Source organism: Bombina bombina, chromosome 9, assembly GCF_027579735.1.
Source record: "Bombina bombina isolate aBomBom1 chromosome 9, aBomBom1.pri, whole genome shotgun sequence".
NCBI lineage: Eukaryota > Metazoa > Chordata > Amphibia > Anura > Bombinatoridae > Bombina > Bombina bombina.
The window spans coordinates 222,980,168-223,124,346 of NC_069507.1; the positions used below are offsets into that span (position 1 = coordinate 222,980,168).

A 144,179-nucleotide genomic window follows, 5' to 3' on the forward strand; every position below is an offset into this window, starting at 1 on the left:
AATAATTGCTGTATTAGTTAGTCCTCCTTTAAGGCAAGTCTACACTATTAGGATAGGCAAAAACACTGTATAGTCTGAGGTGCTGGGTATTAGTGCATGAATTAGCCAACCCAAGCACAGCCTTAAATATCTGCGTGTTTGAGTCCTAAACTGAGTGAGAGTTGCACTGAGATTATTGTTAACGATACTATTGCTAGTAATAGTTCAAGTGGTCAATATATAGGCCCCATAGATATAAAATATAAGCCTTGATTAAAGAGACAAAATATGTTGAGTGCCTCTTATTGAGCCACAATATAGCTGTTTGCCGTGGTATTTGTGACCTGGTATTCAGGGTGGATATATTTGAATAAATTAGCATAGACCGATATTGTTTGCTACAAACTAACAGACCTTGTCGCAATTTTACCACATCCAATAGTAGTGCTTGATAAGCTAGTTTGAATGTGGTGCAGTTAGCCTGCTTTTTAATTAATATAAGTCGCTATTGTTTGCTGCAAACTAACAAGCGTGTCAGCAATTATAACACATCACACAATAGTGCTTAATCAGCCAGTTTGAATGCTGTGCAGTTAGTCTGCTTAATACCGTAAATTTATGAGTTTTAGAAATCTGACCCCTATTATCGGCCAGAAAATTCCCACTGAAATACTTAAAGATATCCCATTACAAACAGCCACCAAGTTAAATCGTCTACATTAGACGTAAATGAGGACTAAGCTATAAAAAGGTCTCTTCTATAGCGGAGACCTGATTACTTTTAACTGTCTATGAATATTGGGATAGTATCAAGAGTGCTAGCACTGAGTCAGCAAATTAAAAATTGGGGGTTCAATAACCCCGTGTTCGTGCCCCTGACGCGCGTTTCACATTACGCTTCCTCAGAGGGGTACGCGCCGGCCGGACAGAGCGGGTTATGTTGGAGTCAAAAACCCGCCTCCGTGTTTTGATTGGTTCAACGGAATACCGCTATGTGACTTCTCATTGGTCAATCCTTGCAGTGTGACACATGGAAGTTCAAAACGGCACATTTGCTTAAAGAGCTGATAAGTTATCATTTACGAGCTAAATTTATCAGAAAGTCATTTGAAAGAGCAAGAGTTGAATGTATCTATCAGGTACATAGTCAAGCATCAAGGACGAGATATAAAATATTGAGTGCGCTTTATTCATTACTGCGATATGTATTACTTGTGAATGATGTCTCTGTTAGTGATCCATTGTATTGGTGGAAAGCTGCTGGTCATTACCTAGATATAGTATCTGAATCATCCATATCACCTTGGTTTTACATTATACCGTAGATGAATTTATGAAACTTTATTTGTATCGATACTGGGATAGACCCTCAATAAAAAATTCTAACAAATTAAAATATTGGTTATCATTCAATAGTAGTCCAATATTACGGACACCATATTACTGTTCTATGATCAAACTGAAAGTTCACAGTTTAAGAAAGTTTACATTAAAGTGCCGTATTTTAAATACCATACATGATAGTTGTACTCAGATTGATTATTAATCAAATATACAGGAAAACTATATCCACAAAAAGATAAATAAATAAGTAAATAAATAAGATTCAAGGGACTAGATAGTGTAAGTGAAATACAGTATGGTGATAAAATGTGAACAAAGGACATACATAAATAATGATAGGATGTGATGCTCACAAAAAGTGTGAGAGAGAAGGGGAATGTGCGTGGATAAATGAATTCCACATAAAATATATTGAATCATGTGTTCCAAACATGTATAGAGGTGAAAAGTCTTTCTGCACTACAGTGGAAAAAAAATTAATTAATAATTGTAGAGAATTAATGGGTGAGGTAGTTAATAGCTGAAAAGTGATAATTTATGTATAGACAATTTATGCCCAAGTGTAAAACATATATTCAACGCTCATAAGGGTTAGTGAAAAGCTACTGTGTACATAGACTGTGTTTTTATTAACTTAATATTAAAATGGTGTGTAGAGGGAAAATCTTTTAAAATTAGGACTTATTATAAGTAAACATTGTAATTGTTGAATTCATTTAATCCGTGTGGATGTACAGTATTGAGTAGATGTATCCAACGGCATTCTGCTTTTAATAAAGAATTTTCTAAATTGCCTCCTCTAATGCCAAGGGAGACTTTCTGCAGAACAGAAAATTTTAAATGGCTGCTTGATCCTTGATGTTTAAGTAAAAAATGTTTTGCTACACTTGTAATCTTTTTGCCTTTTTGTAGGTCTTTTTCTGCGTTCTTGATCTTGTTTTTATGTTCCAAAATTCTGACCCTTGCCTCTCTGGTCGTCATGCCTACATAGGCTTTCTCACATACACAGTAGATGATATAAATAACTCCCAGGGATCTGCATGTGAAGTGGTGTTTAAGTTTTTGTCTTTTCCCATATTTGTCCTGAATTTCTTTGATTTTCCTAACATGAGGACAGACAGAACATGTACCACATGGGTACATGCCAGGGTCAGTATCACTTTTTTTTGGAGTGTGTATATAATGACTCTGTACCAGTTGATCTTTTAGGTTTCTCGGTCTCTTATAGCCTATTTGTACTCTCGCTCCTAATGTATCTTTAAGCTCAGGGTCACTGGTGAGGATATGCCAGTTCTCATTGAGTATCTTAATCACACTTTGCATCTGCGGATTGTATGTAGTGATCAGTCTAGGAATGGTGGTGGAATTGTCTTTGATTCTAGGACACAATAAAGTGTCTCTGGATGTTTTCAGAGCTTTGAATTTTGCCTGTTTGATGGCCCTATTGCTGTAGCCTCTTTGTAGTAGCCTGGTTGTAAGAAGTTTACTTTCATTTTCATATATAGAGACATCAGAACAATTTCTCCTCAACCGCAAGAACTCCCCATATGGAATTGCTTTTAAAGTGCATCCTGGATGTGCACTTGTCCTGTGCAATAATGAATTTGTAGCAGTTTCTTTCCTAAAGACCTTAGTTGCAATGGTGCCATCAGTATTTTTTGTAATTGTTAGATCTAGGAAATCAATTTTACCCAGATCGGCTTGGTATGTCAATTTGATGTTGAATTTGTTTTGATTGAGAACTAAAAAGAACTCATCAAGATGTTCACGTGTACCTTCCCAAACAAATAGTACATCATCAATGTATCTTATCCATAGAGGTATATGGTCTGTGTATTTCTCCATGCCTTCAGAAAAAACAATTTTTTGTTCCCAGTGCCCTAGGAACAAGTTAGCGTATGTTGGGGCACAAGAAGTGCCCATGGCAGTTCCTTGTGTTTGTAGGTAGAAACTATCTTTAAATGTGAAGATATTATGAGTCAGGACATACTTCAAAAGGAGTAAGATAAACTCATTATGGTCTTTGTTATCCGATTCATTGGTGGAAAGAAAGTATTTAACTGCCTGTATACCATCATTATGTCTGATACTGGTATATAGTGACTCTACATCTGCGGTGATGAGCCAGGTATCACTATTCAGATGTAAGTTTTGCATAATTTTTAAGACCTCCATAGTATCACGGACATACGAGGGCATAGCAGTAAGGTATTCCCTTAATCTCTGATCTATATATCTGCTAGCTGCCTCAGTTAGATTATTATTGCCCGATACTATGGGTCTTCCTGGTGGTTTGGTAAGGTTTTTGTGAACCTTAGGCAGAAAGTATATAGTCGCTAGAGTAGGGTTCTTTTGTATCAGGAAATTTTTTTCGGTTTTAGTGATGGTTCCATTCTCCCATGTCCTAACTATGAGTTTATTATATTGTTCCATATAGTCAGATTGAGGATTGAGTAGTAGTTTTTTATAACAATCTTTATTAGATAACTGTCTCATGGCTTCATCAACATAGTCATCTTTGGGCCACAATACTATGTTTCCGCCCTTGTCTGACGGCTTAATGACTACATCTGTCCATGTTTGAATATCATTCAATGCCCTTTTTTCAGGGAGAGTGAGGTTATTATTCGCATCAAAAATAGGTAAAGTTTCAATTTTTTGGCATACAATCTGTGAGAAAACACTGACTTGAGGTGAAATTGATGCAGATGGTGTATATGTAGATTTCGGTTTTAACCCTTTCTTCCATTGGGTAGCATGGGTTTCAGTATCAGATTCACTTAAAAGATCTTCCAGATCTTGCAGAGAGTCTAATTCCTCCTTAGATAGAGAGGGGTCATTTTTATTTGAATACATCTTTTTAAGTAACAGCTTTCGTGAAAATAGGTGTATGTCTTTAATTAACTCAAACTTGTTTAGAGTATTGGTGGGGCAGAAAGTTAATCCTTTAGAGAGGACACTCTCATGGTTAGTATTCAGAGAGTGTTTGCTCAGATTAATTACTCTCATGAGTTGGTCCTGATTGTGGTGAATGGACACATCTCTTTCTTCCTCTCTGATTGTCTTTGGGGGCCTGTGTTTTTCCTTTTGTTTCCCCTTGTTGGTTTGTTGGCTGTTGTCGGATTTAATGTTTGTTGTTGTCGGTGACTTAATGCTAAAAAAGACACTTCTCTATTGGTGTTAGATGTACCCGGTAAAGGATTAACTAGTGTTGCTGATACTGGGAACTCTCTTGTCATAGGCTCCATTTCATCTCTATTGCTTTCATTATCAGAGATGTCAGTTTCTGTTTCTGTACCACTGTAAGAAAATTCTTTATTAAAAGCAGAATGCCGTTGGATACATCTACTCAATACTGTACATCCACACGGATTAAATGAATTCAACAATTACAATGTTTACTTATAATAAGTCCTAATTTTAAAAGATTTTCCCTCTACACACCATTTTAATATTAAGTTAATAAAAACACAGTCTATGTACACAGTAGCTTTTCACTAACCCTTATGAGCGTTGAATATATGTTTTACACTTGGGCATAAATTGTCTATACATAAATTATCACTTTTCAGCTATTAACTACCTCACCCATTAATTCTCTACAATTATTAATTAATTTTTTTTCCACTGTAGTGCAGAAAGACTTTTCACCTCTATACATGTTTGGAACACATGATTCAATATATTTTATGTGGAATTCATTTATCCACGCACATTCCCCTTCTCTCTCACACTTTTTGTGAGCATCACATCCTATCATTATTTATGTATGTCCTTTGTTCACATTTTATCACCATACTGTATTTCACTTACACTATCTAGTCCCTTGAATCTTATTTATTTACTTATTTATTTATCTTTTTGTGGATATAGTTTTCCTGTATATTTGATTAATAATCAATCTGAGTACAACTATCATGTATGGTATTTAAAATACGGCACTTTAATGTAAACTTTCTTAAACTGTGAACTTTCAGTTTGATCATAGAACAGTAATATGGTGTCCGTAATATTGGACTACTATTGAATGATAACCAATATTTTAATTTGTTAGAATTTTTTATTGAGGGTCTATCCCAGTATCGATACAAATAAAGTTTCATAAATTCATCTACGGTATAATGTAAAACCAAGGTGATATGGATGATTCAGATACTATATCTAGGTAATGACCAGCAGCTTTCCACCAATACAATGGATCACTAACAGAGACATCATTCACAAGTAATACATATCGCAGTAATGAATAAAGCGCACTCAATATTTTATATCTCGTCCTTGATGCTTGACTATGTACCTGATAGATACATTCAACTCTTGCTCTTTCAAATGACTTTCTGATAAATTTAGCTCGTAAATGATAACTTATCAGCTCTTTAAGCAAATGTGCCGTTTTGAACTTCCATGTGTCACACTGCAAGGATTGACCAATGAGAAGTCACATAGCGGTATTCCGTTGAACCAATCAAAACACGGAGGCGGGTTTTTGACTCCAACATAACCCGCTCTGTCCGGCCGGCGCGTACCCCTCTGAGGAAGCGTAATGTGAAACGCGCGTCAGGGGCACGAACACGGGGTTATTGAACCCCCAATTTTTAATTTGCTGACTCAGTGCTAGCACTCTTGATACTATCCCAATATTCATAGACAGTTAAAAGTAATCAGGTCTCCGCTATAGAAGAGACCTTTTTATAGCTTAGTCCTCATTTACGTCTAATGTAGACGATTTAACTTGGTGGCTGTTTGTAATGGGATATCTTTAAGTATTTCAGTGGGAATTTTCTGGCCGATAATAGGGGTCAGATTTCTAAAACTCATAAATTTACGGTATTAAGCAGACTAACTGCACAGCATTCAAACTGGCTGATTAAGCACTATTGTGTGATGTGTTATAATTGCTGACACGCTTGTTAGTTTGCAGCAAACAATAGCGACTTATATTAATTAAAAAGCAGGCTAACTGCACCACATTCAAACTAGCTTATCAAGCACTACTATTGGATGTGGTAAAATTGCGACAAGGTCTGTTAGTTTGTAGCAAACAATATCGGTCTATGCTAATTTATTCAAATATATCCACCCTGAATACCAGGTCACAAATACCACGGCAAACAGCTATATTGTGGCTCAATAAGAGGCACTCAACATATTTTGTCTCTTTAATCAAGGCTTATATTTTATATCTATGGGGCCTATATATTGACCACTTGAACTATTACTAGCAATAGTATCGTTAACAATAATCTCAGTGCAACTCTCACTCAGTTTAGGACTCAAACACGCAGATATTTAAGGCTGTGCTTGGGTTGGCTAATTCATGCACTAATACCCAGCACCTCAGACTATACAGTGTTTTTGCCTATCCTAATAGTGTAGACTTGCCTTAAAGGAGGACTAACTAATACAGCAATTATTTTTTCTTGCTGTCTATAATCTATTATATACTAACAGGGTTCAATATTGTTACACTATAAATAGTTTAGATTCCCTGCTAGTTACTATAATTTGAATACGGGAGTGCTATCTGATATACCAATAATATTATCTGAGTTCCAGCTAGTTTTAATAGTATGTGTGTGTGTGCATGTGTATGAGTCCAGCCGGACTTTCAATATATTTTTTCACTAATAAAGTTATTTAGTATAAATGTGAATGATCGGATGATTTTGATACTTACTTATTCTTTATGTGTCTGACCTTTATCCACAGTGGGTACAGTTATTACACAATCCAGCAACCTGCAATCTTTCTCTTTGTGTGTTGCAAATCTCTCTTGCACACATATTTGTACATTTCTATGTATATTATTGCATTGGGTTCTGGGATTCTGGGACTATAAGTATTATACAAAGTGATTCAGTCCTTGAATATAAGAATTTCAACCCACTTCATTTCCCTCGCCACCCCCAGTTAACGCTTTAATACCTGTGTCCGATATATCCTCACAATACTCAGAAGCCGAGGCAGGAGAGCTTCTATCTGTGGGTGACATTTCAGATTCAGGGAAGGCGTTGCTTCAGTCTGATTCTGAAATGACAGCGTTTAAATTTAAGCTTGAACACCTCCGCTTATTGCTTAGGGGGGTTTTAGCGACTCTGGACGACTGTGAACCCATTGCAGTTCCAGAGAAATTGTGTAAGATGGACAAATACTTTGCAGTGCCTGTTTACACTGATGTTTTTCCAGTCCCTAAGAGGTTTTCAGAAATTATTACTAAGGAATGGGATAGACCAGGTGTGCCGTTCTCTCCCCCTCCTGCTTTTAAAAAGATGTTTCCCATAGATGCCGCTATACGGGACCCGTGGCAGACGGTCCCTAAGGTGGAGGGAGTAGTCTCTACCCTAGCTAAGCGTACAACTATCCCCGTCGAGGACAGTTGTGCTTTTCTAGATCCTATGGATAAAAAATTGGAGGGTCTACTTAAGAACATTTTTATACATCATGGTTTTATTCTCCAGCCTCTTGCATGCATTGCCCCAGTTACTGCTGCAGCAGCTTTTTGGTTTGAGTCTCTTGAGGAGGCTCTACAGGTGGAGACCCTGTTAGATGATATTTTAGACAGGATTAAAGCTCTTAAATTAGCTAATTCCTTTATTTCTGACACCGTTTTTCATTTAACCAAGCTAAAGGCTAAGAATTCAGGTTTTGCCATTCTAGCGCGTAGGGCGCTATGGCTTAAGTCCTGGTCAGCAGATGTTACTTCAAAGTCTAAGCTTCTTAACATCCCCTTCAAGGGACAGAACCTATTCGGGCCTGGTCTGAAGGAGATCATTTCTGATATTACTGGAGGAAAAGGTCACGCCCTTCTTCAGGATAGGTCCAATAAGTTAAGGACCAAACAGAATAATTTTCGTTCCTTTCGAAACTTTAAGAGTGGCGCAGCTTCAGCTTCCTCTATTACAAAACAAGAGGGAAATTTCGCCCAGTCCAAACCAGTCTGGAGACCTAACCAGGTATGGAACAAGGGGAAGCAGGCCAAAAAACCTGCTGCTGCCTCTAAGACAGCATGAAGGAGTAGCCCCCGATCCGGGACCGGATCTAGTAAGGGGCAGACTTTCTCTCTTCGCTCAGGCTTGGGCAAGAGACGTCCAGGATCCCTGGGCACTAGAGATTGTTTCCCAGGGATATCTTCTGGAATTCAAAGGTTCATCTCCAAAGGGGAGATTTCACCTCTCACAACTATCTGCAAACCAGATAAAGAGAGAGGCATTCTTACGTTGCGTTCAAGACCTACTGGTTATGGGAGTGATCCACCCAGTTCCAAGGGAGGAACAGGGGCAGGGTTTCTATTCAAACCTGTTTATAGTTCCCAAAAAAGAGGGGACGTTGAGACCAATCTTGGATCTCAAGATCCTAAACAAATTTCTCAGGGTCCCATCTTTCAAGATGGAGACAATCCGAACCATCCTCCCTATGATCCAGGAGGGTCAATATATGGCTACCGTGGACTTAAAGGATGCTTATCTCCACATTCCGATTCACAGAGATCATCATCAGTTCCTCAGGTTCGCCTTCCTAGACAGGCATTACCAGTTTGTGGCTCTTCCCTTCGGATTAGCCACGGCGCCAAGAATCTTTACGAAGGTTCTAGGGTCTCTACTGGCGGTTCTAAGGCCGCGGGGCATAGCGGTGGCTCCTTACCTAGACGACATCCTGATCCAGGCGTCGACTTTTCAAATCGCCAAGTCCCATACGGACGTTGTTCTGGCCTTTCTGAGGTCTCACGGGTGGAAGGTGAACAGAGAAAAGAGTTCACTCTCTCCTCTCACAAGAGTTTCCTTCCTAGGAACTCTGATAGATTCGGTAGAAATTAAAAATTTTCTGACAGAAGTCAGGATATCAAAGCTTCTAACTTCTTGCCGTGCTTTCCATTCCACTTCTCGGCTGTCAGTAGCTCAGTGTATGGAAATGATCGGCCTAATGGTAGCGGCAATGGACATAGTTCCGTTTGCCCGCCTACATCTCAGACCACTGCAACTTTGCATGCTCAATCAGTGGGACAGGGACTACAAAGATTTGTCTCCTCTGTTAAATCTGGATCAAGAGACCAGGGATTCTCTTCTCTGGTGGTTATCTCGGGTCCATCTGTCCAGGGGAATGAGTTTCCGTAGGCCAGAGTGGACTATAGTGACGACAGATGCCAGCCTTCTGAGCTGGGGCGCAGTCTGGAATTCCCTGAAGGCTCAGGGTTCGTGGACTCAGGAGGAAGCCCTCCTTCCGATAAACATTCTGGAGCTAAGAGTGATATTCAATGCTCTTCAGGCTTGGCCTCAACTAGCTGCGGTCAGATTCATCAGATTTCAATCTGACAATATCACGACTGTAGCCTATATCAACCATCAGGGGGGAACAAGGAGTCCCCTGGCAATGATGGAGGTTTCCAAGATAATTCTATGGGCAGAGGGTCACTCTTGCCATCTCTCAGCTATCCATATCCCAGGAGTAGAGAACTGGGAGGCGGACTTTCTAAGTCGGCAGACTTTTCATCCGGGGGAGTGGGAGCTCCATCCGGAGGTATTTGCCCAGCTGATTCAACTATGGGGCAAACCAGAACTGGATATGATGGCGTCTCGTCAGAACGCCAAGCTTCCTCGTTACGGGTCCAGGTCAAGGGATCCCTAGGCAACATTTATAGATGCTCTAGCAGTGCCCTGGTTCTTCAGCCTGGCTTATGTGTTTCCACCATTTCCTCTCCTCCCTCGTCTGATTGCCAAGATCAAGCAGGAGAGAGCTTTGGTGATTTTGATAGCACCTGCGTGGCCACGCAGGACTTGGTATGCAGATCTGGTGGACATGTCATCCTTTCTACCATGGACTCTGCCGCTGAGGCAGGACCTTCTACTACAAGGTCCATTCAAACATCCAAATCTAGTTTCTCTGCGTCTGACTGCTTGGAGATTGAACGCTTGTTTTTATCAAAACGTGGTTTCTCCGAGTCGGTCATTGATACCTTGATTCAGGCTCGAAAGCCTGTCACCAGGAAAATCTATCATAAGATTTGGTGTAAATATCTTCATTGGTGTGAATCCAAGGGTTACTCGTGGAGTAAGGTCAGGATTCCTAGGATACTATCTTTTCTCCAAGAAGGATTGGAAAAGGGATTATCGGCTAGTTCCTTAAAGGGACAGATTTCTGCTCTGTCTATTCTTTTGCACAAGCGTCTGGCTGATGTTCCAGACGTTCAAGCGTTTTGTCAGGCTTTGGTTAGAATCAGGCCTGTGTTTAAACCTGTTGCTCCGCCATGGAGTTTAAATTTAGTTCTTCAAGTTCTTCAAGGGGTTCCGTTTGAACCCTTGCATTCCATAGATATCAAGCTTTTATCTTGAAAAGTTCTGTTTTTAGTAGCTATCTCTTCGGCTTGAAGAGTTTCAGAGTTATCTGCCTTACAGTGTGATTCCCCTTATCTGATCTTCCATGCAGATAAGGTAGTTTTGCGTACCAAACCTGGGTTTCTCCCTAAGGTAGTTTCTAATAGGAATATCAATCAGGAAATTGTTGTTCTGTCACTGTGTCCTAATCCTTCTTCAAAGAAGGAACGTCTGTTACACAATCTTGACGTGGTTCGTGCTTTAAAGTTTTATTTGCAAGCTACTAAGGATTTTCGTCAAACATCTGCATTGTTTGTTGTCTACTCTGGAAAGAGGAGAGGCCAAAAGGCTTCGGCAACTTCTCTTTCTTCTTGGCTGAGAAGCATAATCCGGTTATCTTATGAGACTGCTGGCCAGCAGCCTCCTGAAAGAATTACGGCTCATTCTACTAGAGCGGTAGCTTCCACTTGGGCTTTTAAACATGAGGCCTCTGTTGAACAGATTTGTAAGGCGGCGACTTGGTCTTCGCTTCATACTTTTTCTAAATTCTACAAATTTGATACTTTTGCTTCTTCGGAGGCTATTTTTGTGAGAAAGGTCTTACAGGCAGTGGTGCCTTTCGTTTAAGTGCCTGCCTTGTCCCTCCCTTCATCCGTGTCCTAAAGCTTTGGTATTGGTATCCCACAAGTAATGGATGAACCCGTGGACTGGATACACCTTACAAGAGAAAACAAAATTTATGCTTACCTGATAAATTTCTTTCTCTTGTGGTGTATCCAGTCCATGGCCCGCCCTGTCACTTTAAGGCAGGTGTTTTTATTTTTTAAACTACAGTCACCACTGCACCCTATAGTGTCTCCTTTTTCTTACTTGTCTTCGGTCGAATGACTGGAGGTGAGGGTTAGGGGAGGAGCTATATAGACAGCTCTGCTGTGGGTGTCCTCTTGCAACTTCCTGTTGGGAAGGAGAATATCCCACAAGTAATGGATGAACCCGTGGACTGGATACACCACAAGAGAAAGAAATTTATCAGGTAAGCATAAATTTTGTTTTTAACCCAAAATGAACCAAATGTGTGAGTGATTTTAAGTTGATTTGTTTATTCGGTTAAAATTGTTACTCTGATGTCAAGAAAGGCTTTAACAGTTCAAATTTACACTATTCAATGACAATTTAGCAATGCCCTTGTCCATTAGTTTTGGTGGCAGCCAATAAGTATTATCAGGTATTTGCAGAGCACCAACAGATTCCGCAGTGCTAGTATGTAAGCTTTACTTTTGTTGACCAGTCCTTACTCCATTTAAAATTAAATTAAAATGTGTTGATTTTTTTGTTCTGCTGCTAGCTTGTAACAGTAGCATAAGCTACTACTTAAAGGGCGACTGTAAGTAAATATTTTCTATGCCTGTTACTAACTAAATACCCCAAATACGCTTTTTATCAATAGCATTTCATTAACATATCTCTACCGTATATCAGAAATCTTGTCTGCAAAGTTAATTGTTTTCCAAACGCACTCCGTGGGTATCCTTTGCTCTGTACCAATCAGTTTACAATACCTAGGTTTCAAAATGGCGCTTTAAACACAAAGTTATTGGTTTAAGTATTTTGAACATGCAGTGCTGAAAATAGTGGGCAGGATAACGTGACATCATCGGCGAATAAAAGATATAACTTTTAGAACGTTATGAAACTTCGTTTTGGAGAAAATATAGGTCAGTAGGTTTTAATTAATGTTTATTAACTTTAATATGTTAGTTGTTTAGCTTAAAAATTATAACAGAAAGTAATCCTTTAATTTCAGTTAAAGTCGCTCTCCAGCAGCTGCTCTGTTTTCTTGAAGCCATGTCCATAGAAAATAGTGGACAAATGGATTATTTTTTTTAGCAAACAAATTCTGATTGACTTTAAGAAATTAGAGAAACTTTTTTTTTGTGACATAATGATTCATTGTAAACAAATTTGTGGCCTGTTCACATGTCTACTCTAATCTCTTTTTAGCTTTAAAGGGACATAATAACCATATGCTAAATTTCCTGAAAGTGATGCAGCATAACTAAGAAACTGACAACAAAATATAACCTAATAATCTCTATGTAAAAAAATATATATTTTACCTCACAATGTCTTCATCTCACAATAGTAAGTGCTCTGTGAACAGTTTTCCTTCAGTTACTGTCTGCTGCACATTGTTTAAAAAAAAACAAAACAAAAAAACACACAAACAAAAAACAGCAGCCACTTGGCTTCATAAGTGCTGATGTCATGCTTTGCTTTAAGGTGATCTCATAAGATTCCCCTTAAATCTTGCAGGATTTAATAACAAACTTCATTAAAATGAGTGGGAAATAACATGTCGGATACACTCTTGCAAGTCCTGGGACATCCTAAATCACATGCTTACTCCCTTTACAATGGGATGTGGATAATGAGGAAATTTTGAGGTGAAATATCTTCATTTTTTACATAGAGATGTTCAGGTGATGTTTTAAAGTACACTTTTTACAACTGTTCTGCAATACTTTCAAATGCTTCAGCATTTGGGTATCATGCCCCTTTAAGTCAGTTTCCCCCTTTCTACTCTCATCTGTTTCCACCTGTTGCACCATATTCTTATCAGTTCATTAGCCACATTTCCTTTCTTGTTTTTGTATTGATCACTCTCCCTCTTCCTACCACTGACCCCCCCCCCCCACTAATTAATCTTGTCTTTCCCTCTCATACCTTTACCTATAACTGTTTTAATTATTTGTGCCCCCTCCAGTTGCATTTTTTCTTAACTTTCCCCATCTCTCACCACTTTCCTTCACAGTTTTCTCTTATTTCATTCTTTTTAATCTCCCTCTCCTTTGCGTTTCACCTGTATAGGTCTACTCTTTCCAACCCATATTAGATTATACAGTGGGCTGTGGGCAGTTGCCACTAATAGCTGTCAGAACTAAATGCTATATAAAGAAACGCAGATTTCAATAGAAGGCCTTACAGTAGAACTGGCCCTTGTTACTCTCAAGTATTCATCAGTAGATTTGCTTAATTAACAAGTGCATAATAAAAAGACAATGATTTAACACCTACTCTGAATTTCAAATAAGCAGTAGATTTTTTTTTTCTAATTTATTTTTTCTCCCATTCTCTGGCCCCTTGTATCATGAGACAAACATCAGCCAATCACAGATAAGAAAACAGAGAGACGCACTCAGCTGAGACAGAACAAAAGCTAGAGTAATTTCCATGCCTGTTCATGTTCAGTGCCACTCGGGGTGCATACTCTTTACACACTATGCCTTTTCACAGAGAAAAAAAAATATCTTGTAGCATATCAGTCTGACGTTGACCAATGACAGTCCAGCGCCGAAATACCAGGCATATCAGTCTGACGTTGACCAATGACAGTCCAGCGCCGAAATACCAGGCAATTCTTCTCTGAACATGAGAAACAACAAACACCAGAAGTACGTTTCGGCCTAATGTGGGCATCATCATTGAGATGCAGTTGCATCTCTCTAGGGACATGTGTGCAAGGAGTCCACGTCTGGTTTCCTCTATTACTCTTAGGGAGACCCAAGAGTAGCCAATCACAGACTAGTATACGTATACCCAGTGAACTTGTGCACATGCTCAGTAGGATCTTGTTCCCCAGAACGTGTGATTATAAAAAGACTGCACAATTTTATAATGAAAGTAAATTGGAAGGTGTCTTAAAGGGTCAGTAAACTCAGTCGATGTTAAAGATAACTATAAACTCCGATATATACTTACAATTTAACAGCATAGTGCAGTTATCGATAAAATAGATTCAAACATGTTTTATTCCATTTTTATTTTTGCATCCTAACCGTTTATTTTTGTCCGTTCTCCAACCCCTCCACGGCGTCCCCAATGTGGGTGGTATAGACTTACTCTGTACTTCCCACATGTAAATTATGTGACGTAACTCTATCCTCCCACAAAAGCTCGATCACGCTCGTGACTATTAGATGCAATATTGTAAGCATCGAACGCTTAGCGTGGACGTCTGATTGGGGGCATGCGCAGAACGCAAGCAGGAGAAGAGGAAGTCATTGTGCGCGCGCTGTCAAACAAGGTAAATAGCTCGACCGATATAAACGTTATTGGGTAAATGGAAATTCTTGAAATATATGAAAAAAAAGCGGCGGTAGAGAAGGCAGACTGTGAATACACAAGCGGTACAACTTTCAATATAAATTAGATAACTAAAAAAAAAAGTTTTGAATAATTTGATGAATGAAAGTCTACTTAAATACATGTTGCATATTTAAAAATTGCAATAGAAATTTGGAGTATACTGTCCCTTTAAAACTTCATGCTCTTTCAGAATCGTGTTTATTTTGACTTGAGTGTCCCTTTAAGCTGCCAAGATAAGTGCTGCTCATCAGGGTTGCCTATTCCTTATAAACTGCCTCATCTCTACATAGTTTTTCCAGCAACCTCATTGCAAACAACTGTGACTCATTAGCAATAAACCAAAAATAGCATTTTCCATGTACTGCAATAAGAATTTTTAAAAGTCTAGTCAGTGGGCAACAATCCTTAAAGGACTTATCCTACCTTTCCTTCTATACAATTTTATTCACTAACGATCACACAAATCTCCATGTTAGTAACTGAACTGCATTGGACATAATTGGAACATTGAAGCTGCCTAGTATCTGTGACACCTAACAATGCGACAATAATTTGAAATAAGAACAAAATACAAGAGCAAATTACGACATCTCAGAACGGATTATGGTAGTGCTTGGGAAATCACATTAGCTAGGTGATGTCTATGTGTAAAAAATATTTAGTACGATTGGGAAGAATATCAAACAAGTAACACTGACATTGTGACTGATGCGGAACGTTTGCTCTCCTCTTAGTTTCCGGGGGACTAGTTACGATACCGCACACATTCCGTCTGAACCATGTCTCTCCGTGGACAAGAGGAGCTGCCGGTACGTACGAAGCTTTAAAATGTCATTAAATCAGGGTAACCCCACACCTTGCAGTGTAGCGGGCAGTAAATATCCGCATTTGCAATTCTGAGATGTGACATTGAAGGTATGGTTGGAGGAGATGTAACGACAGCCTCATTGGCTGATGCGCTATCGTTTCTACCAATCAGAGCACGGGGTTCTATATGACGTATGGGTGAGTGCACAACTCCAGCATGATTGACGCTGTGGGAATGTCACGTGACGCTATTGCCTTACTAGTGTTCTGTAATACAGAACCAAGTCTGACAAAGATATACTGTATAATCTTACTATTTTGCCTAAAATAACCTATCATACTAGCAGATTCACATACACATAATGTGATGTGACAATTTTCAGTCTATCATATAAAATACGTGTTTTTTTCCTTACAAACAAAATAATCTGAGTTTCAGCCACATTCATAGTTAAAAAATCAAAATCAATTAAAGGCATGAAACATATTTTTTGTTCTTTCAGGATCAAGATAGAACACGGTATCTTAAATAACTTTCCAATTCACTTCTGTTATCAAATCTGCTGAATTCCCTTGATATCCTTTGCTGACAGAGCAGCGATGCACTACTGAGAGCTAGCTTAACACATCTAGTCAGCCAACCACAAGAGACAAATATGTGCATGCACAAATCACCAGCGATCTCCCACTAGTGTGGAATATGTATTATTTTCAAACAATAGTTACAAAGAGAACAAAGTGCATTTGAAAATAGGACTTCTCCAGACTGGCTCCCATCTTGTGGAACTCTCTGCCTCGCTCCACAAGACTCTCCCCTAGTTTTAAAAGCTTCAAGCGCTCCCTAAAGACTCTACTGTTCAGGGATGCATACGACCTATGCTAACCTTTCTTTATACCAGTTCTTCTCCTCCATTGCTATCCCCTGAATCCCCTTAGCATGTAAGCTTAAGAGTCCAGCTGTTTGTAGATCACCTTCTTAAGAGCTGACTACAACAGTGCAACTCTTGTCAGGGCCATCTACCTATTTGATCCCTATAATTGTTTTGTTGTACTCCGCCTTTGTTAATAGCGCTGCGGAATCTGTTGGCGCTCTACAAATAACCGATAATAATAAAATAAAAGAAGTGAATTTAAAGGTGTCTTAAAATTACACACCATCTATCTCTTAATCATGCTAGTTTAATTTTGACTTTCCTATGCTTTTTAGCATTTTTCATGAGTACTGATCATGCCCATAACGAGTTCTGACTCCCCGCTCTGCTACAACCAAAAACATGCAGATATTATATAAATATATGCATTATTGCATCTTAAATTGAATAAATATGCACACTGATTCATAAAAATATGTTTGCCAGGTTTCCAGTATGCAACTGAACAGTTCAGCAATTCAGCACACTGTCCCGATTTCGAATATGCCTATGTGGATAATGTCCCACATATAAGCCATGAATAGGGTTTAACACCACTACTACTACTATGTGTTTGTTACATGGCGCAACTGTAGTACAATGTTTGCTTTGTGATTTTTATTGTCAAAGGGGTCAAATCACTGTTGTGTGTGTGTGTGTGTGTTATTGGCAGCCAAGTAGGTAAAAGCAATTACTTGTGTGTTACTGGCAATCAAGAGGATACAGTTACTGCTCAGTTGTGAAAAATGTATACGGTAAGGGTTGACCTATGTTAGACTTTTGAGATGGGACCATTGTGCCACCTGCGCTGCCACCTTCAGATTATTCAGTATTTTTATGTATTGCAGCTAATATCCATACATGCAAATGAGAGCCAGCACACACAAACATATACACCACTGGAGCCAGATATATATTAAACACATTATTCAACATTCTTGTCTCTCCCCTCTTCTTCAGGCAGATTTATAAAATCAAGGACAGATTAGCCTTAAAGGGACATTGTAAACTAGATTTTTCTTTGCATAAATGTTTTGTAGATAATCCATTTATATAGCCCATCTAGTAGTGTGTCACGAATATCTCAGGATTCAGCTGCTAAGGAGTTAACTTTGTGTAGCTTGAACTCCAAAACAGTTATTTGTTGTCAAGAAGAATTGTGTTTGTATTTTCTTTGAAGTGCCAGAAGCCCCCTAAATAGCCACCAAATGTTAGTGTGTATGCATTGAGTCATAAAGTCACTGAAGCTCTTAGTCACAGAGATACACAGGATAAAGTTTATGGCTTAAGCTGTCAATAGAATGCCTGATGCAAAACAGGCCCTTCATTACAAAAACTGACCAGGTCACTGACAGGACATTGGTATATTATGTACATATGTGGGTTAAAACTGTTATAACCTTAAAGGAAGGTAAATATGACAACCTATGGCATATTTGATATCAAACTGATTCTCCCAATAAAACTAAAAGGTTCTAGATATGTAAATATAGAAATTTCTTACCTAGCAGAAATTATACTGGATTGTATAATTTCAGGCAAGAAATTAGTCTATTGAAGGTCATAAAGACAGGGGGTTTCTTAGCCCGCCCAGGAGGGTGTGGTTAAGCAAACTGATCTCTGAAAAATAGGTTTAAGAATCTTATTTCTTAACAATAAGATTGTCATTCTTACAAGGGGAGCTGCTGTACAGAAGTAAGGAGCCATCATTTTCATGCCATCCCCGGGCACAGAGCTTGAAGCTTGAAGCTTTTAAAACACTGTTTGCGTGTGTAATTTTATTTGTAACAACTTTTTATTAATAATGCATTGTGCATAATATTTTTGGCATAATAAATAATTCCTTTATTAAGTTTGGCCTTTGTCTAATAATTGAACCACGTTACTGAAAGAGACTGGAATATTAGAACTGTATAATTTAGGTTATTTTCTGCTAAATTGTATTTCTAGAGTTAATGTGTAAAGTCTGGGTTTTTCCTTAGGATTTTCCCTTTAATAAATTTTAAGTTGTGGCAGTATTTGAGCTATAGGATTGATAGTTTATTGTGGCTGCTGAACGACAGGCGTCTCTGGCAGCTGAGAGACAGGCTGCTGAAAGACAGGCTGCTGAACGACAGGCGGAGAGAGAGTATCAGCTACAGCTTGCATGGTTGGAGAGAGGGACGGTCTCCCCTGTTGTTAGTGAACCTAGAGACCCCCCTGCTCCCAGAGTGCGTGCAGAGAATTTTCCCACCCTGGAGAAAGATGGAGATGTGGATATATTCCTGCGTAGCTTTGAGAAAGTTTGCAGACAGTTCCAGTTGCCAAGGGAGCAGTGGGCCAAGTACCTTACCCCTGGCCTGAAAGGTCCTGCACTGGAGGCGTTTGCTGAACTACCCCCAGAGTTTGATCAGGACTATGATTCCATTAAAGCTGTACTGCAGAGGAGATACAATCTTACTCCTGAGGTGTACCGAAGGAAATTCCGTTCTCTGCAGAAAGGTTTGTCAGAGAGCTATATTACAGCTGTTGGGAACTTGATGACAGCCTTTAAACAGTGGGTCAGAGGATTAAAAGTTGCCACTATGGAGGAGCTGGAAGATTTGATAGGGAAGGAGAAATTTATGCAGCTGTGCCCAGTCGGAGTTCAAGAATGGGTTTTAGATCGGAAGCCCATAACAGCATTGGAAGCTGGCGAGCTGGCTGATTTTTACACAGCTAACAGGTCTCCAGAGAATGGGAGGAAATCATTTTCTAAGGGGGGATCCACCTGTAAAGAAGCTGCTGCACGACCCCCCTTCACAAAACCTGCTCTGCCTTTATCCAGTGTGTCTGCTCCCTCTGGGAAAGGAGGGGCGAGTGCTGCATCTGGGCAGGGGGATACCCGCAGATGTTTTGTTTGCAACAAAGAGGGCCACATCAGCTCCACTTGCCCAGAGAGGATTAACTTGGGGCAATCAGCTGGAGGGAGTAATCCCTCAGAAGTTGTTATGTTTAAGTATGAACTAGTACCCTTGTTCTTGCAGGACCACTCAGTCTCACACCTTACCTCGGGTTCACTAAGATCTAACTTGTGTGAACCCTGTTATGCTCATAGATCTGAGGGTCACTACTGTAGGATACAGTGTGAAGATGGTAAACAAGAGGAAATGGAATGAGCTAAACAACAATATAGAATGGTAATGTAGGATAACTCGAATTCCAGAGATTAGAGAGAAACTTATTCACTCCCAAAATAGTTGCAGACTCGCATCACACACATATAAAATATTTACATAGCTTGCACACACACACACACACTTAGAGTTGTGCAAGGTAGGTTCATTGGTTATTTACAACCGGATACAAGATTTGCAGTTGTGAGTAGTTGCTGGATTAAAGTCAGTTTAAGCACAAAAAGTACATCAGAGGTTAATGCAAAATGGAGCAGTACTTTGAAGCATAATGATAGATATGGCAAAAGTCTCTGTGCAAGTCAATGAAATGAATCACAAGCGGAATAGTTGATGTAACAGTTAGTACATGAAATAAACTGGTTAATAGCTTAGTATGGCAGGTAAACTTGATTACTTGAGGCAAGCAGCAACAAATGACATGAGAGGCAAGATATCCTTATTTGTATATTGGTAATACAGACCGGTAATCCTGATGGTAGTATATACAAACCGACTTCCCAACTAGTATCCTATGTGTGGAGCAAAAGCGGAGTTACCGGAGAAGCAATGCAGACAGCGTGTGCAGAGATTCAATGAGAGTGTGTGGCGGCTGCGGTTTCACCTAGAGACAAGTCGGGCGTGACGTCACACGCCAACGGACCAGCATGCGAGTGAACAGGAAGCAAGCAGCAGCAAGGGAGACAGGAACAGAGATGAGGTGCTGCAATACCACAAGTCTTGAGTAACAGAAATTAGTATCAGTAGCAGGGAATCCCAACTTAGACAGGAGGGAATGGCTGGGTGAGTAGCGTTCAGGAACAGAGAGTGACTGAACAAATTACCAAGCAACGTTCAACACTAGGTGGAGCCTTAAATAGCAGTATGGTAATTAGTAGTTAAAGGTACAGAATGGTAAAACCCTGACAGAAGTACCAGCATCTGTTTTGTTTATCTGTCCAGAGGAAAACAACCATGAGAACTTGCAACCTGTGACTGTTGGAGATAAGGTAACCCTAGGGCTAAGGGACACAGGCGCCGAAGTGACTATGGTGCGTCCAAAGCTAGTGAACTCTGAGAACATTATCCCTGGAAAGACTCTAGCAGTTAAAGGGATTGGGGGAATGAAACTTGCAGTGCCTATGGCACGTGTATATCTTGATTGGGGAGTGGGGAGAGGTTTAAGAAATGTGGGGGTATCTAAAAATATTCCTAATGATGTTTTACTGGGTACTGATTTGGGTAGATTGTTATCTCTTTATGTGCCTGACAATGCTACATGTGACATAGTGACATTAGTTGCAGACCCTTATGTGGAAAGGGCTGTGTGTAAAAATGCTCAGAGACATTATGACCAGGAGGGAGGACAGAGTGCATGTGTGCGCAGGGCTGTGCCTGAACTGGGGATGTCTGTGCTGAGAGGTGAATCTGTAAGAGGAGATACTGACTGGGGAGAACGACAGCCAGACGGTGTGTGTCTTCCTGTACTTAAACCAGCAGTATCGGCAGAATTACCATTAGCTGTACAGGGTGAGACTGATGGGGGAGAAAGGCAGATAGACTGTGTGGGTCTGTCTGTGCCTGAACCAAGTTTAGCTGTACGGGAAGAACTTGTATGTGAGAGAAGGCAGATGAGGGGTGCGTGTCTGCCTGTGATTGAATCAGTGGATTCTATAGAAGGAGGTGAGATTGACGGGGGAGAGAATGACTGGGTGACTGGGCTGCTGGATGATGTGTGCCAGTCTCTGCCAGGGACAATTCCGTACCCTGTGAAAAGACACAATAGTTGGGATAAATGGCAGAAGGAAGATGTGTGCTTGTCTGCACCAGTGTCAAAAGGATCCCAGATTCTGTGTGATTATGCAAAGTGGCAGACTGACTGTGAGAGAGAGCAGGGGGGCAAACTAGCCCACTCTATGACAGAAGCAGCAAAGCCACAGATTTCAGAGTGTGTGGGGGAGGAGGGTACAGGATACTCTTTGAGGGACCCCCAGAGTGAGTGTGAAAGATTGTGGGTGACAGAGACCCCAGTAACCTCAGCTGTGACCTGTAAACAGACTGCACAGGCTAGGGGACAGAGACTGACACAGACTGCAGGCACAGGGGGGAGGAGTACAGAGAAGTGTATTTACACAGCCCCACAGTGCCATTCAGCAAATACACTGATAGATGTGCAGCATCAGTGTCCCCAGCAGGCTCAGCAGTTAGAACCCACAGTGAGGAGGAGGGGGGCAGTTAGTCAACCCCCTACAAACCATAACAGATTGCAGGAGTACAGGAATTCTACTCCAGTGGGAGGGCAAGAGCCTATGGTAGTTAAGCAGCAACTGACAGCGCACAATAGGTTTAGAGAGCACACCATAGGTAGCAAGACACTAGGTTTCACAGGCACCTCTGTAACAGGGGATGATGTGTTATTCATGGATAAGATGCAAACCTTATTGGGGGAGGTACCTGCAAAACCCAGAGATGCCATATTCGCACAAAAACAGTTGCAGGAGTTTACTGCCAGAGAGGGAGTGTGTGAGATGGTACATAATGTTCTTGTACTCATGCCCATGAGACAGAACAAACTAGAGGCTGCATGGGAGGGGCCCTGCAATATATTCAATCGGTTGGGTAGAGCAACTAGTGTGTCACTTTTAAAAGGAGAGCATCCTGCTGCCAAAACTGCTAGGTGCAATCTGTCTGGCAATGGTGTTCTCACCGCAAGGGGAAGCTCCTTTTGATACGCATCGGGAGTGGCTCGTAGCCACCCCCTTTTGCATCTCTTATTGGGGAGGTGTCACGAATATCTCAGGATTCAGCTGCTAAGGAGTTAACTTTGTGTAGCTTGAACTCCAAAACAGTTATTTGTTGTCAAGAAGAATTGTGTTTGTATTTTCTTTGAAGTGTCAGAAGCCCCCTAAATAGCCACCAAATGTTAGTGTGTATGCATTGGGTCATAAAGTCACTGAAACTCTTAGTCACAGAGATACACAGGATAAAGTTTATGGCTTAAGCTGTCAATAGAATGCCTGATGCAAAACAGGCCCTTCATTACAAATACTGACCAGGTCACTGACAGGACATTGGTATATTATGTACATATGTGGGTTAAAACTGTTATAACCTTAACGGCAGGTAAATATGACAACCTATGGCATATTTGATATCAAACCGATTCTCCCAATAAAACTAAAAGGTTCTAGATATGTAAATATAGAAATTTCTTACCTAGCAGAAATTATACTGGATTGTATAATTTCAGGCAAGAAATTAGTCTATTGAAGGTCATAAAGACAGGGGGGTTTCTTAGCCCGCCCAGGAGGGTGTGGTTAAGCAACCTGATCTCTGAAAAATAGGTTTAAGAATCTTATTTCTTAACAATAAGATTGTCATTCTTACAAGGGGAGCTGCTGTACAGAAGTAAGGAGCCATCATTTTCATGCCATCCCCGGGCACAGAGCTTGAAGCTAGGAAAGTATTCAATTCTGTTTTTCTCCTTTTTATTTTAAAACACTGTTTGCGTGTGTAATTTTATTTGTAACAACTTTTTATTAATAATGCATTGTGCATAATATTTTTGGCATAATAAATAATTCCTTTATTAAGTTTGGCCTTTGTCTAATAATTGAACTACGTTACTGAAAGAGACTGGAATATTAGAACTGTATAATTTAGGTTATTTTCTGCTAAATTGTATTTCTAGAGTTAATGTGTAAAGACTGGGTTTTTCCTTAGGATTTTCCCTTTAATAAATTTTAAGTTGTGGCAGTATTTGAGCTATAGGATTGATAGTTTATTGTGGGTGGCATTAAATGGGAGTGTTGGGCATTTCTCTTACGTCTAGTACAGATTAAGGGAGTGCGGTTAACTCTTGCACCCACTAAACTGAATCACAAGCTTGCCTGGTGTGGCTAGATTGTGACCTTTTGGTGACAGAAAAGGGGGCTGATAACACTTTCTGTGCCAAATAAGTGACTGGCGCAGGGTTGGATAACCTTGGTTCGTCACATAGTGTTTTTATAAAAATGTATAGTTTTGCTTATTTTTAAGAACATTGTGCTGATTTTCAGACTCCTAACCAAGCCCCACAGTGTCAGATGTATACATGCGTTTACAGACTCTCGCAGGCTCCTGTTTATGTTATGTCTTTTCATGTGCAGGGAAGGGGAGAGGTAGGGAGTGTTTGCTATTTTTGTTTACCCAGCCTATTTAACTGGGTGTCCCAGTCAACCTCATCAACAGAGCTAAACTGGGAGCTTCTAAGTAAGTTTTTAAAAGGTTTTATACTGGATTTGTAGATCAGTATCTGTGCATATTCTTCTTTATAGTAGTGTCTTTTACATGCAGTTATATGAAAATTGGTGTACACTGTCCCTTTAAGAGATATATTTAAAGGGGAAATAAGTAAAAAAAAAAAATGGGTGTCCAAAAAAATAGGGCCAATTAGCAAGTATCTATATTATGTATACTATCTAAATAGATACTACAATGAAAACAAAAATACTCATAATCTATCAAACAATAATAACTTTATTTTATTAAAGGAACATGAAACCCAAATTTTCTCTTTCATGATTCAGAAAGAGCATGTGATTTTAAACATTTTTCGGATTTGCTTTACTAATTGGTATTGTACAGGTAATATATGATCTCATTAGTACACAAAGTGTCATAAGCTTTCTGTTTCTGATTAAGAGGGATACACTGTTGTATTTACACTCATTTTCTTTGTTTCAGACTTTTTTCGGGCGATTTATACATTGGATTAATGTCTTGGACCCGACAACCTTTTTGGCTTCAGATGTAAGTTCTTTAGTACTCATTCCTATAGTACAACAAATAGCTGCATTGTAAACCTCATTAACATTTCTAAAAATGATGTAATAATATTATTTACAAATGACAGGTAAGTCAGTCTAACTACATCCTACACAGTACAAATCTGTTTGAGTGGCACTTTTCAAAGCATTGGTCATTAAATGTTATAGATTAATTAAATTGCTATTAATAAGGCAAATACATAGAAGGAACATATATAATGACGTCGTCAGGACAGGGGTTCACTCTTTCTCTGTTATTGACAAACATAGAAGTCCACACAAAAATGCAGTATAATAATAGCAGTGTTTTTTGTACACAAATTGCAATCATATTAATCAGTAATCGGCTTATCAAGCAAGTCCGTTATTAAACTATAATGTGTTACATAGCTTTGCAGATGTGACAGGTATATTCTCTCTCAGGTGTCGTCTCTCCCTTCAACCACTTCTCGATCACACCATTTATCACTCCTATCTAGTCCAAACTAATCCGCTTCCCCCTTAGCAAATTCTACTAATTGAACAATTCCCCCCCCCCCCCCCCAATAATAGTGAGTACATAGCAAGTTTTTCACAGACAGGTTCTCTCACAGCAGTGGCATTCAGCCCCCTCCCTGCTTTCATTATTTTAGTATGATGGAAGCACTCCAGTAAAATCCTGCAACAGAAATAATGTATTTTGTACTGTTTTGGGTGATACATTTTGTGATTAAAGGGACAGTCTAGTCATGATTCAGATAGGGCATGCAATTTTAAACAACTTTCCAATTCACTTTTAATTTGCTTTGTTCTCTTTGTATGCTTAGTTGAAAGCTAAAGCTAGGTAGGCTCATGCTAATTTTTAAGCCCTTGAAGGCTGCCCTTTATCTCAATGAATTTGACAGTTTGTCACAGCTAGAGGGCATTAGTTAATGTGCGTCATATAGATAACATTGTGCTCATGCCATGGAGTTACTTATGAGAGGGCACAGATTGGCTAAAATGCAAGTTTGTCAATATAACTGAGATAAGGGAGCAGTCTGTAGAGGCTTAGATAGAAGGTAATCACAGAGGTAAAAAGTATATTAATATAACAGTATAGGTTATGCAAATCTGGGGAATGGGTAATAAATGGATTATCTATCTTTTTAAACAATAAAAATTCTGAAGTAAACTGTCCCTTTAAACATGAAGCCCAACATGTTTCTTTTATGATTTAGAAAAAGTTTCCAATTTACTTCTATTATCAAATTTGCTTTGTTTTCTCTGTTATTCTTTGTTGAAGAGATATTTAGATAGGTAGTGTGTACATATCTGGAGCACTAAATTACAGGAAATAGCACTGCCATCTAGTGCTCATGCTAATGTATAACATTGTTGCAAATTTGCTGCCATATAGTGCTAAAGACACGTGCACGCTCCTGAACTTACCTTTCTGCTTTTCAACAAAGGATGATATGAAAACAAAGAAAATGTAATTATAGAAGTACAGTGAAAAGTTGTTTAAAATTATATGTTCTATTTGAATCATGAAAGAAAAAATTGGGGTTTAATGTCCCTTTAACATATTAAAATGTAGTTGAATAATTAGTGTTTAAATTTTAGAAATTAAACAGATTGTGAAACGTTTCTGAAAATTCCTCATTACTTCTTTATCTGGGTTTAGGCAGAAATTGAAAACTCCAAGAACCTGTTGGAACATTCTGGACATTCTACTAAAGATTCTTTGGAAGGCGAAAAGGTAAAGTAATGAAATCCAATGCTATAGGTAACACCATTGTATGTAAGACATGAGTATCATGTACTGTTCTTTTAATCTTTTAGAAAGAATAGCAATTATATAAGTTTTTTTAACAAAGCGATGAAATTCTATTACTCTGCACTCCGGCCGCCCACTTCAAAAGTTTTTTTTTTTGTGAGCTAACGGTTTTAACTGTTCTCCAATCGGCACTCTAGCCATATGGCACTCACACAATTTTTTTTGTAGCTAGAGGGCCCATTGGAGAACAAGTCAAACCTTTAGCTCACAAAAGAAAACTTTAAAGTGGGTGGCCTGAGCATGGGTTTTTAGAATTTAATCGCTATATTATAGGACAATAAAACTGCATTTTTTTAAACTAAACTTGTGCACTTATGCACTCCCTCCTTAAATTGCTTGTCCCCACTTAAATAAATTATCCAATCATAGGCTTATTATAATGTGCAATACGCATAATTTGAAATTGGTTGCGCACTCCTGAATGCATGCACACCTTTTACATAATAGCGCGTCGTCTGAACTATCACCTTACAGAGACTGCGCGGGTCTGTGTGGATCAGTGAGGCTCTGTGATTGACAGCTGGTGACATCACAACTGCAAATGGAAGTGGACTGCGCTTGTGCTGGAGATTTTGCGTGTTGCGGCTTCAGTACCTAGGTAGAGAAGCTTATGGGGCATGCATAATAAGAAAAAAGGGGGCTTTGAAAATTATATTTTTAATATTTAATTTTAATATAATCTTTATAAAGAAAACAACGTAACATCATAAAAGAAGATACATTACAATTTTATTTAAAAACATTGATACTACATGATAAGCAAAAAAAAAAAAAAGTTTTAAATTAAAGTCCATCTAAAATATTGTTTTCATTCCGGATCTTTAGAAACTTTACCATCACTTTAAGATATGGCAATCAATTTAAAAGAAAAAACATTCCAATTTACTTTTGTTATAAAAATTTATCTTGTTCTCTTGGTGCTCTTTTTAGAAACTCGGCTACTTTCCATGAGAGCATACTGAGGTAGACCAAGGGCTAGATTTATCAAAGCCATTCTCCTTTAATCCCATCCAAAATAGCACATACGACCTGATCGTCATATTCATCACAGCACTCTGCGCCTATAATTGCGCAAATCTGAAAGAATCTTCTTCGCACTCCGCTTGCATTCGCCTATGCGCACAGGCGCGCTCCCGAGTGCAACAATATACATTAGTAATAGGTGTAATTTAACAGCCCGACCTACAAATACACCCAGTTTCTTATTTATCATTGCTTTGCGCCGATAGGGAACTGCAATTTCGGCTTCAATTGCGTGTTGTATATTTCGCCATACAGACTGAGGTGAACACCATTATAATACATGCTTTTACATCTTGTGATGCAGTACTTTCTTCTTTTAACTCATTTCAAAGGCTCAGCGCCAAGAAGAGACTGTTATTGACAGACGTTCGTGCTTCCACTGGCGCATATGGGTACCAACAGTTTTATATATATATGTATATATATGTATCCTTCCTGGTAAAATATTTTATAAATAAATATATATATATATATATATATATATATATATATATATATATATATATATATATATATATATATATATATATATATCAAACAATCCAAAATGTGAATCCGCCCTCCTGGGGTCAACCACCCGGTCCCTCTGTGTACCTACAGCAAGCTTCAACAAAGTCAGAGGCAAACCAGGTTTTCTTCAAAGCAATTAGTCAAATTTGACTAATTGCTTTGAAGAAAACCTGGTGTGCCTCTGACTTTGTTGAAGCTTGCTATATATATACAGTATATATCGATATATTGATATATTTATTTTTGCGATCTTAAATAATCAACATATGGCAAAAACAGCACAGAAACATTATATAATATAAATATAAGCTAAATATTATTAACTTAAAAAAATTTTTTTTTTAATAACCAAAACATGGCGGCGTAAATATTTATAGGGATGTACGGTGATAAATAGGGAGTAAATGCTGTTTCCGACAGGCGAAATTTATCTTTATTACGCCCCAGCTCGCCTGCGCAAAGTTACATCTATTTTTTTAATAAATTCAGGCGCACATGTGCGCTTCTCCGGAGGCGAGCTGGGGCGCAGTTACAGGCGAGGCACATACAGAGTTCGCCTAGCCTTTGATAAATCTAGCCCCAAGTATATTCAATAGTAGAAGCAAACTAGATTTTTTTTAAATTGCACACAGCATCTGACTCATAAGAGATTCATTTTGATTTTCTTGATCAATTAAATGGACAGTAAGTTCACATGTTCTCTCAAATTACCTGCTGGGAATGTGCTGCATCAAAGCAATGCATGACGATTTTCTTAAAAACAAAATAAATGACCAGCGCAAAGGGAAGTCTTCTATAAACAAACAGGAATGATTAGGAGTCTCCCTCAGCTAAAATCAATTAAACCAAATTAATAAATTAATCTTGAATGGGCAAAAAATGCTAAAATATAAGGGTCAGGGGATTATGATTAAAGGGACACTGATAGAGCATGCAATTTTAAGCAACTTTCTAATGTACTCCTATTATCAATTTTTCTTCATTCTCTTGCTATCTTTATTTGAAAAAGAAGGAATCTAAGCTAAGGAGCCAGACAATTTTTGGTTCAGACCCTGGACAGCACTTGTTTATTGGTGGGTGAATTTATCCACCAATCAGCAAGAACAACCCAGGTTGTTCACCAAAAATGGGCCGGCATCTAAACTTACATTCTTGCTTTTCAAATAAAGATAACAGGAGTAAATTAGAAAGTTGCTTAAAATTGCATGCACTATCTGAATCACGAAAGAAAAAAACTGGGTTCAGTGTCCCTTTAAAAAGTAAATTTTACTAATACCAGTATCAAAAAATATAGATTACATTTTTTTATTTTACTAAGACATCAAATATAAAACTGATCACAAATACATTGATAGTAAATATGTGCACATAAAAACAGAAATAGATCAAATCTACTTACAGCTTGATACTGTCTAATACCAATTTGATACAAACATGAAAAATAGAAAAATGATACAGATGATGAAAGATGATACAAACAAAACTCTTTGTTAGAAAGAGTGGAAGTCCAGGTTGTGAATCAAATCCCCCAAAAGACCAAACTTTGATATGGAACAAAACCAAGCCGTCCGGATCCTAATGGAGGGAGAAAGAAATCTCCTTTATGCTGTATCAAAGCAAACCAATAAAAACAAACATCTGTACTTACATCTCAGTATAAGATGTCCGGTAAAGATGCGATCAGAGTGTCTCAAACACTGTATGCAGCTGTCCCTCCGTTAGTAAAAGGAGCCAAGACTTTATACAGGAACACACACCCTATTATCTTACAGGTAGATTTTTTCAAATCAAATACTTGCTGCGGTCCAACTCGTAAAACTGTCAGTGCACTCCAGACACGGATCGGTCAGTTACTGCAGGGAGACACACACAGGTGTGCTTCACTACGGAAGCCTCCAGCTGTGCTGAGAAAACAACAGTTTTACGAGTTGAACCGCAGCAAGTACTTGATTTGCAAAAATCTGCCTGTCAGAGATAATAGGCTGTGTTTTTTAATCTAAATTTTTTGATACTGGTATTAGTTCACTTTTTAATCATAATCCCCTGACAATTTATATTTTAGCATTTTTTGCGCATTCAGAAATAATTTATTAATTTGTCCTAAGAAGATTTTTTTTCTCCCATGGCCATCACCTGAAATCCCATATCGCTCCTCTCTTGAAGCCAGTGGGGTAAAAGTCGGTTTAGGTAATTAAAATGAGAGTTTATCATGTCCTCTTAAGCAGGGGTCATGTTTTGGAACTACATTTCCCATGATGCTCAGACAGCCTAAAGAGTGTCTCTGCATCATGGGAAATGTAGTTCCAAAACATCTGGGGTGCCAAGGCTGCTGCTCTTAAGAACCACAAAAGAAAAACAGAAATATATTATACTTGTCAATGATATATTTTAGTAAACATAGGTAGGAGCCCAGGCTCCTGAGTCCAGGATTGGTTTAATAGGGTGCTCAAGCTGTGGTTTTGCAATTTCCTCTTTATCATTAAATAACAATAACACCCTAAAGTCTAATGAGGCAAACAGTGAAATGTTGTGTGTATATAAGTATAATAGATGACAAATGATATAATGCAGATTACTAGTATCAGTGATCTAGAGAAATCCATCCAGTTCTTTTCCTTGTGTTTGCTCACATATTCTGTTTATTATCCAGGTGAAAGAAGCATTGAAAGTATGTGAGGTAAGTAAATACACATTCTCTGTGAAACCTTATTGTTTACCTTTGTTAAACATTTTTTTTTTATACTTATAACCAAAAAAAAGAGAGAACATATGGATAAAATAAAATCTGACATCATTGAATTATCTAATATAAAGGACTGCTGCAACACTGCGTAATATGAATATGATGTTCGTATAACAAAACTAATTTATCTATTTGCCATGTAGAGATGTGAATCTATTTTTATAATTTTATATCGTAACAAATAACTAAAACACAGGCTATATTTAAACTAATGATTATTATTATTATCAGGTATTTGTAGAGTGCCAACAGATTCCGCAGCGCTAATAATGATAAATTAACTGAATAATTATATACTATTAACAACGGATATCCTGTATCCAATATCTCACCTTGATATGCTACATAATATAACACTTTTATATGTTGAAAAATTGGAGAAATATCTCCCTGCATACCCATTGAGCAGAACGCTCAGCATGATGTTGAATTGTTGATGAATTCCTCTTTTTAATCTCTGATGCTCTTGGGGGATTCCGGATCCATCAGGAGGTTTATTTTCCTATCGCTTCTCTTACTTTTCTGAGATTAAGTTTATGACCTACTAGTACAACATTTATATTATTGATATTTGCTAGGTTATGTAATCTGATGGAAAATACAATTTTCCCTGTAAATTTTAGTTAAGAATAAATACTGAATTTCGAAAAGGTTGTAGGACTTTATATCTTAGTCTAGCTGGAATAAATAATAGGTAGGGTTCCCACTTATGAATAAATGCCTTTATTCTCATGTTTAGGTTGCCCTGAACATCTGCTTGTTCAATGAATAGTTGGGATTTCCCCCACAGTCTTTGTATCTTTGGCAATCCCATAATAAATGTATAAGATCTGGAGAGGGGCTGAACATTTGTTACACTGTAATTTGTAGTGGGGTCTTTTAGTCACCGTATAATGCTCATATGCGGTATCCCATATAGCTTTATAGACATTTACTCTTTATTTGTGAGCATATTATGGCTGAATGGAAATTAAACACAAAAGAAAGAGAAAACCCAAGGGCATTACAATCACGTACAATTCCAATTTGTGCAGTAATGCCGGGGCTGTACATTAACTCCTTAACGACCAGTGCCGAACCCTCTACAGCGGCTGTATCCTGGGCTGTTGCCTCAGAAGTGAGGCAGTGCAGAAATAGCGTAAAGGAGGACATCCTGGGCTAGTGATAGCAGCGACAGGGTGTTCCTGTGATCCCATGCCTGTCAGTGGAGTGCCTTTGTTCATGAGATACACGCTGTGATGAGCGTGTAGCTCATGCTGCTGCTGGAAGTCTGCATGTGTGAGGTTAGCCAGGGGTAGTTCAGTAACTGTCAAAAATTACAGTTACTGTGTAAACAATCACTGTGACAGCTAGTCACAGTGATTGTATACTTCAAACTGAGCATAGATACTAGCATGCCCCAGTGCAGTGCTTTCCAAACTGTGTGTCGGGACACATTAGTGTGTCGGCAGCAGTGTGTAGGTGTGTCCCTGCTTCAGCACAATTTTTTTTAAATTTTAATTTTTTTAAATGTTTTTTTTTGGTTTCTGACTTTCCGCCTGCCTTCTACGCATATCACATGGTTGACACATGATTGATACCTAGGGGGTCACAGATCATCTTAACCTATTGGCGCAGCTCAGTGGGAACTGAAACTATTTCCATTGGCGGCTTTGGCGGCACATTGGCTACTGACTGCACGTGTAGTCTCCTCAATCGGCTTGTGGCTGCATGTGTAGTCAGTGAGTGGGACAGCAGTGTGTTTGCAGCGTGGGCAGTACTCAATTGGACTCACCGAGCTCTGAGGGCGGCAGCTTAAACGCTGAGCTGAAGTCAGAAGTCAGTGGGGGTTTTTTGCAACTAGCTCCCAGTAGTGCATTGCTGTTCCTGCTCTTGATATATGGATAGGAAGGGGAAGCTTAAAAATGCGAGTGTCTAATATTCCACCAAATATTCAGAAACTGTGTTCATCCCATCAACCTCATACATCCCATTAAAATAGTAAGTAGCTATTGGTGTTATTAAACTTTTTTTTAATTCTTGGACATACTTACATACTGTTACTTGTAAATACATTTCGTTATTATATCATTTATGTATGTGTCGATATCTCTTAAGACAAGTTAGTTTAACCTCCTGTTTGCTTGTACAACTGAATTACTGTGTCGCAAAATGATGTAGGTCTAAAAAGTGTGTCGCCAACATGAAAAGTTTGGAAAGCTCTGCCCCAGTGCATGCTGGTATCAGGCTTAGTGGCCAATCACTGGATGCCTCAGGAGTGAGGCAGTCCAGTAATGCACAAAATAGTGGTCCATGGTCATGTGGTCACTGTAACATCCAGTCACAGAGATCACATATCAAAAATGACAAACCATTGTTTAACAAATGGCTTGTCTTGGCCTCTCCCCTCCTGTCCCAGTGAACACATAACGTGATAAAAGTGTAAACTAGATAAACACCCTGGGGTGTCTAAATTCTACAAATATATACATTTGTGTAGCAGTTTTGAATTGTTTGACCACTATTTAGCTTCCAGTCCAAGCGTAGAAAATTTAAGTGTTAAACAAATAATTCAATTTTTTTAGTATTTAGTCTATATTTGCTAGAAGTTACTTGGAAACATAGACATATGGGGTAGTTCTAAAATCAGGACAACATATTGAATCTATTTTACTGTATTTTACTTTATCTACACTAGTTTTGTAGAAATAGATATAAGGAAAACTGCAGTATTAAATTGCTATTTATTTTTATTTATTTTACCCATAAGGGGTATCACTAGAAAGGTCTGTTTGTCTGCTAACCCCTTAAGGACCAGACCATTTTTCAATTTCTTACCCTTAAGGACCAGAGCTATTTTTACATTTCTGCAGTGTTTGTGTTTAGCTGTAATTTTCCTCTTACTCATTTACTATACCCACACACATATTATATACCGTTTCTTCTCGCCATTAAATGGACTTTCTAAAGATACCATTATTTTCATCATATCTTATAATTTACTATAACAAATTATAAAATATGATGAAAAAATTGAAAAAAAAAACACACTTTTTCTAACTTTGACCCCCAAAATCTGTTGCACATCTACAACCACCAAAAAAAACCCATGCTAAATAGTTTATACATTTTGTCCTGAGTTTAGAAATATCCAATGTTTATAATAAGAGATAGTTACATTGTAACACTGATATCTGTCAGGAATCCCTGAATATCCCTTCACATGTATATATATTTTTTTAGTAGACAACCCAAAGTATTGATCTAGGCCCATTTTGGTATATTTCATGCCACCATTTTACCGCCAAATGCGATCGAATAAAAAAAATTGTTCACTTTTTCACTAACTTTTTCACAAACCTTTGTTTCTCACTGAAATTATTTACAAACAGATAGTGCTATTATGGCAAAACTTGTTGTAAATGCTTCTCTGGGATCCCATTTGTTCAGAAATAGCAGACATTTATAGCTTTAGCATTACTTTTGGTAATTAGAAGGCCGCTAAATGCCGCTGCGCACCACACTTGTATTACGCCCAGCAGTGAAGGGGTTAATTAGGTAGCTTGTAGGGTTAATTTTAGCTTTAGTGTAGAGATCAGCCTCCCACCTGACACATCCCACCCCCTGATCCCTCTCAAACAGCTCTCCTCAATCCCCCACCTCACAATTGTCACCACCATCTTAAGTACTGGCAGAAAGTCTGCCAGTATAAAAATAAAGTGGTTTTTTTTTGGTTTTTAATGGATCTCCATTACCCCCAACCTCCCTGATTCCCCCCCAAACAGCTCTCTAAGCCTCCCCCCTCAACCTATTTGCCGCCATCTTAGGTATTGGCAGCTGTCTGCCAGTACCCAGTTTGCTTACAAATTTGCCCTTTTTTTTAAAAAATATGTAATTCCTTATTTTCTGTAGTGTAGCTTACCCCCCTCAATACCCTACCCCCCCCTCCTCCTTCGGCTGCAGTAGGATTACTGTGCGCGTGCACGTATGCTCCCGAGCCCCGCCCACCACCTCCTGGAACACGCACCGGCGATGGGCCGCCCACTCGCCTCCCTGCTATTGCTCCCACCCACCAACGATCGGACCACCGCTCTCTGCATCGGTAAGTGGAGGTATAAGGCAAGCGGCCGCTCCAAACTCCCATGCCGGTCCGAACTGTGGCTCAGGGTGATGACGTCACAGACGCCGCCGTGATAATGGCAAAGTTAAACACGAAGGTCATGTGGTGACTGGGTGCAGTGCCTAGGATTGGCAATGAATCAATTGCCACAATGCAGCATAAAAAATAGAGAAAAGGCAGCACCAGCATTAAATTAAAAAAAACTCACTTTATTCTCTTACAGGCAAAACAAGTGTGACATGGAAAGAACGTCTGACGCGTTTCACGCCCCCTAGTGGCGTTTCATCAGAGACTACAGGTGTTCCTGAGCATGGCCCTCTTATACTGGGACATATTAATTGCATATTTAACCCCTTAATGTGAAACAAACAAACATTAAAAGTATATGTATTTAACATAAAATATGCTACAGTGTACATTATCCAATATACATTAAAACTGAATCAAAGTAGAAAGAACAATTATTGTATTTTATTTTATTTGCAGAGTCACTTTGGAAAATGACCTTTAATCAGGATGGTATCTGAGTAATTAATTATTTCTCGTGTCCCCTATTCATAACTTCTGGGGAATTATATTTAATAAGTTTTTATAGATGTTATTATAAATATTATGGTATATACAATATGGATCCACAACAGACATGAACTATTTTTGATACTAAGATATATCTAGATAATTTTTGTAATAAACTGTATTTTTTAGTAGGAAATTTAAAAAAAATAATATATATATAACTCTTTACATATGGAACCAAAGGGTACTTGTCACATTGCTACATGTTTCCTTCTTATAGTATCCTTTGTCTTTTATTTTATTTTATCTAGCTATAGTTAGACTATCCTCATACAAGATGCTAGCTTTTTAATAGCTTTTTTAGGACTTTTTTAATAATTATATGAAGTAGCTTATGTCCCATTCAAGGTTTAGGCCATCAGGAATTCTGGTTTTAAGTTGGTAAATCCAATATAACTCCTTCCTGTCCAAAATTTTGTACCTATTCCCACCTCTGAAAGGGACGTTTGCCACATCAATAATTTTAACCCTAAAATTTTCTTCATTAGTAAAATGAAATAGGTTAAAGTGCCTTGCCACTGTGGAGTCTTTACAATAGTTTTTGATATCATTAGCATGTTCTCTTACTCTCACATTGACCTCCCTCGTCGTTTTTCCTACATATTGGATTTTGCAAAACTTGCATTCCAACAAATACACTGCGAATTTAGTTTTGCAGTTGGCATAAAATGAAATGTTGTACTCCTGTCCATCTACTGTAGACCTAAATGTAGTGGCCCTTTCCATAATATCACATGTCAAACATGTTCTTGCTCCACATTTGAAGCAGCCAGATTTCTTTAGCCAATTATCTCCCCTATTAATAACATTACTCGTAACCATACTGGGAGCTAGCTTAGTGGCCAAAGTTACAGGCTTTTTGGACACAAATCTGCAGTTAGAAACATAATTTTGCAGAATATTATCACCACTTAATATAGACAAATTTTTCTTCAATATTCCAACTATATCAGAAAACTGATTGGTGTATTCTGTTGTAAAAACAATGCTGTTATCGAACTGCAGAGAAGAGTCTTTACTTCCCATAGTTAAGGTCCTCATTTTCAATACTCCTACATCATGTTTGGTCTTTTCCAATTTAATTGGATCATAACCTCTGGCTGTCAATCTCTCAGTGAGTTCATCCGCCTGCTGGGAATATATTTGATCATCATTAGTATTCCTTCGCAGCCTGATGTATTGTCCCCTCAGAATTGCTTTAATTAGATGGGGGGGATGGCACGAGCTCGCATGTAGAATGGTGTTACCAGCTGTTGGTTTGCGAAAAGTTTTAGATACTACCATTCCGGTCTCTGCCACCCCCTCCAGCGTTATATCCAAAAAGTCAATACATCGGCTGCTATAACTTCCCACAAACCTTAGGCTCAACTCATTATTGTCAAGAAAGTTTATAAAATTCTGAAAGTCGTTACCATCCCAGGGCTCATCAATGATCATAATCAGGTCATCAATGAACCTTTTGTAGTGGCGTATATTACCAGTGAACGTTACATTTTCATTGTTATACAAATATTTGGCTTCCCAATACCCTACATATAGATTGGCAAAGCAGGGGGCAAATTTTGCCCCCATTGCCGTACCACAACGCTGAAGGTAAAACTTGCCATCAAATGTCAAGAAATTATGGGTAAGTACAAACTCCAAAATTGCACAAATGTAAACCTTAATCTCTTCTTCATATGCTGTATATTTATCCAAAAAGTATCTCACTGCCAAAATCCCTATATTATGTGGGATTGCCGTGTAAAGGGATACAATGTCAACCACTACCCAACAATAGTTTCTGCCCCATCTAATACTTTCTAGACCTTCCAACAAATGAGATGAGTCTCTTAAATAACTAAACAACTTTTTCACTATCGGCTGTAGTATTGAGTCCAGCCACTCAGAAAGGGGTTCAAGCAAGGACCCAATACCCGATACTATCGGTCTTCCTGGTGGCCGTATTGGATTTTTATGCAATTTGGGCAGATAGTGAAAAAGTGGTGTAATAGGGAATTCAGGTACAAGTACTTCCACATCTTCACGTTTAAACACCCCTAGAAAGATACCATCATCCAATAATGATAATAATTATCGTTTGAAAATAACAGTTGGATTTCCACTTAGAGGGGTGTAAGTACAAGGGTCATTTAATTGGCGCTGGGCTTCATCCAAGTAATCAGTCTTATTCAAAATTACAATATTACCTCCCTTATCGGAGTTTCTGATGACAATACTTTGATTCTCTTTGAGGGAGTCCAGCGCCAACTTTTCTGCCCTAGATAGATTGTTTTTAACCTTCTTTTTTGACCGTGATAGACTCAGGATCTCACGTTCCACTGTCTTTTGGAACAAATTTACTGCACCCCCCCTGAACTGTATGGGGTAAAAATCAGACCCATATTTTTTAGGTCCTTTAGGAGCAGTTTCCTCAGACAATACATCATGGGAGCTCTGTAGGTCTATCATGGTACTTAACATACACGCATCCTGAAAGGATACTTCCTCCTCTAATTGTGTCTGAGTGTTAACCTGTGTCTCAATATTGGAAATGTTGTCATGTTGTAAAGCAAAGAATCTCTTTAGCGTCAGCTTGCGAACAAACCTGTTGACATCTATTAATGTGTTAAATGGCGAAAAACCCTGAGATTATACAGGAGTGGAATGATGCACTTACAGAATGCTCTATAAAATTGCTAAACATACTCATCAAATGTAAGGTGCAAAAAAGGCTAAATCTCAAAGAAAGGATGGTAGAAATTGAGAAGGAATTAAAGAAATTTGAACAACATGAAGATTTCTTAGAACAGAAAAAAACAATGAAGGAACATGTTGACAAATTAGATGCCATTCTTGCTGAACGCAAGGGAGAGAAATTCAATAGAGACAGACTTGATTATGAAACAAATCGAGTATATCAATGGCCATTTAACCAAAAGAATACCTGGAAGGCCAATTATGGTAAAGGAAGGAGGTGGAATAATAAAAAGAATATCAAAGAAGATAAGCAAAATCCAAAACCCATTTTGAAGAATAAAACATCTAAAAAAGTGGTTTTTTCATCAACTGAAGCGGAGTCATCTGAGCAGGAGCAAATAGAATCAGCAGAGTCTTCTTCTTCCCCCTCCCCCTCTTCTTCTCCTCCCTCTTCTTCCTCCTCTGTTTCTGCTTATTCCCTACAGGCTACCAGTGCTGATGATACTGAAAATGAGGGTCCATCCACGAGGTCAAAAGAGCCCAGAGAACAGAAGAGGAGTAGCAAGAAAGAGTCCAAGAGAGGTCCCAAGGTCCCTTTAAACGGGTCAGAAGGTCAAAAAACAAAAAGAAAAAAGAAATAAGGAGACAAAAACTGGGACTATTGGACTTAAGTGTCATTAATCTCTCTTCTTGTGTGTTGAATCAGGATCAAATTAATGTACTTAGTAGGGGTTTAGGTTTTGCACCCACAAGAGATTTTTCGCCATTTAACACATTAATAGATGTCAACAGGTTTGTTCGCAAGCTGACGCTAAAGAGATTCTTTGCTTTACAACATGACAACATTTCCAATATTGAGACACAGGTTAACACTCAGACACAATTAGAGGAGGAAGTATCCTTTCAGGATGCGTGTATGTTAAGTACCATGATAGACCTACAGAGCTCCCATGATGTATTGTCTGAGGAAACTGCTCCTAAAGGACCTAAAAAATATGGGTCTGATTTTTACCCCATACAGTTCAGGGGGGGTGCAGTAAATTTGTTCCAAAAGACAGTGGAACGTGAGATCCTGAGTCTATCACGGTCAAAAAAGAAGGTTAAAAACAATCTATCTAGGGCAGAAAAGTTGGCGCTGGACTCCCTCAAAGAGAATCAAAGTATTGTCATCAGAAACTCCGATAAGGGAGGTAATATTGTAATTTTGAATAAGACTGATTACTTGGATGAAGCCCAGCGCCAATTAAATGACCCTTGTACTTACACCCCTCTAAGTGGAAATCCAACTGTTATTTTCAAACGATAATTATTATCATTATTGGATGATGGTATCTTTCTAGGGGTGTTTAAACGTGAAGATGTGGAAGTACTTGTACCTGAATTCCCTATTACACCACTTTTTCACTATCTGCCCAAATTGCATAAAAATCCAATACGGCCACCAGGAAGACCGATAGTATCGGGTATTGGGTCCTTGCTTGAACCCCTTTCTGAGTGGCTGGACTCAATACTACAGCCGATAGTGAAAAAGTTGTTTAGTTATTTAAGAGACTCATCTCATTTGTTGGAAGGTCTAGAAAGTATTAGATGGGGCAGAAACTATTGTTGGGTAGTGGTTGACATTGTATCCCTTTACACGGCAATCCCACATAATATAGGGATTTTGGCAGTGAGATACTTTTTGGATAAATATACAGCATATGAAGAAGAGATTAAGGTTTACATTTGTGCAATTTTGGAGTTTGTACTTACCCATAATTTCTTGACATTTGATGGCAAGTTTTACCTTCAGCGTTGTGGTACGGCAATGGGGGCAAAATTTGCCCCCTGCTTTGCCAATCTATATGTAGGGTATTGGGAAGCCAAATATTTGTATAACAATGAAAATGTAACGTTCACTGGTAATATACGCCACTACAAAAGGTTCATTGATGACCTGATTATGATCATTGATGAGCCCTGGGATGGTAACGACTTTCAGAATTTTATAAACTTTCTTGACAATAATGAGTTGAGCCTAAGGTTTGTGGGAAGTTATAGCAGCCGATGTATTGACTTTTTGGATATAACGCTGGAGGGGGTGGCAGAGACCGGAATGGTAGTATCTAAAACTTTTCGCAAACCAACAGCTGGTAACACCATTCTACATGCGAGCTCGTGCCATCCCCCCCATCTAATTAAAGCAATTCTGAGGGGACAATACATCAGGCTGCGAAGGAATACTAATGATGATCAAATATATTCCCAGCAGGCGGATGAACTCACTGAGAGATTGACAGCCAGAGGTTATGATCCAATTAAATTGGAAAAGACCAAACATGATGTAGGAGTATTGAAAATGAGGACCTTAACTATGGGAAGTAAAGACTCTTCTCTGCAGTTCGATAACAGCATTGTTTTTACAACAGAATACACCAATCAGTTTTCTGATATAGTTGGAATATTGAAGAAAAATTTGTCTATATTAAGTGGTGATAATATTCTGCAAAATTATGTTTCTAACTGCAGATTTGTGTCCAAAAAGCCTGTAACTTTGGCCACTAAGCTAGCTCCCAGTATGGTTACGAGTAATGTTATTAATAGGGGAGATAATTGGCTAAAGAAATCTGGCTGCTTCAAATGTGGAGCAAGAACATGTTTGACATGTGATATTATGGAAAGGGCCACTACATTTAGGTCTCGAGTAGATGGACAGGAGTACAACATTTCATTTTATGCCAACTGCAAAACTAAATTCGCAGTGTATTTGTTGGAATGCAAGTTTTGCAAAATCCAATATGTAGGAAAAACGACGAGGGAGGTCAATGTGAGAGTAAGAGAACATGCTAATGATATCAAAAACTATTGTAAAGACTCCACAGTGGCAAGGCACTTTAACCTATTTCATTTTACTAATGAAGAAAATTTTAGGGTTAAAATTATTGATGTGGCAAACGTCCCTTTCAGAGGTGGGAATAGGTACAAAATTTTGGACAGGAAGGAGTTATATTGGATTTACCAACTTAAAACCAGAATTCCTGATGGCCTAAACCTTGAATGGGACATAAGCTACTTCATATAATTATTAAAAAAGTCCTAAAAAAGCTATTAAAAAGCTAGCATCTTGTATGAGGATAGTCTAACTATAGCCAGATAAAATAAAATAAAAGACAATAAAACAAAAGACAAAGGATACTATAAGAAGGAAACATGTAGCAATGTGACAAGTACCCTTTGGTTCCATATGTAAAGAGTTATATATATATTATTTTTTTTTAAATTTCCTACTAAAAAATACAGTTTATTACAAAAATTATCTAGATATATCTTAGTATCAAAAATAGTTCATGTCTGTTGTGGATCCATATTGTATATACCATAATATTTATAATAACATCTATAAAAACTTATTAAATATAATTCCCCAGAAGTTATGAATAGGGGACACGAGAAATAATTAATTACTCAGATACCATCCTGATTAAAGGTCATTTTCCAAAGTGACTCTGCAAATAAAATAAAATACAACAATTGTTCTTTCTACTTTGATTCAGTTTTAATGTATATTGGATAATGTAGACTGTAGCATATTTTATGTTAAATACATATACTTTTAATGTTTGTTTGTTTCACATTAAGGGGTTAAATATGCAATTAATATGTCCCAGTATAAGAGGGCCATGCTCAGGAACACCTGTAGTCTCTGCTGAAACGCCACTAGGGGGCGTGAAACGCGTCAGACGTTCTTTCCATGTCACACTTGTTTTGCCTGTAAGAGAATAAAGTGAGTTTTTTTGAATTTAATGCTGGTGCTGCCTTTTCTCTATTTTTTACTCTGCATCGGTAACCCTGCAAATCTATTTCAGCAGTGCCCCACTTGTGGGGCATGCAGAAATAGCGCGATCTCGCAATTTTGAGCAAGATCACGGCAAAGAGAAGCCCAGGACTGCAGCGACGTACAGGGTACGTCGCTGGTCCTTAAGGGCATAACAACGCTGGTCGTTAAGGGGTTAAAAAAGGGTGTACAGTATAATATGTATGGGTGCGGACAATTAAGGTGAAACCAATAGTGAGCAAAGATGCCAAAATTGCTTGTGTACGAAGCCCATCGAACAGCATAATTTATATTTACGTTGCAGCTGCATTAAGCTCCAGCAGTCTTGACTGTCAAGTGACTACTAAGATCTGCTCTGCCTGAGCTACAGGCATCTGTCTGCATATGGATATAGAGCGTGATCTGTGCTCCGGTTCCATATGAGACAAATGCCAGATCGTTTATGACATTAACTAAAAACAAGGCAGCACAGATTCACTGATTAGATTTTATTGCAATTAATTTTTGAGAACACCTTTTCTAAATTGTTCTGGTGACACATACAAGCGGAAAATTACTTTTACTTTTTTTCTTACTAATGGTATCACACTTGGGGCCTCCTCAGGGTAACCCTTGCCATGCACAACTGTAGCACATTGTGTGCATTGTGGACTTTGCTGACAACCAAATGGTTAAACAAATAGTTTGCTTATTCATCTTTAGTGCTACAAGTGAAACACAATGGTTTTGAAATATTCAGATTCTGTTGTTAATGTTACATTTATTTATATGGAATGTGTGATATTTAACTGAATCTGATTAAAGTGACACTCAGGTCAAATCAAACTTTCATGATTCAGATAGAGCATGCAATTTTAAACAACTTTCCAATTTACTTCCATTAACAAAATGTGCACTGTCTTTTTATATTTACACTTTTTGATTCAACAGCTCCTACTGAGCGTGTGCAAGAATTCACAGAATATACATATATACATTTGTGATTGGCTGATGGCTGTCACATGATACAGAGGGAGTGGAAATAGACATAACTGAAATTTGTTAGAAAACAAAAATCTACTACTCATTTGAAGTTCAGACTAAGGCATCTATTTATCAAGCCGTCAATTTACTTGCATTCAACGGCACCAATACGCTCGCCTAAGATCGCCTAACATCGCTGCCGCAGACCTGAATACGTTCTCCAAAATTACCAAAAAAGCTGTCAAAAAGCCACGCACCAAGTACGGGGCGATGAGCAGCGGACTGTTGCTAACTAACAGTCATCGATCTCGCTGCTCTTCGGCTTTTTCACAGCTTTATTGGTACCCTGTCACTAAACACCCACACTATACTATACTGTTTTACCCCCTATACCGCCGCTCCCGGAGCCCACCGCCACCTACATTATATTTATTAACCCCTAATCTGCCCCCCTACACCGCTGCCACCTACATTATACTTATTAACCCCTAATCTGCCCCCCCCTACACCGCCGCCACTACATTATATTTATTAACCCCTAATCTGCCCCCCCTACACCGCCGCCCCCAACTTCGCCGCCACTATATTAAATTTATTAACCCCTAAACCTAAGTCTAACCCTAACCCTAACACCCCCTAACTTAAATATAATTTAAATAAATCTAAATAAATATTCCTATCATTAAATAAATTATTCCTATTTAAAACTAAATACCTGTAAAATAAACCCTAAGATAGCTACAATATAACTAATAGTTACATTGTAGCTAGCTTAGGGTTTATTTTTATTTTACAGGCAAGTTTGTATTTATTTTAACTAGGTACAATAGTTATTAAATAGTTAATAACTTCCTAGTTAAAATAAATACAAATATACCTGTAAAATAAAACCTAACCTAAGTTACAATTACACCTAACACTACACTATAATTAAATAAATTCCCTAAACTAAATACAATTAAATACAATTTAAATAAAATTATCTAAAATACAAAAACAAACACTAAATTACAGAAAATAATAAACAAATTACAAGATTTTTAAACTAATTACACCTAATCTAATCCCCCTAACAAAATAAAAAAGCCCCCCCAAATAAAAAAAAGCCCTACCCTACACTAAATTACAAATAGTCCTTAAAAGGGCCTTTTGCGGGGCATTGCCCCAAAGTAATCAGCTCTTTTACCTGTAAAAAAAAAATTACAACCCCCCCCAACATTAAAACCCACCACCCACACAACCAACCCTACTCTAAAACCCACCCAATCCCCCCTTAAAAAAACTAACACTAACCCCTTGAAGATCACCCTACCGTGAGAAGTCTTCACTCAACCGGGCCGAAGTCCTCAACAAAGCCGGCAGAAGTGGTCCTCCAGACAGGCAGAAGTCTTCATCCAGACGGCATCTTCTATCTTCATCCATCCGGCGCGGAGCGGCTCCATCTTCAAGACATCCGACGCGGAGCATCCTCTTCATCCGACGTCTTCTTGAACAATGACGGTTCCTTTAAGTGACGTCATCCAATGGTGTCCCTTCAATTCCGATTGGCTGATAGAATTCTATCAGCCAATCGGAATTAAGGTAGGAAAAATCCTATTGGCTGATGCATTGATTGGAACAGCCAATAGAATGCGAGCTCAATCCTATTGGCTGATTGGATCAGCCAATAGGATTGAACTTCAATCGGAATTGAAGGGACACCATCTTGGATGACGTCACTTAAAGTAACCGTCATTGTTCAAGAAGACGTCGGATAAAGAATATGCTCCGCGTCGGATGTCTTGAAGATGGAGCCGCTCCGCCGGATGGATGAAGATAGAAGATGCCGTCTGGATGAAGACTTCTGCCCATCTGGAGGACCACTTCTGCCTGTCTGGAGGACCACTTCTGCCGGCTTCGTTGAGGACTTCGGCCCGGTTGGGTGAAGACTTTTAACAGTAGGGTGATCTTCAAGGGGTTAGTGTTAGGTTTTTTAAGGGGGGATTGGGCGGGTTTTGGAGTAGGGTTGGTTGTGTGGGTGGTGGGTTTTAATGTTGGGGGGGGTTGTAATTTTTTTTTTTACAGCTAAAAGAGCTAATTACTTTGGGGCAATGCCCCGCAAAAGGCCCTTTTAAGGGCTATTTGTAATTTAGTGTAGGGTAGGGCTTTTTTATTTTGTTAGGGGGATTAGATTAGGTGTAATTAGTTTTAAAATCTTGTAATTTGTTTATTATTTTCTGTAATTTAGTGGGGTTTTTTTTTGTACTTTAGATAATTTTATTTAATTGTATTTAGTTTAGGGAATTTATTTAATTATAGTGTAGTGTTAGGTGTAATTGTAACTTGTTAGGTTTTATTTTACAGGTATATTTGTATTTATTTTAACTAGGAAGTTATTAAAAATAGTTAATAACTATTTAATAACTATTGTACCTAGTTAAAATAAATACAAACTTGCCTGTAAAATAAAAATAAACCCTAAACTAGCTACAATGTAACTATTAGTTATATTGTAGCTATCTTAGGGTTTATTTTACAAGTAAGTATTTAGTTTTAAATAGGAATAATTTATTTAATGCTAGGTATATTTATTTAGATTTATTTAAATTATATTTAAATTAGGGGGTGTTAGGGTTAGACTTAGGTTTAGGGGTTAATAAATTTAATATAGTGGCGGCGAAGTTGGGGGCGGCAGATTAGGGGTTAATAAATGTAGGTGGGGGGCAGATTAGGGGTTAATAAGTATAATGTAGGTGGCGGCGGTGTAGGGGGGCAGATTAGGGGTTAATAAGTATAATGTAGGTGGCGGCGGTGTAGGGGGGCAGATTAGGGGTTAATAAGTATGGTGTAGGGGGGCAGATTAGGGGTTAATAAGTATAATGTAGGCGGTGGCGGGGCGGCAGATTAGGGGTGTTTAGACTCGGGGTACATGTTAGGGTATTAGGTGTAAACATTACCATAGGAATCAATGGGATATCGGGCAGCAGCGAACATGAGCTTTCGCTGCTTTCAGACTCCCATTGATTCCTATGGTATCCGCCACCTCCAGGGCGGCGGATTGAAAACCAGGTACGCTGGGCCGGAATAGTGGTGAGCGTACCTGGTAGAAATTTGATAACTAGCAAAAGTAGTCAGATTGTGCCGAATTTGCATTCGGAACATCTGTAATGACGTAAGCATCGATCTGTGTCTGACTGAGTCCGGCGGATCGTATGTTACGTTACAAAATTCTACTTTTGTCGGTCTGTATGGTTTGATAACTAAGGGGAATCAGGCTCGCCACAAATACGCTGCGGAATTCAAGCGTATTTGCGGTTGACGGCTTGATAAATAGATGCCAAAGTGCTAATGTATTGTCTTTTTATCATTAATTTGTTGATTATGCAAATCTACTGTATTTACTGGTCTTTTATTTTTTCAGGCATCTCTTCACCCAGATACTGGCAATATAATCCCTCCAATATTTAGACCTCCAGGTGAGATCCCAGAATCTACACAAGGAAAGGACATAAAAAAGCACATTTACAGTTTAAAACAAAACAAATATACAGGCTGCGCTTCTCTCACTTCAACCCAAGATCTGATTCATAAAGCTAATCAGCACCAATTCGTGATATGAAGTAATTTCTACCCTTTGAATATAAAATAGTTAAAAATCCTTGAATTAAAATAAGTAGTATACGCATCAAATCTACACCTAGGTGTGATAACGATAACTGTGTTAAACCAAATACATCCGTATGTGAAAAACAATGTTCAAATCCACATTTAAACATACATATCTTATTTATATATATATATTTTGCTCAAAATTGGCATATATAATACTGTACAAAAAAGTTGTAATACAGATTAGAAATAATATGTAATTGTGCAAACAATACTTCCCAAGTCCAAGGAAGGGTTTGAAGTTGTGGATAGGATGCTGCTCTGTCCAGAGTTGCAGAAATCTGTGCTCCTGCTCCCAAAATCGACACTAATAACAAAACAAGAAAGACAGAGCGCAACCTCCTCTGAACATAAAAGCAATTTATTCCAAAGATGTACTGACGACAAGACACATAAAAGTGTGCATAAACAGCACGTACATAAAACAAGTGAAAATGCAGGCACAAAAAAGTCACCAGTTAGATAAGTCCTCCGTGGGAGTTCTGAAGCTGCAAAGGTTTTTTTCTCTCCGCTCTTCTATGTGTCCACCATTTAGGAGCTGTTACCAGGAATCGTTTGGACGCCACCGGAAATGGATGTGATAGACGCAGCGTCACAGGCTCTCTGACTGAAGCCGCTATACGCTGTTCTTGTTCCTCTCTGGTTCAAACTTGCAAGACACTCTACGTGTTTTGTCGGGTTACGACCCGACTTTGTCAAGAGATGATTTCATCATGATAGATGTATCCTTTTTAAGCGTGGCGGGTTTGACGCGCCTCCAGTGTGAAGATTTCTGATTGGCTAATAATTAAAGCCTAACATACAGAAACACACATCTTTGAAGTCTTTCACAAAGCCGGCATGCTAAGGGTTAATGGTTCAATTCCATTCAATAAGAAAGATAATGGAGCCTGTGTTTCAGTATAAACTGACCCCCGGCAATTAGGGCTATTCATACAGGTTCCGGGAATTTATGTGGCCCGTATTAAGGAGGACGAATGTTCTATGTGAACAATAATGTCTCCTTATTGAACACATAGAAGAGCGGAGAGAAAAAACCTTTGCAGCTCCAGAACTCCCACGGAGGACTTATCTAACTGGTGACTTTTTTGTGCCTGCATTTTCACTTGTTTTATGTACGTGCTGTTTATGCACACTTTTATGTGTCTTGTCGTCAGTACATCTTTGGAATAAATTGCTTTTATCTTCAGAGGAGGTTGCGCTCTGTCTTTCTTGTTTTGTTACATTTACAGTTTGCCAGCATTGTTTTATGCAGGAGAAATGCACAGATGTTTAAATTGGGCAAGTTCTAGGCCTGCATGTGTCACTGAGAACAGGTCACATTTCTGCTCAGTAGACACTTTAAAATGAGTTCAGATCTTTACAAACAACTTTTACATATGAGTATGATTTATCGTCATATGGAGTATGTGTGGGATACTGATATAATCATTATAATTCCCCCCCTTTCCTGACTTTCTGATTAAGCCTTTCTACTTATAGGACTCTGGATATTTTTTTTTTTTTTTTTTTTTTGCTAGTGAACCACTAAATAATGTTTTTGTATAAAGGTGCATGATCTTTGATGTAACTGATTCCATGGGATCTTATACAGGCTAGTATATAAGAGTTACTTGGACACATACATGGGATACAAACAAAATTATATCTGCTATAAAAGCAATTTTTATTGGAGAAAAAAAGACATTCGCCTAGATTTAGAGTTTTGTCGGTAAAGACCCGCTGTGCTAACGCTCCTTTTTTTTCCAGCGCACCCTTAAGCCAACGCTGGTATTTAGAGTTGTCTGAATGGCTGCGTTAGGCTCTGAAAAGTGAGCGTTGAGCATAATTTGGCGCCACTTCAACCCTCAATACCAGCGTTGCTTACGGTAGCGGTAAGCTGGAAAAACGAGCTTGTGCACGATTTCCCCATAGGAATCAATGGGGCTGAGCTGGCCGAAAAAAACCCTTACACCTGCAAAAAAGCAGCGTTCAGCTCCTAACGCAGCCCCATTGTTTCCTATGGGGAAACACTTTCTAAGTCTACACTTAACACCCTAACATGAACCCCCGAGTCTAAACACCCCTAGCCTTACACTTATTAACCCCTAATCTGCCGCCCCCGCTATCGCTGACACCTGCATTTTATTATTAACCCCTAATCTGCCGCTCCGGACACCAACGCCACCTACATTATCCCTATGAACCCCTAATCTGCTGTCCCTAACATCGCCGACACCTATATTATATTTATTACCCCCTAATCTGCTCTCCCCAATGTCGCCGCCACCTACCTACACTTATTAACCCCTAATCTGCCGACCGGATATCGCCGCCACTATAATAAATGTATTAACCCCTAAACCGCTGCACTCCCGCCTCGCAAACACTATAATAAATTGTATTAACCCCTAATCTGCTCTCCCTAACATCGCTGCCACCTACCTACAATTATTAACCCCTAATCTCCTGTCCCCAACGTCGCCGCTACTATAATAAAGTTATTAATCCCTAAACCTAAGTCTAACTCTAACACCCCCCTTAGTTAAATATAATTTTAATTTAACAAAATAAATTTACTATAATTAAATAAATTTATCCTATTTAAAACTAAATACTTACCTATAAAATAAACCCTAATATAGCTACAATATAACTAATAGTTACATTGTAGCTATTTTAGCATTTATATTTATTTTACAGGCAACTTTGTATTTATTTTAACTAGGTACAATAGCTATTAAATAGTTAATAACTATTTAATAGCTACCTAGTTAAAATAATTACAAAATTACCTGTAAAATAAATCCTAACCTAAGTTACAAATACACCTAACACTACACTATCAATAAATTAATTAAATAAATTAACTACAATTATCTAAACTAAAATACAATTAAATAAACTAAACTATATTACAAAAACAAACAAACACTAAATTACAGAAAATAAAAAAGAAATTACAAGAAGTTTAAACTAATTACACCTAATCTAAGCCCCCTAATAAAATAAAAAAGCCCCCCAAAATAATAAAATGCCCTGTCCCAAAGTAATCAGCTCTTTTACCTGTAAAGAAAAATACAATACCCCCCCCCCAACATTACAACCCACCACCCACATACCCCTACTCTAAAACCCACCCAAACCCCCCTTGAAAAAAAACATATTCGGAACAGCCAATAGAATGCGAGGTCAATCCGATTGGCTGATTGGATCAGCCAATCCGATTGAACTTCAATCTGATTGGCTGATTGAATCAGCCAATCAGATTTTTCCTATCTTAATTCCGATTGGCTGATAGAATCCTATCGGAATTCGAGGGACGCCATCTTGGATGACATCCCTTAAAGGAACCGTAATTCGTCGTTAGTCCGTCGGTTGAAGAGGATGGCTCTGCGTCGGCTGGATGGAAGATGGCTCCGCTCCGCTCCGGATGGATGAAGATAGAAGACGCCACTTGGATGAAGACTTCTACCGGATGGAGGACCTCTTCTTGCCCCGCTTGGATGAAGACTTCTACCGGATGGAGGACCTCTTTTTGCCCCGCTTGGATGAAGAATTCGGCTCGGCTGAGTGAAGACGACTCAAGGTAGGGAGATCTTCAGGGGGTTAGTGTTAGGTTTTTTTAAGGGGGGTTTGGGTGGGTTTTAGAGTAGGGGTATGTGGGTGGTGGGTTGTAATGTTGGGGTGGTATTGTATTTTTCTTTACAGGTAAAAGAGCTGATTACTTTGGTGCAATTCCCCGCAAAAAGCCCTTTTAAGGGCTGGCAAAAGAGCGGATTACTTTTTAATTTAGGATAGGGTAGGGCATTTTATTATTTTGGGGGGCTTTTTTATTTTATTAGGGGGCTTAGATTAGGTGTAATTAGTTTAAACTTCTTGTAATTTCTTTTTTTATTTTCTGTAATTTAGTGTTTGTTTTTTTGTAATATAGTTTAGTTTATTTAATTGAATTTTAGTTTAGATAATTGTAGGTAATTTATTTAATTAATTTATTGATAGTGTAGTGTTAGGTGTATTTGTAACTTAGGTTAGGATTTATTTTACAGGTAATTTTGTAATTATTTTAACTAGGTAGCTATTAAATAGTTATTAACTATTTAATAGCTATTGTACCTAGTTAAAATAAATACAAAGTTGCCTGTAAAATAAATATAAATGCTAAAATAACTACAATGTAACTATTAGTTATATTGTAGCTATATTCGGGTTTATTTTATAGGTAAGTATTTAGTTTCAAATAGGATTAATTTATTTAATTATAGTAAATTTATTTAGTTAAATTAAAATTATATTTAACTTAGGGGGGTGTTAGGGTTAGGGTTAGACTTAGGTTTAGGGGTTAATAACTTTATTATAGTAGCGGCGACGTTGGGGGCGGGAGATTAGGGGTTAATAATTGTAGGTAGGTGAAGGCGATGTTAGGGAGGGCAGATTAGGGGTTAATACAATTTATTATAGTGTTTGCGAGCCGGGAGTGCGGAGGTTTAGGGGTTAATACATTTATGATAGTGGCGGCGATGTCCGGTCGGCAGATTAGGGGTTAATAATTGTAGGTAGGTGGCAGCGACGTTGGGGGGGGCAAATTAGGGGTTAATAAATATAATGTAGGTGTCGGCGATGTTAGGGGCAGCAGATTAGGGGTTCATAGGTATAATGTAGGTTGCGGCGGTGTCCGGAGCGGCAGATTAGGGGTTAAAAATTTTTATTATAGGGTTTGCAATGTGGGGGGCCTCAGTTTAGGGATTCATAGGTAGTTTATGGGTGTTAGTGTACTTTGTAGCACAGTAGTTAAGAGCTTTATGTTCCCGCGTTAGCCCATAAAACTCTTAACTACTGACTTTTTTTGACGGTAGGAGTCTTGTCGGTAGAGGCTGTACCGCTCACTTCTTTCAAGACTCGTAATACCAGCGTTAGGCAAATCCCATAGAAAAGATAGGATACGCAATTGACGTAAGGGGATCTGCGGTAGCCTCGAGTCGCGGAAATAAAGTGAGCGTTAGACCCTTTCCTGCCTGACTCTAAATACCAGTGGGCGTTAAAAAGCAGCGTTAGGACCCCTTAACGCTGCTTTTGACGGCTAACGCCAAACTCTAAATATAGGCGATTGGTTTTAAAACTGAATTCTGCATTAGTGTATTTAAATGTTGATCAGTCACATTACTCTTATTAGTAAGAATGCTTCTAGTAAAAGCTATCACTGTTTAAGCAGTATATGCACACACGCTGCAATGTCCTGTGCACCAGGAATGAAACAGCCTGCATTCATCATTTCAATAATATCTCAATTTGCATCCTACGATCCACAACCTACTTTCTGAGCAGGTTCTGTTTTTAAATGCTGGTACACGGGGCACATGCAGATAAAACAGTGATAGCTTTTACTAGAAGCATATTTGCTTCGACAACTATATTGAACAAAATGATTCTATTAAAAATTGAAATGCACTTACATTTTGACTGCTATGTTCCTTTAAAAATGAGAGATGGAATCAGCTTAAAATATATGAACATCTATGGCTGTCTGGTGCATTTTGGCTATATATTTATGCATTACTCCAAGACATAAGGCTAGTTCTCTTGTACAGCCTGTGTGGGTTGCACGTGCACATAAATGGGATCCCTGCATGGACACTACTGGGCAGTACTCTTATCTGTATGTGTGTATAGACATATTGTAAGAGTATGAAACCTTTGCTAGAACCATTTCACTTATACATGTGTATTGCAAAATGCTTCTACTGAAAATGTAAATGCTTTCATGTGCAACTCCTGCCAAAATCTGTTTCCTGTGTCATTTGTATTGCAAGTCTCCCTTTTGGTATGTGTCTGTAGTTTGTGTAATAAGTTATGTATTTACTCTGCTGATATCTTGTCTCTATCTATGTGATGTTCAAACCTTGTCAATACTAGTATAATTCCTAAATGTATCATTTCACTAATGGTATAACCCCAGCCTCCCCCAAATTATATTGTCTGTTATTTTTACTTATCTCACCCTGAATCATACTTTCCCAATTGGCCTTTAGACTGTCTTTGATCATGTCATTACCTATTTTATTGCAATCAGCTGAATGCTCCTGCCTATAAATTTAACACTGCTAAGGGGAAGCAATGCAGGGTTAGATATTAGTATTGTAAGATCATCTGTTCACATCTCTTAAGTGAACATTTATAAGTGAGGCGCAAAGAATTATACAAGAATTGAACTGTTTTAATACTGAGTTTTATGCTTAATATCTTTATATTCCTCTTTGCCACCTTTTGTCTCTTTAACAAACTACTTTACTCTATTACTCCTTTCCCCTCACCACCTGCACTGTTTATTAACCCATCTCTCTTAACCTCACCTTAATTTTGTATTCATGAACTTCACACATTCCTAAAGACTATCTCTGCACCTCATCACAAAACCATTACTGCAAATCTGCATCTTATCTCATGGTACTCTCCCTCTTGCTCATACTAGCTGCTGGTGACATCTCCCCTAATCCTGGTCCCCCACAACTTCCTTGCCCTGCACACCCATGTGTGCCCTTCAATAGACTTCAAAAACAAAACTCTCTGGTAACCTTGATCTTATTCCTCTTGCATCTAAAGCCACCACCCCCTTTGCTTGTGCACACTGGAACTCTCGCTCTGTTTGCAACAAGCTCACATCTATCCATGACCTCTTTATCTCCCACTCTCTCAATCTTCTGGCTCTCACAGAAACCTGGCTCTCTCCTTCAGACACTGCTTCCTCTGCCACACTGTCACATGGGATCTCCACTTCAGCCACACTCCTAGGTCTGATAATAGACAAGGGGGTGGTGTTGGTATTTTACTTTCCTCTGGTTGCACCTTTCAACAAATACAGCCCTTTTCTTCCCTCACATTTTCTTCATTCGAAACACACATGATTTGCTTATTCTCTCCCCTCTCTATACGTGTTGCAGTCATATACCGCCCCCCTGGCTCCTCAACTCTATTTCTAGATCACTTTGCCGCCTGGCTACCTTATTTCCTTTCCTCAGATACCCCTGCCCTCATTCTTGGCAACTTCAACCTCCCTGTTGATAATCCCACTGCCTCCTCTACAACTCACTTCCTCTTTCGGCCTGTCACAATGGACTGACTCTCCCACTCACAAAGATGGTCACTCACTCCCTTGATCTGATTTTCAGCTATCGATGCACTATCTCAATCTTCACAAACTCCCCTTTTCCTTTTTTCTGACCACCACCTCCTCACTTGTAACATCACTTCCCTCCCTAAAATGCTCACTCCTTCTACCCCTCACACCAAACTTCACAGAAAAATCAAGTCATTAGATCAGCAACAACTCGCTAGCTCTCTCAAACCTCTCCTCTCTTTCATCCCCTCCTTTTCCTGCCCTGATGAATCTTTCTGCCACTCCACCCTTATATACAAATACTGAAGAAAACAGAAACCCCATTACAGCACTCTAGTCATTTACACCTTGTTTTATTCACTGTGGGTTATATCCCAATATTAAGTGATATAGGACTAAAAGTCAATAACTGTAGTTACTAACAAAATTTTCACCACATGTAAAAATACATATATAACAAGTATGACAAATGAGAACATTAGAGGGCATAAATCAAACAAATTTGCAACAATCTTGCAGACTGAAATAAAGAATAATTGCCTTAAGGTACTTTATATTTATCTAATACTGTCCACGTTATACTTCGATAGTCCCGTGAATACAGAGGTAAGTAAAGTGTTACCAAAGACAAGTGGCCACAGTCCTTTCAAATATCTTTAGTGTTCTTGATTGAAAAAAGTTCTGTCCCACGCTGTAAGCTCCAACTTGTTGAAGGATTTATCGTACACTTTAAACCATACTTTCATATATGCTGTGGGCTGCTTGTTTGAGTGATCCTGGAAGGAGTGCTCTTGTCTCTTACGCGGTCAGTAGCCGAGTTACCCCAGTAAATCTAAACCGTGAATAAATCTAGTGATTTCACCCGATGCCTGCTCCTTCTACACTTACACACCAAGTTGCGCAGCCGTTAAACAGCACAATAGTTTAACGAAGATGGGTGTATCAGCTGCAGAATGTGCTGATGTCCTCATTAGTGTCCTCAGTTAAAAGAAAAGCAGACGTATGTTTCCACCCTTACATCGGTCCTTGACAATCTGGCCCCACCAACCATAGCTCGGAAATCATACACTCATCCTCAGCCCTGGCATACTCCTCTGATGCGATACCTAAGCAGATGCTCCCGTACTGCTGAGCGACACTGGAGGAAATCTCGGAGTTCAGCTGACTTTCTTCACTATAAGTTCATCTTAAACGCTTACTATTTTGCCCTTAATCTATATAAGCAACATTACTTCTCTACTCTTATCTCTACTCTTTCTTCAAACCCAAAACGTCTGTTCTCCACATTCAATACTCTTCTCCACCCACCCACACCTCCCACTACAACTTCTCTCTGAGCTCAAGATTTTGCCAGCTACTTCAACAACAAAATCGACTCCATCAGAAATGAAATCGGCTCTCAACATATTACCGGTCTCCCACCCTCCCTTGAGCTCACAAGCATCCAAAACCCACAAAGCCAAAAATGTAGCTCTTTTGCCCCTGTTACAGAGTAAGAAGTTTCTGCCCTTATACTATCCTCTCACCTCACTACCTGTCCCCTCGACCTCATCCCCTCACAGCTACTCCCCCCCTCCCTCTCTCCTACCCTTACCCCTATACTCACACAAATCTTCAACCTCTCCCTCAGCAGCACTGGTATATTTCCCTCATCTCTTAAACATGCACTGGTCACACCTATCCTCAAGAAACCTTCTCTCGATCCAACCTCCCCATCCAACTACCGCCCTATTTCTCTACTCCCTCTTGCCTCAAAGCTTCTTGAAAAGCTAGTATATGCACGTCTATCCCATTTCCTTACATTAAACTCCCTCCTTGATCCACTGCAATCTGGATTTCGCCCCCTACACTCCACAGAGACAGCAATTGTTAAGGTTACCAACGACCTACTTACAGAAAAATCCAAAGGCCACTTCTCTCTGCTTATCCTCCTTGATCTGTCTGCAGCCTTTGATACTATTGACCACCCTCTTTTGTACCAAACCCTCCATTCCTTCGGCATCTGCGACACAGCTCTCTCGTGGGTTATGTGGGAGGGGCTGTAACTCCGTGCTTCACAAGTCATTTAATCATTGAAGTGTAACTTGCAGTAGTGAGTCTGCTTTCACTTGTATTTTATTTAACAATGGTTTGCTTTTAACTAATTTTTAAATGTACATAACATTGTATTTAAATATAATGCAGTAGTGGGTCTAGTTTCACTTGTATTTTAATTTACAATGATCTGCTTTAAACAATTTTTTAACATGTATATAACATTGCATTTACTATTATATATATATATATATTTTTTTAATTTTAATTTACAATGGTCTGGTGTTTGTGTATGTATATATATTTTTACACACACACACACACATATATATATATAGGCTGTGCTAGCTGAATTGTTTTTACCAGAGGCTCTGCTGCACAGGGTCTTTTAACTGTGATATGACCTGCTGAAAATAAAGATTTGGATTTTTTACCTTTATGAGGACGCCTGGATATTATTTCATCTTTACTTCCTATATATATATATATATATATATATATATATATATATATATATATATATATATATATATATATATATATATATATATATATATATATATATATATAAAATACACACACACACACACACGTGTTGTGTGTGTGTGTGTGTGTGTGTGTGGCATGAATATATTGCCATCTTGTATTTCTCTAATTTTAACATTTTGAAAGGAAATGCACCATTGTGAACATTTGGAATTGTAGTGTTAATCAGCACATTGCAATGTTTTACTGGTGCTTTAGTGTAACTGCCTAAGTTAAATGGATACTAAACCCAGCACCCTGGATAGCACTTGCCTATTGGTGGCTACATTTAAGACACCAATAAGCAAGCATAACCCAGGTTCTCAACCAAAAATGGTCCGGCTCCTAAACTTTACATTCCTGCATCATGAAAGAAACATTTTTGGTTTAGTAGCCCTTTAAAATTGAATTGCATTTCAAAATGACCTGCAGAAAATGTTTCACTAAAAAAAAAAACTCATCGCAGAAAGCAAAAAAAAGTTCTGCCTCGGGGGGCAAAAGTCATATTATTTGGGAAAATCTGAAAAATTTGTGTGTCTTGCATAAAAAAAAACAAAAAAACTAACCAAATGTTTCTCTGTTTTTAGCTTTCATGCCTTTGGCTACTCCACTGGTGAGTGTTGTTTGATATTGTAGGTCCTGTCTGTATTGTCTTTGTACAGTATATTTGTGTGTTTGTAGATTACAATGCTTGCCCTACCACAGCCACAACTTTAAAAATTAATTTAATTCTCCAATTTTATTCCAGTCATTTTACTTGCAACTGAAAAATAATTGTTTAATAAGATAATGTTGTATTTAATAATGTGTTTGTGTGTGTGTGTGTATATATATATATATATATGTATTTATATACACACCACACACACTATATGGCCAAAAGTATGTGGACACCTGACCATCACACATAAATGAGATTCTATTTAAAAGGAATGGGCATTAATAAAGAGCTACCCCCCCCCCCCCCAGCAGCTATAACAGTGGCAACTCTTCTGAAAAACTTTTCACAATATGTTAGTTTGCCAATGGGAATTTGTGCCCATTCAGCCAAAGAGCATTTGCGAGGTCAGACACTGATGTTGGAGCAGAAGGTCCGTCTTATAATCGGCATTCCAATTAATCCCAAAGGTGTTCAATGGGGTTAAGGTCAGGGCTCTGTGCAGGCCACTCGAGTTCCTCCACACCAGACTTGTCAAACTATGCCTTCACAGACCTCTCTTTGTGCACAAGGGCACAGTCATGCTGGAACAGAAAAGGGCCTTCCCAAAACTCTTGCTACTAATTGTCTAAAATGTCTTTGTATACTGTAGTATCAGGAAGACCCTTCACTGGAGCTAAGGGGCTTAGCCCAAACCCTGAAAAACAGCCCAACACCATTATCCTTCCTCCACCAAACTTTATAGTAGGCACTATGCATTCTAGTAGGTAGCATCCTCATGGCATCCCAAATTCTTCCATCAGGCTGCCAGATAGTGAAGTATGATTCATCAATCTAGAGTTAAAATTTCCATTGCTCCAGTAGAGTCCAGTGGCAGAATGCGTTACACAATTGTTCTCAACCGCGGTCCTCAAGTCCCCCCAACAGGCCAGATGAACCAGGGCACAAGTGAAATAATCAGCTGATGGATGAGAGCAGGTTAGTAACCATGGTTACTGATCAGCTGATTACTTCACTTGTGCACTGGTTCAGCTATAATGAAAACCTGGCCTGATTGGGGTACCTGAGTACTGCAGTTGAGAAACACTGCTTTACACCACTCCAGTAGATGCTTGGCATTGCGCATGTTCATGTGAGACTTGTGTACAGCTGCTCAGCCATGGAAACACATTTCTTAAAGCTCCCGACACCCAGTTTGGAACACTGTAGTGAGTGATGTAACAGATGATAGGTGATTCTTGTGCACTTTAGCACTCAGCAGCCCCGTCTCTGTGTTTGTGGGGTTTACCACTTTGTGGCTGTAGTTGCTCCTAAACGTTTCCACTTCACTATAATAGCACATAAAAGTTGACCTGGCAGACCTAGTCCAGCAGAAATGTAATAAGCTGACTTGTGGCATCCTATAACAGTACCACATTTAAAGCCACTGAGCTCTTCAGTATGGCCCATTGCACTGCCAATGTTTGGCTATGGAGATTTCATGGCTATGTGCTGGATTTTATGCACCTGTTAGCAATGGGTGTAGCTGAAACACCTGAACAAAATGAATTAGTAGGGGTGTCCACATACTTTTGTCCATATAGGGTGTGTGTTTATAAATAATTGGCTCTAAAATAAAGAATAATATAAAAACCATTCAGTATTTGACGGTATGTTTATGATGTCATTTCATCATCTAGATTTAGGTATATGTTTCATTTAGCCATATTTTATTCTATAATATGTATATTTTGTAGGTTGTTGCTGCGCTGCTTCCACACAAAGGAACAAAATCAGCCTTCTTTTGGCAGGTATAGTTTTGACAGTATTAAACACATTCTTGTATCTTAGCCAGTAGGAGACTAATAAGTTTATCTGTTTATCTGTCGTCTCCAGATTCTTTTTCAGTCCTACAATGCTGGCTTTACCCTGCTGAATGGGAGAAATACCAATAATGTAAGTTTTGTTTGTTGGAGATACTAAGTGTTATTTTTGAAAGGGTAATGGTGACACTGAATACTTTGTATTGCAGATGGAACATGTTACTTCCCAGCAGTCTCTGCTCCTTGTAGGAGCTGTCAGTTATGCAGCTTGTGTTGGGGTAAGTGCTGATACTATGTGCTTAAAGGGACATGAAACCCACATTTTTTTATTTTATGATTCAGATAGAACATGCAATTTAAAACAACTTTCAAATTGCATTCTATTGTCTAATTTGCTTCATTCTCTTGATATCGTTTGTTGAAAAGCATATCTAACTAGGCTAAGTAGCTGCTGATTGGTGGCTGCAGATAGATGCCTCGTGTGATTGGCTCACCCATGTGCATTGCTATTTCTTCAACAAAGGATAACTAAAGAATGAAGCACATTGGATAATAGAAGTAAATTAAAATGTTGTTTAAAATTGTATTCTCTATTTTAATCATGAAAGAAACATTTTTGGTTTTTCTGTCCCTTTAAAACCTTTGTTGGGGTTAAACTAAACATTCTCTAACAAATTAGAGTATGTCATTTTTTCACTATAATGGCCCAAATTCCAAACCAAGCCAGATACAAAATAAACATGATTATTTCCTAACTGTCTGCCTTATATAAAACGGCACTAGTAAATCTTGTTCCCAGAAAGCTTTGCAATAACTATTGTGACTGCTTATTTTAAAGGGACACTGAACCCAAAAACATGATTTCATGATTCAGATAGAGCATGCAATTTTAAGCAACTTTCTAATTTACTCCTATTATCAATTTTTCTTTGTTCTCTTGCTATCTTTATTTGAAAAAGTAGGCATCTAAGCTAAGGAGCCAGCAAATTCAGAACCATGGACAGCACTTGTTTATTGGTGCTGTCCAATGAGCAAGGACAACCTAAGTTGTTCACCAAAAATGGGCCGGCATCTAAACTTACATTCTTGCTTTTCAAATAAACATACCAAGCGAATTAAGAAAATTTGATAATAAGAGTAAATTAGAAAGTTGCTTAAAATTGCATGCTCTATCTGAATCACAAAAGAAAAAAATTGGGTTCAGTGTCCCTTTAAAGGGACATGAAACACAAAACCTTTCTTTCATGATTCTGATAGAGAATACAATTTTAAACAACTTTCTAATTTACTTCTATTAAACAATTTGTTTCATTCTCTTGGCATCATTTGTTGAATGAGCAGCAGTGCACTACTGGTTGCTGACGGAACAAATGGGTGAGCCAATGACAATCGGTGTATATATATGCAGCCACCAATCAGCAGCTAGAACCTAGGTTCTTTGCTGCTCCTGAGATTATCTAGATAAACCTTTCAGCAAAGGATAACGAGAAGGAAGCAAATTAAATAATAGAAGTAAAATGGAAAATTGTTTAAAATTGCATTCTCTATCAGAATCATCAAAGACATTTTTTGGGTTTCGTGTCCCTTTAAAGCCACATCAAATATTCAGTATCTGATCAACAGCCGTCATAGCTACTAAAAAGAACAGAGAACTAGACGTGTGATAGTTGTACGTGCACTGAAATGTTAAAAAAAAGAAGTTAATCATGTTTTAAAAACAAAAATCCAACAAATATAATTTTATTAACTTAAAGGGACATAATACTCATATGCTAAATCACTTGAAACTGATGCAGTATAACTGTAAAAAGCTGACAGGAAAATATCATCTGAGCATCTCTATGTAAAAAAGGAAGACATTTTACCTCACAATCTCCTCAGCTCAGCAGAGTAAGTTCTGTGTAAAAAGTTATACTCAGCTGCTCCCAGCTGCAGGTAATAAAAAATGAAGAAATGAACAGCAGCCAATCAGCATCAGCAGTGCTGAGGTCATGAACTCTTTTACTGTGATCTCATGAGATTTCACTTAACTCTCATGAGATTTCATAGTAAGCTTCCTTTACCTGATTGGTGAAATAATATGAGAGTGCACAAGGCTCATCCCCTAAGCTGTCCCAGGACAGACATACTAATATGTTGCTTAGAAATCCTTTACAATGGGAGGTGGCTACTGAGGAACTTTTGAGGTAAAATATCTTTCTTTTTTACATAGAGATGTTCAGGTGATATTTTCTAGTCAGCATTTTACAGCTATACTGCATCACTTTCAAGTGTTTAAACATTTGGGTATTATGGCCCTTTAAACAAATATATTCAATAACATGACATACAATAGATGGTGGTCCTTACAAAATATGTTTTTAATTTATTTGCTATTTTGTGCTTGCTTAGATATTAAAGTGACAGTAAAATTAAATTAAGTTGTACTGGTTTAGAGTGTGCAATTTTAAACAAATGTCTGTTGAAAAGTAAACGTAGGTTGGCTTATAGGAGCTTTAGCGTGCATGTGTCTTTTGCAGCATGGGGCAGCAGTGTTTACTACATACATTGTTGCAATGTTACACATTGTTGTAAACACTGCTTACACATAGTGCATCAGACACATGCACGCTTCTAAACTCCAATGAACCTGCCTAAGTTTATGCTTCAACAAAGGATATAAAAAAAACAAAGCAAACTTGATTAAAGAAGTACATTTGAAAGCTGTTTAAAATTGCACACTCTCTCTAAACCATTAAAACTGAAAGGGACATTGTACACTAGATTTTTCTTTGCATAAATGTTTTGTAGATGATCCATTTATATAGCCCATCTGGGAGTGTTTTTGTAACAATGTATAGTTATGCTTATTTTTTTAATAACATTGTGCTGATTTTCAGACTCCCAACCAAGCCCCAAAATATCAGATGTAGACTCAAGTCTACAGATTCCTGCTTGCTCCTTTTTGTGTAATGGGTCTTTTAATATGCAGGAGAGGGGGAGTGGTCTGTTCTTCCTGCTTTCTCAGCGCCTTTCAATGGGTGTCCAAGCCTAACCTCATTAAAAGAGCTAAACTGGGAGCTTCTAAGTAAGTTTTTACGAGGTTTTATACTGGATCTTTATATCAGTATCTGTGCATATTCTTCTTTATAGTAGTATCTATTACATGCAGTTATATGAGAATTGGTGTATACTGTCCCTTTAATTTTGAATTTACTGTCAGTTTAATTGAGTGTATATGTGTGTGCACTTTTAGTTAGTACACTGGGTTGATATAAACTACTTCCCTGCAGGCTAGTCCATACTTCCTGATGAACAGATACAAACTCACCAGTCCTGCAATGCAAACCTTCTTCAGAAAGATGCTACCAGTGCCTGTAATCAGTGAGTACCAGAACAATAAAAAAATAATATAACAGGGCCATGTTATCTATTAAAGAGAGGGTAAACACCTTGTAATTACATTTCATTTTACAATAACATTTCAGCCAAGCCTAATTGTTTTATTATACTAATTGAACATCTTGTTCACTGCAGTTGCTTTTGAATAGCCAAACCCCACCTACCGTTTGCCTTATTTGGAGGAGCCAATCAGGGCTTTATCCTGCAGACAACAAGGCTGACCACAGTCATAATGTTAGTATAAAATGTATTGTTTTGTAGTTGTTATCAGATAAAGCCAATTAGGGCAAGATATTTAGCATGGTTGACCATGGGAAGTCAGCAGGGTGCATTTTAAATTCGGAGAATTAGAAAATCCTCAATTGTTATAGCTAAATTACATGGGGGATAAATTAATAATAAACGTGTACTGCAAAATTATTTTATTCTGCCTAACTAAATATTTTGGCCTTGATCGTAATCTATCGAGAGCTGCGTTTTCAGCTGTTTTTCCTCCCAAAAAGGCTACTTTTCAATTTGAAGCAATCACAGAAGTGTGTTTTCGTCTGAATCTTGCACTCGCTAAGAGGTTTTTGGCTACTCGAAAAAAAAGCTCTATTTACACTATGGAGCTGCAGTTGACTTCTAAGTTAGCATTGCAATCTGTAATGAGCATTCAGGCCCATGAGTTCAATAATAGGTGCACTGTCATGAAAGAGTTTGGTCTTAGTGGGCATGGAGGCTTGTCTCCTTTTAAAGGCACATTCACAATTGTGCAATCTTGTTTAAGAGTCTCTTAGAAAGGTTCTAAGACAGCAAGGAAGCGGGGTTGAGATTTAAAAATTTTTAGAAGTGGAAATCCTGCAATTTAAAAAAAAAAACCCCACATATATATATATATATATATATATATATATATATAATGAAAAGAGTGACCGCACCACCTTCTAAGTCTAAAGTATGCTCTGGCATGGGAAAAAGTCCAGTCCAAGACTAAATATTAATATAATATACAAATATATATATATATGTATATAAATCTTTCAACAAAGGACTTTAATGTAGTACAGTATTTCACACTATGGAATAATGACATAGGAGAATGTTCGATGAAAGTTCACTCAGATCCACACATACCCCATCCACCAAACACATCCGTACCAACCAATCAGCAATAATATGAAAAATAAAAAATGAAAAATAAAATAAACAGAATAATAAATACACTCCCAGGGTGTCCCCAGGGAGTGCAGACAAGCACCGCCTGTAACAATCAAGTGACTATATCACATGAGAACCCAACAGGGTTGTAGCAAAAAAGTAAAAAATAATAAAAATATCCACTTTATCCGTGACCAACCTCACACCCTTTGTATTTCACTCACGGTATCCCTTAATCAAAGAAACACAATTTGCTCCACATTCATAGGTAAAAAGACTGCAAATATTTTGTATCCTTATATGGAGTAGCAGACTCTAACATGCAGCTTGGGCCGCTAAAGAGTAATGGATAACAGTGTTACCTGCTTCAACAAGTGCTGATATTTCAGGTGATAGATAACAGTGTTACCTGCTTCAACGAGTGCTGATATTTCAGGTGATGCCGTGAGACTTAATGGCCGACGTATGCTTCAGTGCTGTAATGGACCGCTTTATCGAAACACTCCAGTCTCACCTCTCTTGTCAAGTTACTGTTCACGTGAACAAACACTGTGGCTCAGACTACACAAACAGGTACCGGTGGTAGCGTCTTAGTATTTCCGACGCGTGTTTTGGGACTCCGCCCCTTTCTCAAGGAATGTGCAGGTACTTGCTGGGAGGTGCTATTTAAACCTAAACTACTATAAACCTATTGGATGTTCGCAAACACACCCCCACTCGCATCACACATTTACACATGAAGTTGTCATTATTGCCTAGCTTGAAAGTACGAATGTACTTAAAACTCACGAATAGTTTCCCAAAATAATTCAAAATAACAAAAGCACCAGTATTACTAACATAAAGAACATACACGAACCTATAACGCATCAAGTGCCTAACAAAAAGTGTACTCCTCATGAGTAATTCTAACTAGCTACAATTACCATACGGGAACCAACTACCACTCAGTGGTTAGTACAATAAGATCACATATTTATTTTATTTTACCTCATTGCATTTATAGCCTTAAGAAGCCTACAACAATAATCCCCATTGCCCACTAAGTAGGCTAATCGAAATACAGAGACAGACAAAAAACACTGGTAACAGTGATTACATATATGTACGCTCAAATCAAAAGCGGAAAGTAACATCCCACATCAACAAAGAGGAAAGAAAAAAGAAGCGCATCCCAGTCTGTCTCAAGAAGAAACAAATTCCACCAAACAACAGAAACATATCATTCTTGACAAAAGAATATAAAAACAAAACGTTTATTATATGTACGCTCAAATAGAAAGCGAAGAGTAACATCCCACGTCAAAAAATAAAAAAATAAAAAAAGCGCATCCCAGTTTGTCTCAATAAGACTCAAAAAATTCCACCAAATAACAGAAACATATCATTCTTGACAAAAGAATATAAAAACAAGAAGTTTATCCGTGTAATAGATAGATTTAAAGGGGCAGTCCTTGCCTATCTAATATCTCTAGTATTACTAAAACATACAATCACTTGGATTGAACTGTATTAGGGGGAGTATTTTAAAGGACCAATCCCCATCCTTTATCCTTTAACAGAAACATATCATTTGTAACAAAAGGATATAAAAACAAGAAGTTTATACGTGTAGTAGATAGATTTAAAGGGGCAGTCCTTGCCTATCTAATATCTCTAGTATTACTGAAACATCCAATCACTTGGATTGAACTGTACTAGGGGGTGTATTTTAAAGGACCAATCCCCATCCTTTATCTTCATCTAAACTAAATCTAATCCATAGTAATTGCAGCCGAATTAGATAGTGCTTGAATTGCAAATTTACAAAATCATAACAGAGAGACCTCTATGTGTAATGTACCATATACCTTATAGCTGTATGCAGGGTATCAAACTGTCTTAGTATAGAGAGAAGGTTTAGAATAGGAAATTTAAATGGAATTGCCCCAAGAAATATCCCTATTTAGGCCTTTGGGGGCCATAGTGTCTAATTGCCTAATCCACTGGGCTTCTTTCTTAAATAACATTTTCTGTCTATCCCCACCTCTACGTAATGGGGGTACCCCATCAATGATTTGGAACCTCAACTGACTTTTGTTGTGTGCAAATCTAGTAAAGTGATGTGCCACAGGTGCGTCTTCATCATCTTTACCTATGGCTGCTTTATGCTGACGTATCCTGTCACGGACCGTTTGAGTCGTCTCCCCCACATATGCCAAACCACATGGACATTTGATTACATATATTACATATTTCGAATTGCAAGAAAACCTCCCTTTAATGGGAATCCTTTTTCCCGAAATGGGATGAGTGATATAGTCACCTTGTTGCATTGAGTGGCATAAAGCACAATTCATACAAGGAAAAGAGCCTTTTTTGGTAATTTCAATTGGTTTCTTCATTGAACCCCAATCTGCACGTGATTGCCTGTACTGTTTGTGACAGTCACATGAGTGAGAAATACAATCATATATAAATATGAAATATAAAAGCATGCCATTTATAGATTTAAGTGTCCTGGAGTGCCTATAGACATCTGTCTACCTTGCCAATATACGTATGGCATTCATATGGATACTGAGTGTTAAGGACATATTGTGATGACAATAGGTGAATGTCACACATGTAAATGAGTTTTGTCCTTGCCAAGTAAACAAAGGGGTTATATGAATAGAGGTTTGCTGTAACGCTAAGAGGTGCGAATAGGCTATTGTATGTGTCAGTTTTGGGAGACCTCCCAGTTTCTATTTTGAAAACAGGCAGTTAATACTCAAAGTCCTTTTGGGAGCTTTTCTGTTTAAAATGCATTTGCAGCGGCAAGTTTTTAACTACTTGCATATTGCATTGTGATCACACGAGAAACTCCGGTCCTAATTCAGCCAATATGCAAAATTAATTTTCGGGAGCTGATAGATTGTGATCAACCCCTTTATATTAAAATCTCAGGGTGTTTACTGTCCCTTTAATCAGTTGAGTACCAGAGTTTATAATAAGGGGATTAGGGGGATTAGGGGATGTGTGGCATTTAAGCCAAGTGTTGAATTAAACACTGTAATGTATATAAAATGTATTAAAATCTTATCACTTTATTTAACATATATGCAGCCAGACAAAAAAAGATGACTCTAATTGTAGATTGTAACATCACAACCACCTCTTTAATACTCCAACAAGAAATTAGAAACAAATAGGCCATGTGGCCAGGGGAGAGAGATGCAAAGGTGTAAACAGATATAGGGAAATAGTGAGAATCAGCAGTCATACATCCAAGTATCAGACACACTATGCGCTCAAAGGCGTCCTCCTGCCTGCACACTGCTTTGATTTAACAAAGTCAGCCGATTGCTATCTCAATCCCTATTGTTAATCCACCATCACATATACATGTATCTTAATAGTTCCCCATATAGGGTTAATGTGCTCAGTTTTGTTTCTCCTAATTCTACCAGCAACAGTAATCAGGATTGCTTATCCATAAACACGAAGGCTGTTAAGTAAAAACGAGAAACTGAGTAACAAAAGTATCAATGAAGTAAAAGGGAGAGATAGGTGCGCTAGGCCAAATAGATAACCAAACACCCCCTTAAAAAGACAAATATCCCTACAATTGTCTAAAATAAGAGAGAATAATACAGGTACTAAGGGAGGCGCTAAAAAGGCCAAAGGTATCAAGCACTTATAAAATTTAATAAAAACACATATACATACAATGTCATATATAAAAGGGGACATCTCCCCAAAACGAATACTACTATTTAATTAATTAAAATAATAAAAAATACAATTAATATAAATTCCCACAGATAAAAAACATACAGTCTGTATAGAGCAATCCCAATCAGTTTGTTATAATAAGGTCAGAGAGAAATGTCTTTTCTCCATATAAAAAGTAACTGAGTATACGGTCAGCGTTTCACTAGTCAAATACCACCAAGCTGCCAAAATGATAGACCAATTGCTGCCAAACAGTGTAAGTAGATAATTATATACTTGCAATTCCAAAGTCCTCTTACTGTGTAAGATATCACTTTAGCAAAACATTCAGCCGTGTACTTTACCAAATCCTTATACGTGAGGTGGATGTCTTTTCCCCTCGCCCGGTATTCACCTCGAGCGGGGCCGACTGAAACTTTCTGGCGTCTGACGTCACTGAAAGATGTTCCGGTTTAGGAGAAGAAGCCGATTCCTGCGCTTACTTCTATGACCTGTAGTCACGGTCCTCTCAGATGAGCCCTGCACTTAGTGCTTATAGCACGCAAGGGATTCGATACTGGGCAATGTGAATGATATCCCAGAATTGCTGCCAAACAAGATGATATACTCCTATTTAGGAGAAAATAGTTCCAAAATGTATAACCCGGGTTATTAAGTAGGATATGTGAATTGTTGTCACAGAAATAAAAACAACAACACTGCCAACACACACGACTCGTTTCGCCCTCCTATGGGCTTTATCAAGATAGTGGTGGCAAGTGTGAATGCCCTTATTTAAAGGGGTGTCTTTCAGTCTGATTGGTGGTGGTTTCAATTGGCAGAATTGCCTTAAGGTGGTATTTTGACTTTTAGTAGCAACTTCTTTTTAAGGTGGTATTTTGCTCTTCTGACCTTTTAAATGAAATCATACAATCTTGCTGTTACAGGGACCTCACAGTCATACCAGAAAAAGGATTGCAATAGATTAATAAATCGGTTATTCATAAATTAATAGTCATCCATCTTTAACGGGACTTCTATGTGTAATTGAAAAAGAGATACAAAATGAATTTATCACTACAAACTGGCTCAATGGCTTCCTATTAAATAGCTGTGTAAATATATCAAATGTGATTACATGAGTGTACCAAAAAATGTGCTAATAAAATTACATAAATCTCATAATAAAGTGTAAAATTAGTATATAATCTTACAAGTGAAAAAATATAATACCTATGTAAATGTAATATAATCTAAAATAATATATCATTCAAATAAAAAGGGGGAGAGATCTAATTCAGAATTAAGTCCCTTAGGATATAGAGTGTCATACTTATAAATATATTCTGCTTCCCTTATAAGGAGGGTTTTCTCGATATTACCACCTCTCCAATGATTGTTTATTTTAAGAATACCCCAATATTTTAAATCCCTAGTATTACCATGGTGAACTTCCTTAAAGTGCTTATATAAACGTGTGTCTTCTTTTTCTTTTTCTATACAGAGAAGGTGTTCTCTTATTCTATCCCGGAGACTCCTCTTGGTTTCTCCGAAATAGAATAAGTTGCATGTGCATTTCAATACATATATAATATTGCTACTAAAGTTGCTACTAAAAGTCAAAATACCACCTTAAGGCAATTCTGCCAATTGAAACCACCACCAATCAGACTGAAAGACACCCCTTTAAATAAGGGCATTCACACTTGCCACCACTATCTTGATAAAGCCCATAGGAGGGCGAAACGCGTCGTGTGTGTTGGCAGTGTTGTTGTTTTTATTTCTGTGACAACAATTCACATATCCTACTTAATAACCCGGGTTATACATTTTGGAACTATTTTCTCCTAAATAGGAGTATATCATCTTGTTTGGCAGCAATTCTGGGATATCATTCACATTGCCCAGTATCGAATCCCTTGCGTGCTATAAGCACTAAGTGCAGGGCTCATCTGAGAGGACCGTGACTACAGGTCATAGAAGTAAGCGCAGGAATCGGCTTCTTCTCCTAAACTGGAACATCTTTCAGTGACGTCAGACGCCAGAAAGTTTCAGTCGGCCCCGCTCGAGGTGAATACCGGGCGAGGGGAAAAGACATGCACCTCACGTATAAGGATTTGGTAAAGTACACGGCTGAATGTTTTGCTAAAGTGATATCTTACACAGTAAGAGGACTTTGGAATTGCAAGTATATAATTATCTACTTACACTGTTTGGCAGCAATTGGTCTATCATTTTGGCAGCTTGGTGGTATTTGACTAGTGAAACGCTGACTGTATACTCAGTTACTTTTTATATGGAGAAAAGACATTTCTCTCTGACCTTATTATAACGAACTGATTGGGATTGCTCTATACAGACTGTATGTTTTTTATCTGTGGGAATTTATATCAATTGTATTTTTTAGTATTTTAATTAATTAAATAGTAGTATTCGTTTTGGGGAGACGTCCCCTTTTATATATGACATTGTATGTATATGTGTTTTTATTAAATTTTATAAGTGCTTGATACCTTTGGCTTTTTTAGCGCCTCCCTTAGTACCTGTATTATTCTAACAAAAGTATCAATCCTAACTAAGATAGTTAATAGGTATCCGTGGAGCAATATTGTGAAACCACTAACCACTGCGTTACCAAACAGACTCCCACTTGCCCCGCCCACCGATGCGTTTCCGTCACTAGTACGTGACTTCGTCAGGGCATACCAGAGTTTACTTGATTGAAAGCTACTAGATGATATTGATATGAGCATTGTTGCAATACTTACAACGGGGGTCTGCTGTAGAATTAGCAACAACAAAAAAAGCAGCACTTAAACATGTATTTGCCTGAAACAAATATGAAGTAAAAGCTTATTAAAGTGATGGTAAATCCTAGGGTTTCTGAAACCCTAGGATTTAGCATTGGAACAAATAAAGGGGACTTTCAGTCATGAAGTATAAAATACTTCATGCTGAAAGCTCCTTTATTTGTTTGCAGCGTTCACCGCACTGAGCTGCTCAGGCAGCCCTCTAAAGAAGGCTGTTTGGCTGAGAGGTGACATTTCCACCTCTTAGCCAATAGCCATGCGGGAAATCCGGCAGCAGCCGGCACCAAGACGGATTTCCCGCATGGCTATTGGCTAAGAGGTGGAAATGTCACCTCTCAGCCAAATAGCGTTCTTCAGTGGGCTGCCTGAGCAGCTTAGTGCAGCATACGCTGCAAACAAATAAAGGAGCTTTCTGCATGAAGTCTTTTATACTTCATGACTGAAAGTCCCCTCAATGGTAAATCCTAGCGTTTCAGAAACCCTAGGATTTATAATCAATTTAAATCTAAATGTATTTGTATAATTTGTACACATGCTACTAATGTTCATTAGCTTATAGCTACCTGCTGTTATAATTAGAAGGATGTACCTATCAACCAGTCCGTTATAACAGGAAGTACATATTAGCCAATTAGCATTAGTAGGAAGTTTTTATAAGCTAATGAGCATTAGTAGGACATACCTATTAGCCAATGAGCATTAGTACAACATACCTATTAGCCAATGAGCATTAGTAGGACATACCTATTAGCCAATGAGCATTAGTAGAACATACCTATTTGCCAATGAGCATTAGTAGGACATACCTATTAGCCAATGAGCATTAGTAGGTAGTTTTTATAAGCTAATGAGCATTAATAGGACATACCTATTAGCCAATGAGCTTTAGTAGAACATACCTATTAGCCAATGAGCATTAGTAGGAAATACCTATTTTCCAATGAACATTAGTACAACATACCTATTAGCCAATGAGGATTAGTAGAACATACCTATTAGCCAATGAGCATTAGTAGGACATACCTATTAGCCAATGAGCATTAGTAGAACATACCTATTAGCCAATGAGCAAGAGTAGAACATACCTATTAGCCAATGAGCATTAGTAGGACATACCTATTAGGCAATGAGCATTAGTAGAACATACCTATTAGCCAATGAGCAAGAGTAGAACATACCTATTAGCCAATGAGCATTAGTAGGACATACCTATTAGGCAATGAGCATTAGTAGAACATACCTATTAGCCAATGAGCATTAGTAGAACATACCTATTAGCCAATGAGCAAGAGTAGAACATACCTATTAGCCAATGAGCATTAGTAGGACATACCTATTAGGCAATGAGCAAGAGTAGAACATACCTATTAGCCAATGAGCAAGAGTAGAACATACCTATTAGCCAATGAGCATTAGTAGGACATACCTATTAGGCAATGAGCATTAGTAGAACTTACCTATTAGCCAATGAGCATTAGTAGGACATACCTATTAGCCAATGAGCAAGAGTAGAACATACCTATTAGCCAATGAGCAAGAGTAAAACATACCTATTAGCCAATGAGCATTAGTAGGACATACCTATTAGCCAATGAGCAAGAGGAAGTAGCTTTCAGCCAATGAGCATTAGTAGGTCATTTTTATAAGCTAATGAGTATTAGTAGGACATACCTATTAGCCAATGAGCATTAGTAGGACATACCTATTAGCCAGTGAGTATTAGTAGGACATACCTATTAGCCAATGAGCATTAGTAGAACATACCTATTAGCCAGTGAGTATTAGTAGGACATACCGATTAGCCAATGAGCAAGAGTAGAACATACCTATTACATACGTATTAGCCAATGAGCATTAGTAGGAAGTACACTGCTGATACAGTTTTAACTTCTATTATTTCTTCATGAAAAACTTTAAACTTTCATGATTCAGACAGAGCATACAATTTTAAACAACTTTCCAATTCCTACTAATGCCCATTGGCTAATTCAGAAATGCAAGGAATGCCCCTTAGTGAGATATAGCAAAAATCTGCCTGGTAGGCTCCTCCAAATAAGTCAAGTGGTGAGTGGAGTTTGATAATGAAAACCAGTTTCTTTCAGGGTTTCTTTCACACTCACCTTAAGTTTGTATATTGAAAAAACAGTTCCAGCAAAAAAGGTGTTAATGCAATAAAACATTTTCAAACTCAACCAGTATGTTAGTTAATTGCAAGACAACAGCAAAATATGGTACTTACAATGTGTTTACTGTCCCTTTTAATCTGTTAGGCTTTTGGCAGTGTGGGGTGACTTTACAGAGAGCGCCTCTGACATAACGTGTGAGATCAGCTGTGGTTATTTTAGAGGATCAGATATGTTGATGAATTGGAAATTATAACATCCCTATAAAAACGGTTGTTGTTTTTTAAACTGTTTACGGTTATGTTACTTTAGTGACCAGATAACTGGGTGAGTGCCTGGTTACCCATTTATTTGAGTTATTACCATTTTATTATATCTGTTCCCGGCTGTCCCTTAATTTCCCTCTTTAGCAATAATATGTCTTATTGTGTTTATTACACATTGTTTATATGAAAAATTTCGTTTTTTTCCGTTAACAGCTTTTCTGAGTGCTCTTAATGTACTGTTTGTGAGAATGCCAGAGATTGAGCACGGAATAGAGGTGCGGGACAAGGCTGGAAACATTATTGGAGTGTCTCACCATGCAGGAGAAAAGGTACAATGAGATTGTTTTAACACTCACATCTGGTGCATACCAGTCACAGGGTGCACTAGTGTCTGGCTATAAGAGAACCCAACAGGCCAGGGTGTAAAATGCTGCCTGTTGGAGCACAAATGTACTAATCAGCACTCCGGGCCCCTAATAGCGATGCACTCAAATGATTTCCTACTTTGAATGGGGGTGTATTTTGGTTCAGTGGTGCCCAAGCCTCATTCTTAAAGGGACATAAAAACATAATTTATGCTTACCTGATAAATGTATTTCTCTTGTAGTGTATCCAGTCCACGGATCATCCATTACTTGTGGGATATTCTCCTTCCCAACAGGAAGTTGCAAGAGGATCACCCACAGCAGAGCTGCTATATAGCTCCTCCCCTCACTGCCATATCCAGTCATTCGACCGAAACAAGACGAGAAAGGAGAAACCATAGGGTGCAGTGGTGACTGTAGTTTAATTAAAATTTAGACCTGCCTTAAAAGGACAGGGCGGGCCGTGGACTGGATACCACTACAAGAGAAATAAATTTATCAGGTAAGCATAAATTATGTTTTCTCTTGTTAAGTGTATCCAGTCCACGGATCATCCATTACTTGTGGGATACCAATACCAAAGCTAAAGTACACGGATGATGGGAGGGACAAGGCAGGAACTTAAACAGAAGGAACCACTGCCTGTAGAACCTTTCTCCCAAAAGCAGCCTCCGAAGAAGCAAAAGTGTCAAATTTGTAAAATTTTGAAAAGGTGTGAAGCGAAGACCAAGTCGCAGCCTTGCAAATCTGTTCAACAGAGGCCTCATTTTTAAAGGCCCAGGTGGAAGCCACAGCTCTAGTAGAATGAGCTGTAATCCTTTCAGGGGGCTGCTGTCCAGCAGTCTCATAGGCTAAGCGTATTATGCTCCGAAGCCAAAAGGAGAGAGAGGTTGCCGAAGCTTTTTGACCTCTCCTCTGTCCAGAGTAAACGACAAACAGGGCAGATGTTTGACGAAAATCTTTAGTAGCCTGTAAGTAAAACTTCAAGGCACGGACTATGTCCAGATTATGCAAAAAGACGTTCCTTCTTTGAAGAAGGATTAGGACACAATGATGGAACAACAATCTCTTGATTGATATTCCTGTTAGAAACCACCTTAGGTAAAAACCCAGGTTTGGTACGCAGAACTACCTTGTCTGAATGAAAAATCAGTTAAGGAGAATCACAATGTAAGGCAGATAACTCAGAGACTCTTCGAGCCGAGGAAATAGCCATCAAAAACAGAACTTTCCAAGATAAAAGTTTAATATCAATGGAATGATGGGGTTCAAACGGAACTCCCTGAAGAACTTTAAGAACCAAGTTTAAGCTACACGGGGGAGCAACAGTTTTAAACACAGGCTTAATCCTAACCAAAGCCTGACAAAATGCCTGGACGTCTAGAACTTCTGCCAGACGCTTGTGCAAAAGAATAGACAGAGCAGAGATCTGTCCTTTTAAAGAACTAGCTGATAAGCCTTTGTCCAAACCCTCTTGGAGAAAGGACAATATCCTAGGAATCCTAACCTTACTCCATGAGTAACTCTTGGATTCACACCAATAAAGATATTTACGCCATATCTTATGGTAGATTTTCCTGGTGACAGGCTTCCGAGCCTGTATTAAGGTATCAATGACTGACTCGGAGAAGCCACGCCTTGATAGAATCAAGCGTTCAATCTCCATGCAGTCAGTCTCAGAGAAAGTAGATTTGGATGATTGAAAGGACCTTGTATTAGAAGGTCCTGCCTCAGAGGCAGAGTCCATGGTGGAAGAGATGACATGTCCACTAGGTCTGCATACCAGGTCCTGTGTGGCCACGCAGGCGTTATCAGAATCACAGATGCTCTCTCCTGTTTGATTTTGGCAATCAGTCGAGGGAGCAGAGGAAACGGTGGAAACACATAGGCCAGGTTGAAGAACCAAGGAGCTGCTAGAGCATCTATCAGCGTTTCTCCCGGGTCCCTGGACCTGGATCCGTAACAAGGAAGCTTTGTGTTCTGGCGAGACGCCATGAGATCCAGTTCTGGTTTGCCCCAACGATGGACCAGTTGAGCAAACACCTCCGGATGGAGTTCCCACTCCCCCGGATGAAAAGTCTGATGACTTAGAAAATCCGCCTCCCAGTTCTCTACGCCTTGGATGTGGATCGCTGACAGGTGGCAAGAGTGAGACTCTGCCCAGCGAATTATCTTTGAGACTTCTAACATCGCTAGGGAACTCCTGGTTCCCCCTTGATGGTTGATGTAAGCCACAGTCGTGATGTTGTCCGACTGAAATCTGATGAACCTCAGTGTTGCTAACTGAGGCCAAGCTAGAAGAGCATTGAATATTGCTCTTAACTCCAGAATATTTATTGGGAGGAGTTTCTCCTCCTGAGTCCACGATCCCTGAGCCTTCAGGGAGTTCCAGACTGCGCCCCAACCTAGAAGGCTGGCATCTGTTGTTACAATCGTCCAATCTGGCCTGCGAAAGGTCATACCCTTGGACAGATGGACCCGAGAAAGCCACCAGAGAAGAGAATCTCTGGTCTCTTGATCCAGATTTAGTAGAGGGGACAAATCTGAGTAACCCCCATTCCACTGACTTAGCATGCATAATTGCAGCGGTCTGAGATGCAGGCGCGCAAATGGCACTATGTCCATTGCCGCTACCATTAAGCCGATTACTTCCATGCACTGAGCCACTGACGGGCGTGGAATGGAATGAAGGACACGGCAAGCATTTAGAAGTTTTGATAACCTGGACTCCGTCAGGTAAATTTTCATCTCTACAGAATCTATAAGAGTCCCTAGGAAGGAGACTCTTGTGAGTGGTGATAGAGAACTCTTTTCCACGTTCACTTTCCACCCATGCAACCTCAGAAATGCCAGAACTATCTCTGTATGAGACTTGGCAATTTGAAAGCTTGACGCCTGTATCAGGATGTCGTCAAGATACGAAGCCACCGTTATGCCTCGCAGTCTTAGAACCGCCAGAAGTGAGCCCAGAACCTTTGTAAAAATTCTCGGGGCAGTGGCCAACCCGAAGGGAAGAGCTACAAATTGGTAATGCCTGTCTAGAAAGGCAAACCTTAGGAACCGATGATGATCTTTGTGAATCGGTATGTGAAGGTAGGCATCCTTTAAGTCCACTGTGTTCATGTACTGACCCTCTTGGATCATGGGTAGGATGGTCCGAATAGTTTCCATTTTGAATGATGGAACTCTGAGGAATTTGTTTAAGATCTTTAGATCCAAGATTGGTCTGAAGGTTCCCTCTTTCTTAGGAACCACAAACAGATTTGAATAAAATCCCTGTCCTTGTTCCGTCCGCGGAACTGGATGGATCACTCCCATTACTAGGAGGTCTTGCACACAGCTTAGGAATGCCTCTTTCTTTATCTGGTTTGATGATAACCTTGAAAGATTAAATCTCCCTTGTGGAGGAGAGGCTTTGAAGTCCAGAAGATATCCCTGAGATATGATCTCCAACGCCCAGGGATCCTGAACATCTCTTGCCCACGCCTGGGCGAAGAGAGAAAGTCTGCCCCCCACTAGATCCGTTTCCGGATAGGGGGCCGTTCCTTCATGCTGTCTTGGGGGCAGCAGCAGGCTTCCTGGCCTGCTTGCCCTTGTTCCAGGACTGGTTAGGTTTCCAGGCCTGTCTGGAATGAGCAACAGTTCCCTCTTGTTTTGAAGCGGAGGAAGTTGATGCTGCTCCTGCCTTGAAATTTCTAAAGGCACGAAAATTAGACTGTTTGGCCTTTGATTTGGCCCTGTCCTGAGGAAGGGTATGACCCTTGCCTCCAGTAATGTCAGCAATAATTTCCTTCAAGCCAGGCCCGAATAAGGTCTGCCACCTTGAAAGGAATGTTGAGTAATTTAGACTTTGAAGTCACGTCAGCTGACCAGGATTTAAGCCATAGCGCCCTACGCGCTTGGATGGCGAATCCGGAATTCTTAGCCGTTAGTTTAGTCAAATGAACAATGGCATCAGAAACAAATGAGTTAGCTAGCTTAAGCGTTCTAAGCTTGTCAATAATTTCATTCAATGGAGCTGTCTGGATGGCCTCTTCCAGGGCCTCAAACCAGAATGCCGCCGCAGCAGTGACAGGCGCAATGCATGCAAGGGGCTGTAAAATAAAACCTTGTTGAATAAACATTTTCTTAAGGTAACCCTCCAATTTTTTATCCATTGGATCTGAAAAAGCACAACTGTCCTCAACCGGGATAGTGGTACGCTTTGCTAAAGTAGAAACTGCTCCCTCCACCTTAGGGACCGTCTGCCATAAGTCCCGTGTAGTGGCGTCTATTGGAAACATTTTTCTAAATATAGGAGGTGGGGAAAAGGGCACACCGGGTCTATCCCACTCCTTGCTAATAATTTCTGTAAGCCTTTTAGGTATAGGAAAAACGTCAGTACACACTGGCACCGCATAGTATCTATCCAGCCTACACAATTTCTCTGGAATTGCAACTGTGTTAGTCATTCAGAGCAGCTTATACCTCCCCAAGCAATACACGGAGGTTCTCAAGCTTAAATTTAAAATTAGAAATCTCTGAATCAGGTTTCCCCGAGTCAGAGATGTCACCCACAGACTGAAGCTCTCCGTCCTCATGTTCTGCATACTGTGACGCAGTATCAGACATGGCTCTAACAGCATTTGCGCGCTCTGTATCTCTCCTAACCCCAGAGCTATCGCGCTTGCCTCTTAATTCAGGCAATCTAGATAATACCTCTGACAGGGTATTATTCATGATTGCAGCCATGTCCTGCAAGGTAATCGCTATGGGCGTCCCTGATGTAATTGGCGCCATATTAGCGTGCGTCCCCTGAGCGAGAGGCGAAGGGTCTGACACGTGGGGAGAGTTAGTCGGCATAACTTCCCCCTCGACAGAACCCTCTGGTGATAATTCTTTTATAGATAAAGACTGGTCTTTACTGTTTAAGGTGAAATCAATACATTTAGTACACATTCTCCTATGGGGCTCCACCATGGCTTTCAAACATAATGAACAAGTAGGTTCCTCTGTGTCAGACATGTTTAAACAGACTAGCAATGAGACTAGCAAGCTTGGAAAACACTTTAAAACAAGTTTACAAGCAATATAAAAAATGTTACTGCACCTTTAAGAAACACAAATTTTCCCAAATTTTTAAATAACAGTGAAAAAATGCAGTTACACTAACGAAATTTTTACAGTGTATGTAATAAGTTAGCAGAGCATTGCACCCACTTGCAAATGGATGATTAACCCCTTAATACCAAAAACGGAATAACAAATGACAAAAATGTTTTTTAAACAGTCACAACTGCCACAGCTCTACTGTGGCTTTTTACCTCCCTCAATACGACTTTTGAAGCCTTTTGAGCCCTTCAGATAAGTCCTGGAACATGCAGGAAGAAGCTGGATGTCTGTGTCTGTAATTTTTGCTGTCCAAAAAAACGCCAAAATAGGCCCCTCCCACTCATATTACAACAGTGGGAAGCCTCAGGGAACTGTTTCTAGGCAAAATTCAAGCCAGCCATGTGGAAAAAACTAGGCCCCAATAAGTTGTATCACCAAACATATGTAAAAAACGATTAAACATGCCAGCAAACGTTTTAAAATACACTTTTATAAGAGTATGTATCTCTATTAATAAGCCTGATACCAGTCGCTATCACTGCATTTAAGGCTTTACTTACATTACTTCGGTATCAGCAGCATTTTCTAGCAAATTCCATCCCTAGAAAAATATTTTAACTGCACCTACCTTATTGCAGGAAAACCTGCACGCTATTCCCCCTCTGAAGTTACCTCACTCCTCAGAATATGTGAGAACAGCAAAGGATCTTAGTTACTTCTGCTAAGATCATAGAAAACGCAGGCAGATTCTTCTTCTAAATACTGCCTGAGATAAACAGTATACTCCGGTACCATTTAAAAATAACAAACTTTTGATTGAAGAAATAAACTAAGTATAAAACACCACAGTCCTCTTACGACCTCCATCTTAGTTGAGAGTTGCAAGAGAATGACTGGATATGGCAGTGAGGGGAGGAGCTATATAGCAGCTCTGCTGTGGGTGATCCTCTTGCAACTTCCTGTTGGGAAGGAGAATATCCCACAAGTAATGGATGATCCGTGGACTGGATACACTTAACAAGAGAAAATAATATATTTACTATAATGAATTGGTTCATTGTCCCTTGGAGAACTACGGAACCGTGAAGTTACATTGTACTTGCAGTACCATACGATACCTAAAGTTTATGACCTAGTTTTTAACTTTGGACAGTTCATGGTCATCTTTGTCTTGCACGTCCCAGTAAAGATTTCTAACTTCTGTTTTAGTGCTGCATTTGGGTACAGAGGTTTTCCTTTTCAGTATCCAGGATAGTAGGTGTTTTACGTCATTGTTTATGGGTCTTTGGCACAATGCATGTTTGGTCAGGGCATACAACAATGATCAAGCCATACAAAGCTAACAATGTTACTCTTGTGTTCTCAAAACAAATATTTGCACCAGATTATTATTGAATGCTAGAATATAAGAATATTGCTATAAAATATATATTCCATATGTAACTTAAAGAGATGAAAAACAGCCCGTTTAATTGTTCTAATAAGAAAAACATTAAGCAGTGGGTTATACTTAAAATAAATCATTATAGTTTGTATTATTCATCATATAAAAACTATGTTACCTTTTATTTAGTTTTTTAACTCAATTTGTGCAGGGTCCATTACTTCCTTCAGGGGGCTGTGATCTCAACAGGAAGGCAAAGGAGGAGCTTTTTCTTTGAAGTGGTTGCTAGTTGACACCTGCACTTGCTCCATTTTCTTGTCCATGCTCAGTGAGAACTTTGGCTACATAAATCATGTGATAGTAGAACTTAAGTTTTTCTAAGGTCTCATTTTGCAATAAAACAAGTATATTGTTTGCTGATTTTCTTGCAGGCTGTGAAGGAAACTGCCGTATCCAGAATGGCACTTGTTGGTGTCACCTCTCTAATGCCAATGTTGCTGCATTTCGTTTTCCAGAGGTGAGAAACATTTTAACGGCTTCAATACTGTGCTGCTTCTATAGAGACCATATTAAAGGTCACTATGAAGTTTTTATGTTCGTGTATTTCCCTTTTATGGGCGATCGGATCTTACATGTTCTTTTACTCCAGGATGTGAACACATTTATAAAAAATGTAAAAACTAACGAGAATACTGAGTATTCAGTTATAAAACTTATTAGGAGCCATGGAATTATTTTATATATAATTTGTATGTAAAGGTTTCCAAAGAATTATAAGCCAGGCCTAAAAATATTAGGTGCCATAGCTTTAGGAGTCTACATTGACCCACTGTTTGTCAGGATGAATTGTACGGCACAGCTGAGTCTAACTGCTTCTCTCTATAGCTCGCATTTCATACTTAGGAATCCGCTGGCTTTAACTCCCATCACAAACCTGACTACAGCTCTGGTTTTCGGTGCAATGATCCCGGTCTCTTTTAGTATTTTCCCACAGCATGGAAAGGTGAGACAAATAATTATTATATGTATGCAAAATAAAAAGCAATGCACTTGTTTGCAAATGTAATTTGGTACTAAATAACAACATACAGTATGTGTTTCTCTGCTTTTTCTCTTTTCTTTGTATAATTAAATGAATCTGTAAGACGATAGCTTTAAAATGTTTGCTGGCCTTTCATACTTGAAAAAAGGGTAAAGGGATAGTCTGCTCTAACATTTCTATTGTTTAAAAAGATAGATAATTCCTTTATTACCCATTTCTCAGTTTTTCACAGCCAACATGGTTTTATCAATATAGTGTTTACCTCTGTGATTACCTTGTATCTAAGCCTCTTCTGACAGTCCCCTGATCACATGACTTTTATTATTATCTATTGACTTGCATGTTATCCAATTAGTGCTGTGTCCTGCATAACTCCATGGGAGAGAGCACAATGTTATCTATATGGCCCACATAAATTAGAAGTGCTTTGTTTTGAAAAGCTAATAAAGCATGTGATGTCTGTAGTGACTTAGAAACTTAGAGGTTTAAGTGTTATAAAGTATATTAATATAACAATGTTGGTTGTGCACAGCTGGGGAATTGCATAGTTATCTATCTTTTTAAAGAGGAAGTGCAACTAATACCTAGGTATCTATTGCTGACTGGCAACTCCCATTACCAGGGCCGCCATCAGGGGGTGACAGGGGTGACTCCTGTCAGGGGCCCCATGGGCCTAGGGGGCCCCATGAGGCAAGAACTAAAAAAAAAAAATTTTTTTTGGCAGCCACCATTGGGTACTACAGCAGAGTGCTAATTGAGCATGGGAAATGTTATTACAAGGAGTAAAGTATTAGCATTTGAGAGGATTTCTGAGTGTGCACTCAACCACTATGCACAGTGTGAGACAGACTTGGCATTTTGTTTGTACAGTGTGTGCCTGAGTCAGACGGCAGATCACTTTAATTTGCAGAGGAGGTAGGACTTACTTAGCAAATGTTTTTTTTATTTCTTTGTGTAATTTCAGATTGTAACTTCAGTGTGGTAGTAGTTGTATGGTGGGGCCAGGTGTCCATAAAAACACATTTTTAGCAGCAGTGTATTTATGATTATTTGACAATACTGTTGAATTTCTATATTTAAAACCATGCGGAAATGTTTCCTCCTATATATATTACATTCCAGTTTACTGCCCCTTTATGCAATGACTTTCCAGATGCAAGGAGGCATTTTATCTAAGATGTTTACATCTACATAACATGTTATACTCTCAGACTAAGATTGCTCAGTGTTTGAAATGAGACAGGTTAACTTAAAACTGTTTTGTTTACACTACAGCTAACTTAATTTTGAAATACATACCAACATGCCTAAATCCTGCATTTTGTGGTATGAGTACCACAGCTTATGGTTCCACCAAGACCATATAGAGTACAGCATTTTTAAAATCCATACGTACAGCTGACAGATAGGAACATTTGTACACTATATTTGAAGTGGTGCTCTTGGTTGGGGAAAATTGGGAAAAATCAAACATATGTTAACCTTTTTTAAAAGTACTTTTCGTCATCTAGCCATCTACCCAGATCATTATTGTACAATTTTGAATTCACAGAATTATTTTTGTTTGCACATTTAGAAATATGATTCTTTAAAAAGTGATCTCTTAATTTCTGCAATTTTTTTTATCATGCATGTCACACACTGTTGATTTAGGGGATGCAAGGTGCATAAATGTTTCCTCCTGTGAGTGTTTCTGTGGGTGTCTGTGTTTATGTCTTTGTGCTTTGGTTTGTGTCTCTATGAGTGTGTGTGTATTTTTTTTGTGTGGGTCGCTCTCTGAGGGTGGATGTGTATCTCTTTGTGCATTTTCTGTGTATCTCTTTGTGCATTTTCTGTGGATGTCTGTGAGGGTGTGTGCATATGTCTTTGAGCTTTTTCTATGGGGGTCTCTGTGAGGGTGTGTGTATGTTTGTCTTTGTGTATTTATTTTCGTTGGATGCCTCTGTGAGGGTGGGTGTGTATGTCTGTGTTTTCTGTGGATATCTCTGTGAGGGTGTGTGTGTGTGTATGTATGTATGTCTGTGATTTCTGTGGATGTCTCTGTGGGGGTGTGTGTTTTCTGTGGGTGTCTCTCTGAGGGTGTGTGTATGTCCTTGTGTGTTTTCTGTGGATGTCTCAGTGAGGGTGTGTGTATGTATGTCTATCTATCTGGGTTTTATGTGGTTGTCTCTCTGTGTGTGTGTATGTCTTTGTGTGTTTTCTGTGGGTGTCTCTGTGTGTGTGTGTGTATGTCTTTGTGTGACTTCTGAGGCTGTCTCTGTCGGTGTTTCTTTGGGTGTATGTGCAAGTTTGAGTTTGTGTGTGTGTCCATTGTCTGTTCCTTTTTAGGACATTTTGACCTTACTACTGATTATTCTCATCTTTCTACAGACTTTGAGACTAATGAGACCTTTCCGGAAGTCACCAATCTACCATTTAACCTTTAAATGATTGTTTCAGGGCCCTTCCTTTCAGCCACTGCATGCCGTTGACATCATTTAGTTGGCATCTTCCTTTACAAAAAGATAATCAGAACTGCATATTTTGTTTTCTAAATCTCCTTTTTTTTACAAAACTGTAGTTTACCTCATTACTTGTCAGGTCAATGTAAACAAGTGCTGAGTGTCTGTGTCTGAGTGTGTTTCTAGAGTGTCTATATGTGAATCCTTGTGTGTGTGTGTGTGTGTTTCAGTGTATGAGTGTGTCTGTGTGTTTGTATGTTACTACCTTTACAACATTTCCAAGTTTAAATAGACACTTAAGAATAAAGTGCATATACGTTTTAGTCACTTGGTTGGAAGTGGAATTACAGTGGATGACTGTTACTGAGAGTTTTGCATCAGGGTCAAATTTATCATCCCAGCCCACAGAAGTTAAAGGGACACCCATATTTTCTTTGCAGCATTGTATGGGGCATGTACCGATCATATAGTGTAGCTGTTTCTATCTATGAAAAATAAAGGCTAGTATAGTTTATATTAATCCGATCTTTACTGTTTTTGGGTTACTTTCCAAGTCCTTGTTTTTTAGAAGAATACGTTAGGCAACTTCGGCCGCACATCCATATGCGCGCAACCGAGACCCGTTAATGAAGAGCTCACCTGAAGCACTGTGCACGGCGTCCATATAAGCGCTGTCGTGTATAATTCCTCATTTTTGTGCTGCACTGATTGTGGGACCGGACCTGGTACAGCAGTTTTGTAGTTACTCTGTCAACTGGCTTTGAACACAAGCCAAGCACCAACCCTAAAAATATGCATCCATTTTAAAAGAGCAGCTTTCTTAATCTCATTGAATCCCATTGATTGACTGACGCGCTGTGACAGAAGCTGTTTAGTGTAATGCATGTGAATGAAGTGCAGCTTTTTCATTTGTACACACTGTATATATGAAAATTAAGTGTACATATGAAAAAACTGCACTTCATTCACATGCATTACGCTAAACAGCTTCTGTCACAGCGCGTCAGTCAATCTGGGATTCAGTCAGTATCGGCTTCAAAAAATGAGAGCTGCAAAGTCTGCAAAGACATTATACATCTATATTTTATTGTCATCATTGTAAGGGACATGTATTGTTGTATGTCAGTGAGTCAATCTGGGATTCAATGCATATGCGGGAAACAATGCTGTGCACGGGCGAGCGAGCTGTGCACGTAAGGGCTGGTGCATGCGCATATTGAAAGGGGAAACTTCGTCCGACAATTAACATATGCGACCTTATTGGTCGATAGACGATATGCAGGCATTAGTATACTGTTCGTTAGCTCTGCCCTTCTATGAAGGAAGAGCATTATGGCGACGGACAGAGGGTGGTTGTGTAAGTCTAAATTTTAAATTTACCGCTGTTTAATTAACTGTTTTTGATTACATTGGGACATATTAACTAATTTATATTAAATGTATCCATTACCTTTTTTGAGTGCATAATGGTCCTTTAATGTTGGTGGCAAGGTTATTAAATGGTCAAGCTTGCAGCAACTAATACACTGTGACTTAAAGGGAAACTAAACCCACATTTTTTTTCCTGATTCAAGTAGAGAATACAACTTTAAACAACATTCCAATTTACTTCTATTATCTAATTTGCTTCATTCTTTAGATATCCTTTGTTAAAGAAATAGCAATGGACATGAGTGAGCCAATCACACAAGGCATCTATGTACAGCAACCAATCAGCAGCTACTGAGCCTATCTAGATATGCTTTTTTAGCAGGGTATATCAAGAGAATGAAGCAAATTAAATAATAGAAGTAAATTAGAAAGTTGTTTAAAATGGCATGCTCTTTCTAAATCATGAAAGAAAAAAATTGGGTTTCATGTCCCTTTAAAGAGATATGAAACCCAAAAAAAGGTTCTTTTGTGATTCAGACCAAGCATACAATTTTATAAAAAAATTGCTTTGTTCCCATGGTATTCTTTGTTGAAGAATTACCTAGGTAGGTGTCTGGAGCACTACATGGTAGGAAATGGTGCTGCCATCTAGTGCTCATAGAAATTAATAACAGTCTTGCAAAACTGCTGCCATATAGTGCTCAAGAAATGTGCACGCTCCAGAGCATACATCCCTGCTTTTCAACAAAAGATACCAAGAGAAAGAAGAAAATTTCACCTGCCAGTATGTACTTGGGTTAAAAGGACAGTCTACTTCAGAATTTCTGTTGTTTAGAAAGATAGATAACCGCTTTATTACCCATTCCCCAGTTTTGCATAACCAACACTGTTATATTAATACACTTTTTACCTCTGTGATTACCTGGTATCTAAGCTTCTGCAAACTGCCCCTTATTTCTGTTATTTTGACACTTTAATTTTAGCCAATCAGTGCCAACTCGTGTAACTCCACGAGCTTGAGCACAATGTTATCTATATGGCACACATGAACTAATGCCCTCTAGCTGTGAAAACTGTCAAATGCGTTCAAGGGCTTAGAAATCAGCATATGAGTCTACCTAGGTTTAGCTTTTAACAAAGAATACCAAGAGAACAAATCAAATTTGACGATAAAAGTAAATTGGAAAGTTGCCTAAAATGATATGCCCTATCTGAATTATGAAAGTTTAATTGTGACTAGATTGTCCCTTTAATTGTGTTCTTTTCTCTTCTGTTTGATACATATGCAATTGGATTTATATGAGTGTTGTTTTTGGAGCTTGACTTCTCCTTGAATTATTTGTACAATAATTGTAGGTATTCACCAAGTGAGAGATTGAGCCCATTCAATACCTACGTTTGTGGGTACAAAGGTTTACTAAGTCTATTTTTGCTCTGTTGATGGAAATCTCTATAATTGGGGATTGTGTATCTTCATATTTATATTAGCATCATGAACTGCGCTAAGTACTCTGTGCATACTGTGTGATACCTTCTATTTATCTATTAAAGGGACACTAAAACCAATTTTTTTCTTTCATGATTCAGCTAGAGCAGCAATTTTAAGCAACTTTCTAATTTACTCCTATTATCAAATTTTCTTCGTTCTCTTGCTATCTTTATTTAAAAAGCAGGAATGTAAGCTTAGAAGCCAGCCCGTTTTAGGTTCAGCACCCTGGATAGGGCTTGCTTATTGGTGGCTACATTTAGCAAATCAATAAGCAAGGATAACCCAGGTCTGAACCAAAAATGGTCCGGTTTCTAAGCTATACATTTCTGCTTTTTAAACAAAGATAGCAAAAGAACAAAGTAAAATTGACAATATTAGTAAATTAGAAAGTTGCTTAAAATTGCATGCTTTATCTGTATCATTAAATGATCTGTGCATCATTAAAAAAAATATTTAGGTTTAGTATACCTTTATGTTTAAATCATTTTTATTAATAAATTCTTTGTACATAAGCCAAACAAAAAAGAAAGTTTTCTTCATGAGTTATACAAAGAAGAAATTATTTCCTCCCATCCGATTTTCCAAAGAAGCAAGGAGTAAACAAATTAACATTTTGGAGGAAAGCAACTTTAACGCAGTCTTACAACCTTTCCCCCATCACCTCCCCATATATCTAAACACCCATCATACCTTTGGGAATTTCACTGTTGGATGCCGTGGACCATGGGAAGATAATCAAGTTACATATTCCAGTAATTGGTTCTCCACCAGTGGATTCACCAATAGAACAGTAATTTCTAATCTGACTATATGTGGGGTATCATCCATCCATTAAACTGAGGTAAATAGGTTGCCTTACATGTATTTTCAAATAAACATTTAAAACATTACAAATAGTGCGGTTGAATTTCCCTCTCCAGAGTTCCCCTTTCATTGATATAGGGTCTGGCAAAAAGATAGTTATTGGGGGGGAGAAGAGAGGGAAAGCATAGGAGAGGGAGGGGGGGAAGAGGGGAGGGGGGAAAGGAAGCATCTCTGCCTCCCAGCGATCCTCCCAGGTCTACTGAGTTTGTTCAGATACAGTGTTCAGAATCCAAATTGTGCATCCTATCTTCCTCTATGGGATGTCGAGTTAATAATCCAGTAATACCATATCCTCTGGAAAGAGGTTCTATTGTTTAACGTGTCTACTGCAGATTCATACATAGTGTAGGTATGGCTGATCTTATTGTATATTTCCGACCATGGGGGCGAGCCCACCTTCCAGTATTTTGCGATACAAACCCTTGTTACTGTACAAAGGATTCTGATGAATGTGTTAATATATCTGTGAAATTTATCTATGTGTTCATGTAGTAGTGCTTGGTGGGCAGTGAGCGTGACCTCCTCCTCTAGTAGTTGGCTAATCAGTGTGGAGAGCCTCTGCCATGTCCCACGTATCTCCTCACAATCCCACCACATGTGCCTATAGGATCCTAATTCCCCACATCCTCTATAACATAGATTGCTACCATTTGGCTGCATATGGGCCGTCCTCATCGGGGTTAGGTACCATCTAAATACAGTTTTCATCACATTTTCCTTCAGATCCATACTAATTAATCCCCTGTCAGCTTCCTGGATCACTCTCTCCCACTCTTGTATGTCTTTAACCATATCTAAGTCTTTTTCCCATGCTAACATCATCATGGATTTGGCTCTGTTGGGTGGTGTCTGCAGTGCAAGGTATATTTTAGAGATATTGTGTTTAGTTCTCGTAAGGCTTGCGCCACAGGTCTCTAATATCGTGGGTTGTCCACTTCTAGGGGCTTTCAAGAAGGGGTGTAAAGATGAGTGTAATTGGAGGTAGATATACCAGTGAAGCTTTGTAGGAGCTAGCTTTGACTGCAGCTGAGTGAAAGAGAGTAACTGACCCCTCTGTATCACGTCCGCCACCCTATAAAGCCCTTTGTTTTCCCATTTGGCGACTATCACACGAGAGTCACCCGGCATGAGGCATTTAATTGGTGTCAACAAGGAGAGTTCAGGAAATAAGTCTGGTCTTGTAAGTGTCTGTCTCCAGGTTTTTATGATCAGGTCTGAGGTGTATGTTTTAGTGAGTTCCTTGTCTGGGGCAACAATGTGTGTGTCCCATAAAATCGAGTCTCTCTCCTCCCATCCCCCCAACTCCATCTCCAGAAACACCCAAGTAGCTTCCTCCGATCTCCTCAGGAGACAAGAGTCTTGGGCCAGTCTGGCGGCTCTATAATATTCCATTAGGTCTGGGGCACCCACTCCCCCTGCTGCTCTACTTCTGTTTACCACCTGTCTTGCTATTCTGGCCGATTTTGGGCCTCTTATGTAAGCTAATATTTCGGTTTGTAGTTTAATAATATCTGCCCTAACTATTTTGATGGGCAGGGCTCTAAAAATATATAGAAGGCGTGGAAGTACATTCATTTTAATTAACGCTACTCTCCCCATCCAGGAGAAACCGCATGTTCGCCATTTAACAAGGTCTTTTCTAATCTGGCCAAGAAGTGGGGTGTAATTATGTTTATATAGAAGTTGCATCTGTATCGGGAGGTTAATACCTAGGTATTTGATTGTTGTGGGGACCCAACGGAATTCAAAATTGAGTTCAATAATTTTAAGCGTATGTGGAGGAATAGCTATCTGGAGAAGTTCACTTTTCTCCATATTAATTTTGTAGCCAGAGATATCTGAAAAGTCGTTTAATAACTTATGTAAGGTTTAGTATACCTTTAAAGGGACAGTCAACACCAGAATGTTTGTTGTTTTAAAAGATAGATAATCCCTTAATTACCAATTCCACAGTTTTGCATAACCAACACAGTTATAATTATACACGTTTTACCTGTTATTACTTTGTATCTAAGCCTCAGCAGACTGCCCCCTGTTTTCAGTTCTTTTGACAGACTTGCATTTTAGCCAATCAGTGCTCACTCCTCGGTAAATTCACGAGCATGATCTCAATGTTATCTATATGAAATACGTGAACTAATGCCCTCTAGTGGTGAAAAGCTTTCAAAATGCATTTAGATTAGAGGCGGCCTTCAAGGTCTAAGAAATTAGCATATGAACCTCCTAGGTTTAGCTTTCAACTAAGAATACCAAGAGAACAAAGCAAAATTAGTGATAAAAGTAAATTGGAAAGTTGTTTTAAATTACATGCCCTATCTGAATCATGAAAGTTTTATTTGGACTTGACTGTCCCTTTAAAGGGATAGTAAACCCCAACATGTTCTTGTATGATTCAGATAGAACATACCATTTTAATCAACTTTCCCATTTAATTCTATTATCAAATGTTCTTCATTCTCTTGTTATCCATTGCTGAAGGGACAGCATTGCACTACTGACAGGAAGCTGAAAATATCTATTTAGCCAATCACAAGAGACAAATGTGTGCAGGCACCAATTAGCAGCAGCTCCCACTAGTGTATGATATGTGCGTATTCATTTTTTAACAAGGGATACTAAGAGAACAAAGCACATTTGAAAATAGAGCATGTAATTTTAAGACACTTTTAAATTCACTTCTATGTGAATCATGCAAGTTTAATTTTGACTTTCCTATCCCTTTAAGTTTTATTTTTCAGTCCTATGTAGGTCTCATCTACTTGACTTTAAGTGAGTGCCATTAGGTGTTCCTCTTTGTTCTTTTTTTTACTATTTGTTATAGTTACACCTAGCACCCCCACACACAGTGCTTATAGATGGTTTTTTAGCAATATGTTTTGAGTGAATGGGTTTCTAATTTTTGGATATTCACTACATTTTTTCTGGTCTTGCACCTTTGGCTTATATCAGTCTCAAGGAAGAAAATTTGGTAATAGAAGTAAATTAGAAAGTTGTTTAACCCCTTCACTACCGGGAATTTCAGAGTAAATTTTACCCAAAGTACAAGAGAATTTTGTTAACTTTTTCACAAACATTGGGTTTCTCACTGCTTGTGCAGTCATAACACAAATGGTTGTAAAAGCTTATCTGGGATCCCCTTTGTACATAAATAGCAGATATGCTGGCTTTGCCATTGCTTTTTGGTAATTAGAAGACTGCTAATTACAGCTGCACACTACACTTCTGAAATTCCTGGTAGTGAAGGGGTTAGTTAGATGGTAAGGGTAATGTAGGTACTGGCAGTCTGACAGTATAAAGTTTTAGGGCTTTTTTTTTTAATTACTTAATTTGAACTATTTCTTATTTTCTGCAGTGTAGGATCCCCCATTACCCTCCCACCTCCCTGATCCCTCCCAAATAGCTCTCTAACCCTCCCTGATCCCTCCCAAATAGCTCTCTAACCCTCCCCGCTCCCAATGAAAACTGTCTGTCAGTACCCAGTTTATACCAATTTTTCATGATTTAAAAAAAGTCTATAGCGTAGGTGTCCCCCCACCACCCCCCTCCTTGTGATCATTTTTTAGGGGCTGCCACCCCCATCCCAAACTTTTTTTCTGTAGTGCAGCGTCCCATACTTCCCCCTTCTTTCAAAATATGTTTTCAATAGAAAAGCTATATTTAGTATCACATTTACAGAATGCATTTGTATAATCTTGGTATTGAATACACTGGTTAAGTAGTAAAAGAGGATAGACCCAAATATAAGTGAACAATACCTGTAGCAAAAAATGCAGCATACAATGATACACACTTCAGCTGATGATTGTATACAAACAAGGCAACTTATAATATAGCTATTGAATCAATAATCAGTTATATAGTACAGTACAGTAAATAGCAAACAAGGTAGCTGGAACAAGGATGGAGCAGTTTAGTTAGCTCAGGCCCGTTTATGGCAAACAAGCTAGCTGAAACAAGAAATACAGCTATGCTGGGGAAGTCTGGTTACGCAAACTGGGTCTATTATATGACAAACATATGTTGTGCAGTTTCCAATCAATGCAGTGTAGAAGAACAGCATGGTGATGCACAGGAATTACAGCAATAAGAGGTTAAACTGTAGCAGTGCCGATGACCAGGCTGGATAAAGACGAGTCAAACGGGCATAGGAAGAGTTGTAATTCAAATGTAGTTTAGAAGACAAGAGGTGGTCATACATGTGTATTCAGCAAGTAAGGGTAAAGCACCTACTGAAGGTCAGCCAGAATTTTAAGGTCATACATGTGTATTCAGTCATAGCAAGGGGCTTGATACAAAGTCTGGTCAGGAAGCCCCAGCAAGCCATACACCGAAGTCTGCAGAAATTGTAATCACCCCAGACTGACTCGGCACCTGACCACAGAGCAGCGTAAGAGAGAAGTCCACACCATGTAACACCTGTGGCCAATTGTGGAATCACAGCACAAAGCTAAAACTAAGCCAGAACTGCAGATTCACAGAAACAGTGCTGGTAACCTGTAAACACTGTGTGACATTTATTAGTCTATGAGGATAAAGTGGTGCTACATACAGTTGTAGAATATTTACCCAAGGGTGTTTCATACTTTCAGTCTTCAAATGATATAATTATACAATATTCTACTTTACTGTACAGATAAGATCATGAATAGTAAGTCATTGTGCCAAGATTAGAATTTCAGCTTGGATATAGCAAGGCAAATCATTTAAAGGTAGTTCATATTCCAGGTAGGGCTCTGGGTTCATTCTACAAATGAACAATCACCATTCAGAACTTTGTTAGGTTGCAGTATGGAGGACACATCCTTTATTTCTCTTGTTAAGTGTGTTCAGTCCACGGGTCATCCATTACTTATGGGATATATTCTCCTCCCCAACAGGAAGTTTCAAGAGGATCACCCAAGCAGAGCTGCTATATAGCTCCTCCCCTCACATGTCATACCCAGTCATTCTCTTGCAACCCTCAACAAAGAAGGAGGTCGCGGGAGGAGTTGGAGTTTTTACTTAATTATTCTTCAATCAAAAGTTTGTTATTTTAAATGACACCGGAGTGTGCTGTTTTTTCTATCTCAGGCAGTGTTTGGAAGAAGAAACTGCCTGCGTTTTCTATGATCTTAGCAGGCGTAACTAAGATCCACTGGCTGTTCTCGACATTCTGAGGAGTGGGGTAACTTCAGAACATGGGAATAGCATGCGGGGTCCACCGCAAATGAGGTATGTGCAGTACAATATTTTCTGGGAATGGAATTGACTAAGAAAATACTGCTGTTACCCGTATGATGTAAGTACAGCCTTAAATGCAGTAGTAGTGACTGGTATCAGGCTGATAAATGTATGCACAGTAGAGTTATTTTCTAGGGACTAGAATTTGACTGTGAAAATACTGTTAATACTGAAATAATGCTTAAGCCTTATCTGCAGTGGTAGCGACTGGTTGCAGGCTTAGTAATATTGACATTTAAAGAAGTTTATTTTCAAAACGTTTACTGGCATGTTATTCGTTTTGTGAGGTACTTTGGTGATAAATCCTTTGGGCATGAATTTTTTTCCACATGGCTAACGTATATTTCTGCATAGAAACCGTTATATCAGGTCTCCCACTGTTGTAAATGAGCGGGAGGGGCCTCTTTTTAGCGCCTTGTTGCGCAGTTAGAATTCTAGCACAGTCTTCCTGCTTCTTCCTCCTTGATCCAGGACGTAGAGAGCTCAGGGGTCTTCAAAATTCGTTTTTTGAGGGAGGTAATCAGTCACAGCAGACCTGTGACAGTGTGTTAGACTGTGATAAAAACGTTTTATATTAATTTGATATCCTTTTTTTGGGTACTGAGGGGTTAATCATCCGGTTGCTAATGGGTGCAATCCTCTGCTAATTAATACATTTAAAGAATTGTTGACTATAACTGAATTATTCTTTAGTTACTCAACTGTGTTTTTTTTTTAAAAGCGCTGCAGCGTTTTTTATATTGCTTGCAAACTTATTGAAAGTATTTTCCAAGCTTGCTAGCTTCATTGCTAGTCTGTTTAAACATGTCTGATACAGAGGAATCTGCTTGTTCATTATGTTTAAAAGCCGTTGTGGAGCCCAATAGAAATATGTGTACCAATTGTATTGATGTTACTTTGAAAAATCAATCTGTACCGCTTAAAAAATTATCACCAGACAACGAGGGGGCAGTTATGCCGTCTAACTCTCCTCACGTGTCAGTACCTTCGTCTCCCGCTCGGGAGGTGCGTGAGATTGAGGCGCCAAGTACATCAAGGCCCTTACAAATCACTTTACATGATATGGCTAATGTTATGAAAGAAGTATTATACAATATGCCAGAGTTAAGAGGCAAGAGCGACAGTTCTGGGTTAAGGACAGAGCGCGCCGATGACACGAGAGCCATGTCTGATACTGCGTCACAATTTGCAGAACATGAGGACGGAGAGCTTCATTCTGTGGGTGACGGTTCTGATTCGGGGAGACCGGATTCAGAAATTTCAAATTTGAAATTTAAGCTTGAGAACCTCCGCGTGTTGCTAGGGGAGGTGTTAGCGGCTCTGAATGATTGTGACACGGTGGCAATCCCAGAGAAATTATGTAAGATGGATAAATACTACGTGGTGCCGGTGTGTACGGACGTTTTTCCTATACCAAAGAGGCTTACAGAGATTATTAGTAAGGAGTGGGATAGACCCGGTGTGCCTTTTTCCCCTCCTCCGATATTTAGAAAAATGTTCCCTATAGACGCCACCACACGAGACTTATGGCAGACGGTCCCTAAGGTGGAGGGAGCAGTTTCTACTTTAGCCAAGCGTACCACTATCCCGGTGGAGGATAGCTGTGCTTTCTCAGATCCAATGGATAAAACATTAGAGGGTTATCTTAAGAAAATGTTTATTCAACAAGGTTTTATATTACAGCCTCTTGCATGCATTGCGCCTGTCACTGCTGCAGCGGCATTCTGGTTTGAGTCTCTGGAAGAGGCGATTCACACAGCACCATTGGATGAGTCTCTGAGCAAGATTAGAACCCTTAAGCTGGCTAATGCGTTTGTTTCGGATGCCATAGTGCATTTAACCAAACTTACGGCTACAAATTCCGGATTCGCCATACAGGCGCGCAGAGCGCTTTGGCTTAAATCCTGGTCAGCAGATGTAACTTCTAAGTCTAAATTACTAAACATTCCTTTCAAAGGGCAGACCTTATTCGGGCCCGGCTTGAAGGAAATTATCGCTGACATTACTGGAGGTAAGGGCCACACCCTTCCTCAGGACAGGGCCAAATCGAAGGCCAAACAGTCTAATTTTCGTGCCTTTCGTAATTTCAAGGCAGGAGCAGCATCAACTTCCTCCGCTCCAAAACAGGAAGGAACTACTGCTCGTTACAGACAGGGTTGGAAAGGCAACCAGTCATGGAACAAGGGCAAGCAGGCCGGAAAGCCTACTTCCGCCCCTAAGACAGCATGAAGTCAGGGCCCCCTTTCCGGACACGGACCTAGTGGGGGGCAGACTCTCTCTCTTCGCCCAGGCTTGGGCAAGAGATGTACAGGATCCCTGGACGCTGGAGATTATATCTCAGGGATACCTTCTGGATTTCAAGACTTCTCCTCCACAAGGGAGGTTTCATCTGTCAAGGTTATCGACAAACCTAGTAAAGAAAGAGGCATTTCTACAATGTGTACAAGACCTCTTAGTGATGGGAGTGATCCACCCAGTTCCGCGGACGGAACAGGGGCAAGGGTTTTATTCAAATCTGTTTGTGGTTCCCAAGAAGGAGGGAACCTTCAGACCAATCTTAGATTTAAAAATCTTAAACAAATTCCTAAGGGTTCCATCGTTCAAGATGGAAACCATTCGGTCCATCCTACCCATGATCCAAGAGGGTCAATATATGACCACAGTGGATTTAAAGGATGCCTACCTTCACATACCGATTCACAAAGATCATTATCGGTACCTAAGGTTTGCCTTTCTAGACAGGCATTACCAGTTTGTAGCGATTCCCTTCGGGTTGGCTACGGCCCCGAGAATTTTTACAAAGGTTCTGGGCTCTCTTCTGGCGGTACTAAGACCACGAGGCATAGCGGTGGCTCCGTACCTAGACGACATTCTGATACAAGCGTCAAGTTTTCAAAATGCAAAGTCTCATACAGAGATAGTTCTAGCATTTCTGAGGTCGCATGGGTGGAAAGTGAACGTGGAAAAGAGTTCTCTGTTACCACTCACAAGGGTCCCTTTTCTAGGGACTCTTATAGATTCTGTAGAAATGAAGATTTACCTGACGGAGTCCAGGCTATCAAAACTTCTCAATGCTTGCCGTGTCCTTCACTCCATTCCAAGCCCATCAGTAGCTCAGTGCATGGAAGTGATCGGCTTAATGGTCGCGGCGATGGACATAGTGCCATTTGCGCGCCTACATCTCAGACCGCTGCAACTATGCATGCTAAGTCAATGGAACGAGGATTACTCAGATCTGTCCCCTTTGCTAAATCTGGACCAGGAGACCAGAGATTCTCTTCTCTGGTGGTTATCTCGGGTTCATCTGTCCAAAGGAATGTCCTTTCGCAGACCAGATTGGACGATTGTGACAACAGATGCCAGCCTACTAGGCTGGGGAGCAGTCTGGAACTCCCTGAAGGCTCAGGGATCGTGGACTCAGGAGGAGAAACTCCTCCCAATAAACATTCTAGAATTAAGGGCAATATTCAATGCTCTTCTAGCTTGGCCTCAGTTGGCAACACTGAGGTTCATAAGATTTCAGTCGGAGAACATCACGACTGTGGCTTACATCAATCATCAAGGGGGAACCTGGAGTTCCCTAGCGATGTTGGAAGTCTCGAAGATAATTCGCTGGGCAGAGTCTCACTCTTGCCACCTGTCAGCGATCTACATCCCAGGCGTGGAGAACTGGGAGGTGGATTTTTTAAGTCGCCAGACTTTTCATCCGGGGGAGTGGGAACTTCACCCGGAGGTATTTGCCCAACTAATTCTTCGTTGGGGCAAACCGGATCTGGATCTCATGGCATCTCGCCAGAACGCCAAGCTTCCTTGTTACGGATCCAGGTCCAGGGACCCGGGAGCGGTGCTGGTAGATGCACTAGCAGCCCCTTGGGTTTTCAACATAGCTTATGTGTTTCCACTTTTTCCGTTGCTTCCTCGACTGATTGCCAGGATCAAACAGGAGAGAGCATCGGTGATTCTGATAGCGCCTGCGTGGCCACGCAGGACCTGGTATGCAGACCTAGTGGACATGTCGTCCTGTCCACCATGGTCTCTACCCCTGAGGCAGGACCTTCTAATTCAGGGTCCTTTCAACCATCCAAACCTAATTTCTCTGAGGCTGACTGCTTGGAAATTGAACGCTTGATTCTATCAAAGCGTGGGTTTTCGGATTCGGTTATTGATACATTAATACAGGCTCGGAAACCTGTTACCAGAAAAATTTACCACAAGATATGGCGTAAATATTTATATTGGTGTGAATCCAAGAGTTACTCATGGAGTAAGGTTAGGATTCCTAGGATATTGTCTTTTCTACAAGAGGGTTTAGAAAAGGGCTTATCCGCTAGTTCACTAAAGGGACAGATTTCTGCTCTGTCTATTCTTTTACACAAGCGTTTGGCAGAGAATCCAGACGTCCAGGCTTTTTGTCAGGCTTTGGCTAGGATTAAGCCTGTGTTTAAAGCTGTTGCTCCTCCGTGGAGCTTAAACTTGGTTCTTAAAGTTCTCCAGGGTGTTCCGTTTGAACCCCTTCATTCCATTGATATTAAGCTTTTATCTAGGAAAGTTCTGTTTTTGATGGCTATTTCCTCGGCTCGAAGAGTCTCTGAGTTATCTGCCTTACATTGTGATTCTCCTTATCTGATCTTTCATTCAGACAAGGTAGTCCTGCGTACTAAACCTGGGTTTTTACCTAAGGTTGTTTCTAACAAGAATATCAATCAAGAGATTGTTGTTCCATCCTTATGTCCTAATCCTTCTTCAAAGAAGGAACGTCTTTTGCATAATCTAGACGTGGTCCGTGCTCTGAAGTTCTACTTACAGGCAACTACAGATTTTCGACAAACTTCTTCTCTGTTTGTCGTTTACTCTGGACAGAGTTGAGGTCAAAAGGCTTCGGCTACCTCTCTCTCTTTTTTGCTTCGTAGCATAATACGCTTAGCCTATGAGACTGCTGGACAGCAGCCTTCTGAAAGAATTACAGCTCATTCCACTAGAGCTGTGGCTTCCACCTGGGCCTTTAAGAATGAGGCCTCTGTTGAACAGATTTGCAAGGCTGCAACTTGGTCTTCACTTCATACTTTTTCCAAATTTTACAAATTTGACACTTTTGCTTCTTCGGAGGCTGTTTTTGGGAGAAAGGTTCTACATGCAGTTGTTCCTTCTGTTTAATGTTCCTGCCTTGTCCCTCCCATCATCCGTGTACTTTAGCTTTGGTATTGGTATCCCATAAGTAATGGATGACCCGTGGACTGAACACACTTAACAAGAGAAAACATAATTTATGCTTACCTGATAAATTTATTTCTCTTGTAGTGTGTTCAGTCCACGGCCCGCCCTGTCTATTTGAGGCAGGTTCTAAATTTTAAATTATAACTCCAGTCACCACTGCACCCTATAGTTTCTCCTTTCTCGTCTTGTTTCGGTCGAATGACTGGATATGACATGTGAGGGGAGGAGCTATATAGCAGCTCTGCTTGGGTGATCCTCTTGCAACTTCCTGTTGGGGAGGAGAATATATCCCATAAGTAATGGATGACCCGTGGACTGAACACACTACAAGAGAAATAAATTTATCAGGTAAGCATAAATTATGTTTTTTACAATATGAGCAAGATGTTTGGTAGTCTGAATCCACAATCTATGGAAGACAGATATTAAATTCTTTAGTGTCACAAGAAGTGTTTTGAATGAAATTTCACTCTCTTGCCTTTGTTCCCACCCTGTGTTTGTATTGCTTTGTACTCATCGCATTGTTGAGTGTTATCTAAAAGAGAATTAATATTTGAAATCCAAAATACAGACATTTCTATACCTTGGCTGATATTTCTAGAAAATACCTGACAATATCCCTTTCACTTTTTACTTAACCTCTTCTGGACATTCACTAAGAAGGGAGTGAGGTCAGTAAGGGGAGACACCTTTAAGGTGATAATTAGGAAAGCGTTAAAGGGACAGTCTACGTTAAAATATTTATTGTTTAAAAGATAGATAATCCCTTTATTACCCATTCCCCAGTTTTGCATAACCAACACTGTTATATTAATATACCGTTTACCTCTGTGATTACCTTGTAGCTAAGCCTCTCCTGACAGCCCCCTGATCACATGACTTTTTATTTATTATCTATTGACTTGCATTTTAGCCAATTAGTGCAGTGTCCACGGGAGAGAGCACAATGTTATCTATATGGCACACATGAATTAGCAGTCTCTTGTTGTAAAAAGCAAATAAAAAAGCATGTGATAAGAGGCTGTCTGTAGTGTCTTAGAAACAGGAAGAAATTTAGAAGTTTAAATGTTATAAAGTATATTTATAGAACAATGTTGGTTGTGCAAAGCTGGGGAATAGGTAGTAAAGGCGTAATATATCTTTTTAAACAATACAAATTTTGGTGTAGACTGTCCCTTTAGTCTTCTGTCTATCCCCCCTCCTCAGGAGAGGGGTCTCGTATTGGTGAGTATTAATTAACATTATCTAGGACTGTAAGCCAATACACGCGAAACTCAAAAAATTTGAATATTGTGCAAAAGTTAATTTATTTCACTAATGCAACTTAAAAGGTGAGCTGTAAGCCATAATCATCACAATTATGATAAATCACAGCTTGAACTATCTTGCTTTGCATGTAATGAGTATATCTCATATATTAGTTTCACCTTTTAAGTTGCATTAGTGAAATAAATGAACTTTTGCACGATATTCTAATTTTTCGAGTTTCACCTGTATATAGACATTTGTCTAGTTTTTATTTACTTAGTTTATTTGCCTAAATTAAAGGCAAATCATGTGGTTCTCTGTTGTAAGACTGCGTATTTATTGTGTGTTTTTGCTTTTCTCAATTCATTTCAGATTCAGAGAGATGACATAGAAGCTGAGCTACAAGACAAAACCACGGAATCAGAACTTTTTTATCATCGGGGGCTCTAACTCCTGGTTCCAACTTAACTGGCTGACTCTATTTAGGTTTATTTTTATTGTGTATAATCACTAAGAAGCAAATGCGCAGCGGAGACAAGAAAACCATAGAAATGTACAACTGGAGACAAAAAAATATGGACTCTTGCGTTTTCATGGTTTCTTTAATGAAAAAGAATATACTTGAATAAATTATGCAGAGATCATGGCCTATTTCCTTGTAGCAGTTTTATGATGTAGTGTAAGTGCGAGCATTCAGGAACAAACACTTTTCTTGAGGATTTGAAAAAAAAACCTGAAAGTATTTTTCACACAAAAAGCAACATCAGAAGATGTCGTTATCTAAAGCTGGAGGGTAGCATGTTCTGGATTAGTTTAAAGGGACATTGCACTCTAGATTTTTCTTTGTATAAATGTTTTGTAGATGATCCATTTATGTAGCCTATTTGGGAGTGTTTTTATAACAAGGTATAGTTTTGCTTATTTTTTACGAACATTGTGCTGATTTTCAGACTCCTAACCAAGCCCCACAGTGACAGATGTATACACATGTTTACCGACTCCTGTTTATGTTATCTGTCCTTTGATATGCAGGGAAGGGGTCTGCTCTTTTTGTTTACCCAGCCCCTTTCAGTGGGTGTCCCAGACTACCTCATCAACAGAGCTAATCTGGGAGCTTCTAAGTAAGTTTTTAAAAGGTTTTATACTGGATTTTTAGATGAGTATCTGTGCATATTCTTCTTTATAGTAGTGTCTATTACATGCAGCTATCTGTAAATTGGTGTACACTGTCCCTTTTAGCACTTACACAAAGGGTGGTTGATTCATGGAATAGACTTCTAATTAAAGTGACAAGGATATATATATATATATATATATATATATATATATATATATATATATATATATATATATATATATATAGTAAGAGTCCATAAGAGCAATTTAAATATATTTAAATCATGATTTTCATTTTTAGAATAACTTTTCATATTATTCTTCCAGTTATATCAGACCATTACGAATTTGGTTATATAGTATTAGATATGATGCATAGATAGATCATTGAAATGGAGGTTAGTTGGAGGTGAACTATCTCCAGTTTAATTATTTAATCATTCATATTTGATCAACTTTTCACCTGTACTTTATTGTAAGGAAATAAAAATAATGATTACATTAATAATTGAAATTGTTTTATTTATTTTGAAAAAAGTTTTATTAGGTTTTTCATAACAGGTTATACATAACAAATTTCGGCAAGTACAATCAGATTAATTGGACATAAAGCAAACATTCAGCAGGATATTAATGGTGTCAATCTCTTACCCATGTTGGTTTGAGACCACTGTATAGCATATTATACCAATATATATCATCTTATTTCGTAAAAGGATCTGAAATTTTTAAGTAAATGTTAAATATTAACAGGATCAACAGAATCGAGGTCTACCCATAGAAAGGTATAATAAAGTCGTCCGTCACCACCCGGCCGATTGGTCGGATGGGCGGCTGGTCCCGGCTCTCTCTAAAGTGTAATACAGTGCATTGGTAGAATTTATTGAATCTCTGTGTTTCTCTGTGTTCTAGCTTCGTGGTACATAATGAATGGCTCCCACTGTATGATAAATTTATCTTTGGTGTGTAGGTTCTCAGCAGCTAAGCTAGCCATTTCATAATGATGTATTATTTTTTTAGCAATGAAAGTGAAGTTAGGTGGAGTGGATTTCCAATATTGTGCTATGCAAACTCTAACCACCGTGCAAATGGTCATAACTAGTTTTTGGTGTTGTCTTAAGATATTGGGAATCGGGAAGTGTAATAGGGCCTGTTCTGGAGTCAGTTGTATATGTTTATGGAAGAGATCGCTAAGAAATGTTGAGGTGTGTTCCCAAATTTCTTTCGCTCTGTCACACTCCCACCACATATGTATGTACGTCCCCCTTACATTACATCCTCTGTAGCAGAGATTCAGGGAAGGTCCTTCTGATCCACCGAACCTAGTAGGATATATATACCATTTAAATGCTACCTTGAGAAAATTCTCTTTCAGCATAGCATTGTATGAGAAGGAGAAGCCTCTGTCTAAATTAGTTAGCCAAGTCTCCAAGGACCAAGTCTTATTAAGGTCTTGTTCCCATTTCAGAATATGCGAGGGTTTCGCCTCTCTAGATTTACCATTGAATATAAGATATAGTGTCGAGATTGTTCTGTGCACCGGGTCTTTAGCTAGGCATAGAGATTCAAAAGTTGTATTCAATGGTAGTTTGGAAAGTTCAGTTACTGCTTGAGTTCTTGATTTTAATTGTAAGTAATGGTACCATATATTTTTGTCAGTTGGGTCAATATCTCTATATTGTTCAAAAGAGAGAAAACCTCCCTCAACATAAACGTCTGCAATTCTATACAGTCCTTTGTTAGCCCATTTGGTCTGTATGTGGGAATCTATTGTGGTTTGTGGTAATACTAGAGGTGTAAGTTTTGATTTGTCTTGTAGTAAGGGGAATTTGGCGGTTAGTTTGTTCCAAAGGAAAATAGTATGGGACAGCGCTACATATTTATTTAGTAAAGGGTGGCTATTTTTTTTGGGAGACCATAGTAGTCTATATATCTGGTCAGTGTTAGCTATCTGTGATTCTATCTGTTTCCACAGGGGTTGTTTCGTATTGCTAAACCAATGTATGGTTTGGGCCATCCGAGCTGAGTAATAGTAAGATACTAAATGCGGGAGGCCTAGCCCACCATCCTTCCTGTGTGTACTCATAATTTTTTTGTTTATCCTAGGGCGTTTTCCCTGCCAAACAAAGCGCAAAATATCTCTTTGAAGTGCATTGAGAAATTGTTTTATTTAAAGGATCAGTAAATACAATAATCAGTAAATACAATAATTTGCATAGCACATGACAGCCATCAGCCAATCACAAATGCATATACCTATATTCTGTGAATTCTTGCACATGCTCAGTAGGAGCTGGTGACTCAAAACGTGTAAATCTAAAATTACTGTGCACATTTTGTTAATGGAAGTAAATTCAAAAGTTGTTTAAAATTTTAAAACAATCCTTTATTCAGTGAGCTTCTTAATACTTAGTATGGGTTGATTCTTTGTACATAGACTTGCAGGGGAGCAATAGCATTACAAGGACAGTAAAGTCAAAATTAAACTTCCATGATTCAGAAAAAGCAAGCAATTTTTATCAATCTTCCAATTGACTTCTCTCTGAAACCCAAAACTTTATTATCTTTCATGATAATGTCCCTTTAAAGGGACATTAAACCCATATTTTTTCTATCATGATTTAGAAAGAGCATTCCATTTTCAACAACTATCTAATATACTTCTATAATCTAATATGCTTCATTCTCTTGATATCCTTTGCTGAAAAGCATATCTAGATAGGCACAGTAGCTGCTGATTGGTGGCTGCACAACATAAATGCCTCGTGTGATTGGCCCATGTGCATTGCTATTTCTTCAACAAAGTATATCTGAAAAATGAAACAAATTAGATAGAAGTAAATTGGAAAGTTGTTTAAAATTGTATTGTCTCTGAATCATAAAAGAAAAAATTTGGGTTTAAGGTCTATTTATCAACTTGGTATGTTCATTTTATAACATTTTTGCTGCGAAGAATGGACGTTATTTCTGCAGGCATAAATTTACAGTTTTGAAAACTACAAAACAAATAATTTGTGATAATATTTAAAAAGATACTATTTAAATAAAACAAATCAGATTATTTTTTATTTTTCTAAAAAATCTTTGGTTTGCCTTGCCAGTGTTGCATAAAAAACTGCCACCATAGTTGTACATTATGCTGCGCAAGTGCATATCCTCTGGTGTGGTCTAACTAAGGGATAGAAATGACAATCAATCTAACCTCTTGCAAACAGACAGACAGGGAGCTATTGAAATGGTGGGCGGGGGCCTAAACAGCTTTTGCCCTGGGGCCAGAGAGGTCTAGTTACGCTCCTGAATAACGGACTGTAATATAAACTATTTACCAGAAGTGTGGACGGGCTGACTTCACATGCCTAACCCTGCCATATATATATATATATATATATATATGTCTCTGCATAAGGAGAAATAAAATGATATAATACATTACCAAAAAATGTTGATTTTGCGAAGAAAATGACCCGATTAGCTCCCAGATAAGGTAAGTGCTGGGTAGAGTTTAGTTTTGAAAAATAACTGCAGCAAACAAGGTGTTAATGCATTCATTACATTTTTAAACCAACCTTTTATGTTAATTTGTTGCAATACTGTAAAAAAACAGTACAGGATGTTTACTTTTTAACTTATTCAAGAGTTAAACACAAAGTCAGAGTTGGTCCATATGAGAATAGAGCAAGTGGTTGGAGTATATACATATGTGCTTAGCACATCCCTTTTATTCTTTAGTCCTAGCCTGCCATCCCCACCATGTCTTTTTATTGCATTTGTTTAAAAATAAATTAACTATAGAGAGCATTTTTTTTCTTTCACTGAGGAAGCAAATATGTGAGGACTCAATGGGCCTTTTGGTTATTATATGAAAATGATTTATGTGTAGAGTATTACAATAGTTTAAGAAGATAACCTTTGTAGATGATCCTTCTAAATGTCAGTCACACTTGGCCTTAGACTCCAGAGAGTCAATATATTGGCTACTTTTATAAGCCTTGTGGCAAAATGGCAGTTGCGTACAGGAGATATATATACACACAGTATCTCACAAAAGTGAGTACACCCCTCACATTTTTGTAAATATTTTATTATATCTTTTCATGTGACAACACTGAAGAAATGACACTTTGCAACAATGTAAAGTAGTGAGTGTACAGCCTGTATAACAGTGTAAATTTGCTGCTCCCTCAAAATAACTCAACACACAGCCAATAATGTCTAAACCGTTGGCAACAAAAGTGGGTACACCCCTAAGTGGGAATGTACAAATAAGCAATTTTCCCACCCCGGTGTCATGTGACTTGTGTTACAAGGTCTCAGCTGTGAATGGGGAGCAGGTGTGTTAAATTTGGTGTAATCGCTCTCACACTCTCTCTCATACTGGTCATTGGAAGTTCAACATGGCACCTCATGGCAAAGAACTCTCTGAGGATCTGAAGAAAAGAATTGCTGCTCTACATAAAGATAGCCTAGGCTATAAGAAGATTGCCAAGACCCTGAAACTGAGCTGCAGCACGGTGGGCAACACCATACAGCGGTTTCATAGGACAGGTTCCACTCAGAACAGGCCTCGCCATGGTCGACCAAAGAAGTTGAGTGCACATGCTCAGCATCATATCCAGAGGTTGTCTTTGGGAAATAGACGTATGAGTGCTGCCAGCATTGCTGCATAGGTTGAAGGGGTGGGGGGGGGGGTCATCCGGTTAGTGCTCAGACCATACGTTGCACACTGCATCAAATTGGTCTGCATGGCTGTCATCATAGAAGGAAGCCTCTTCTAAAGATGATGGAAAAGAAAGCCTGCAACCAGTTTGCTGAAGACAGACTAAGGACATGGATTACTGGAACCTGTGACATACTGAAGCAGAGCATGATCCCCTCCCTTTGGAGACTGGGCTGCAGGGCAGTATTCCAACATAACAACCCCAAACACACCTCCAAGACGACCACTGCCTTGCTAAAGAAGCTGAGGGTAAAGGTGATGGACTGGCCAAGCATGTCTCTAGACCTAAACTCTATTGAGCATCTGTGGGGCATCCTCAAACAGAAGGTGGGGGAGCGCAAGGTCTCTAACATCCACCAGCTCTGTGATGTAATCATGGAAGAGGACTCCAGTGGCAACCTGTGAAGCTCTGGTGAACTCCATGCCCAAGAGGGTTAAGGCAGTGCTGGAAAATAATGGTGGCCACTAAAAATATTGACACTTTGGGCCCAATGTGGACATTTCCACTTAGGGGTGTACTCACTTTTGTTGCCAACGGTTTAGACATTAATGGCTGTGTGTTGAGTTATTTTTTTTTATTACACTGTTATACAGGCTGTACACTCACTACTTTACATTGTAGCAAAGTGTCATTTCTTCAGTGTTGTCACATGAAAGGATATAATAAAATATTTACAAAAATGTGAGGGGTGTGCTCACTTATGTTGTGAGATACTGTGTGTATATATATATATCTATATCCTCCGTGTGTATCTGCACTCATAATGCAATAGGGTCTTCAACCAGGGTGCCAAGTCGGTAGTACTTACAGTCTGTTTCAATAAATGACTGCACTCACTGGATTTAGATAATGGATTAAATATTTATTGTGGTAACGTTTCGGGGGTTCACAGACCCCTTCCTCAGACCAGACAAAAGTGAAAGTGAACAATGTGCAATATAATCAACCAATAACTGTAAATTGCGCAAAAACTGTTGTCATGGCAACACCCTGGTTGCCGAGAAACCAATCTAATACACAAAAAACTATAGGTATGTCGATCTATAATCATACAAAAAGTACATATATTAAGTGTCAATTCATATCACATGATATTCATAAATAGTAACATCAGTGAACCAAACAAAGAATGAAATACAGCGCATACACGTATTAGTGTATGCATATCAGTGAAAGTATTAATTGACATTCATCTGCATATTAATAACATCAGCTCATCATCTTCAGCTTATATTGTTATTGATTTATAACACTTTTATAAGACCTAGTCATTTTAGGGCATCGCTATGTTAACCAAGCAGATTACAGCTAACTTAGGGTTAAGGAACACTTCAGCACGGTTTGCAGAAACCGAAAAAGTATAGTGATTTATTAGAACTGCCTTAGTGAGTTTCAACATGTAGCTTTGAATTGTCCATATGGTGTATAAGTTAGAACCCAAACCGCCTGTGTACTTACATTTTAATGTGCCTCTGTGTTTCTTAAGGATCATTTCTATGGCAGTATGGTTTCCTGTCCGTATGTCCCTAGGCAACCATGAGCATGTGTTTAAACAGACGCGGATAAGCAAGATCTGACGTCTGCGACGCTCTGTGTCTGTCAGCATGGCTAATTTGCATACCCTGCTGTTTGCGGCTGGGCGCGAGTTAAGTGCGGCAGTAGTATTCTCAGGGCTGCTAACTCCCGTGGCTTGTGAGGAATGAAAGCCACAAGTCTAGAAACCTGTTCAAAGTTTAGCAACACTGTAGGATAATAGACAATATCATCTATGCATGTACAAAACGTTAGCCTAATAATAGGGAAATATGAGGGGGCTAAGTATGTTAATATGTTATTTAAACCTCTGTGCTAAATGTGTCAATGGGAGCACAAAAACTACATAGAAGGGCTATTGATTAATTTGGCTGGGTTGTGGGATATCTCTGTCATGGCTAATCCCTGGGATCACTCAGTAGGTCAGTTATTGGAGAGTAGGACAAAAGAGTAGAGCATACTGCACTGAGTGTGTCGCATGTGTCATAGCAAATCCAAGGTTACACACCAGACCGTTTCATTTGTGTCGCCCTACTCCACATGTGTGTATCTGGATTCAAGTTGTTCAATATATGTACATACATATATACACACATATATACACGCTCACATCTACATATAAGTATATACACATATGCCCTCTCACAATAAACAGATTACAAGCTACAACAGATAAACATTCTTATCAGCATATGAACCTTGTGCCTGAGTGTGGGTTAACTCATACTGTAGGACCTCAACTGGCTTATCATTGGTCCCGTTTTAAGTGGCAATCAAGGTCTAGAATATATAGTGTGTTCCATGGTTATCCAGGGGTTCACAAGGTAGAGTTTAGAGGAAGCAGTGCCAGTCATTCGACATATTCAGGCCTCTTGGATGTAGGGTACCCAGTCGGTGTATCCATCTTGATTTCATCTGGAGAAGTGTTCTGTCACAGTCTCCCCCCCCCCCCCGTTTAAGGGGGGGAACATGGTCTATGAGAATAAACCTTAGATCTGTAACTTTATGCTTGGCTTGTAAAAAGTGTCTTGCTACCGGTTGGTCGGACACTCCCTTGTCCAGTGCACTCCGGATTGCTGAGCGGTGATTAGCCATCCTTCGCCGTGAGTTGTCAGTTATCTTTCCGACGTAATATTGTCCACAGCAACAGCTGAGCAAGTAGATCACGTGGCTTGTCGTGCATGTGATGAATAGTCGTATGGAGTATTTCTGAGTAGTGTGGGGGTTCCGGAAGATCTTACAGGGAATCATGCCATTACAGGTGGTGCAATCCGTGCATCTATAGCAACCAGTTTTCCTGGTTTTGAGCCATTGTTGCTTCTTATAGCAGTGTTGTGGGTCAGTAGACATTATTCTGTCTCTCAAGCTTCTTCCGCGTCTATAGCCCGTAATTGGGGGGGTCCATCTGACCAAACGGTAGTGTTTTATCCGTTCCAAGGATCTCCCATCTGTTTCTGATGGTCTAAGTTAGTGCTTTCTTCTCTTTGTTGTAAGTGGTAGTGAAAACCATCCTGGCCTTCTTTTTGTCTTCTGGTTGGGTATCCTGTTGTCGCTTTTGGGATGTGACCTCCTGTCTCACCTCCTCTATGAGGTCGATTTTATAGCCCCGTTGTAGAAACTTATTGGTCTAGCTGGAGTTCTCGGTTCGTTGTTTCAGTGTTGTTCCTCACCACCCTGATCATTTGGGATTTAAATTATTGCCTTATGGGTATGTGGAGGATGGTTACTTGAGGCCTCCAGTAACGAATTACGATTAGTTGGTTTAGTGTATAGGGTTGTGAAGAGATTATCATGTTTCTTATAAATCCTTAAGTCAAGGAAATCGATGTGGTCCTTATCATATTTGAGTTCAAATTTAATTGGTGACTTGATTGTTGAGTTGTGTCACCCAGTCAGTTAGTGTTTCTACAGGCCCATACCATATGAAGAAGACTGTCTATGTATCTCTAATAGTATTTAACCATTCCATGGTTTTATATGTCCATGATGTCACGCTCATAGTTTTCCATATAGAGATTAGCATAGGACGGGGCCACATTTGACCCCATGCCCGTCCCCATAAGTTGTTGTTAAAAAGTGTTCTCAAATCAGAAAGTGTTTAATTTTAGACGTTTCTCCAAGATATCCAAAATTAAAGAGGCGAGTGGGTCTATATATGGGAAACGGGCAAGTGCTGATGCAATAACCTCCAAGCCACCAGAGTGTGGAATAACCGTATATAGGCTTCTCACGTCCATTGTTACTAATAGGTCATCCTCATTGATTCCTTCCACAGAGTTCAGCATAGTGATAAGGTCACCTGAATCCCTAATGAACGAGTCCATCCATCTCACCACAGGTTCTAGGAGAGCATCTACAAATTGTGCCAATGGTTGCAGTAAGGACCCCCTGGCCTATACAATTGGCCTGCTGAGGGGGTATAACTGGTCTTTATGGATTTTTGGCAAAGTATATAATATGGGGTGGATAGGATGAGTGGTACTGAGGAACTTATATTCATCCTGGTCAATCCAATTGTTTGAGTGCTTCTGTCAGTGTCCCATCAATCTCCTTGAAATCTTTTGTGGGATCCCAGGCCAATTTCTTATAGTTCAGGCTATCGCTCAGTTGCTGCAGGATTTCATTGCAGTATTGGACATAGTTCATGATTATCAGCTGGTCGTATTACTATGTCTGAATCAGTGGCTAGAGTCTTTAGTGCCAATCTTTTAGATTTGTTGAGATTTGGTCTGTGCTTTTCAGTATTAGCTGTTTCAGAGTCATTGGAGATGAGCCTAGTATATGTTTTAATGCTTGTGCTTGGTTCAAACCTGCTCTTTGGTTTGAAACTTTTGATCTCAGCCCCAGTAGTCATGTCCCCAAAGTGCTCCTTGAGTTTGAGATTCCTCTGGAATCTCTGTATGTCCAAAAATGTATATGGAGCACAGGAAATGACATCAGTCTTGTCCAGTACATTGGTAACATTATAAGGATGTAATCATATTGTGCTGCACTGCACCCTTGTCAGATTTTACAGTTTGATCCCTGAACAAGACAGAGCACCTCAGTAATAATGAATAAGTAGAGTCTTCATTTACCTCCTTATAATACACTACTATGCCCAAAATTGGTTCTACCATTTTGAAAGTAAAATAGAGAAGAAAAAAAAAAAAAAAAGTATAAAAAGATTGTGGTTTTACTGTATATAGTTAAAATAAACAGAGCCGGCTACTTAGCTGCCAATCCTTGATTTACTAAGGATTTTAAATACCTCTCCAGTGATAAATCTGGAGAGCTAATACTAGGGCACTGGTTTTCAAACCTATGCTCAGGCCTCCCTAACAGGCCAGATTTTGAGGATATCAGAACTAGAGCACTGGTGAAATAATTAGCCGATTAGTAAACAGGGTTACTTAACCTGCTCTCATCCAAGGTTATCCTAGAAATCTGGCCTGCTAGGGAGGCCTGAGGACAGGTTTGAAAACCAGCGCTCTAGTAAATCAACTCCACAAGCTAACAAATTAGCGGATTGTGTGGTCAAGGTAAAATAACGTAAGACTAGGCAACACTGTATTATTGGTGCAAATAGGAGGAAATAAGCCATGAAATAAAGAGTATAAAAACAAGATAATAATTATTTTATTATGTCACAAGACTTGTTTCATATTCTATGTGTATACGCTGATGGCCATTCTGGCACATTGACTCATACTAAAAAAATAATTGTATATGAAGTGCTGGTAGTAATAGATTTTTGTTTAGTTTCTGTAACATACTACATAAACATGTCTCAGTCTTTTTCTGCCGGAGGCCACAAAAATATCCTGGAAAAAATATTATGTTTCAGGGTTTTATGCCATCTCTCCAGATAAGATGAAAAATGCCAGAGTATGTCAAATTAAATCCCTTGTGACGCAGAGCTGTCTTCTTGCCAGTCCTTGTCCTTTATCGCTAGAGGATGGAAATTTGTGTCACGTCTGCAGCATCTGCTCAGCGGCTCCTAAGTGAAACAGGAAGTTTTCTGTGGCAGGAGGGAATCGCTTCTGTCTCAAAAGCTCCGTGTTAATGGCTGGCTTTTCGTGATCATTGCTGGCTTCGGCAAATGAGCGTAAAGTAGCGAGTATTTCTCTGGTCTTCCCACAGATATCCTTTAAACAGAATAAAGGGACATCACAAGTTAGGTATCCAAAATTAGATTTCAATTTCAAAATGCTAATTGAAACGGATACATCAGTATCAGATATTGATTACAAGGCACAGCAGAAGTGATTATGGCTAGTTCTAATAAAAGTGTCACTCTTACTCTTAGTAAAAGGTTAACCCCTTGGCTGCCAAGATGTACCTTGTGTGCCATTTTGGCAGATATTTCTTTTTTTTTTTTTAATCAGACTTTACAAATACAGAACCCATATTTAAAATATTAACATTCAGCTCTAACTTATGGGGGTTAAACATTGTGAAAAAAAAGTTTCTCTTTCTTTCCTATGGCATAAAGAGTCCACAACGTCATTCCAATTAGTGGGATATTCAACTCCTGGCCAGCAGGAAGAGGCAAAGAGCACCCCAGCAAAGCTGTTAAAGGGTTAGAAATCTAAGTCTAAAATTACTTCTTTAAAATACAATATAATAATTAGAAATATACATTGAATAAAACATACCTAGTTTGACAAGGAATTTAAGCTTCTAAATATATAAAACAGTAGTTTATATCTTTCATAGAACAAGTTGCAATGGCCGCCCATAAAAGTAAGCAGAACAATATTAAAATGTATGGCTATGCAACATCCAATCACTACGTAGTTGCACCCACTTATTTAGAACATTTATAATCTGTTATGTATGAACACATCGCATGCGCACTTGTGGGTAAAACGCTAATTCGACATCTTAGTTAATCCTAAAGATGTGTAGTTTTGCTCGTCAGTCATGGGGTGGTTATAATACCTAAATCAGATTAGATGCGGACGATCAGTGTCATCCTCTAAATCCGACGTCACTGCATCAACTGAGCCCCCTCCCTCATAGGGTGATTTCATCTGAAGCACTATACGCATGCGTGAATTCATATCTATTAAAACTGTGCATGCAGGCTGCCATGATTGTTCTACTCAGGTAGAACTCCGTAATACGTTGGGCATAATGAGAAAATCGAGGGGTTGGGCAGCAATAAGATTTTCATATGGAAAATACAGGAGAACTAAAAACAAAAATGTAATACATGTTATTTGCATTTTTAAAATGCTTTAAAAAAAATTTTTGGGTTAACTATCCCTTTAAGTGTAACTTCCCTTACCCATAATCCCCAGTCATTCTCTTTGCCTTTGTCAATGGAGGATGTGCGAAGATGGTGTCTGAAGCTATTTAATCCTTTTATGGGTACTTTTCCATGCAAGTAAGGATTTGGGGCTGTGCTGTGTCCATGTCAATCTCTTTAGTAAGAGTAATGGTGGCTATTAGCAGTTAGAAAGCGGCAAGGTTGTCTTTGCTTTATTTACATTATTGCTACCCCTTCATAGAAAGTCAGGGTTGGTTACTCTGCTCTCTTTTTCTTCAGGTCCCTGATATAGAGTGGAGTGTCTATCACACTTAAGAAGCTGTTCCTGCCCTGCAGCTGGATCCACAGGTAAGTGCATTTGCCTTCTATGTACTAAAGGCCAGCACTTGGGAGGTTAATCCCTCTTATGGATCTTCATATGGGACATGTTATAACCCTTAGGGGTTAATACTTGGGCAGTCTGGCAGGCACTGATTTAATGTGACTTTAAGGGGTTAATTTTCCACCTTTTTTTTTTTTTTTTATTAAGAAGACTGGCTGAAGGATTATTTAGAGTCTATAGCTCAGAATGAGTTTTTTTTTTAAATTTATTTGAGGCTAATAGTGCATGAAGAGTGTTACGGTGTGCAACATTCGTTTTATTTTGTCGGACAGAAACGCACACTTTTTCAGTGGCGCAGTTTCTTTTCTCAGTCCGATCACGTGTCCTCTGCTCTTCCGCTTGTATTCAGTGAGAGTGGAGCAAATCCAGTGCAGGTGTTTTCCTCTGTGGTTAAGACGATTGCATGTTCAGGCTATATTAACTTTTTCCAATCCGGATCACAGTTTCAGACCTAACAGCATATCTGACGGCTGCATGTGAGAGTTCTTCCCTTTACTAGTGTCAACTCCACCCGGTGCGGTAAGATCTCCTCAGCTAGTCTGAGGTATAGAGGTGCGAGGGACTCTGATTAAAATTTGCTTCAATAAAATTTAGCATAATTAGCTTTTTTTCTGCACAGTTAACGTTTCAAAGTGACATAACGGTTCTTTTTATTTTTCACTGTTTATTGAGGACTTCTCTCAGCTATGGACACAATGTTCCTATTGATAAGTGTTTATTATGTTTAGAGGCCAAAATTGTTTTACCTATGCAATCTTGTTCCTCATGTTTAGCTAAGACTCTAGAATTCAAAGATAAATTACTCCCTTCTGAGCCAATTGTCTCTCCGGATAATGCTGTTCAGGATATGCTGTTCTCCTCAAACGTCCCAAGCCTTAATGGTTTTACATGCAGTGCCCTGCGGTTTCTCTCAACCTCCTGGGGTGTGTATATTTGCTAGGAGATTTTGCTGCTCAGATAACCGCTGCGGCGTCTGCAGCTTTATCTGCTTTCCCTTCTTCGGGTAAGCGTGCTAGTAAGGTTTATGACCCCTCTAAATCTGCGCTGGTCAACCTTTCCAAGATGTCTGATGAGGAAGATACTTCAGTAGCTTCTGAAGATAAACTCTCAGACTCTCATACCATGGGGGAAACATCTTGTGAATCTGAAGAAATTAACATCTCTGGTTACTACTGAAGGAGGTTCTAGCTATAGCAAATCATGTTCGCCCGGAACTTGATAAATTGACCCCTATGAGTTCAGTGGTAAGTAAAATGTATCTGAAACAAAGCTGGCTAAGTAAATTAAATAGTTATATTTCATATAGCTCCCATATATTTTATTTACAATTAGTCCTCTTCTGGCTCATGTAAGGGCTCCACATTATGTACCTTAAAGGGACACAAAACCCAATTTTTTTTTCTTTCGTAACTCGGAGAATATTAAATGTAAAAGTTTTTCATTTACTTCCATTATCAAATTTGCTTTGTTCTCACGTTAATTATTTGTGGAAAAGATACCTAAGTAGGTAGTGGGCACACGTTTGGAGCACTACATGGCAGAAAAAAGTGCTGCCATCTAGTGCTCTTGCTAATGTATAACATTCTTGCAAAACTGCTGCCATATGGTGCTGCAGACACGTGCACGCTCCTGAGCTTAAGTCCCTGCTTTCAATAAAGATTATCTAGAAAACTAAGACAATTTGATAATAGAAGTAAATTAGAAAGTTGTTTAAAACTGTATGTTCTATCTGAATCATGAAAGATTTTTAGGGGTTTTATGTCCCTTTAAAGGAAGTTATATGAAGAATAATTAAAATACACAGATTAATTTATATGTGCAACATAAATAAATACTACTTACTTTTCTTTCAAAACAAAGCATCTAAGATCTATAAAATCCATTTTTTGATCTTGATAATGACGTAACTAACAGCAGCCCACAGTCCATCACGCATTATAATAGTCCTATCAATGCCTTGTAATTTGCATATGGAAATTATAGAATTGTGATCCCCAAGCGCATGCGCAGTGGACTCACACATGCGCACCACCATCATTTAAGACTTTTGCCAGCTCTAAGGCAATAGGCCATGAATATATAATCAATTGTGACACCAGCCTTCTGGGCAACTCTGCACGAACATAGTGATGTAAGTGATTTGCTGTTCAATCAAATGCGCATCCACGGGACAAGCAAACTCCATAGTGCATGCGTGGGTATATGCAAGCTACCAGGAACTAGCTGTAAATAGAAATCCCAGGTTGTTCACCATGATTGGCTCATGCAAATTAGCCTCACAGTGGGTTTGGAAACACACCTATTTCATTCTGAAGATTTCAGTAAACTGGCTTAGAATTGAAAACACAAGGTATTTGAGCATATTTTTTATTATATATATTAACCTATTCAATGAAATCTGAAGCATTTTTGACTTTCAAATCCCTTTAAAGGGGCAGGCTTGCTCATGTGATTCCATAAACCCAAGGTAAGAAGCAGCGATATTACAAGAAGGTGGCAGTTAAATTCCTAATCTGAAGAATGAGGCACCGCAGGACATCCCAAATCTATACATTTAACAATAAGTGTACTGAGCTAATTTTTACCTTAATAATTTGACTATCGGATGTTTCTGGGTCTTCTGCTGACTGCAAAATCAGTTGCCCAATGTCTTTGTGTAGTTTTCCCAAAGTTAGTGCCTCTGAAATGTAAGAAGAGTAGCATGTTTAACAATTGAATATATATATATATATATATATATATATATATATATATATATATATATATATATATACACACATACACACACACACACACCAATATATATATATATATATATACACACACACAACAATATATATATACACACACAAACACACACACAACAATATATATATATATATATATATACACACACACACAACTATATATATATATATACACACACACAAAACAACATATATATATATATATATATATATATATATATATATACACACACACACACATATACATACATACACAAATTACAAACCTAAGTTTTCTACTTATCTATCACTTCTGCTTAGGATAATTAGCAGCAGATATAAAACGGGTAATAAGAGAGTGTGCAAGACAAGGCTGCATGGAAATCCTATTGGATAGTTACTTGCATATTGTTCTTAGTCTAACCTTTGCTTTGAGTACATCATATCTTGCATTTATTTACTGTAGAAAGCAAAGAATTGCACAAGCACCAAGGGTATAAATCAGCTTGTTTGCAGGTGTGCCAACTATTGGACCTGCACCAAGGTCCCAAGAAGTCAGTCCAAAAATAATGATATAGCTGCACCACCATCTGTATTAAAACATCATTATTTTATTGTGCCACTTAAAACAGACAATGTTTCGGACCCATGTCCTTATTCATGTCTGACATGAATAAGGACATGGGTCCGAAATGTTGTCTGTTTTAAGTGGCACAATAAAATAATGATGTTTTAATACAGATGGTGGTGCAGCTATATCATTATTTTTGGATTGCATTTACGTATGTCATGTGACTGCAATATCCACTGGTTCACATTGAGCAGCTCACCTTTTGCACCTGGAGATACTGTGATGTTGCTCTCTGACAAATTCACGTACACATCATAAAGATCAGGGCGATTACTAACATCTGGATCATGAAAGCCAGCGACATAACCTGCCAGGGAGAGGAACCTTTATATGTATCAGCTATAAAGCTACTGAATATCACAAAGCCATTGCATATTTTAATGCCTGAGGAGTAATCTGCAGGTATTGTAGTATTTATGGGGTAGATAACAGTTTCCATTTATTATTGAAAGATGGTAATTTCTGAACATGTCTGTGATCCAAATTCACCTGTGCAGTTTTTTAGTGCTTCAATTTCCTCTTGGTTTTGATGCACATAAGGAAGCACAATGGACCAATCCTGCCGGTGCCAGGCAAACGCAGGAAGAGTCCTGAAAGAAGCAGAAATCCTTAACACCTTGTCCAGCTACAGAAATAAATGTTTCATTCAGCAGTATCTAGCACTTTCACATAAAAGCCTACAATAAGATGATTGGTGTGTTAAAGCAGGGGTCAGAAACTTTGGGCCCCCAGATGTTTTAGAACTACATTTCCCATGATGCTCAGACAGCCTAAAGAGTGTCTCAGCATTGTGGGAAAACATCTGTGTTAAAGGACCAGTAAATACTGTAGGATTTGCATAATTAGCAAATCCATGATAAAAAGACAATGCCATAGCACTTAGGGGGTCGACTTATTAAAGGCTTCACCTGCCTTTGCCCCCCTATGACTGCAGGTTCTCACAAGAGAACCTGCAGTCCGTATTTATCAAGCAGCGTTTATCAGACCACTGCTTAACTAACCTCTTCTCCAGCTCTTAGGTGGAGAATTTCAATCTCCCCAGTCTCGTCCGACCGGGAAATTGACAGCTCCTGCCCATGCGTGATTGGTTGTGCGTGGGCAGGGGGCGGAGTTGCACAAGAGCGCAAAATAGCACTCTTGTGCGATGCTGAATTCCGGCAGCGGAATTCAGCCCGCCAGAGGCAAGCTGCAGGGGGGCATATATACGCCCCTGTCTGCCATCACTTAATAAACCGAGTCCTCAGTCTGAAATTCAAATGAGTAGTAGATTTTTCAACATAATATCTATTTCCACTCCTCTTGTATCATGTGACAGCCATCAGCCAATCACAAATGCATTTATGTATATTCTGTCAATTCTTGCACATGCTCAGTAGCAGCTGGTGACTCAAAAAGTGTAAATATAAAAAAAATAGTGCACATGGTTGTTAATGGAAGTAGTTTAAAATTGCCTGCACTAACTGAATCATGAGAGTTTAATTTTGACTTGAGTGACCCTTTAATTTTTAGAAATGCTGCAAATTTAAAGAAATTTAAAGAAAAAACACATACTGTAATGACATGGAAGCAATATACCATCGAGATATGTGCCAACTCTGTGCCAATATCTGCCTGGAAACATGGCACTCATATTTCTTCACAAAAAAAAAAATTTTTACTTTGCGAAGGAAAAATTATTATAAAAAAAAAAGTACTAAAAGAAAAAAAAAAAAAAAATCATCCTAACTTTAGGTACATAAAGTATTTAGTACAGAGAACTGCTGTGTAAAAATGTGTAGGACAAAAGTCTGGTCCAGTGCTACGGAATTTGGCGGCGCTATACAAATAAATGATAATATTAAAACTTTTGTAACTGAACTGTAAGCTCAAAAGGAAACAGATGTCCAGAATGAATTTCTTTCATATTAATTATGTATACAAAGAAAAACAAAAGTTAAAATAAAAAAGTCTCGTCATTCCTACACCAAACATCATAGGAAACTATACACATTTGCATTTATTCATACTAATAATGTCAACTTAGAATTATGGTAATGGCTTTGAACAAGGTTTATGTGCGTTTTGCTGCACCTGGTGAATTCCTGTAGGGCTTCTAGTTTCGGGTGGTATACGACTATTCTCTTCTTCAGCATGACAGCAGTATACAGAATTATTGTTTCCATTCCAAATTGTGACACCACATCTGCAAATGAGAGAAGTAAGCACAGTCAGCCATACTTCCAGTCTAGCAGTGACGAGCAGAGGATAGACATACAGATCTCACCTTTGACAGAGCTGGAAAGAAAAGCTTTGCGCTGATCATAATCACGGCACAAAAACATCCCGTTCTCTTCACTCCGACAAGCACCTTTAGTGAGGACAGAAATATAACTCTCCATCATTGGCACCGGGCTGCCCTGCTTTAGATATATCCTTTAAAAAAAATAGTGCTGTTATTTTTATGTAAAAAATGTCATTCAATCACTATAAGCAAAAAAAAAAAAAAAAACAAGCATACGTGGCCATCTATTTTTCTTATCTTCACATAGCCATGGTTATAGAATGAATAAATCTGCTTGAAAGGAAATAAAAAAAATCACAATATTTCTGGCTTAATACACTGAATTGTCACATTTATATTAAGATCTCTGGTAGTAACTAGTGTGGTTAAAAACTTAATTACATTTGATTTAAAAGGACATGAAACAGACTGATTGTATTTATTATATTTAAATATGCCTAATAAAAACTGCAATATACTACCTTTATATCATTTGTTTTTTTATATACCTGTAATTGTAATTTAACTCTACAAATTGTGTGTTTTTCCCAGTTCTAAAATTTAGACATGCACATTGTAGTCTTAAAGTGAAGGTAAATACAAACGTTCTATTCTTAAAAATTAAATATATCAAGGCAAATAAATATAAGTTTAATTCATCAATATTTCTAAATCTTAATATTACCTGCGATATCCTATGTTATTCTCATCTACTCGGCTATCCGAAAAACAGCCCGTCATTTTTTTTTTTTTTAAAACAAAGATCACATTGTGCAGCCATCCAATTGATTCACTGGCCGTTAGGCGGCCATCAATTTACGTCATCATGTCTGCTTCGTGATGCGCATGCGTAACAGTTTCTATATTGCAGTTCCCAAGCGCGCGCGTTCACGCTTCACACATGCGCATTATCCCCTATTTATTGTAGGCATAGCTTAGAGCAGCAGCCGGGATTACCGCATGCGCAAGATGACAGGCTAAAAAGGATGCGCATGCGCAGTTAATCGATGCTCGATGTGCACGAGCTGAGTATACACGTATAGAGCGGGTGGGACCGCTCTATACGTCAAGGTATCCTAAACCAGGAAATTGTGAATGGGAGGAGAAACGGAAAGGAAGCGTAAGAAAAATAGAGATAAAATTACATAAATCATTAATGTTTTTTCAAAAATAAAGCTAGCGACTTGATTTAAGTTACTTAAAGTGTTGTAAATAGGATTGATGGGTACAAAAACTTTACCTTCACTTTAACTGCCCTAACCATGCCACATATCTATACTTAGTGGAGATAACATATTACAAAATAATGCAAGTTTTAATAAAAAAATAAAAAAAAAGGAGTAGCAAGCCACGTCTACTCCAGAAATAATCCAAGTATAGTGGTGGATGGGGTGGAGTTTGTCCATTACTTAAAAGGGACAGTTTACCCCAAATTATTCTCCCCTTTAATTTGTTCCCAATGATCCATTTTACCTGCTGGAGTGTATTAAATTATTTATAAGTAGCTCCTTTGTCTTTATATCAGCATTTGAAATAGCTGATTTAGCCTGTGGTATCCTACATACATAGGTGTGGCATATGTAAACCTATAAAATGTGTGCGATTGTTTATCTATATTCTTAATCAAACTTACCTTGTACTTGCAGACTACAGACTGCCCCCGACTGTGCCCTTTAAATTATTTAAATTTATTTAAAAAAAAATGTATTTAAATTGTAAGTGAAATGTTATTGCAATATACATTTATTATATGTTTTGCTGTAAAATACATCTGAATGTATACTTATACCATATTCTTCCAGGGAGGCTTGGGTTAATACTTTTGGCAAATTTTCTGTGAGCTTTTATTTATCCCCTCCTCCCTCACATCATCTGCTTTGCATCAATAACTACGATAGGAAAAGCATTCTTTGCAATAGCAGTGGGTATACTCGCTAGTTCAGGTGTGAATATTATTGTGTATAAATAAATATATATATTTAGATTAGAAAGGAATGCAAGTATTTTACCTAAATACCTGTTAAATATAAGGACCACTAAATACAGTAGTGTTGTATAATTAAAAGTGCATAATAAAAAGACAATAGGGACGAATTATAAAGCTCCAAATGGAGCTTGATGCCCCTGTTTTTACGCGAGCCTTCAGGCTTGCCGGAAACAGCAGTTATGAAGCAGCAGTCTTAAGACCGCTACTCCTTAACTGGTTCGCTGCCTCTGAGGCTGCTGACATCAATCCGATCGATTTTATACAATCGGGCTGATTGACACCCCCTGCATTGCACAAGCAGTTCCTCGATGTCAGACAGACCGCTGATAAATCGGCCTCAATGACTAACACCTACTCTGAATTTCAATAAGCAGTAGATTTTTTTCTGGCAAATGTATTTTTCTCCTATTTTCCGGCCCTCTGTATCATGTGACAGACATCAGCCAATCACAGACTAGTATATGTATGCCCAGTGAGCTTGTGCACATGCTCAGTAGATCGCTCTACCCAGAAAGGGTGAATATAAAAAGACTGTGCTAAATATGTTAATGGAAGTAAATTGCAAAGTGCCTTAAAACTGCTGCTCTATCTGAATCATAAAAGTTTATTTTGACTTAAGTGTCCCTTTAAAATGTTATGACAGACAGGGCTCAAGCAAAAATTACATTTTTTTTACATGCCACTATTTTGATGGGAGTGCGTTAAATTCTGAATATTGGAGTAAGTCAAACAAAAAGCATATGCAGGCGATAAATAGATGGCACCCTTTTATTGCCATGGACTGGCACTACAGCCTTCTCCAAAATGTAATAGGTAACCCTGACAATGGTGGTGTAAAATAATGACATTTTGATGTTGTCTTTGACACTGTAGCTGACAACATTTAATAAGTATAGAGGGAGTTCCCACTCACTTTTATATACACCATATGTATTTCAGGTTTAATACAGTGTCTGGTAATCAGTTATAGAGAAACCAGCCACAGGCACAATACTGATAGAACCATCTGCAATTTATAAAAAGCTTAAAGGGACATAAAACAAGCTGGGATAGAGACAAAATAATATATGTACTTTAATTACTTGCAAACTTATACTGCAGTGCCTCGCCATTAAAGAGAATGTAAATTTTGATGCTAAAGTGCCCGGTTTTTAAAACTTTGATTAAAAACAGGGGCACTTTAATTCATCAAAATTTACATTTCACTCCTGTTGTGAAAAAAACAAACAAACAAAAACTTACCTTTTAAACTTGACAGCTTCCTCTGGTCGTCGCAAGCCATTTCTGCTGTCAGAAATGATGGATAGGTCATCCTCCAATCACGGCTCCCCCCCCCCCCCCCCCGGGGAATCAGTGTGAATCAATGCCGTGATTCCTCATTTTAGACCCAGGAAGAGGCTTTGCAACGGGTGGAGGAAGCTGGAGCTGCTGTCAAGTTTAAAAAGGTACGTTTTTTTTTTTTCACAACAGGAGTGAAATGTAAATTTTGATGAATTAAAGTGCCCCTGTTTGTAATCAAATTTTTAAAATCCAGGCACTTTAGCATCAAAATTTACATTCACTTTAACCCTTTCTTTTTAGTTTCTGAATTGTAAAGCTCTAACTCCCCCCACACATTTCCTTCTATGGCTGTATCTATATCTATTGTTGCTTTTGTAGAATGCAAAAGTGCAGCGCATTATCTGCTGGAGCTTGCCTAGAAGCTGTGAAATACAATGCCTGTGTCTAACCATTGATAAGAGGGGTGGAGCACAGTGCTCTAGACCAGTGGTTCTCAACCAAAGTGACCTCAAGGCCCGGTAAATTTTAGCTAGACGTATCCAGGGCCCAGTAGTTTATTTATTTATATATATATATATATATATATATATATATATATATATATATATATATATATATATATATATATATATATATATATATATATATATAAATAGTGAGCAGCAGGGGTGGGCTGATCAGCCAGGCAAATAGGACCTGGGCCGAGGGACCAGCAAGTAGGGGGGCCCACAAATGGTATCTCCATGGAATCCTGGTGCATTCCTTAAGCTGGAGTTTTCAGTTGCCCTATCAGTAACTAAGCAAATAAGTGTGGGTTTAGTGGGGGCCCTGGCAGGGGTCTGTAGTTGTGAGGGCCATGGAGTGTGGGGTCTGGCCCTGGAGGTTGGGTGCCCTTTCTCTGGCCCTTAATGTTGGGGGTCCTGGCTCTGGAGGTTAAGGGGCCTGTTGGGGGCAGGGCAGGGAGGCTACCAGGTTCATTTGCATAAAATGTAATACATGTTGGTCAGTGTGAGACAGTGTTCCTGGGGCCTTGATTGGTCTCAGTCTGCCCCTGGTGTGCAGTGGGGTAATAGTGTGCAGTGGGGACATGACAGGTCAGGGCCCACCAGCAGGGCTATCACGGCCCGGCACTGGGCCACGGCCCGGCTGTTGAGAAACCAGGCTCTAGACAGCATGGATTTGTAACTAATTTTGCTAATTTAGAAAATTTTAAAATACTTGCCAGCAATTTTTTAAATTTTTTTTAATGCAAACTATTTTTACTTAATTAGCCCTTTTAGGATATGCACAGATCTCAACATGTTTTATGGTACTTTAAAAAAGGGACATGAAACACATTTTATTCTTTCTTGATTCAGATAGAGCATACCATTTTAAATTTGCTTCATTCTCCTGGTATTCTTTGTTGAAAAAGCAGCAATGCATTACTGGGAGCTAGTTAACACATTGGGTGAGCCAATAGCATGATGCATATGTGTGCAGCCACCAATCAGCAGCTCATGGGTCTACCATAGGTATCCTTTTCAACAAGGGATACCCAGAGAACTAAACAGAATAGATCATAGAAAAATACATTGGAAAGTTGTTTAAAATCACATGCTCTAATTTATTTATCAAAGAAAACACTTTGGGTTTCATGCCCCTTTAAACTGAATGTGTTTACATTTCCAAACATCATAACTACCATGAATGTTTTCTGTGCCCCTTCAGGTATATTTTGATTATCGTTGGTCTATAACACAACACTGCAAAGCTAATAGCGTATCCATATTGCTAGTCAGTGAATAATTTTAAGAATATATTGCCCCTAATTTGATATATGTTAAAGGTACAGTATACACCAATTTTCATATAACTGCATGTAATAGACACTACTATAAAGAAGAATATGCACAGATACTGATAAAAAAATCCAGTATAAAACCTTTTAAAAACTTAATTAGAAGCTCCCAGTTTAGCTCTGTTAAAAAAGGTTAACTGGAATACCCACTGCAAGTGGTTCTATAGCAATAAAAGCAGACCCTCCTCTGCATATGAAAAGACCCTTTACACAAAACAGAAGCAACCTGGAGTAGGTATACAACAGTATTCTCCTAAAACTTTGGCGCTTGGTTAGGAGTCTGAAAATCAGAGCAATGTTATTTAAAAAAATAAGGGGGCGGAGCTAACTGCCGAACAGACCAGTCGCCATATCATAGAGCTCCTCCATAGCTATCTCTAAATAAGTTTATTATTCCTGTAAAGGGAAGCCCTAACACCTATACTTTTGTGGACACCCTCTGACAAAGAGTCCCTGTCTAAACAAAGCTGGGGGATCACTGTTGAGAGTCCGGATCAGACATAGGACACCTAAAGAGCGGAGGCCATCAGAGGCAGTTGAAGTGTCGGGACGGATACAAGAACCCCGGCAGCACCGGGAGATTCTACTTTGTGACTTTGGTTTATGCAAGCCGAATTGCGCCCTATTCCACATCAACTAACCTACCTCATCCTGCTCCGGAGGGTCGGGGATCCGCTCCGGAGCATAACTGATACTACCGCTACAGAAAGCAGAACAACGCATGGGACACAGCTGAAAAATACTATCACGAATCAGGCAAACAAGTAAGTGTGAGCAGCAAACAGGCTAACACAGTTATTACTTTTACAGTGCCACACTTACCCGCCCTCGTCATACGACAGCACAAAGGACATTTTACATTAGGCTGTGAGGAACTGTTTTCTCAGCAGTGGCACGAAACGCCATTTTCAGATTGCCCAATAGACACGCAGAACTGATACTGCCGATACAGAAAGCAAAACAACGCATGGGACACAGCTGAAAAATACTATCACAAATCAGGCTAACAAGACTATTTTGCCTGTGGGTCATACACCAATACCTTCCCCCTCAATCGTCTGACAGAGACACTGCCCCAGGGGAGAGAGTGCAAAAGTTACAGAGAATCTTTTCCAAACTTTTGGTTTCCTTACTGATTGGACTTACAATAAAGTGACTCTTAACTATACAGGTCTGATTTATCCCACTGCATTCTATATTATAGACCGCTGCTGTCCTAGCTCTTTTGTTTTTATGCACTGAGAGTGTTTTTATATTTTGTATGGCAATAAAAGCTAAGTATTATCTTTTTACCTGTGGCCCCGACTCGCCTTTTTTTCTCTTGTGGCTGCTGGTGATTTTGCAGACTTGCGGAGGTCTGCAGGCGGTTTGCGGGGAGCACCTCTGTGGTTGCTGTGTTTGGAGCCGTTACATTGGTCACTTTGGTAGTGACCAAGAAGCCAAGGGGAGGAGATTGTCACACTCACTTGGGAACTGATTGAGATCAGGAGGGTACAGAGAGAAGGTGCGGTTGGCGACTGGAGCCAACAAGGTACTATGTTACATCAGCATTCAGGATGTTTATACTGTGATACCCCCATTGTAGGCTTTTGACATTTTACGTTTGTGTCTGGCTAAATGAGAGCTGTCTCAGGACTTATCTGTATATAGTTCTATATTATACCCCTGCACCCAGGCTCCTGGCTGTTCCACATATTATTGTTAAACCACGCAATACCCTTAGTATGTCTGGCTAAGTAACCCCACGCACTGGGGGGGTAGAGGGCATGCCCGCAATGCTGCAAACCTAAGTGTGCTTCAACAAAGGATAACCCTATCTCACTGTGGAAAATTACCTCTTCTTGCTTAAACGAATGTAGGAAAGCATTTCAGCCTGCAATGTTTTGTTATGCCATTTGTTACTCCTGTAATCTGAAGATGTCTCATTCACAGAGGAAAAAAAATAATAAAACCGGCTCTGGGATAAAGCAGACTGTTACAGACCACTTTGGTACCTCAAGTGACCCTATTCAAACTCATTCAGCGTTAGTGATGGAGTCTAACCTTTCTTCACCTTCTAGCCCTGAAGCATCGCCTTTATCTATGGCAGCACTACAAAATTTACAAATTGGAGAATATCCTCAGGCGTCTCCATAATTTATTCTACAATCTTTGAAAACATTGCTGGATGACCATCATGCCTCATTTTCAGAGAAATTGACCTCCACTATTGCGGATTTAAGAAAAGATTTACACTCTACCACTGAGAGGCTTGACACAGTCGAGCGAAAACATGAAGACCTTGCGGTGGACCAATCAAATCTCAACTATACGCAATATAGCCGAGTTAGAAGATAAGATGGCAGACCTAGAGAATAGGTCCCGCAGGAACAATCTCCGCATTATAGGCATACCCGAGGAGATTACCAACTCAGAATTATTGCCGTTTCTAATAGAATACTTTACTCTCTTAGCCAAACCTCAATCCCCTACGGAAAACATGGTTGACAGGGCTCATAGGTCTTTGAGACCTCGAGGAATACCTTCTGAACAGCCAAGAGATGTCATTGTGCGATTACATTTTTATACTTACAAAGAACGCATACAAAAAGCTACGTTTCGCAACATTGAAATGCCTGAAAAATTCAACAACATCAAGGTGTTTGCTGATCTCTCTCCCAGAACCCTCCAACAGAGGAAAACTTTCAGTGACATAACAAAGAGTCTTCGCCAGAACATCAGATATAGATGGGGGTTCCCCACGAAATTGTATGTTTCTAAAGATGACCGTACTTTTACTATCTCATCTGTCTCCCAAGGCCTCACTCTACTTAAATCTTGGGACTTAGGTTCTGTTTCTGTGGAGACTGAGGTTTTTTTTTGTTTTTGTTTTTTTTTAGACCATTTATACAAAAAGTTAGCAGTAGATCATTCCTCTCTGCATATGTTCTTTTTCAATGTACCTACAATGTCTATAATATACCTTGGATTGCTGGCTGATATTATTGTTGGTTCTTTTAAATGTTTAATCAAGTTACTGTTTGAGATAATCGGTCTACTTGTTTTGACCTTTGCTATCGTTCAACAATATTGTTATCCTACTTGAGTTGACAATGGTGGATATGTTATGATAACCTTCACATTTCTGTTATTATTAATTACATATATCCTACTTAGAAAGATATTTTCATTTATATTCTCTTAAATATCAATATCAATGTGTATCTCTTTACAAGACAAAGATTAGGGTTTATTATTATCCCATTATTCATAATCCATGTTGTAGCTAGAAATATAGAGCTCATATAATTGTGTGGCACTTTTCCCCTTGCTCCCCCCCTTCTCCCCTCTCAATTATTAATACTTTGCACTTGGTTATTTTGCGCACTGATTCAGAAAGAGGGGAAAGCGGTAAGAGAAGACAGAAAGGAAAAGAAGTATTGAGTTTGTTATATCAACGGGTTCCCTCACTGTTATGTTTTTTTTTTTACTTGCACTATATACTATTTTGATTTACAGGAGCCCAACAAGCTCCCCCCATTCATTCATTCACTCACTCGTTCATTCGCTTACCTAATCATCAATACATTAGGAGCCCAACAAGCTCCCCCCCATTCATTCACTCACTCACCCATTCATCTATTCACTCATTTGTTCATTCACTTACCTAATCATTAATACATTATTTAGTTGAATATTAAAAGCTTAGAATTTATCTTTAGTAGAGCATAGCTCATCCTAAACTGTTATAGATCTCTGGTAAAGTGTGTACCAGTGACTTTGAGCGCGGTTTACTCTTGTATATACCGCAAAACTAATTATAAGATACTTAACCCTCCCCTTTACCTTGTTAGCCTTGTCACTTTCTGGAGTATAGTATCTACTTTTATTAAACTTCCCCCTTTCTCCCTCTCCCTCCTCCTGCCCCCCTTTTATAAATTTTTTTTTCTTCCTTCCTCCATTATGTCTATTGCTTGTATTTCACACAATGTTAGAGGGATTAACTCCCCTACTAAGCGTAGTTTATTATTTCGCTCTTTAAAATTTTTGAAGGCAAAAATTGTCTTTCTGCAGGAGACCCACTGGCGAATTGGTGAGCTGGTGCCCATCCGTTCTGCTCAATTAAGACAATAAAAGATCTTTTCAAAGCTACTGGCCTGCTTACCGCCACTCAATTTCAATCTCGGTTTCCCTCCTCACGTCTGATGAATTTTGAATTTTTCAGAATGAGAAACTTTTTAAGATCTTGGGGGTTCACCATCGAGCCTTTGAGGTCCCAAACCACATGGGAAAAACATTGGGAGACTACGACTCTCACCTCAAGAGTGTTCTCCCATGCTTATATTGCCATCATACAAGCACCTCTGTACAATAAATCTTTTTACATTAGACATTGGGAAAATGCCTTGCACTTCGAAGCCCCGGAAGAGTCTTGGAGATCGGCGACTCTACTTACAAAAGGCGCAGTCCATGGTACTACATACTTTGAACTTTACTTCAAGATTCTGACACAGTGGCATTACACTCCCCTACGTCTATTCCAGATATCTAAAACAAATTCCCCCTTATGTTGGAGGGGCTGTGGTAAAGTGGGCTCTCCCCTACATATGTGGTGGGAGTGTCCTAAGATTCAAAGAATCTGGAATAGGGCATTGTACTATTGTACTAAAGTGGGAATGACAGAGGCAAACCGCCCAGCTGCAGCATTGTTTCATTAAATCTCAAATAAAATGCCTAGACACTTAAAATTCCTATGTATTTATATTTTCAGGGCTGTTAAATTAAGTATTGCTCGGGCTTGGCTCCAATCTAAGGGCCCAAGGTGGAGTCAGGTCAAGTCCACTATGGTACACCTTGAAATAATGGAAAGTGCGGTGTTTGCAGCAAATAACCATATTACGATGCATTGTATGTGTTGGGAAGCATGGCGACAATGCTTGGAAGGGGAGATCGAGAGTTGCTAGTGGGTCTCCTGCGGAACTATAGGCCTAGAGTTAACCGAGCAACCAGTATTTGTGTGGTGGGAATGTGTGTATGAAGGTGTCCCTTTTCCCCTTTCTTCTCTCTCCCTCTCTTCTTCCCCCTCCTCCCCTTTTCCTTTTCTTCCCCTTTTGCTTACGGGTACTTTTTGCACTTACAGACAAGGCTATCCCGAATCCCCAATATCCCAAAAACCTTAAGAAATTCTTGCTGATCTAGACATGTCAATTTAGCACCAGACAGATTTTAATTAGAGAGTCACCAAATAAATTAGATCGTTGCTATCATCTTTTATAAAAATGTAAGAAGCTTCATGTATGTAATGGTGTGCTGTACTTATTTGTCTCTCCTTAAAGGTATTTTAATTTTGTTATTATATATAATCTATGAATATGTCTATACAATACTTCAATGTGATTTAACTATTTGAAAAGCGTTGTAAAGCAAACACAAAACAAAAAACCATGAGGCTTTCTTTTGACTTGAAATTCTAATTATGGTATATAACTGACTATTGTTACACTGGAATCGGTGCAATTCTATGTTAAAGTTTTACTTATTATGTGACAATATATTTCTTATGTCTGTATGTCATAATAATACATGCCTCAATAAAAAATTACTTTAAAAAAAATAAATAATAATAAATAAGCAAAACTATACATAAAAAAAGGCTGTATAGGCTATATAAATTTGATACTCTACAAAACATGTATGCAAAGAAAAATCTAGTATATAATGTCCCTTTAACCATCTCCTCATCGGTCTCCTTTCCCTTACTGACCTGCAGAGAATCCGACTGAAGGCTGCATATTTCTCAGGATTGAAGTCCTTGGCAGTCAGAACAACACAAAAATGAGTAACCTGCACAGACAACACACCAAGTTAGGGACATAATACTAACAACAACAACAAAAATCTCCATATGAAAGCAGTTTTTAAAGATGTTGAAAATGTGGTGTTTTTGCCTGAAAAAATGTGAAGTAAAAGTTATTTAAAGGGACACCTTTAGATTTGAAAAAGTTTAGTTATGCAACTCAAGCCCAGATTGGCTCCTCCAAATGAGGAAAGTGGTGGGTTTGGTTTGGCTATTGAAACAATTGCAGCAAACAAGACGTTAATTTGTTTTAAAAATGTTTAGACTTGGGTGATAAAATATTGTATAGCAATACAGCAAAAAAATCTTCTAATTACAAGGTGTTCACTGTCCCTTTAAATAAAAACTAATACAACAGTATCAGCTATAAACTCTAACATCACTGTACATAACAGCCAATAAATATTAGTAGGAAGTACATAACAGCCAATATATATTAGTAGGAAGTACATATCAGCCAATATATATTAGTAGGAAGTACATATCAGCCAATATATATTAGTAGGAAGTACATATCAGCCAATAAATATTAGTAGGAAGTACATATCAGCCAATAAATATTAGTAGGAAGTACATATCAGCCAATAAATATTAGTAGGAAGTACATATCAGCCAATAAATATTAGTAGGAAGTACATATCAGCCAATAAATATTAGTAGGAAGTACATAGCAGCCAATATATATTAGTAGGAAGTACATAACAGCCAATATATATTAGTAGGAAGTACATAACAGCCAATAAATATTAGTAGGAAGTACATAACAGCCAATATATATTAGTAGGAAGTACATAACAGCCAATATATATTAGTAGGAAGTACATATCAGCCAATAAATATTAGTAGGAAGTACATATCAGCCAATAAATATTAGTAGGAAGTACATATCAGCCAATAAATATTAGTAGGAAGTACATATCAGCCAATAAATATTAGTAGGAAGTACATAGCAGCCAATATATATTAGTAGGAAGTACATAGCAGCCAATATATATTAGTAGGAAGTACATAGCAGCCAATATATATTAGTAGGAAGTACATAGCAGCCAATATATATTAGTAGGAAGTACATAACAGCCAATAGATATTAGTAGGAAGTACATAACAGCCAATATATATTAGTAGGAAGTACATAACAGCCAATATATATTAGTAGGAAGTACATAGCCAATTAAACAGCCTTTAATACACTTTGTTTTCAGCTAACCCCCCCCCCCCCCCCAAAAAAAATCAACAACAAAAAAAACAACATTTTGAACAGGGTTAAATGTTTCCCATTCATATGGATAGCTACAAATGTTTGAGTACCATGTCCCTTTACCTTCTGAAAGTTTACTAACAATACTCAGTACTACAGTAATGCCAAGTACCAATATATATACAGGCAGTCCTCGGGTTACAGACATCCGACTTAAGTACAACTCGTACTTACATACAGAGAAAATAGAGCTTTATCAACAATCCTTCTTTCCAGGATAATCCAAAATACTGAAAATCCAATTGTCACAAGGACAGAAAGTGATGTGAAATTTTCTGAACAGGGGCTCAGATAGCAAAACAAACTTTATCCTATGCTATCCAAAACAAAAAAAAATGTTTGGCTAGAGTTTCACCTAAAAAAAGTGCCTGTTCCAACTTACATACAAATTCAACTTAAGAACAAACCTAAAGTCCCTATCTTGTACGTAACCCGGGGACTGCCTGTATTGCTATATAAATAACTATTGCTTAATTTTACATTTGTATCTGGCATATCATACAATTTATCCATCATATGACATATATATAGTATGAGAAATATGGAAGGATAAGAAAATATATATATATAGGATATATATAGTATCTCACAAAAGTGAGTACACCAATCACATTTTTGCAAATATTTTATTATATATCTTTTCATGTGACAACACAGATTACACTTTGCTACAATGTAAAGTAGTGAGTGTACAGCCTGTATAACAGTGTAAATTTGCTGTCCCCTTAAAATAACTCAACACACAGCCATTAATGTCTAAACCGTTGGCAACAAAAGTGAGTACACCCCTAAGTGGAAATGTCCAAATTGGGCCCAAAGTGTCAATATTTTGTGTGCCCACCATTATTTTCCAGTACTGCCTTAACCCTCTTGGGCATGGAGTTCCCCAGGTTGCCACTGGAGTCCTCTTCCACTCCTCCATGACGACATCATGGAGCTGGTGGATGTTAGAGACCTTGTGCTCCCCCACCTTCCATTTGAGGATGCCCCACAGATGCTCAATAGGGTTTAGGTCTGGAGACCTGCTTGGCCAGTCCATCACCTTTACCCCCAGCTTCTTTAGCAAGGCAGTGGTCGTCTTGAAGGTGTGTTTGGAGTCATTATGTTGGAATACTGCCCTGCGGCCCAGTCTCCGAAGGGAGGGGATCATGCTCTGCTTCAGTATGTCACAGTACATGTTGGCATTCATGGTTCCCTCAATGAACCGTAGCTCCCCAGTGCCGGCAGCACTCATGCAGACCCAGACCATGAAACTCCCACCACCCTGCTTGACTGTAGGCAAGACGCACTTGTCTTTGTACTCCTCACCTGGTTGCCACCACACACGCTTCACACCATCGGAACCAAATAAGTTTATCTTGGTCTCATCGGACCACAGGACATGGTTACAGTAATCCATGTCCTTAGTATGCTTGTCTTCAGCAAACTGTTTGCAGGCTTTCTTGTGCATCATCTTTAGAAGAGGCTTCCTTCTAAGAGGATAAAAAAAAATTTCAGATCCTCAGAGAGAGTTCTTTGCCATGAGGTGCCATGCTGAACTTCCAGTGACCAGTATGAGAGAGTGTGAGAGCGATAACACCAAATTGAACACACCTGTTCCCCATTCACACCTGATACCTTGTAACACTAACGAGTCACATGACACCGGGGATGGAAAATGGCTAATTGGGCCCAATTTGGACATTTCCACTTAGGGGTGTACTCACTTTTGTTGCCAACAGTTTAGACATTAATGGCTGTGTGTTGAGTTATTTTGAGGGGACAGCAAATGTACACTGTTATACAGGCTGTACACTCACTACTTTACATTGTAGAAAAATGTAATTTCTTCAGTGTTGTCACATGAAAAGATAAATAAATATTTACAAAATGTGAGGGGTGTACTCACTTTTGTGAGATACTGTGTGATATATATATATATATATATATATATATATATATATATATATATATATATATATATTCTGAAAATGCTTACTTTAAAAAGGACAAGGGCACCCCTCAATCATTTGAAATAACATTAACGATAGCCATAGTGTTCTAATCATTTTCTGAACAAAATATTCCTTCAAATGCACATTTCTCTGTGTGTACAACTGCTAATGCAAGACACTGTGTGCAATTGTGCATGTTTAGTAACAGGATAAGATCTAACTGCATAATAGCCTACGTATATATCATTTTTGCTATTAAGGAAATTAAAGAGCACACCACTTCACAAAACAGTAGAGTCATTATTATTAATTCATTAAAAACACACACACACACATATAAACCAGCTATTATTTTATAGTTTTAATGGACATTCTGGTATAATATGCATTTATTAATAAACATATTGTTGTTTCTGGCCATGTGTTTAATGCATAAAGTTGCACATGCAGGCACAATGCATTGCCACCCCTATGGACATAGCAAGTGAGCCAATCAGGTGCAACATAAGTACATATCGGCCAATCACTGGGTGTGTCCTGCTCAGGAATAGCATGGAAGTGTATTGGAAAAAAAGATTAAACTTCTTGCGCTATAAATCCAACAGCAAGGACCAGCACCAGATGGATACTAGTTCCCTACAAACTAGCAAAAGGAATATTGAAGTGAAAAAACAAGTACTGTGGGCGCCTTAAAGGGCAGGTCAAAAAAAATATATGAGTTGATTATGTCCTAATACATATGAAAAAAATCTTTTAACAAATGATAGGTAAATGATCAAGAAAAAAACAACAGCCAATTGAGATGAATGTTAAAATATAATTTAATTAGACTTTACTAAATGTATTAAAGAGTTGTAAGCGAAATAATTAATACAATGAGATAAATATAAAAAGGCAATACTAAATGTACATAAATAAATGCATAAAAACTTGTTTATATAAAATAAGTGATTCTCTGTAAGTGACCTATCTATGTAGAGAGAAGACCTCTAAAGACACTTCAAAATACTTAGCCTCTGCTGCAGACAGGGTTAAGGAAGCAAAAAAGCAGTACTAATGAGAGAAAACGAATCCTGGTTATTTAAGCAAAATAACAATGAGCTGCAACAATGATGCTCAATTCAATTTCAAAGTTTTAGGATTGGTGTAAAACGGCAATCCTGTGCAAGTTATAGCCGTGAAGAAATAGTACCTTAATTTGTTCAGGAGCTCCAAGTGTTTTTGTAATACAGTGTAGCAGTTATACCGCCAGCATGAAACAGCTCTGGGAACCCTCTGTGTGTGATGGGAAGAAAGCCGCCAAGCTCCTCTCCCCTGCAAATTCTGGAATTCCACCCTCAGCTGTGTGATGTCCGTTTGTTGCTTCAGTGTTTCCTGGAGTACGGTGTCCTTAGTGAGCCACAATAGTGTGAAGAAAATAGTTCCGGCAATGTTTCAGCTCTTAGCAGAGCCTTTGTCAAGCCTGTTACTTTCTTCTAAATGAGCTCCTTTTATAGCTCTGTCTGTAATGTTAATCCAAAGGGGTGGTGTGTTGCAATTAGTGAGATCCTTAATAGCTGAACCACCCATGTATTTAGCATAAACAAGACAAAATATGTATTTTTAAAACCGGATGGTTACTTAGAACTATTTGTATTGGTAAGATACACATATCAAGAAGTGTGGGACTCTTTTTATCTCTAAGAAAAGGGTATATTTAATAGTACCTAATTTTTCAGAAGAGAATAAATGAAAGAGAACCTTAAAGTACCTATAGGTGTAAAAACAAAGTGCAAACTTCAGTGTTCTAATAATAAGGCAGCTTATACTAAAGGCATTCATAATGTGAAATAGAAATATAATAATATAATAACATACATGTATATTGGCTGTTTATTTATATTTAAAAGAGACTTTTATTTATACATACATAAATCCTTATCAACTGAAATATTTACTCACATATTTTGTTTTTACAAGAATTTGGCAAAAATAATTTAATATTAAATTTTGGCTAAAAAAATAAAAAAAATTAAAAAAAAATTAAAGTTGATTTGGGTTGTTTATATTTTCTATGTTAAAAAAAAAAATTCTTATAAAATGATCTCTATAAAAAGTGTATGTATATATATATCTAACTTCTAAAAGCTTTAAGAATAAATATATATCTAAGAATCATAAATTTTTTTATATTATTTGATTAAATTAGGCAGATATATAGAAACAGACTATTATTCTAAAAACCTAGTGGGATACAAATTATTACCTAAGGAAACATGATAGATCCATTTCCAAATTTAGACCATTGGGGATTAGAGTGTTGACATTAAAAATCCACCTTGATTCCAATTGTAAAAGCATTTTTTCCATGTCTCCTCCCCTACTTTTATCCTTCACTTTCGCTATCCCTATGTAATTAAAATATGTGAGATTACCTCCGTTGCATGTCTTAAAGTGTTTTGCAACTGGGAGATCTTGGTTTCTCTCTTTGTCAGCATTTTCAATTGATGATAGATGCTCTCGTATGCGTTCTCTAAGGGGTCTTGTCGACTCTCCTATATATTGACTCCCACATTTACATTGTATTAAATAAACAATATTTTTATCAGTACATCTAATTAGCTCATTAATTTTAAATTGTTTCCCTGTTGATGATGAGGTAAAACAAGTTGTTTTTTGGAAAATCTGCACGATTTACAAAGATTACAGGGATAAAATCCTCTTAAATCATTACCCAACAGGTCTTTATCTGATCTCTTTTTGGAATTACATACAGTGGGTGCTAATATACTCTTTAAATTATTTGTTTTTCTATACACAAAATGGGGGCGGTCAGATAACTGTTCACCTATACGATTATCTTGTTTCAAAATGTGCCAATGTTTGTGGAAGATGTTCTCAAGTAGTTTATGATTTGAATTGTATTTAGTTATATATGGGATTCTTAGATTAGTACATATCCTTGTCTCTTGATTTTGGTTGTAAGAGATCATCTCTATTGACATTCACAGTCTTTTTTCTGATCTCCTCTATTTTATCGCAGTCATACCCTCTTTCTAAAAATTTAATTTTTAAAATTTCAGATTGTTGAATGAAATCCTCATCTTTACTGCAATTTTTCTTTATTCTTAACATTTGGCCTACTGGGATATTAGCCTTCCAATTAGTATGGTGACAGCTTGTAGAATGTATGAAGTTATTGCAGTCAACAGGTTTGAAAAATGTCTTTGTATGTATCTTATTGTTTTCAATCCGGATGTCTAAATCTAAAAATGTGAGATGTTCCTGACTCATTTCCTTAGTGAATCTAATGTTTAGGTTGTTTGAATTCATTCTTTCAAAAATTTTGTTAAATGATGTGTCTGAGCCGTTCCATATTATCAAGACATCGTCTATGTATCTCTTATAGAGGACTAGGTTTGCCCCCACCTCAGCCTCCTTCCAGAATCTAGTTTCCCAGAAGCCCATGAAAAGATTTGCATAGCTGGGGGCAAACCTAGTCCCCATTGCTGTTCCACACAGTTGTTCATAGAAGTATTTTTCAAATAAAAAAATAATTATGTGTTAGGATAAATTTTATTCCCTCCAATATAAATTCTCGTTGTACTGCTCTGATTTCTTTGTCTTCTAGTAGAAAGGACCTAACGGCATTTATGCCATCCTCATGGCTTATACATGTATATAATGAAGTTACATCACAACTGATTAACCACATACCTTCTTCCCATTTAACATTTTTCAATATCTTTAAAACTTCAGTTGAATCTTTTAAGTAGGAGTCTAATGATGTAACGTATTTTTGCAAATAAATGTCTATATACTGGGACATATTGGAAGTGATGGAATCTATCCCTGACACTATTAACATTCATCTCAATTGGCTGTTGTTTTTTTTCTTGATCATTTACCTATCATTTGTTAAAAGATTTTTTTTTTCTTGATCATTTACCTATCATTTGTTAAAAGATTTTTTTCATACGTATTAGGACATAATCAACTCATATTTATATGGACCTGCCCTTTAAGGTGCCCACAGTACTTGTTTTTTCACTTCAATAGCATGGGAGTGTACCAGGTGTGCATGGGTTGAACATAGTCAGAAACTAGCTTTCCTTTAATAATACAATGCTTTACTGAATTAAATAATTGTACTGTTACACTAGAATGTACTTTCAATTATATTGTTATCTTTATGCCATTGGCTGCTCTTCCAGGGGAGGAACTGCTATAGTAAAGAAATACAAAACCATTCTTCAACAAAAAACAACTCACCTTCTCCAAAACGGAGCCACTCTCTACCTGGTTGGAGGCGATATAGAACCATGTTCTTTTGTATTGACCGTATAAAAAAGGGTGCACAGATTCCTTTTCTTCGCGAAGACAACATTTCCGTAGCAGAAGTTCTCTAAACTCTTCTGTAATAGTTGGATAGCACCAAACCCACAAAGTATCTCCATTTGTGTCCTTTTCTGTCAGAAATTTTAAAATTATTCAGAAGCAAATGGCAATATCTTTACTCTTCGATTTTATTTATTCCATGAGCAATCTTACAGTCTGCAAAGAGGTTTAATATTTAATAAAAATATGAGAAATCTTACTCCATTTTCACCTCGTAAAAAAATGCAGGCGTAGTAAGCCTTACGCTGAGTATTGGAGCCCCGTAACTCTCTAAACTGCCTGCAAAATAAAACCTAAACACCTAACGCATGCGCAATGTCTATCTACCTGTCAACCGCAATCCCCCACCGCAATACCTAATAAAGTCTTGTAACCCCTAAACCGGCGCCACCTATATTAAATGTATTACCCCCTAATCTGAACCCCCTACACCGCTGCCACCTATATTATATGTATTACCCCCTAATCTGATCCCCCTACACCCCTGCCAGCTATATTAAATTTAACCCCTAATCTGATCCCCCTACACTGCTGCCACCTATATTATATGTATTACCCCCTAATCTGATCCCCCTACACCGCCGCCACCTATATTAACCCCTAATCTGAGCCCCCTACACCGCCGCCACCTATATTAAATATATTAACCCCTAATCTAATCCCCCTACACCGCCGCCACCTATATTAAATATATTAACCCCTAATCTAATCCCCCTACACCGCCGCCACCTATATTAAATATATTAACCCCTAATCTGAGCCCCTACAATGCCGCCACCTATATTAACTATATTACCCCCTAAACCTAAGTCTAACCCTAACACCCCCTAACTTAATTATTATTTAAATAAATCTAAATAATAATAATATTATTAAATAAATTATTCCTATTTAAAACTAAATACTTAGCTATAAAATAAACCCTAAGATAGCTACAATATAATTAATAATTACATTGTAGCTATTTTAGGGTTTATATTTATTTTACAGGTAACTTTGTATTTATTTTAACTAGGTACAATAGCTATTAAATAGTTAATAACTATTTAATAGCTACCTAGTTAAAATAATTACAAAATTACCTGTAAAATAAATCCTAACCTAAGTTACCATTACACCTAACACTACACTATCAATAAATAAATTAATTAAATAAACTACAATTATCTAAACTAAAATACAATTAAATACACTAAACTATATTACATAAAACAAACACTAAATTACAAAAAATAAAAAAAGGATTACAAGAATTTTAAGCTAATTACACCTAATCTAAGCCCCCTAATAAAATAAAAAAGCCCCCCAAAATAATAAAATTTCCCTAATCTAAATTACAAAAGTAATCAGCTCTATTACCAGCCCTTAAAAGGGCCTTTTGCGGGGCATTGCCCCAAAGTAATCAGCTCTTTTACCTGTAAAAAAAAAAAAAAAAAAAAAAAAAAAAAAGGAACAACCCTCCCCATTACATCCCACCACCCACACACCCCTACTCTAAAACCCACCCGATCCCCCCTTAAAAAAAACCTAAGTCTAACACCCAAGTGCTCCTTACCTGTCCTGAAGACCGGTGGAGAAGGTCCTGTTCCAAGCGGTGAAGTCTTCTTCCAGGCGGCGTCCTCTTCTTCTTCCAGGAACCAGCCGGCGCGGAGCGGAGGAGTTGAAGACCGATGACCACGGAGCTGAAGACCGTCCACTCTGGAGCTGAAGACCGCGGAGCCATGGATGGTGGAGGATCCTCTTCATACGATCTCCGCCGTAAACTGAATAGGAATTCAAGGTGCGCGATTAAAAATGGCGTCCCTTGAATTCCTATTGGCTGATTTGAGCCTTCAAATTAGCCAATCGGATGAGAGCTACTCTAATTCTATTGGCTGATTTGAATAGCCAATAGAATTACAGTAGCTCTTATTCTATTGGCTATTCAAATCAGCAAATAGAATTAGAGTAGCTCTCATCCGATTGGCTGATTTGAATTTGAAGGCTCAAATCAGCCAATAGGAATTCAAGGGACGCCATTTTTAATTGCGTACCTTGAATTCCTATTCAGTGTACGGCGGAGATCGTATGAAGAGGATCCTTCACGCTCCATGGCTCCGCGGTCTTCAGTTCCAGAGTGGACGGTTTTCAGCTCCGCGGTCATCGGTCTTCAACTCCTCCGCTCCGCGCCGGCTGGTTCCTGGAAGAAGAAGAGGTCGCCGCCTGGAAGAAGACTTCACCGCCTGGAACAGGACCTTCTCTGCTGGTCTTCAGGACAGGTAAGGAGCACTTGGGTGTTAGAGTTAGGTTTTTTTTTAAGGGGGGGATCGGGTGGGTTTTAGAGTAGGGGTGTGTGGGTGGTGGGTTGTAATGGGGGGGGGGGTCTTTTTTTACAGGTAAAAGAGCTGATTACTTTGGGGCAATGTCCCGCAAAAGGCCCTTTTAAGGGCTGGTAATAGAGCTAATTACTTTTGTAATTTAGATTAGGGTAGGGAAATTTTATTATTTTGGGGGGCTTTTTTATTTTATTAGGGGCTTAGATTAGATGTAATTAGCTTAAAATTCTTGTAATCTTTTTTATTTTTTGTAATTTAGTGTTTGTTTTTTTGTAATATAGTTTAGTGTATTTAAAGGGCCATTAAACCCAAATTTTCTCTTTAATGATTCAGATAGAGAATACAATTTTAAACAACATTCCAATTTACTTCTATTATATAATTTGCTGCAATCTTTAGCTATCCTTTGTTAAAGAAATAGCAATGCACACTGGTGAGCCAATCACATGAGGCATCTATGTGCAACCACCAATCAGAAGCTACTGAGCCTATCTAGATATGCTTTTCAGAAAAGAATATCAAGATAATGAAGCAAATTAGACAATAGAAGTAAATTAGAAAGTTGTTTAAAATGGTATACTCTATCTGAATCATGAAAGAAAAAATTTAGGTTTAATGTCCCTTTAATTGTATTTTAGTTTAGATAATTGTAGTTTATTGAATTAATTTATTGATAGTGTAGTGTTAGGTGTAATGGTAACTTAGGTTAGGATTTATTTTACAGGTCATTTTGTAATTATTTTAACTAGGTAGCTATTAAATAGTTATTAACTATTTAATAGCTATTGTACCTGGTTAAAATAAATACAAAGTTGCCTGTAAAATAAATATAAATCCTAAAATAGCTATGTAATTATTTACATTACAGCTATGTAATGTAATTATTAATTATATTGTAGCTATCTTAGGGTTTACTAAGTAAACCCTAAGATAGCTACAATATAGGTAAGTATTTAGTTTTAAATGGGAATAATTGAGTTAATAATATTAATATTATTTAGATTTATTTAAATAATAATTAAGTTAGGGGGTGTTAGGGTTAGACTTAGGTTTAGGGGTAATATAGTTAATATAGGTGGCGGCGGGGTAGGGGCTAAGATTATGGATTAATATAGATAATATAGGTGGCGGGGTAGGGGGCTCAGATTAGGGGGTACTATATATAATATAGGTGGCGGCGGTGTAGGGGGGTCAGATTGGGGGGTAATACATATAATATAGGTGGCGGGGTCCGGGTGTGGCGGTTTAGGGGTTAATACATTTATTGTTAGGAGTGAGAGGGGGGATTGCGGATAGAGGGGTATACGTGTCGGGCTATTTTTAAGAGGCGTGTTAGACAGTTATGGGATATTTTATACTTTAGTTCGTTTTTTAGGCGGCGGCAGTTTCTAAAGTGCCTTAAGTCACTGGCGACTCCAGAAATTTGTACTTACGCTTATTTCTGGACATCACTAGTTTGTCTGACTTACGGCACTTTAGCAACTGGCGGCGCTGTATATGTGATAGCCAAATGTGCGAGGTGAAATTACGGGCGCGGTCCGATATACGGCGCAGGTTTCGGCGCAAGCGTGGAAACCTGCGCCGTATATCGGACCGCGCCCCAAGAATCTATGCTAAGAAACCGGACCATTTTTGATTCAGCACCTGGGTTGCGCTTGCCGATTGGTGGTTAAATGTAGCCATTTCATTTCACACCAGGCAGTCCAATGCAGACCCAGAAAATGAAAGCATATTAATCACTAAAGAGGGTTGTTCTTATGGCCTCAATGTTTAAGAGGCAAACTAGGAGGAAACCAGTGGCAGCTTTGAAAGTAAAAGATATAATCTATACAGAACAAGAGCAAATCTCGCAATTATTCCATAGCTTCTACCCTGTTTTATATACATCTCAGTACCCAGATTAAGGAAATATTAAAAAAATTCTTGGATAATGTTACATTTCCTAAGGTTTCAGACTTGGATTGCGAAGCATTGAATCAACCAATAACCGAAAATGAGGTCCACAGAAAAATTAGGTCTATGGTCAGAGGGAAAACTCCAGGTCCAGATAATTTACCTCTTGAGTTCTACCAAATTATGCGGGAAGAAATTGGTCCTGTTCTGACTGATCTTTATAATGCCTACTTTAGAACGAATCACAAAACATCTGGAAGTTTCAAAAGAGCCAATATTATTTTAATTCCTCAGAATAATAAAGATCCCTCAGACATTACCTCATACAGACCTATCTCCCTGCTTGGTCTTGACTATAAAATTTTAATGAAGATCTTGGCCGAAAGGCTGAAGCCAATATTACCAAAAATTGTCCATCAGGACCAGGCAGGGTTTATTATTGGAAGGGCCTCAGAGGTTAAAGGGCCACTGTAAGTAAATATTTTCTATGCCTGTTACTAACTAACTACCCCAAATACGCTTTTTATCAATAGCATTTCATTAACAGATCTCTACCGTATATCAGAAATCTTGTATGCAAATGTAATTGTTTTCCAAACCCACTCCGTGGGTATCCTTTGCTCTGTACCAATCCGCTTACAATACCTAGGTTTCAAAATGGCGCTTTAAACACAAAGTTATTGGTTTAAGTATTTTGAACACGCAGTGCTGAAAATAGTGGGCAGGATAACGTGACATCATCGGCGAATAAAAGATATAACTTTTAGAACGTTATGAAACTTCGTTTTGGAGAAAATATAGGTCAGTAGGTTTTAATTAATGTTTATTAACTTTAATATGTTAGTTGTTTAGCTTAAAAATTATAACAGAAAGTAATCCTTTAATACAAGAAAAATCTTACATGTAATCTGTCGGTATGGAGAGGACCGCTCTGCTCTGCCTGAGGCCTTCCTGCTATCCTTGGATGCAGAGAAGGCCTTCGACAGTGGAGTGGCCCTTCCTGCTGCAGGTCTTGGAGAGGTTTGGGTTCGTAGGGCAATTTAAGGATTTTATTACAAATATTTATTCAGATATTAGAGCTTCTATATTGATTGATTTCTTGACAAGAGGAACCCGACAGGGTTGTCCCATGTCTCCCTTATTGTTTAACTTGATAATAGAGCCTTTGGCTATCAGATTGAGAGAGTTGCTAATTGGAATTAGCATAGGTAAGGTGACATTTAAAACTGCTTTATTTGCGGATGATCTTTTGTTATTTGTAGCTAATCCAAGGAACCTGATTGATGAGATTGTAAACCTTTTGGATCAGTACAGCACAGTTTCAGGTTATAAAACTAACTTTACAAAATCCAAAATTCTTTGGCTAAAAGAAAATCCTGGGGAGTCTCAGCCTTACCAATTTATAGAAACTAAAACACTGGACTATTTGGGGTTAAAAATCTCTGCCAATACAGTAAATTGGTATAGGGACAACATTTTACCAATTTTGGGGGATAGTAGAGATAAGCTGAAAACTTGGGCAACATTCCCAGTTTGTTTCCTTAACAGGTAAAGTAGCCCTTTTTAAAATCTTTATTATTCCGAAAATTCTCTATTCATTGAGTATGCTTCCTTTTCTGATCTATGGCGCTTTAACCAATCACTGAGGTATTTCTTATGGAGTGGGAGGAAGGCAAGAATTAAACTCGCTAAGTTATATCAACCATATTGTAAAGGAGGGATGGCCCTACCTAATCTAGAATGGTATAACCACGCTTCTATCTTGCGTTTACCTGTGGACTGGCTGTTACGGTCTTTTATATACTCGGATGAGTCCTTAGAAAATCAGGTTTGCTCTCCGTTCTCTTTGAATTTTGTTATCTTCGAGTCAAATAAAGATTTGGGGGGAAATATATCTGAGCATCCCTTATATAGGGACATATTATGGGTCTGGAGAAATTTATCTAAGCATCTGGGAATAGCGCTAAATATTTCTTAATGGTTACCGATAAGGGGAAATGGAAAGATGGTTGCCATCTAAAGCGCTGGTTGTGAGAGATTTCTATGACCATACGTCTGATAAATTATATACTTTTGACAAATTTAAAAAAAAAATCCCAGCAGTACAAAGAAAACATATTTTATTTTTTTCAGATAAAAAGTTATATTCCTAGTTTAATAAGGAATGTCCCTCAAATATGGGTGGACCACCCCCTTATTGACTCTATAAAAACAGGGAAGGGGTCATTGTCCTTAATTTATAAATTTCTTCTGTCTATAGAAGAAACCTCTTCAATACTGGATCTAATGTCTTACTGGACAAAAATGGCAGATCTAGTGGACTTAGATAAAGTATTGTTGAAAAGTCTAAAAAAAACTCAGACTTTTTTCCTCATCATACTATAGAGAAACACAATTTAGAGTGGTGCATAAGGACTACTTAACTCCACATAGAGTTGCTAAATGGAACAAAAAGGTGTCTAATGTCTGCCCTAAATGTCTTCAGGATCCAAATTTAGGTCATCTGATGTGGGATTGTCCCAAGTTGAAGCAGTTCTGGGCAAGGATGGAATATTTTCTTTCTAACATAGTTAAAGGGAAGGTACAATTGGAAAGGGAATCTGTCCTCATATTTCTTGGGATAGAAATGTTAATTTTGTACTCACGGTAATAATTGTTAGGACACTTATTTTCAAGAATTGGGTTACCCACAAAATACCCTCTATTGTGGAAGTATGAAGACTGTTACTAGACTCAGTGATTAAGGCAGCTTATGGGGCCCATTTATCAAAGGGCTTGCGGACCTGATCCGACACTGCGGATCAGGTCCGCAAGACCTCGCTAAATGCGGAGAGCAATACGCTCTCCGCATTTAACATTGCACCAGCAGCTCACAAGAGTGTCAATCAACCCGATCGTATTCGATCGGGTTGATTTCCGGCGATTCCTGTCTGAGCAGGCGGACAGGGTTATGAAGCAGCGGTCTTTAGACCGCTGCTTCATAAGTTGTGTTTCTGGTCTTTCTGAAGACTCGCCAGAAACACGGCCCTTCAAGCTCCGTACGGAGCTTGATAAATGGGCCTGATTGAATCCAAGTTAGATGGGGTAAGAGGGTATTCCTTTTGTAAGATCTGGAAGGACTTTGTGTGCTCTCAGGGTAGGGATGTTATAGCTTATATAGAACAAATTGCCAATATAAAATTGAATTGGGGGAGAGAGGATGGGAGAGATTCTCTTTTTTTCTTCTTCTCTTTATGATTAAGGATAACTAGGGAATTAGAATAGTTTGTTGGAAATGGTAAAAAGGAGATGAAAGGACTAATTATGGGTTAGACTAAATGAGTGGAGTACCACAAATGGAGAACATTGGTACCAAAGAAGAGAGGAAAAATGGATAATGCAAAATTGCATTATAGTTGGGCTATGCAAATACAAAATATGGAGTTTACAGAGAATATAAAATCTGCAGGGTCATCTGCCACTTTGCAATACAGGAGTTCAATACAAGTAGAGAAAGAGCAAACACTTTCTAAAAGAAAGAGAAAAAAAAGGGGGCCTAGCGCAGTGTTTCAAAACTGCAGCCCTCAAGTATCCCCAACAGGCCATGTTTTCATTGTAGCTGAACTAGAGCACAGGTAACATAATCAGCTGATAGGTGAGAGCTGGTTAGTAAACATGATTACTGATCAGCTGATTATTTCACCTGTGTTCAGCTGTAATGAAAACCTGACCTTTTTGGGGGTACTTGAGTACCACGGATGAGAAACGCTGGTCTACAGAGATAACAAGCATAAGAAAGAATACTCCACCAGAGACAAAAACCTGCAATGTAGAACACACTCAACCACAGGGGCAAGATACATACATGTGAAATGTAATGGTAAACGCATAGGTTATAGAAGTCACAGAGAACCTAAGGTCACAATGCGGCATACTGCAATAAAGTGAACCAATCATATTTGCAGAACGTGGATTTAGGTTACCAAGACAGATGTATGACGCAGTTTCTGAATAAAGTAGTAGGACAATGATAACAAAAATGATATAGAGAATGGGCAGTGTGTACAGAGATGGTAGAATAATGCAGACTAGTTGTTCAACTGTACAAATAAAATTGATTGATGTAACTTCAGAGTATGAGTGAAGATGCGCAAGAATTGTTTAATGGTGGTGTGTGATGATGGGTCAACTACTCTAGCCCTAAAACATTACTTTGGGTTATGCAGGTTTGTTGTCAGCAACATGTTTGTACTGGGAGGTCTCAGATGACATCTCAGCATACGAAAGTTCTCTGTCTAAGGGTAAAACTATGGCAAACTTGCAGCTTTATACTATGCAGGCTATCACAGGGAATGCCACCCCCATGGCAATATTCTAGGAGCAAAAAAAAAAAAAGTATATGGCCACAGGAATGTCAAGACAGCATTGCCATAGAGAGGGGAGGTACTTCTGTTATATGGCAGAGAGCGCATCCAAGGGGGTAGCCCAAGCCTTAACCCTAACTCAAATCATTTATGTGATTGAGATTTCTGGCTGTGTCACCAGGACATCATGATTGGCTACATCTCAGCATAAATAAGACCACCGCCCATGAATAGTTAGCCATAAGACTGTGATTGTCTTTCTTGCCACTCTATCATTAGGGCTTACTCAATATGAAAGTAGGGGGCAACATATTTGAAGAGTAAGTATAAACCAATAAACTGGGAGATCAAGCAATGCAGAGTAAAACTGCCGTGGTGCCAGGTGCGATAAATACATACAAGCACACACATTTCATAGTAGTAACTATATATATATATATATATATATATATATATATATATATATATATATATATATATATATATATATATATATATATATATATATATATATATATAGCATACATACATACACATAACATTGGTACCCTGATATACAGACACACGCGGTACAAATACATTCATACGGGCACATCTGCACTCATTACCGATCAGGCCCACGCTGAGCGGTAGCTGGGCATCACCAGGCCCGACCGGTGCATCCATAACCGGGGTACAGAACTGTTACAATGTTTCTTCCTATTCTTCTTATCAGATGATCAACCACCACCTTCACCATCCAGCTAAGAACCCGCCCGTCCCAGCTCTGGGTCACAAGCTTTAGGATCGCTTCCTGGTGCGGCCCCCGGGGCGGGATTCTCATGGTTACCTCCAATCCTAGCACCAATGCCCCACACCAGCATTGGGCGTTCTTTTCTCATCATGAGTCCATCTCTGGTCCCTTGGGATTAAGCGGTTGGAGCGCGCAGACTGCAAGCTACTGATCACTTACTGCTAAACACAAATTTTACA

The 144,179-nt window shown here is 38.5% G+C and overlaps 2 protein-coding genes across 4 annotated transcripts; one reads left to right on the forward strand and one right to left on the reverse strand.

Moving 5' to 3' along the window:
• Window positions 1–15,156: 15,156 nt before the first annotated feature.
• Window positions 15,157–99,147, forward strand: SFXN4 (sideroflexin 4). Of its 2 annotated transcripts, XM_053692667.1 has the most exons (14): window positions 15,159–15,586; window positions 24,352–24,417; window positions 26,080–26,154; window positions 30,416–30,442; window positions 46,040–46,094; window positions 56,527–56,552; window positions 58,334–58,387; window positions 58,473–58,532; window positions 58,609–58,677; window positions 61,672–61,762; window positions 72,008–72,123; window positions 79,066–79,151; window positions 79,520–79,637; window positions 97,896–99,147. In XM_053692667.1, the coding sequence occupies exons 1-14, from the start codon at window positions 15,557–15,559 to the stop codon at window positions 97,971–97,973; spliced, it is 951 nt and encodes a 316-aa protein (XP_053548642.1). In that variant the 5' UTR covers window positions 15,159–15,556; the 3' UTR covers window positions 97,974–99,147. The 2 variants fall into 2 exon arrangements, with proteins under 2 accessions (XP_053548643.1, XP_053548642.1); XM_053692668.1 differs by lacking the exon at window positions 79,520–79,637 and having other exon boundaries at window positions 15,157–15,586.
• Window positions 99,148–108,492: 9,345 nt separating this feature from the next.
• Window positions 108,493–144,027, reverse strand: DENND10 (DENN domain containing 10). 2 transcript variants are annotated; one of them, XM_053692669.1, is made up of 9 exons: window positions 143,816–144,027; window positions 134,531–134,727; window positions 126,995–127,074; window positions 116,147–116,295; window positions 115,954–116,065; window positions 114,373–114,473; window positions 114,083–114,190; window positions 113,112–113,206; window positions 108,493–109,017 (listed from the first exon to the last, which is right to left on the reverse strand). In XM_053692669.1, the coding sequence occupies exons 1-9, from the start codon at window positions 143,871–143,873 to the stop codon at window positions 108,841–108,843; spliced, it is 1,077 nt and encodes a 358-aa protein (XP_053548644.1). In that variant the 5' UTR covers window positions 143,874–144,027; the 3' UTR covers window positions 108,493–108,840. The 2 variants fall into 2 exon arrangements, with proteins under 2 accessions (XP_053548644.1, XP_053548645.1); XM_053692670.1 differs by lacking the exon at window positions 134,531–134,727 and having other exon boundaries at window positions 143,816–143,960.
• Window positions 144,028–144,179: the final 152 nt, after the last annotated feature.

Excerpts from the sequence above, each read along its gene's own strand:
- SFXN4 (XM_053692667.1), top strand. The coding sequence starts at position 15,557 with ATGTCTCTCCGTGGACAAGAGGAGCTGCCG. Across the intron at positions 58,388-58,472 it reads AATCAGCCTTCTTTTGGCAG|ATTCTTTTTCAGTCCTACAA; the intron begins GTATAGTTTTGA and ends TGTCGTCTCCAG. Across the intron at positions 58,533-58,608 it reads ATGGGAGAAATACCAATAAT|ATGGAACATGTTACTTCCCA; the intron begins GTAAGTTTTGTT and ends TTTGTATTGCAG.
- DENND10 (XM_053692669.1), bottom strand. The coding sequence starts at position 143,873 with ATGGATGCACCGGTCGGGCCTGGTGATGCCCAGCTACCGCTCAGCGTG. Across the intron at positions 116,296-126,994 it reads TTCAGTCGGATTCTCTGCAG|GATATATCTAAAGCAGGGCA; the intron begins GTCAGTAAGGGA and ends TTTTTTTTAAAG. Across the intron at positions 116,066-116,146 it reads TCTTTCCAGCTCTGTCAAAG|ATGTGGTGTCACAATTTGGA; the intron begins GTGAGATCTGTA and ends TCTCATTTGCAG.